We start from the raw sequence: 143,556 nt of genomic DNA on the forward strand, positions 1-143,556 counted from the left end.
ACAATACCAAATTATTTGGGGTGGTTAAAACAAAAGGGGATTGTGAAGAGCTCCAAAACAATCTTCCTGAACTGGAAGAATGGACATTAAAATTGCAAATGCAGTTCAGCGTAAGCAAGTGTAGAGTAATACATGTTGGAGTAAAAAATCCCAACTCCATATATACACTGGTCAGGTCTGAGCTGACAGGGGAGTGACCATGAAAGGGATCTTGGGGGTTGTGGTGAATAGCTCAACGGAAACATTGACTGGGGTCAGGTCTGCACCTCAGGTCATATCGATACGATTCCATCATGGTGACGCTATATCCCTCTTGCACATTTATGCCTTGTAGCACACACAGTTACACCTGTTGTGGTATTTTGGATAATCTGGAATAAAAAGCGGGAAGTAACACTAGAAAAGTGGTGTACAGAATGCGTAATGTGCCCCAACCAGTATCACTTCAATACCAGTAACAGGCACAGGTGTTGATCTAAACTCTGTTCGCAAAATCATGGTGCAGTCAACACCGATTTCCCCAATTACCCTGCTTGCTATTGTTGGGCTATTTGAGGGTTGTGCCCCCCACCGCCCAGGTTTGGACAACAGAGGAAGCCAGGAAACCGCACCAGCAAGAGTAATTAGGGGAATCCGGCCAGCCGGGGAAATAAGCCACTGGATCATGTGAACCAGCTCAGCATGCAGCTGCTAATTCCATGCTGGGCATAATTAGGAAAGGAATTGAAAATAAAACTGCCAAGATCATCCTATGCTTATACGAACATATGCTGCGACCACACTTGGAACACTGTGTTCAGTTCTGGTCCCCGTACCTAAAAAGGGATATTGTAGAGCTAGAAGAGGCGCAGAGGGGGGCAACCAAAATGACGATGGGGTTAGCACAACTCCCCTATGAGGAAAATGTACTACATTTGGGGCTTTATAGTTTAGGGGGAAAAAGCCAACAGGAGAGGTGTATAAAATTATGCACGGTCTGGAGAATGTGGATAGGGAAAAGTTGGGTCTTTGCTCTGATCCAGCATAGCTCTTACATTCTTCTCTGCTCTGACTCACAGCAACTCTCCAAGGTACCAGGCAGAAAGTTCCTCCCAGCAATCTTGCCTGAAACCCTTGGAGATGTTAGGCAGAAATTGAAGCCGGGATCCTGTGCATTAGGTCTTCTTGTTGTTGTTGTTCAGTCGTGTCCGACTCTTCGTGACCCCATGGACCATAGCACGCCAGGCCTTCCTGTCCTGCGCTCTCTCCCGGAGCGTGCTCAAGTCCATATTCATTGCATCCGTGATGCTATCTAGCCATCTCATCCTCTGCCGTCCCCTTCTCCTTTTGCCTTCAGTCTTTCCCAGCATCAGGGTCTTTTCCAGGGAGTTTTCTCTTCGCATTAGGTGGCCAAAATATTGGAGCTTCAGCTTCAGGATCTGTCCTTCCAATGAGCACTCAGGGTTGATTTCCTTTAGGATGGACCGATTTGACCTCCTTGCAGTCCAGGGGACTCGTAAGAGTCTTCTCCAGCACCACAGTTCGAAAGCATCAATTCTTCGGCGCTCAGCCTTCCTTATAGTCCAGCTCTCACAGCCATACATTACTACTGGGAAAACCATAGCTTTGATTAGACGGACCTTTGTCGGCAAGGTGATGTCTCTGCTTCTTACTATGCTGTCTAGGTTTGCCATAGCTTTCCTCCCAAGGAGCAAGCGTCTTTTAATTTCATGGCTACAGTCACCGTCTGCGGTGATCTTGGAGCCCAAGAAAGTAAAATCTGTCACTGCTTCCATTTCTTCCCCTTCTATATGCCAGGAAGTGATAGGGCCAGATGCCATGATCTTAGTTTTTTTAATGTTGAGTTTCAAACCAGCTTTTGCACTCTCCTCTTTCACCCTGGGTCTACCACTGAGCAAAGGCAGGTGCCTTTTCACCTTTGAATCCTCACTCCTTCTTTCAGATCAGTGCCGAAACATTTCTGATTTGGGCAAATGGGGGGGGGGGCATTGTAATGGACAATGGTGGTCAGTAATATCAAGCAAAGACATTTCAGTATAGTTGTTACATGGGGCTCCTGGACATCTCATCCAGGTTTCTAATGAAAGCCCCACTGTCACCCAGCTTTGGAAATATTGTGGTGCCAGGAATTGGGTGCTGTGTTTATATGATCTAAATAACTGATAATCTAAGAAATTATGGAATAATGCACAAATCAGCTAGGGTTGTTAATACATATTCTTCACAGCTGTCACTAGTTGACGTTACAAGTCCCTACTCAAAATTGCTACGGAAAGTTTGAAACTTGGGAAGTTTGTCCATCATTAACACATGTGTGTTTTGATTTTCACCCCCCCCCCCCGAGCCTCTGGTGTTTCCTGAAAAATGCATTAATGTTCACTGCCATCCCGCCCCCGCCTGCCCCCCCACCGATCTGCTGCTGCTGCTTCAGAACCTCCACAGAAATTCTCTCCTTCCTCGGTTGGCCCCATCTAATCACAGGTCATATAACGGATGCAATGACATCACACGGTATCAAGCACCCAATCAAATTTGGTACGAGCTGACATCACTGAAGGCAAGCGAAGTCAGTTTAGACAATGCTTACTAGACTTGTCACATAGGTGATCCTGGTCAATCAGATTTCTTCCCCTCATTCAGCTTGGGCTAGAACGATCCTCGCCATAACCACTGAAAGGTGGTGGTGGGGCTTCTCCCATTGCTGAAAATGTTCACAAGAAGTGCCACCCCTTTCAATGACCCTGCTGAGACACACATTAGGCCAGAGTGGTTAGACTAACCATGGTGCAGGGTGGTTAGCGCTAACCACTGGAAGATCCTCATGAGCAGCTAACCATGGCACGCAGTGTGGTTAGCCTAACCATTCTCTAACCACCCTCCCTCCTGCAGTCCTCCAACCGCTCCCTCATGCATCCCAGCAGCCTGTGCGTCTCACATGGCCATTACAGGAGTGGTGCTGTGGAAGGCTGTTGGCGGCCATTTTCTTCCTTCTTTCTGTTCCCCTTACAGAAATAAGCAATAAATAAATAAAAATGGCGGAAAATTGTGCCAAAATTGCCATATCACTAAAATGTGCATTTACGCATATGTGCATAATTGCCACATATTGCTAAAACGTGCATATGCATTTAGTCTGTTTCCCGCCTCCCAGCTGAGCAGAGCAGAGCAAGCTGCTCCAGCTGGTCCAGGGACTACAGAAGCAGGCAAGCTCCCAGAGAGCCAGCGAACAGGGGGAGCAAACAGGAGTTGGCCAGGGGAGTTGCAGTGGTAGAAGAGACAAAGGAGACAGAGGCTAAGAGGTAAGTGGGCTGCAGGAAGCCCAGGGCGCTGCCCTTTTATCCTTCTGAGTGGCTGTGAGCTCACCAGGTGCTTCTGAGAGCTCCAACTGAATTGGGGTATGTGTGTGGCCTGAGTACTCCCAGCAGCTGACTGGGCGGGAAGCTTCAGTCTGTTTCCTGCCTCCCAGCTGAGCAGAGCAGAGCAGAGCAGAGCAAGGTGCTCCAGCTGGTCCAAGGACTACAGAAGCAGGCAAGCTCCCAGAGAGCGAGCGACCAGAGCGAGCGAACGGGGGGAGCAAACAGGAGTTGGCCAGGGGAGTTCGGCAGGGGAGGTCAAGGGGGAGGCCCCTAACATTTTTTTTTTTTTTACTAACTTTTTTTCATTTATTTGTCTTGTAACACACACTTCCACACCAGTGGGACTCTGCTTTTAACCTCTACTGAGTAGAGGAGCAGGCACAGGCTAGTCTAGAACAATCACAAAGCTAGACACAAAAAGGGAAAAGAGGCTATGGAAGGACAAGACTCTCCAGTGGTGGTGACCTGCAAGGTGTGTGCAATGTTTGTTTTCTTGCCTGAGAACAACATGGCCGACACCTGCAACAAGTGCAAGTTGATCACGCTGCTGGAGGAAAAAGTAAGTGGACTGGAGCGGCGACTGTCGACCCTCCGGGGAATAAGAGAACACGAAGAGTTCTTGGACAGAATGGGGGAACTACAGCAGCAAAGGGCAGACCAGAAGCTTGAAGAGCAACAGCAAGATGAGGCAGTGGGAAATGCTGAGGTGAAGAAAAATGGAATAGAGGATACTCCGTGGAAAAGGGTGACAGTTAGGAGAAGAAGAACTAGACGCCACTCTGCACCAGTGGAAGCAGTGGAGCTGTGGAACCGATTCCAGGTACTTGCGGATGAGACTGGAGGACAGCCTGCAGAGGAAGAATCACAGGGGAACCTGCATGAGAGTGAGCAAGAGGCTAAAGGTCAGTCAAACAGAGGCGATGAAACCCAGGCCTACAAGAAGAAGAAGAGAAGAGTGGTAGTAGTGGGAGACTCCTTGCTGCGTGGGATCGAGACCCAAGTATGTCGCGAAGACCCATGGACTCGCCAGGTATGTTGTCTCCCGGGAGGACAGATTAGAGACGTGACTGAAAGGTTGCCTGCACTCATAAAGCCCACTGACAGGTATCCCTTTCTTCTCATCCATGTGGGAACAAATGATACCGCCAAGCGGAGCTACAAAGAGATCACGTCAGACTTTGAAGCTTTGGGAAGGAAACTCAAGAACTGTGGGGCCCAGATAGTTTTCTCATCCATCCTTCCAGTAGTTAGAAGAGGGATAGAAAGGGAACGAAAAATACTCCGGGTGAATGACTGGCTACGAAGGTGGTGCCGACGAGAGAGATTTGGATTCTGGGACCACGGGCTATACTTCCTGGAAGATGGGCTGTTGGCTAGGGATGGGTTGCACCTCACAAAGGCTGGGAAGAATGTGTTTGGCCACAGCATGAAGAACTTCATCAGGAGGGCTTTAAACTGAATCCTACGGGGAAGGGAGATGTAACGTTGGGGGTAACGATGGACGTAGGTGCATGCACTGCAATGGAGAGAACAGCTCTGATAGCGCCCAATAATAGTCTTCAGACATATGTAGGAAGAAAGCCAGACTATGAAGCACATGGTCTTCGATGTCTATATACTAATGCCCAGAGTATGGGAAACAAACAGAACGAACTTGAACTCTTAATACAGGAGGGAAATTATGACTTGATAGGTATAACTGAGACTTGGTGGGATGACTCTCATGACTGGAATACAGCAGTTGAAGGATATAACTTGTTCAAAAAGAACAGGAGGAACAGAAAGGGAGGTGGGGTTGCACTGTATGTGAAAAATACATATCTCTGCACAGAAATACAGGAGGAGGAGCTTGGTAGCCCCATCTGGGTTGAAATAAATGGAGCAAAGAATAAAAGGAACCTGGTGGTCGGAGTCTACTACCGGCCACCCAACCAAGGAGAAGACGAGGATGAAACTTTTGAAAAGCAAATAGCCAATGTTTTAAGGAAGCATGATGTAGTAGTAATGGGGGACTTCAATTTCCCCGATATTTGTTGGGAGACAAATTCTGCAAAACATGGCCCATCCAGGAAATTCCTGACTTGTGTGGCGGATAACTTCCTCCTACAGAAAGTAGAGGAAGGAACTAGAGGATCGGCTATCCTTGACTTGATCCTAATCAACAGAGATGACTTAGTGGATAAAGTAGCAGTTACAGGAACTCTGGGGGAAAGTGACCATGTTGTACTTGAGTTCTTGGTTCTAAGGGAAGCAAAAGCCGAGTGTAGTCAAACGCGTACCCTGGATTTTAGGAAAGCTGATTTTCATAAACTCAGAACAATGATCAGGAAGGTCCCATGGCAAGCGACGCTAACGAGAAAAGGAGTCCAAGATGGGTGGGAACTTTTAAAAAAGGAAATTCTCAAAGCACAATCACAAACAATTCCAACAAGAAGAAAAGGTGGAAGACAACAGAAGAAGCCAATGTGGCTTCACAAAAAGCTTAGGGATGACCTGAAAACAAAAAAGGACACATATAGGAAGTGGAAAGAAGGCCAAGTAACAAAGGAAGAGTACAGGCAGGTAGCACAGAATTGCAGGGATGGCGTCAGGAAGGCTAAAGCGGAGAACGAGCTGAGGTTAGCGAGGGATGCTGAAAACAACAAAAAGGCTTTCTTCAGCTACATGCATAGTAAAAGGCAGAGGAAAGAAATGGTTGTTCAGCTATTAAATGGTTGTTCAGCTGGTTGGTTCTGACCCCCATTCAGATGCCACGCTAAGCCACGATGGTTAGCTCCAAACTCCTAACCAACATGGCTTAGTGTGACATCTGAACAGGATCTATACCTTTTTTCGAACCAAGTATTTTATTTTTAAGTTGCTTCAAAGTGTTATATTTACTTCTGTGGAGTCATGCATTTTTTTAAACCAAAAAACTAGAAAATTCCAAAACTTACATTACAAATAAAAGATACTCCCTCACACACTTTTTTTCTGCTAGGGAAGTATTCTGGACAAGGAATGACAAGCAGAAATGAGAGGCAGACACACAGAGAATAAATTTACTTTCTGCAATGGATTATCAACACACGCTTCCACTGGAGAGAGAAAACATTCAACCCTTCAAAACTTCTAAAACAGCTTCTAAAAAAGGGAAGCCAGAACCACCTCCCCACCTCCTTCCCACTGTCTGTAAAAGGTTTTCTGGATGCGGCTTTTGGCATGACAGAAAATGTGTTGAGCACAAAGAAGGGAGAGAAACGAAGGACAACTGAAGTGTGTGGATTCTCAGGGATGCCCCTCTGTCCCTCTTGACTGGAAGGTGGGTCAATGGCCCCCTCCCCAAAGCCCCGCTCTGGCTCATGCAGGGGGGCATGGCAGCATTCTACATGGTCCTGGGCAATTCTGTGCATGGCTGTTGTCCTGGCATGCCGTTGGGTTCTCAGTACACACAGAGGTCCGGGAACTTCATCTCGTACACCGGGATGGAATGGCTCTGCGGTTGGCCGTAAGCAGCAGTGATGGTGCCTGAGGGGCTCGGGGGAGGTCTGCAACAAAGAGAAAGGACAAGAGGATGCTCAGCAGTGTGTGTGGGGGCGGGAGGAGGACTGGCCAAAACCATTTAGGTGCCTGAAACAAAGAATACAAAATGGCAACCATCCTGCACACTAAATGTGCCAGCATGCAATTCCTTGAGGAATGTGGCCGTGGGGTTGCTACATATGGCAGAGCCTTCTCGGTGGTGGCACTCTGACTGGCAAACTCCCTTGCAGTAGGGATTCCCCCACACTGCTGTCCGTCAGGCGCCAGTGAAAGGCGTAAATATCTGTACAGACTTTTGGGCTGTAGGCAAGTGTTTTATCTGTGTTCTGGTGCTGTAGTGACCGTTTTATTATTGGATTTTACAGTCTATTTGAAATTTTGCAGTTATAATTTTAATGGGGTTTAGGCAGGACGTGATCCTCCCCAGCCTCATCAAAAGGCTAGGAAGCCGGCCAAGAGCACTAAATCACGGACATTACTTGGCACGGAACAGGGAACCCCTCCCACCCCAATTCTGATACTGAGTTTCGTATTCTAAGCTTTGTGCAGAAGGAGGCATGAAGGACAGATTTCCTGGGATGCTTGTGAGTATGGAGGCTGGTTTCAGTACAACGCTGCTTTTTGAGGAAACCTGATTAAGCGAGTGGTGGAACTCTTTCCTACTGGACGCGGCAGTAACTATCAAGAAAGGGGCCCTTCAAATGTGTTGGACTACAACTCCCATCATTCCCAATAGGATGGATTTATTTATTAATCTTATTTTTATCCTGCTCCTCAGCCAAAAAGGCTTCTGGAGCCATGTACGTATATAACCACTAAAACAAGACTGGGGAGCCAGTGTGGAGTAGTGGTTAGAGTTTTGGACTGGGACTCAGGGGATCCGGGTTCCAGTCCCCGCTTGGCCATGAAGCCCACTGGGTGACTTTGGGCCACTCACTGACTCTCAGCCTAACTGACCTTGCAGGGTTGTCGTGAGGATAAAATGGAGGGGAGGAGGGCCATGTAAGCCACCCTGGGTTCCTTGCAAGACGAAAAAAGGCGGGATATAAATGTAAAAATAAATTTCAAAATACAATAAAAAGACACGACACAGAAGGAAAAAGGAATGGAGGGAAGAGGAAAAAGTCAGTCGTCTTCCAGCAGGGTTGGTGGAAGGGCCCGGCTCCCCCCTCCCCTCTCCCTCTGTACAACCTGCTGAAATGGCTGCTAGGGCTGGCAGCTGAGGGTGGTGGAGCCTCCATGCGGGAGGCCTTTCTGCAGGGCTGATGCCCCCCCGCCCCCATGTCTCCAATGCAGGACGGGAGTTGCAGCCCAGCACGCCAGGCTGGGGAAAGCTGCCAGAGGGTGCCGCCATCACACCATGCTTGCAGGCCCATGAGGCCTCTCGTGGTTGCTGCTGGTAGCCCGAATGCGGAGCCAGATGGGCCACTGGCCTGATCCTGCAGGGCAATTCGTACGGTTCCTTTCCGTTTGCTCCTTCGCATCTGCTATCTGTGCACCTGTCCAGACACTGGGATGCCCCCAGAAGGACCTACGAGGAGCCCGGCTGCTGGATCAGACCAAAGGCCTGTCAAGGCCAGCAGCACGTCCCCCACAGTGGCCACCAGATGCCCGTGAGCCAAGCAGGGTAGCCCCCCCTCCTGTTGTGGTGCCCTGGCACCTGGATCCAGAGGCAGGCAGTCTCTGATGCTGGATGTGGCGCGTAGCCAGCGTGATGGGGAGCCGTGGAGAGCCTCATCCTCCATGACTCTTGTCTAATCCCCATTGAGAGCCATCTCTGCTAGTGGCCGTGAGCAGAGAATGCCACGGTTGTGCTGTTTGTCCTGTCCACGGGGTCTGGGTGGTACCTCTCCACCCACCACCTGGCAAGAGAGACGGGGAATGCAGTCTCTAGGGCACAGAAGAGCTCCTCGTCACTGGGTCACGATCGCTGACTTTTCTGCTCTACTGGGCCACCAACTGCCCATGGGTAGCTTCTGCCTGCATATGCCCAATGTCTCTTCTCCTCGAATGCGTCACGTCCCCTTACCGTATAGTGATCTCAAATATCTGGTTGAGCTTGCTCTGGAGTAGCGTCGCCTGCAGCGAGGAGAACAACAATGGCTGTCAGCACTGTACAGGCAATGCCAGCCCGTGCACGCGCTGCGAGGAAGACCACGGTCTCTAAGCAGCTGCAGGATGCTGCGCTGTGGCTTTGTAGCATTCTCAGACGTGCCACTGGGGCCGGAACACTGGGCACAGGTCTGGGGACGTACGGCCTGCGAGGGCCCCCAGGCAGCGGGCTGCAGGCAGCAGCGCCTCCTCCCCCGTGCTGCTGAAAAGGAAGTGCCGTGGCGGGGGCCAGTCAAGGCTGCAGCCCCGTGGCACGCCATGCGGAAATGGCACCGTTTGCCTTTCCCAGCTTTGTTTAGCAGTGTGCTGACCCAGTCAGGTGCTGCCTCTGGGCTGCACAGCCAATGTGGGCACTGGAGAGGTGCGCAAAAGGCAGCATCTGATTGGTTCAACACACTGGTAATCGAAGTCAGAAAAGAAGAGGAGCCGCTCAGGTAAAGCAAGCCCAAACCAGGTCTGGGTTGGCTGGCAGGGCAGCAGGGGGAGGGGCCCAGTCTTGCCCAGGAGCCCCTCAAACCTGGGAGGCAATCCTCGGCATTAAGCGCGGGGCTTCTGCTTTTAGCCACCTGGGGCTCCTCCGCAGGGGAATTCCAGCACGCCTGATGCTCCAGGCCTTTGGCACCCTCTCTAACAGACTCACTCATCACTGGGAAAGACAGAAAAGCCTCACTCACCCGGGCACCGCAGTGAGCGGCGATTTCTTCAAAGGGGGCTTTCTGGAATTTCTCCACCACCTGCCGCCTCCTCTCCCGCTCCTGTTCCTCCACGGCCACGCTGTCTACTAAGGAGAGAGGGAGAGGAGAGGACGGGCCGGATTGGCGGGGACGCGGCAGGATTAGAATAAGGCCCAGGAGCTGTGCTCTCGGCGTCTGGGCCTGCACCCCAAGCAGGTTGGTGCCTGCAGGTTGGGGGGTGCAGAGATCTGTGTGGCATTGGGAGCAGGGCTTGCCACAGCTTTGCGGGATCCCAGCCAACTTCTGAGTGTTCTGCATTTCTTCTGGGACATGCATACACTTGGTGGGGGTGGGGAACCAGAGGCTGAAAGAGTCGGCGTCTCAAGTGGATCGTGCGGTCTCAATCCTCCCTTCCTACTATACATCCTGTGGCATGAAAACTGGAATGGCAGCCGGCTTTACCTCTGCTCCACAAAGATACTTACCAATCGCTTTCTTCAGCGTCTCATAAGTGATCTCTTCGGCAGGCACTCTCTATTTGGGGGTGGGTGGGTGGGGAGGGTGGCATGACAGGAGAAGAAGGAAAACATTAGGAAGCAGCTCTCTGAAGACCTGAAAAGCAGTTCAGGTAGAGATCCCACTTCAGAAGCAGACAGAACCGTCGTCAAAGAATGCATACATAATGACTGGCGCGGGGAGAAACACATATCAGCCAATCAGCCTTGTAGTGTGCTAGTAAGAACTACGACCGTGAAGCTATCTGGAGAGGACGGATCTGACGTTACAGATGCTCTAGTGACACCCAGGCTGGATCACTGTAATACACTCCACGTGGGGCTGCTTTTATCGGTGGTTTGGAAGCTGTATATACTGTTTAGCAATACTAATATTGCTCAACATTATTATTATTACTAATATTAGTAATAATACTAATAACAGTAAAATATTGGTATTATCCGTTTTATAGCATTTTAATTGAACTTTTATTTATGCTCATCGACTGTATTTTGCATAGTTTTGTATTGCTTTTATCTTCTACACCATCTTGAGTAGAGAAGGTTCCACCCTTAAAAGCAGCTGAAAAATCATTTTAAATCAAATCAAATAAATAAATAACTTCGACTGGTACAAAATGCGGCCGCTTGAGTACTGGTAGGTGCTAGGTGGTTGGATCATGTGACACCAATATCATACCAGTTGCACTGGTTGGCGGTGTATTTCTGTGCCCAATTTAAAGTGCTGGTATTGGCTTTTAAAGCCCTAAACCGTTTGGGTCCAGGTTACTTGAAGGACCCCCTTTGTCCATGCCAACCTGCCCATTTTCTGAGATCAGCATCGGAGGCCTTGCTTGTGGGTCTGCCTGTAAAAGCAATTAGGTTAGTGGTCATGAGAGACAGGGCCTTCTCGGTAGTGGCCCCCCATGTGTCTAGTTGAGCCCTTAAAATAGTCTGCACTAAGGCAGATGTAAGTTAAAACAGCATCTCAAAAAGGCGGGTGGGGAGAGGGCTTTATTGGATGGTGCTGGGCTCCCCGGCTCCCCCTTCTCATTCAGCATGTTTGTATGTCCACCCACAACACTGGACACCCTGGAACTGCCATACCTCCTCTTTTTCAGGGCTATTTCTGGACTCCACTTCGACCTGCAGGGAGATGGTTTCCCCAATGCTCTTTCTCTTCGACAGTCTATCTTCATCTGAAAAGGGGTGGGGGGAAATAAAGAATTGATCTACAGTGCAGTCTTCCCCACAGCTAGGAAGCAGACATTTCAGGGCATTCGTAAGGATTTGCTCAGGGGAGCTCTTTTTTCCTGGCTTTCTATCTAGAATCATATTGCCAGTTGAAGCTCAGCCCCTCCGCCCCCGCCTTGTACTTAGGTTCTTGGGCGAGTTATTGTCTTTTAGTCTTACCAGTTGCCTTTCTGGAAACGAATGCTGTGTGACTGGCCATGCCCACCATGTTATGAAAAGGCAACCTGACCCCATGGCTGCCACGTTCTGTTCAATTTTTTATTGTAAGTTTTATGTTGTGAGAGCGTCCATGACACCCTCTCAAAATTCCAAATGTGCCCACCAACCCAAAGAGGTCTACTGCAACTAGGTGCTCTCCAGATGTGCCGGACTACCACTCCCAGGGTGCCCTAGCCAGCATGGCCAATGGTCAGGAATGCTGGGAGACGCAATCCAAGTCATCTGGTAGGAACCAGATTGGAGAAGGCTGGTCTAAAGACATGCTTCTCTACTTTAATGGGTAATTACATAACAGTTCAGTCCCTTACTGTTGCCAATTCAGCACATATTCTGTTTTCAAAATGACTCCTCGCTTGGCAAAATAAGCCCCCGTCGACTATATTCTTCCCCACCAGATTTAAATGGGCTTTTATTTGAGAGGTGAGATGTGCCATTTTACCAAGCAAATGCGTAAATTGCCTCCTATGTGTGGGCTTGTACCTGTTGCTTCCAAAGGCACAGTGGTATTTCTAATACTTGCCAATTCACAGATCTGTCAGGGGGAATCCCCCATACAAGAAATTCTGCACAGCAGCAACACACCGTTCTTGAGGCCCAGGGGCTTGGTTATGATGTTTAACATGTCTCCTTGGGACTGTAGCCCACAGGGTCATAGAAAAGCGTAGCCAGAAAATCATAGAATCATAGAATAGTAGGGTTGGAAGAGGCCTACAAGGCCATCGAGTCCAACCCCCTGCTCAATGCAGGAATCCAAATCAGAGCATCCCTGACAGGTGGCTGTCCAGCCTCGTCTTGAACACCTCCAGTGTGGGAGAACCCACCACCTCCCTAGGGAATTGGTTCCATTGCTCTAACAGTCAGGAAGTTTCTCCTGATGTTCAGCCGGAATCTGGCTTCCTGTAACTTGAGCCCATTCTTCCGTGTCCTGCACTCTGGGAGGATGGAGAAGAGATCCTGGCCTTCCTCTTTGAGACAACCTTTCAAGTACTTGAAGAGCGCTATCCTATCTCCCCTCAGTCTTCTCTTCTCCAGGCTAAACAGGCCCAGTTCTTTCAGTCTCTCCTCATAGGGCTTTCTTTCCAGTCCCCTGATCATCTTCATTGCCCTCCTCTGAACACTCTCCAGTTTGTCTGCATCCTCCTTAAAGTGTGGCACCCAGAACTGGACACAGTACTCCAGATGAGTCCTAACCAGTGCTGAGTAGAGGGGAACTAAGACTTCCCGGGATTTGGAAGCTATGCTTCTATTCATGCAGCCCAAAAGAGCATTGGCCTTTTTTGCAGCCACATCACATTGTTGGCTCATATTCAGCTTGTGATCAACAACAATTCCAAGACCCTTCTCGCTTGTAGTGTTGTTGAGCCACGTACTCCCCATCTTGTAACTGTGCATTTGGTTTCTTTTTCCTAGGTGCAGAACTTGGCATTTATCCCTATGAAATGTCATTCTGTTGTTTTCTGCCCTGCACTCCAGTCTATCAAGCTCACTTTGAATTTTGTTTCTGTCTTCCAAAGTATTAGCTATCCTGCCCAATTTTGTGTCATCTGCAAATTTGATCAGCATTCCCTGCACCTCCTCCTCCAAGTCATTAGTAAAAATGTTGAAGAGCACTGAGCCCAGGACTGAGCCCTGCGGTACCCCGCTTGTTACCTCTCCCCAGTTTGAGAAGATCCCATTGATAAGCAGTCATTGAGTCCGATTCTGTAGCCAACTGTGGATCCACCGGACCGTTGTTTCATCTAGCCCACTTTGAGCTAGTTTGCTCATCAGGATATCATGGGGCACTTTGTCGAAAGCTTTGCTGAAATCAAGGAATATGATGTCTACAGCATTCCCACGGTCCACAAGGGAGGTTACTTGATCAAAAAATGAGATCAGATTCATCTGGCAGGATTTGTTCTTGACAAATCCATGTTGGCTTCGAGTAATCACTGCATTGTTTTCAAGGTGCTTACAGATGGATTGCTTTATCGTCTGCTCCAGAATTTTCCCAGGGAGAATTCCTGGGAATTCTGAGGGGTCAGCTAGTGAGGGCAAGAGGAAAAATCCAACGGCTAGTGCTGTGTGTAAGTGTTAAAGATAATGCTCTGTCCCCAAATTCTGCACCACACACAGCTGAGTCAATTATGCAAACTCAGGACATTTGCATAATTTATGCTGCAGTTTTTGCTGCTTTGCATTCTAATTCATTCTGGTTCTGCCAGTCCTGAAGAACTACGCTGGGCACTTAAGCCCTGATGACTGATTGATGAAATCTCATCCAGACACCCTCTAGGCTTCTTGCAGCCCACAGACCCTGGAGCAAACCTTTGCAGCCATGAAGGGCTAGGGACGCTCCTTAAAAAGTTAAAGCCAGCATCCTCAGGCAGGTGAGCCCTGGGCCGAGCTGTTTTCCCTGCCCTGCAATCATGGCGAGCACAGCCCTCATACCTGTCAGCTGGGGGATGTAAGGAGTGCTGAGCCTGTCCGAATTGTAGCCGCTCCCACCCAGCACCTCGCTGATCTTGCTTTGCCGGAAGAGGATCTCGGAGCCGAGGCGGTCCAGGTTTCTCGACAGCCTGCAAGAGGGGATATGAGAAGCAGTGAGAGGTGATCCCCAGGCCAATCTGTGCAGCTTAGCTGCTTCTCTCCAGCGGAGGAAGGACGTGGCAAAGCCAGGGCTGCAGGACAGGGAGTGAGCACCAGGTGAGGTGAAGGGAGCAAACTGGTTCAGTGGTGATCACCCGTGGTCATCAGGAGACACCGGCATTCCAAGGCGGCAGCTTCGAGGTGCACGGGGGCTCTCTTACCTGGGCTTCTCTGCAAACACGCCTTCGGGGAGCAGGTAGGGGGCCTCCTTCTGCCTCATCTCGATGACCTGGGGAGGGAAAAGAGGGAAGACTCACTCAGCCAACGGAGAGCACCCAGCCTTGGCAGGCGGCCCTCAGCACCCGGCGATCAGAGGCTTGCGACACCTCTGGAGGTCCCGCCTGGCACCTACTGATGGGCTTAAGGGCTAGGCTATCTGGACACCTGGCAGAGGCAAGATCAAGCGAGTGATGTGCCCACCGCTAGGTGGAGCCACTCATGACTTCACCAGTACAAGCTGCCCTTTCAATGCCTGGATATTTCTGGAGGCAGCCAGTTCACCAGTGCGAGGCCAAGAGAGACACAAGTGAAGAATTGGAAGCAGAGAGGGCGTTACTATCTAGGCAACTGACAACCAGCGCTACTGGGATAATTAATTCACTGATATTCTGCCTTTTTTCCTCTTGCAAGGAGCCCATGGGGGCACACATAACTCTCCTCCTCCTCTCCACACAACAACCCTGTGAGGTCAGTTAGCCCGAGTCAGTGACTGGCCGGACGTTACCCGGTGAGCTTCATAGCTCAGAGGGGACTAGAACCTGTGTCACCCCAGTCCGAGTCCGATACCCGAACCACTAAACCTCACTGGCTCTCAAAAAAGGCAAGGCTTTGCTGGCTGGGCTTTCCACCATCCAAGCTCTCAATGTGGCCCATTCAAGATCCAGCTCCACCATCTTCACAAAGGATGGCCACTGCTGCTGGAGGCACCTCTCCCCTGGATATGTTGGAAATGTCTCGGCGAGAATGGATGTGTTCAGCAGTTCTGCACCCCTTCCTCCGCACGCAGCAGCCAAGGAAGGAGTGCAGGAGTGGGGAATGAGGCGACAAGGCCACATCACAAGCTTGTCGGGAGATGAGGGAAGCAGAGACACAGATCAGCGGTGGCCCCACTTTTCAGGAAACGTCCCGGGCTTTGCTCCTAGCAAGCGACTGGGAAAGAGCCACATACAAGAGGAATCGCCACGTTCAGAGGCGGCATGAGAAAAAAGCAGACCAGGGCCAGATGAACGAAGTCCAGGCCAAGCGGCAAACCTCATGGATGTGCTGGCAGAAGGCAGGCACGGTGGTCAGCTGGCTGATCAGGTTCAGGTAGGCGGCTCCAAGCGCATACAACGCACAGCGGTTGTAGAGCGGCAGGTTATCCTCGTTGACCTGGGCCAGCTCCTGCAAAGAGGATCGGCACATAACGGATCCTGAGCGCCAGCGCCGTCTCCCCAGATCAGGCTTCCCCAAGCTGGCACCCTCCAGCGGCTTTTGGACTTCAATTCCCATTAGCCTCAGCCTGCAAAGTCAATGGTCAGGAATGATGGGGGTTGTAGTTGAAAGCATCAGGAGGCTGGCTGTTAAAAAGGCGTTCTTTTTAACAGATGGGAATTCTCTGAAACCCCCCAGTTCTCATCATATTCTTTGTCTCTGTCAGCTGGTTTGGCTGTTTGGTTTTCTTGGTCGGGATGGCATGATGTGTTATTACTGAAGGCCAACTGACAGTAAGAGGCAGGGTGGATTAAAAGAAACAGGGATGGAACTAATAGTTACTCGCAGTGACCGACCCAGGGTGAAACTACACATCACACAAAACCAGCGCAGCCACTGCTAGGAGAAAGAAAATCAGCTCTGGAGCTGAAGAGGGGCTGGAGACACGTGTGTGTGTGTGCGCGCGTGTGTGCATGCACACTTACCCCTCTTTCCACTCCCCCCACCCCAACACTACTTTTCTCTTGCAACAAGCTGAGTTCCAGACATGGGTTTCAAAGAGAAGGATGCACTTGGTAGACCAGCGTTCCCCAACCTGTTCCCCTCCAGATGAGTCAGACTACATGGCCATGCTTGCTGGGGACAATGGGACTTGGAGTTCCACACATATCTGCAGGGTGACAGTTTGGGGAAGGCCGTTTACATGGATGGAGGCGGACTACTCAGAGTTGCGAACAGTCACCCACCAAGCTCTCCCTCAGGGTGCTTGGGTGATCTGGCAGAACAAGGACCAGAGTTCAGTCTCCTAACTGCTGGGGGCAAAGGAGAGATGCCCCCTTCCTTGGCTGGATTTGTGGTTCTGAGCTAACACATCTCCATGACATGACATGACATGACCCCTCTTGCTGTTGCGTGTTTGGGAGTGCTGACCCTTGGATCCAGTTCACAGGGCAAGCAGACGTCTTCCGCCTGCGATAACTAGAACAGTCCTGCCCTGTTTTGAAGGGGGGACGGGGCACAGATGTACCCTCCTGTTATATACTTAAGTATATGGAAGTGTCCAAAACCTCAAAGGCTTTTCTGGAAGAGGATGGTGAAGACAGGTCCATAGGTGGATGCATGCGTGTTTGTTCATTTACTTTTAGGACAATGCCTGGGTTGGAAGGAACTGCAAAAAAACAAACACCATTTGCTTATCTGACCACAGTGGCACTAAAGCTATCGGCCCATGAACCAATTTTCATGTCCAGAATGCCCCGGATGTGGGGTGCAAACGTGAATTGGATGTGGCAATTAATGGCACATGCAACTAACGGCACTGCTAGCAGTAACCACATGAAAATCAGCCTTCTGCACATGGGTGTTGAAGCTCTTTCAGCCCAAGGGCAGAAGACAAAAGGGGCAGCACCTAAATGCCAAAGAACAGCCGCATGCTTTAGCTTAGAGCTTTTGCTGCCAGTAACTGTGCTGCCCGAAGCCTCAGAAGGGGCATCTCAGCCCTTGAGAGTGGGGCGAAAGCAGGCAGAAGCTGGGACACCACCAAACAACTGTGGGTCAGGGGAAACCGGGTGGGGCCCAGGGGAGCGGGTGGGGCCTCCTGGGGGCACCAGGGATGCAGATTTGGCCCACAGGCCTGAGGCTCCACACCCCTGCGATACAGGATCTGGGTTCAGGGTCTGCAATTTGCCACCTGAGGTCAGACACTGCCCCAGTGACCTGCATCCCCCTTGGCGCTCCTTTCTGGCCCCCTCCACCCACTCCTACAAAGGAAGCCACAGGCTCCCCACAAAGACACGGGGTGGCTTGGAAGAGCTGCCAGCCCACACCTACCTGCATGGCCAGCGCCAGCCGGATGAGGTCCACCACCACCTCCTCGTTGGCCAGCTCAATGCTGATGAGGGCCAGCAGGCCGTAGAGTGCCTCGTAGTGCGCCCGCCCGTTGCTCTCCTCCTTGCAAGTCAGGTACATGTGCCGGTACAGCTGCTGTGCGTGCTGTGGAGACAGAGGAGCAGCGGGCTGGGATGGAGGCCGCGCCAAGGGGCTTCACATGCAGTGCTTCTCAGGTACTTCACCACGGCCAGGTAGGGCATTTCGGGAGGCAGAAAATGTAGCATCTTTTAAATGCCTCCTGAAAACACACCTTTTTGCACAGGCTTCCCCTGGGCTGTAACTGCTGCTGGTTTTATGTGGTACTTTTAAACTTACTTGGTTTTATGATGTACTTTTAAAAGTTTTATATTATGTCTTGTGAAGTTGCGTTTTATGGTTTTAATTGTGAACTGCCAGAGAGCCTCAGCTATTGGACAGTATCAAAATGTAATAAATAAAAAATAAAAACAACAATTTCTCCTGAGAACACAAGGAGGGTGCCACAGATCAGTGGCAGAGGCCCTGCTTTGCATGCAGAAAGTCCCAGGTTCAATCCCCGGCATCTCCAGTTAAAAGGGCCTCAGGGAGCAGCTGATGGGAAAGACATCAGAACAGAGGAAACTCCCTTCTACTGAACCAGACCATCTTGCCCAGCATTGTTGACACTGACTGGCAGCCGCAGCTATCCAGGGTTTCAGGCAGGAGTTTTTCAAGCCCTCCCTGGAAATGCTGCCAGGGATCCTGGGACCATCAAACCCTGGGGCCCTCTGCATGCAAAGCAGGGGCTCTACCACTGGGCCACCACAGAAGCCCCTTCTCTGGAGTGCAGCCGCCGGTCAGAGCAGGCAATCCTGGGCTAGAGGGACAAGTAGTCGGATCAGGGTAAGGCAGTTTTCTGTGTTTCCTTGCACCAACCTTCCCCACCTTGGTGCACTCGTGATGTTTTTTACAGCTCCCAGCATTCTTGACCATTGGCTAATGCTGGCTGGGGCTGATGGGAATTGAAGCCCCAAACATCTGGAAGTTGGGGAAGGCTGCCTTACATGTTTCCATCCAATTCTCTTGTTATAGAATCAGAGCGTTGGAAGGGACCTTGGAGATAATCTAATCCATACCCCTGCTCAATGCAGGGTGTGGCTACAGCATCTCTGACAGACGGCCATCTGAGCGAAGGAGAGCTCGCCACCCTGGAGGTGGCCCGGTCCACTGTTGAACAGCTCGTACTGTTAGGACGTTTCTCCTAATCTTTAGCCAGAATCTGCCTCCCTGCAATTTCCACCCGGTTCTAGTCCTTTACTCTGGAGCAACATGGAACACATCCGCTCTGTCTTCTGCATGAGAGCATTTCAGATATCTGAAGACTGCTATCATGTCTCTCGGTGATCGCCTTTGCTCTGGGCTAAAATATACTCAGCTCTTTTAACCATTCCTCAAAGGATTCAGGTTTCTAGACCCCCAATAAATGTGTGTCAGCCAGGACAGAGGGTCAGGAAAGGGAGCGGGCCAGCAAAGTACATCAACCCCTGTTTCTAGATCAGCCGAGAGCTGCACACTGGCTCTGATCCTGGGAGATTTCATTTAGCTGCCCTGGCTAATAGCCTCTGCTGCCTTTCCTCCTCCATGTATTTTTCTAATCTCCTTTTCAAGCCGCTTAAATCGGTGGTCTTCACCACATCTTGTAGCAGCGGGTTCCATAACTTCATTCTGTGTTGTGTAAAGTCAAGACCCCCCCCCACATTTAAATGTGTAATGCACAAAACCAGTGCACTGTCGATTTAAACATTACCCTAATTAAAAGCAACATCACAGTCAGCCAAAATGACTATTTCAGTAGAAATGGAATCTGTAAAAGGCAGGAGGAGCCAGTTAAAACTCCAACCCTGAGGGGAAGCAAGATTAAGCAAAAAAGGCTCTAACTCGCTTTTTAAAGAACGATTATGAGGATGATTTATGAAGCACATGAGACATCCAGGCACTGTACAAAAATTAAACACCTATGCCAGGCTCTGAGCAGGAGTCTCACAATCTAACGAGATGAAAGAAAAAAGATGGACTGGGGTCAAAAAAGAAAAGGAACAGGCAAGCTGAGGCTCCTGCAGCCACTGTACCTCCAGGCACTTGTTAAAACAGCCCCCCCAGCTAGCCCTCCAGATGTGTTGGAATGCAACTCCCATCATTCCCAGCCATGGCCAGTTGGGGGAAGGCAGCTCTGAGCAGTACCTTCCTGGAGTGACTTCATGGATGGCCGAGTGCTCCCCTAATGGTAAGGTGGGCTGTCAGCATCTTTCGATGTCCTTCTCCGAATGCTTTCTGAGCGGTCAACCCTGATCTGGAATTGCAGCCCCAGAACCAACCTGAGAAGTGGCCTCCCCAATACAGAGATGAGCCTCAGGATTATATCACTAATGGGCAAATTCCAACTGTGCCATTCCATCAGCGCAAATGACGTTGTGCTAGCGGAAACCAGGTTGCGAACTATGCACAAGAGGAGAACCCCACTAAAACTACATTTGCACAAGTGTGGTTGTGCCAGTGGCTGTGCATTATGCTTATGCAGCCCGTTGTGCATAACTCTTGTGCAACCCGCTGTGCACCCAGTTGCACGACTGCTTGCATAAGTGGTTGTGCAAACATAATGTGCAACCGCTTGTGCCACAGAAAGTTTTGACAGAGCTCCGCTAGGGCTGAGTTTGCGGAATGACACCGTTGGATACTGCCTGTTGTTGGCAAGGGCTATCCTGTGGATGCTACCCAGAGATGCAGGCCTACCCTGCGGAATCAAGCTCAGCTTACCATTCACTATAACTCCACTGATCTTTCTCCAATGAGTGCTGATGACCAGCTAGCCAACCCCCACTTGCCGGCCACAAGTTCTTTGCATGCCCCTGAGCACCTGCCTTTACCTTCTTCATGAAGACAGTATCCTGGCGTGAACACTTGTCCACTTTCAGGTTCAGGATGGAGATATCGCTGAGGGTGCTGTGCAGAAAGATGACAAGGGATGAAAAAAGGGGGGGGGATAAGGATGCAAATCACAACAAAGGTGGGAGTAAGGAGAGAACCTCCCCCCACATCTTTAGCAGTTATCAGGAGCACTTCAGACCCGTAATAAAACTACTGCGACGTTCTGAATCAGAGGAGGTAACCAGCAAATTATATCATGAGACCCTTGGAAGGGAAGGGTAGAAAATATTGCAAGTTAAAGCTGAGCTGAAACACTTGCAATTTTTCACTGAAGTTATTGACAGTAAAAACGGCTGCCCATCACAAAAGGTTTTGCAGCACACCCTGAGAAACATGCATCTGTGTGTTCCCATTGCCTGCACTCTCACTTGCCCACCCTTCCTCAAACTGATGGCTTCCAGACATGTTGAGCCTCAGCCATGCTGGCTGGGAATTATGGGAGTTCCAGTCCAACACATCTGGAGGGCTCCAGGAAGGGCAAGGCTAACATAGCCAATCAGATTGGTTACACAATGCCACGATGGCACCATGCTTACGATGTGATCCCTGATTGGCAGAATCGCTCACATGGCTGATCCAGGAAGCAGCTGTCACCACGGCCAAGGGAAACTATTGCACCGGACAGTATTAGGGGAGAAAGGGAAAAAAAGTGCTTGGACAACATGCTTTTTGCAAAATATTTCTACCCACCAGAACAGCTATATGCAATCCAAAAATTGAAACGTGAGACTATTCAAATGCGGCCCTCTTTCAAACACATAAATTGGAACGGAGAAATTGAAGAGGGTCTCTGCGCCAGTGACTGGGAACCCATCCAGGAGGATGTAGTAAATGAACCGTCAGTGTGACCGTGGAAGGAGTGTGCAGGCAACCGTCGTGCTGGGCGGTTGAGGGTCCTCTCATTGCTCTTGGCCTTGAGAGCCCCCAAGGTCAGTCCATGTTCCCCCCCGCCCCAAATGAAAGGCGAGGCCTGCACACCTGATCGCCTGGAATTTGTGCTTGTTCCCGTGGCGGTCGATGAAGCTGATGAGGATCTGGAGGACGAAGAGGCGGATCTCCGCATCCTCCATCAAAGCCGCCGACAGGAGCCTGTCCAAGAAGGAGCTGGGAAGAGCTGTCAGCATGTTACCGCACTGGAATCCGGTGGAAACCTGCAGGTTCCACAGAAGTCGCCCCCATTACTCCGTGTCTCAGGGTTTGGTTGCAACACACACAATAGATCCACCTCCCCAACATCTGTCCCTTCCAGTTGTGTTGGGCTACAACTCCCAACTGCCATGCTGGCTGGGAATGATGGGACTTGCAGTCCCAAGGCACCTGGAGGGGGCCAGGTTGGGGAAGGCTGAAAGAGTGGATGGTCAGCTGCCACAGATTGGAGCTAGATCAGCTTCTTTCTGGAAGTCGCCATTTGCTCACAAATGTTCAGGGACGCAGCATGTGGCTACAGCCGTACCGAAGTATGGGCTGCATGAGCGGTGCCCTGCGCCCTCCACTTCAAATTTGCTGTGATCTCCGTAGCTGTAGATCCACAAGTGCGGAGGGGGAAGGGGGTGCTTATTCTTGGCCTGCTGCTAATCCTTAGGCAGCCACGGTGCTGAAGAGCTGGCAGCCAGGGAATGGAGCCTTCCCTGGAGCCCCTTTAGTCCCTTCCAGGCCAAGGAGCAAGCCCTGGGATGCCCCAAAGGCATGATTTGCCCTGGAGCCTTCAAGTCACACCACTCCCCGCAAAGCTGCCATTTGTCCCCTGCAAAGGCACATGTGAAACGAAGGACCTGAGCTGCATACCTGCAGGAGCGATTTCAGCAGCATGACTTGTGTCAGGCGGTTCCTGTTCTCCCTAAAGGAAGATACAACTCAAAACTAAAGCAAAATCAAATTAGTGAAGAGGGACAACAGAATTCATCTGCTGGAAGCAATGCTGCGTATGCAATGGGTTGGGGCCCACACTCGCATGACAGGACCACTGTCCTCTCCTCCCCGACCCCCCAAATCTGCTCCAGAAGTCCCCAACCCTCCAGAACAGAGCTGGGGGGGCGGAAATCTGTTCTTCCAGCGGTCCCCTTCCAAAAGTGGAAGGCCACCATTGGATACAGCTCAACGCAACAAACAAGCAAACAGTACAAATTCTGCAGACACTCTTGTGTGGATGTATCAGGAAAACAAAACTGCATTTATTCCAGCCACAGATTGTGGGAGGTTAGAGCCTGCTGTGACTGCGTGGCAAGGTGGAGAAAGAGTCAACAAGGCCACCTTCTTGGTGGGAACGAGGTACAGGGAGGAATGGAGACCAGACAGTGCCTTCAGCAGGGGTGCCTTCCCGTGGCCTCTCCTGCACTCTTGGAAGGCTTACAACGCCCTGGGGAGCAACTGAGCCCATGCCACGAAGTCTAGGGAAATACTGTCATCGTCCCCCCATATTTTGCTGCAAATCCTTCTTCAGTGAGGCGCTTTCTGCTTGCCGCCACTCTGGCTAATCCTAGAAGCACCCACTGCAAAGATGCTAAAAGGCCTTCCCAGAAGTCACTTCCATGGGACTTAACCGTTTCCTCTACTCTCCAACAGGTACCTGGATGGCACTGGGACTTCCCCTTCCACTTCAATGGAGGGAACAGCTCTGCATAAAGAGAGGGGTGTGAATGCAGAGATGCCTCAGCCTTAAAGGTAACGAGCAGGAAGCCCAAGGGCATGTGAGCGCCAATGGGTGTGTGTGCATGGAGCTCTCGGCTGGAGGCACTGTGCATACGCAATGTACCAGGAGATGAGCACAGATGCAGAAACATCTTTGGACAGTGCAGGGAGCCCTGCAAGACCACGTCTCCCCCCTCTTTTTTGCATTGTGACACTTAAGACACCAAACAGTAAAAAGTTCCCTTTTCATTAAGATTTTTTTAAAGGGGAGGGAGAAGAGGGAGCAAGAAAAAAGAACAGAAAAGAAGAAAAGGGGAGAGAAAGACGAAGAAAAAAAGTATTTGTCCTCACCCAGCCTTGCCCGTGTCTAGAGGGTGGTGCAGAGAAGGGAGCGGGACTTTGCTCATGATAAAGAGCATGACCTCCGACCTCTGATAGGTGGGCAGGGTGCTGGCAAAGGAACCTGGGGAAAGACAGAGCAGGAGAGCATGCAAGGCAGTCGAGCGGGGGGCACAGAGGGGGCACGGGAGCCCAAGGAGGGGAGAGGGAATCTTTCTTAAGCAGGCAGTGCAGGACAGTGGTTCCCCAAGACACTGACGTGTTCCCTAGGGTGAGGAGCAACCCCCCACCCCAGCCAACCCCTCTGCAGTGTCAGAAGGAGCAGGGATGATCCTGACCCCAATTTCTGTCGAAGAAAGAAACCACTGTGTTTCGGGGTGACTAGCTTCTTTCAAGAGGGCTACTGGCTGAGATGTTTTTAAAAGGGAATTGAACAAATTCATGGAGGAGGAGGAGGTCTGTCAACAGTGACTGGCCAAAACAACTCAATGGAACCTCCAGGACCGGATGCTGCACGCTTCTGAATATCAGCTGCTAGGTACAGCAGTTGTCTCCGAGTCCTAATTATGGGCTCCCCACAAGTTGCTTTTAGCCTTTAAAGCCCTAAACAGCTTGGGGCCAGGCTGCATGAAAGACAAGCTTCTCCTGTATATACCACTCCAGACCCTGAGGTGGTCTTTCGAGGCCCTTCTCTGGGTGCCCCCCTCCCCCATTAAGGAGAGGGCCTTTTAAGTGATGGCCCTGTGGAATAAGCTTCCCAGAGAGGCTCTCCTGGCACCTACGTTGCGTTCTTTTCAGCACCGGGTGAGGACTGTTTTGTTTTCCCAAGCATTTTAAGAACCGTTTTGAGTGCTTTTAGATCACTGCACTTTTATTGCTGCTGGTTTTAATGTGGTTTTGTATGCTGTCGTGTTTTTACTCTTTGCCGCTGATTATATCTTGGTTTTATGATGTGCTGTTTTTATTCATTGCTTTGTATTAGGGCGTTGCATACCGCACAGAGAACATGGGTTAATGGGTGGTTTAGAAACAGAATTAATTAACAAACAAGCCTTGGTCTGACCCAGCAGGGCTCTTCATGCATAGTTTTTCTCACTGGCTTTGTCAGCATGTGCCTTGCTCAGCGCAGTAAAATGCAACGGAGAGGCAATAAACGCCCTTATACTGGTCTTCCCTAACCTGCAGATGTTTTGGACTGCAACTCCCATCATTCCCAGACAGCATAGCCATGGGAGCTGCAATCGAACACATCTGGAGGGTGCAAGGCTTGGAGAGGCTACTTTCAGGCCAATCTGCTTTTAAAAAATTCTAAGTTTAGAACATAATGCACCGCTGGAAGGAACTTCACTAAGGAATATAGCTTGTACGTTGGATGGATTAAAACTGGGGTGGGGTAGGAAAGCAGGTGCTCGTAGAGAGACTCAAAACAACACAACTCTGGATTACTTCCACAATGGTCCCAATTCCCCCCCCCCATCACACACTCTTTTTTTCCCAGGAGCAGAAAACGCCCAGCTAGATGGACAGATCTGCATGGCCAAATGAAGGTGAGGAGCGGGAGCACGTGCTCTACCAGTGCACGGCGAGACCATGGAATTTGCTGCCACAGGGCGTGGGGATGGCTGCTGCTTTGGATGGCTTCAAGAGAGGGCTGGACACCCTCCTGGAAGAGGAGGAGGCTATGAGTGGCTGTCAGTCCTGATGGCCATGTGCTCCCTCCAGGGCCAGAGGCAGTGAGCCTAGGTACACCTGTTGCTGGGGAACCTGGGCAGGAGGGCGCTCTTGCACCCCTGCCCTGCTCGTGGGTTTCCGTGGGCAGCTGGCTGGCCAATGTGTGAAGAGAATGCTGCGCTAGATGGACCCTTGGCCTGATCCAGCAGGGCTCTCCTGATGTTCTGACATTCAACCCCCAGCAGGCAGACTTGCTGGAGAAGGTCTCTTTTAATTCCTTGGCACTCACAGTCTCTTCCAGCCTGCAAAAGCTGTCTGCTTAAAAACTAAGAGGATCCCCTTTTCCTCCCCGCATGTCAAAGGACCATATGGACAGAACAGGCATCTCTTTTCCGGCCTTCCCTCTCACTCTGCCGGCAACATCACCCCTGAGTCTCCTGACCTCTGCTGGCCATGTGCCGCAGGGAGCCAGCTCTGCAGGCGTTTGCTTTTTCCTCCGTCTGATCTCCCTCCAATGGAACAGCATCCATCCCGCTCGTTTCTTCTTGTTACAACTCCACCCCAGAACCTGTTTTTATGCTGCTCAACCTTGGGACACGTAGATAATGAGGACTGTTCTGCTGAGCGAGCCCAGAAGGCGTTTCCCTCACCAGTGAGGGAACTGCACCACGCTTCCACTGCACCACTGCAAAATGCCAAGGATCGGGGAATATGGACTCAGGTTTGAGTCTGGGCATCTGGGTTTAAGATGAGCCGGGGCTGAGTCACCAGGCCCCCTTTTAGTACCAAAACTAAGCCCTGAAGCAGGGGTGTTGATCCTCCTCCAGCCCTGGGGCTGCATTCCATTTCAGAGACGCGTTTGAGGGCCGCATGTCACTGGTGGGTGGGGCCAAAAGCAAAAGGGCAGGGCCAAACTCACCAGCCTATCGTAGCTGAAAGCTCTTCCTGCCAGTTAGGGAGCCTTAGGAGCGGCATTTCCACCTTTTAGAATGGGGAGAAAACTGCACCAAAGCTGGGAAACCACCAAATGATTGATGGTTGGGAGAGAGGGGGTGGGGCCAGGGAAGGGGAAGTGGCCTTCTGGGAAACCCCAGAGGATCCAGTTAGGATCCTGGGCAGACCAGATTTGGCCTCCAGGCCTGAGGTTCAATGCCCCTGCCGTAAAGGATTTGGGGTAAAAATGAAGGGGCCCCGTGGGCACGTTCAGGACAGTCCTTTCACCTGTGCAGAATGAGCACATAGGCAGGATTTACGAGAGAGAGGAGAGGGGCGGGTGGGGATGCCTTTCACTTCCAGGGGAGAAACGTCCTGGCAGAACCAGGCTCATGTTTTATTGGTTCAGTGCTGGATGCTGAAAGCAGCGCAGCACAGGCTCGGGGCTCCCAATCCCAGCACCAGTGGAACCCTTGCACCAACCACGGTCCTACTTTAGCATATGCCAGCGCAAACTGAGGGAGCAGAGAGGTGGCCTTGTTGGACAAAGAAGCCCCCTGCAAGGGTCTAACTGGAGGGGGCAGGTAGGTGCAGGGACCCAGGAGCCTGGTCCTAAAGCCAACCGACTGAGCCCAAGCGCTTTGCATCAGCAGAGCCATGAGCCAACCAAGGGCGGAGACTGATATGCAGAAGAAAGGAAGGTGCAGTCTGATCCTCTTAAGGTCAACAGGTGTGCAGTACCAGGAAACCAACCCCTTGCTCCATTTTTGCAGCTGGACACACTACTCCAGGGGTGTTGGACCTCAGACCCGTGGGCCAAATCTGGCTGTCCGGCGGGCCAAATACAGCTCTTCAGGATTCCCCAGAGGGCTCCTTCCCCGTCCCCTAGGCCCACCCCCTTTCCCCCAACTAGGGACGTTGGATAAATCCACAGTGGGACAAAATGTGTTCAGATTTTGATGACACCAACCAGTGGATTCCACAGTGGACCAGTTTTCCCCCTATTGGGTGGATTCTGCTGACTTGTGGACCGTTTTCTAACTTTCCCGGTTTTGCATAAATTTCGCTGTTGAAAAATATGAAAAAAACAGCCAAAAATGTGCATTTCCCCATAGGCTAAAGTGTGGAAATGCACATTTTGGGGGATTTTGACCATTTTTGCATGTGTGCATTTGTGCAAGTGTACATTTGCACAAATTTGGGAACTAAAAGAAAATCCAATTCCGTCGATGGCCGGACTGTGGAACGGAAGGCGCCTGACAATCTGTGAAACACAGATGGGTACATCCCTACCCTGACCACCCATAATTTGGTAGTTTTCTGGCTTTTGCACAGTTTTCCTCCATTCTAAAAGGTTGAAATGTCTCTCCTAAGGCTTTGTCAGTGGCAGGAAGAACTTTAAGCTAAAATATGCTGGTATCCTTGGCCCCCTTTTGGCCCCACCCACCAATGGAATGCGGCCCCCAAGAGCTTCTCCGAAATTGAATTCAGGCTGGAAGAGGTTCCCCACCTCTGCTCTACCCCACTGTACTACAGGGATTGTCTACTCACGTGGCCTGGATGGAGCCATGGTTGGCCCCCGTACACAGGTGCCACAGCTGCAAGGCCAGGGTTCGATTTCTATTTAAATTTTAGCAATGATGTGCAACTGTGCATTTGTACCAGTAGGGGCTGGTGGTTCTGATGTCCGTGGGGCGGTGAATCCCCTCCCGGTTTGGGTCAGAACCAGTCAGAACTCTAGAAGAGCCATCCAAGGCATGGAGCTGGTGATTCACCGCCCCACTGACAGCTGAGCTGACAGCCTCCACTGATGTAGACATATACATTAGCATATGCAAATGTTATGCAAATCTCTGCTCTCCTTTGCGTGATGCATTTCCTCTTTGAGGGTGATGTTTAAGTGCTGCAAACATCCAGAACCGTTGCTCCCTCCCACCCCCAGCGCTTCCTGGAGAGCAACGGCTACTCTTGCCCTGAATGTATGTTGGCAACCTGCTCTAGAATCAGGGCCCCTGTCTTCGCCCTAGGAGCGGCCACACACAAGGGGGTTTCCCGATGGCTCTGGGACAAGGGCTGTAGCAGGAGCACCTTGGCCTCGCGGCCTCGCAGCTGTGGCGCAAACCTCACGTCTGAGCAGACGCGACACTGCCGTGCACAGAGCCCGACACTGCTCCATCCCGCCCATGTGTGCACGCTCCAGCTGGCGACGGTTCCCCAGGCCTGTCCACAAGACCAAAGGGCCAGGTTCCATTTCAGAGAAGCCCCTGAGGGCCGCGGTCCAGGGGTGGTTGGGGCCAAAGGGGCGGAATCAAAATACAACACCCCCCCCACTCTTACTGCCAATAACTTTTGGGTGGCGGGGGGGGGGGAGCGGTCCAAAAACTGGGAAACCCCCAAACCATCGGCAGGATTGGGGAAGGAGGGGGAAGGGGCACGGCTCCCTGGGGAACCCCCAGAGGGCCTGACTAGGACCCCAGGCAGGCTGGATTTAGCCCACAAGCGTGAGGTTCAAAACCTTTGTTCTAACTGGGGAGGTCGTGGATTGAACCTGGGGCTTTCGATGTGCTCTGCCGCCAAGCCACAGTACCTCCACAGCTGCTCTGGCTTGCGCTGCGTAAGCTGCAGGAGACAGTATCGGTTTGTGAGCCCTGCAGAAACACAGTGTGTGTCCAGGGCGCAGCCTCCTCCCCCGCCCCCGCCCCCGCTCCAAGGAAAAGGTTGGATGACCTTCAGGAATGGTCCAGTCACTCACTTCTGGGCTTAGGCGGCTAGCCAAGGTTGTCCTCTGGGGGCGGGGAAGGCACTCTGAGCAGCACTGCTATTTTCTTAAGCGACTGATTGATTGTACTGCTGCTGTGAATTTGAAATTGGCTGATTGTTCCAAACGCTTTTTATTAGCGCTAATTATGATTGCATTTATTACTGCGCAATGAGCCACTGGGCTCGGGGGTGGGGGAGGCCAAATTAGATTTTATACATCAACTCAACACAAGAAAACTCAGTGAATCAGTTGATATATCATGAGAAGGGTGATGGGACTTGACTCCAGCCCAGCTCTCGCCAACCTCACGCGCTCCAGATGTGTTGAACTACAACTCCCACCACCCCCATCCACGGGGATGCTGGGAGTTATTGTCCATCACATCGTGATGGCACCAGGTTGGGGGTGGTGCTTCTGACCCAGGATAAAGAATTTAGGAAGCGTCGGAGTGGAGACCCTTGAGCCTGACGCTACTCGAAAGGGAAAACTCGATCCTGGTTAAAGAGACAGGTTGGAAACCTGGATGGAGTTCCTTTCTGAGAGAGCTTCTAGAACTGCCACCTAGTTTATCCCTTGCAGCACCAAGAGAGATAAATCACTCACTGACACATCCGTATCCATCCACAGGGCCATGGTGCTTGACCCTGTTCACAAGCACATTTTGCTTTACACAAAACCGCTTCAGTCAAACTGCTGGGGGGTGGGGGGGGCGCAGGGTGCATGCGAAATTAGCGGCAAACCAAAAATTGGTGGTTGCCAGCACCTGAATGCAAAATTGTATGAAGAGCCCTGCTGGATCAGACCAAAGGCTCAGCTTGGACCTGGAGAGGGGCTTGGTTGGGGAAACATTCCTTGCCCCTCCCTCCAGATCTGGGGTGGTGATGGCAGGAATAGCCCCCCCCCCCAATTGTGACTGCAAAAGGCCTCGGAGGCTTGGCTCAATGCAACTGTGGGTGGGATCCCCACCCCTCTCTCCAGCTCTAAGTTTGAGAAAAAGAATAGGCCTGCCACGCTTATTTATTAAATTGGTTGTTATATTGATATCCTGCCCTTTCCTCCAAGGAGCACATCCTCCTCTCCATTTCATCCTCACAACAACCCTGCGAGGTAGGTGGGGCTGAGTCAGGGACTGGCCCAAAGTCACCCGGTGCGCTTCATGGCACAGCGAGGACTGGAACCTGGGTCTTCCCAGTCCTAGTCCAACGCGCTGACCACCACGTCACACTGGCTCATGCTTGCCAGAGAGCAGTAGCACACTTGTCACAGTGAGCAGAGTGTGGGCTTTGGGGCACCACGAATAGTCAGGAAAATCAGGCCTCCTCACATCTTCAGTGCAGTTGAGTCCCAGAACAGTTGCCCCTTTGGACTTTGGGAGGGCCTTTAGGTCAGACCGCAGGGACTCTGCATGACCTGAAGCCTTGCTAGTGTACAATATTCTGACAGGATTCAAAGAAAGCTGGCCTTAGGACCGCAGGACTGGTTGCCTCTGGATCAACTAGCAAAGCTGGGCAAACAGCGAGAGCCAGCACAGGTCCATGTATTTGTTCTCTTCTTATCAATGTCTAATCTGATGCAGAGAGTTCTGTGTGACCCGAAGGCTTTCCTCCAGACTTTGGAACGCTAACAGCTCCTAAGAAACACACCAGCATGTTCTATGGGAGCTCCAGCAGCGACTAAATGCAGTGACCTCTCCAACAGATTGCTCCAAATCCCGCGAAGGTTTTTAGTTGACTCTCATGTCCTTGAGCCACAGGACACGACGGATTGCTTTTCAATTTCCCCCTTGGCTCACCCACCTTTTTTACACAGCACACAGTCAAATGATAGAATTTGCTTCCCCAGGATGTAGTGATGGCCCCCAACGTGGGCGGCTTTAAAAGGCGGATAGCAAAATTCGCGGAGAAGGCGATCGACGGCTACTGGTGCTGATGGCTCTAGTCTATACCACCTCCCGTGTCGGAGGCAGTATGCCTATTTGCTGGGGAAAGCAAATGGGAGAAAGCTATCGCACTCATGTCCTGCTCATGGGCTTCCTATTGGGGCATCTGGTTGGCCGCTGTGGGAACAGAATGCTGGACTAGATGGGCCTTTGGTCTGATCCAGCATGGCTCGTCTTAGGTTCTTATCTGCACTATCACTCAGCTTAAATTCTCTCTTTCATGACCACTCTCCAGGGGCTCTCCAGTGCTGCCCTTGTGCTTGCTAGTGCAACAGGAAGCTTGTGCTTGATAGCACAGCTGGAAACAAGCGCTTCTGGAACAGGACACGGAGGCGGAGGGCACAGAAGGGAACTGACTTGCCCCGTTTTGGAAACATTTGCTTGAGCCAGTTTCCAGGGTTGTGCTTTGAAGCATGAGCATCCTGTCGTGCTAGCGACTGTTCCTGGCGGCACGTGGGGTGTTGAACCTCTTTCAGTCCGAGGGCCGAAATCCATTTTGGAGGAGCTCTCAGGGATCACATCTCAGTGGGCGGGGCTGCTGGCAAAGGGGGTGCAGCCAAAGACAAGGGGGTGGGGCCAAAATTCCACAAAGCCCAGCATGCTTTAGCTTAAAGCTCTGACTGCTGGTAGTGAAGCCTTGGGAGAGGCGCTCCAACCTTTCAGAACGGGGGGAAAACTTCACCAAAGCCAGGAAACTATCTAAAGTTTGGTGGCAGGGGAAAGGGCACGGCCCTTGGGGAAACCCAGAGGGCCAGACAGGAAACCCTGGGGGGCTGGATTTGGTGCCTGGACCTGATTCTGCACCCCTGTGCTAGCACAACATGACTGGCGCTGGCGGACTGCAAGCGTTGGATGCTGGTGAAGAAAAGGTTGGAAACATGATGGCAACGCTCCTAAGAGCCGCTGGAAAGTAGTGAAAACACCCCCAATGAGTTATGTCTTCAAAGTTGTGTTTTTGGAGGGCTGACTCATCATGATATGATTTCAAATACATCCACTTAGTGATACGGAGGTTTGGGTCACTCACGGAAAGGCTCCGAATGTGGGAGGAGGCTTTTCTAACATGTCAAGAATTGGGTACTGCCCCAGGTGGAGAAAGAGTTAGCTCTTTCTATCCTTTTAGTGAATACTCACGGGTGGGGTCAAAGCATTAAATCCCATTCACGTTTGTGAGAACGAAACCATGGGATGGATGGCTGCTATTCCAAATTAAATTACCTTGCATATAGAGCCCATAGGGCTTATGAACAGCAGCCATCGTATACATTCAGATTTCTATCCCATTTTGCCTTTACTCTTGCAAGGGTGTAGATCCAAGCTTGGAAAGGGATTTTAGCCTCTGTACTGATCAGCAGATAAAAGGGCATAACCACAGATGTCCGGGCTCTTCATGGGCATCCGTATTTGGTACAGAATTCGGCCTCCAGATAACCTCCCAGCTTTCCTTTACAAAGGGTCTCAAGTTTCCAGCCCCTATGGTTTTTGAGATGTTTCTCTGGGCAGTGCCTGATGAGCCTCATGCTCCTGTTTGTGTGCATGCGTGATAGTTACGTCTCTTTTTTCCCCAATGTAAGTAAAAACAGCATTCCAAGGGCAGGATTCTAATTCTCCTTCTGTCTCCCTGTTGCCACCCCCCTTGCCTGAAAGCCACAGGAAGAACTCGAGAAATAAGGTGGTGAAAATAAGCAGAGGCATGCAAATTCACATGACCTATTTTGGTTGTAGGACTTGGATGAGGAGAGCATGGCATCCACCGATCTCGGCAGAATTCCTCCCTGCTGCTTGTGATGGGAAAAAAATAGCAAACGCTTTGGGACACCCCAACATACCTGTGGTCTTGATGACGGCTTCCTGGAACATCCTCTCCTCGTGCTCCTTGATGATCTTGGTGCCGCCAGCAATGGCACAATCGTAGCTGCCCGTGAGGGCATAATCGATGCTCAGACGCAGCTGCCTCAGCAGTGTATTAAAGACCTCCAGCACGGTGGGCCCTGGACGGAGCACAGAACAGGTCAGTTTCAAATTGAGAACAGCCCCCCATTTGGCCTCCTCTGCAAGGGAAGCTGAATGTTCTCCACCGTTGCAGCCACAAGGACAAAAACGGGGATGGCCTTCCTGGGAAGGGATCTGCATACATTTATATTCTGGTAACAGGATTCAGGTTTTCTTGGTGTGGAAACCGGGGTCCCTAGCTAGACAATTTTGTCTTTCTATATACCTTGCAGGAGCCCTGCGTTTAAAGGCCAAACTAGATGTTATGTAGGGGACGTTACGTGAATCGCTGACTTGCCAACCAGTGGTAAATTTTGAAGTGCAGGTGCTGATCACGACAGTCCCCACAGCCACCCCCCTCCCCCCAAGTGTCCAAAAATACAGGCAGCTGTGTAGAGGCATATCCACAAACCGGTACTAACGGTTGTCATCAGTTGTCACCAGGAGACAGTCATTTGTCAAGCTAATGGGTCTTAACTGCCCATTCAGACCAAACCGACCCAAAATACTTTGCAGGGATAGTTCACAACAATATATTGCTGCCAGGGAAATCCATTCTCCACCCCGCCCCCGGTACTGAGGCAACTGAAGCTCACAGGGGAATCTGCAGGGTGTGGATGATGTCATCGTCCCTGCTAATCAAAAAGTCCCGGCGTGTCGACCCAGCAAGCGCTGGCTGCACCGCACCACTGCTAACAGCTTCCAGAACAAACTCAAACCCAATTGGAAAGCAGCCTCAGAGGCCGGAACAATCCACAGAATGGAGGTCGGGATGAAGGGGGATGCTTAACACTTTAATTTCCTCCCATTTCCCCCACTCAAAATCCCCCCTCCCCAGCCACTCCTTCCCTGCTTCCTGCTACAAGGAGAAAAGGCACCTGAGGGGGTCAATTTTGAGTGGACAAATGGCAGGATTGGAGGTCAGCCGCCCCGCCCCCATCACTTGTCCACTTAAACTGGCAACCCCCCCCCCCCCCCCGCCATGAGAAGGCTTGGGGAAAAAACTGTGGGAAAACCCAGAACATTTGGAAACAACCTGCCCTGCCCCTCACAATTTTCCAAAAATCCCTGGGGAACCCCCCCCCCATTTTTCTCCCTTCCCCTTTTTTCTGGCTTTTTTCCAGGCCTTCACTTCTCTGCCCCTTCCAGTGACTGCTTTTCTGTTGGAAAACCACACACACCACACCACTGGGGGACAGATCCACATGTCTCGTGCTTAAAGGCCTGGCCTGGCCCTCCGGCAGCCTCTCCTTCTTTATCTGAAGAGCCCAGGCTTGGCTTCCCCGCCAGGTCTGCCCAGCATGGTTCCCCACCAATCTTTTTCACTTGTTTGTCAACACAAACAGAGGCTGATGTCCGCCAGCCCATTTGGCACGGTGCGTTTGCCGTGTGTGGCGAGGTACGCCCTCCCTCGCCCAAGTCTGGGACGCCCGGCGCTCACACAAGCGGGCCTCCCCCTCAAGGGCTGCCCTGCCGCCTTACCGACCGATCCGGAGGCCGCGATGATGGCTGCCTCCGACAGGACCTCCACTATGCCGGCTCGCACTGTGGCAACGCTCCTGCTGTTGGCATCCAGGTGGCTCAGGAGTTGCTGGATCACTAAGTGGGAGTGCTGGGGCTGGGTGCAAAGGAGAGAGGAGAAGCTACAAGCGAGAAGGATCTTGGAACTGTTGTCGATCATAAGCTGAATATGAGCCAACAATGTGATGTGGCTGCAAAAAAAGGCCAATGCTCTTTGGGGCTGCATTAATAGAAGCATAGCTTCCAAATCCCAGGAAGTACTAGTTCCCCTCTACTCAGCACTGCTTAGGCCTCATCTGGAGTATTGTGTCCAGTTCTGGGCACCACACTTTCAGAGGAGGGCAACGAAGATGATCAGAGGACTGGAAACAAAGCCCTGTGGGGAGAGACTGAAAGAACTGGGCCTGTTCAGCCTTGAGAAGACTGAGGGGAGATAGGATAGCACTCTTCAAGTACTTGAAAGGTTGTCACAGAGAAGAAGGCCAGGATCTCTTCTTGATCATCCCAGAGTGCAGGACACGGAATAATGGGCTCAAGTTACAGGAAGCCAGATTCCGGCTGAACATCAGGAACAACATCCTGACTGTTACAGCAATGCGACAATGGAACCCATTCCCTAGGGAGGTGGTGGGCGCTCCCACGCTGGAGGCATTCAAAGCGAGGCTGGACAGCCACCTGTCAGGGATGCTCTGACCTGGATTCCTGCACTGAGCAGGGGGTTGGACTCGATCGCCTTGTAGGCCCCTTCCAACCCTACTATTCTGTGATTCTATGAATGGAGACTGTGGGTGAGGGAAGGGTGTCGCCAAGAAGCAGAGGTGCAAAGGGGGTGCATTGGAACCTGGGACACTGGGGGAAGTGGGTTGTTTTGGGAGCTGGGGTGCACAGAACAGGGTGCTGAGCTCTTCCTGCTTGATTAGACCAATAGCAAAAGCAAGCAGGATACCAGCCAGTCAAAGCAGTACATTTAGGTTATTCATTCATATATTAAATGTATTTTTTTACCTGCCCCTTCAGCCTAGGTCATTAGGGTGGCATACCAGAAGCATAAAGACCAAAATACACGAGAAAACCATAAAACAACATCACGGTTAAAAAGAAATCAAAAGCATAAAAGCAGCAGAGCGATCAAGCAAACCAGCACAACACTTTTAAGCGCCTGGGCAAATACTGGCACTGAATGTGGAATTTTGCAACCTGAAGATCTTTTGCTTTCATTTAAAAACAAAACAAAAACACAACCCACAAGTTTCTAGCCCTCATGACTGAAGAGAGAGGCATGGAACAATTGGGGAAGACTAGCAATTGATCCATCTTGGGTTGCTGTGTTATAAAATTCTAGGAGTCAATCCTCTTCTTCATATTGGATCATCTGTAATCCTGGGCCAGGGATGTGCAGACTCCAAGAAGAGGGAGGAATATCTTAGGATCTTCAGAGGAGGCTTTGCTTTGGGTCCCTTTGCCCAGGGAGGCTGGTTGGGCAGGAACTAGGCCGAGGGCCTTCTTGACGGTGTGCCCCGTCTCTGGAATGCCCTCCCCACTGAAGCTGGACGGGCAGCGATGCTGCTACCACTTTGGCACTAGGTTGAAAATGACTTTTCATACACAGTCATGGAATTGCGGGCCACAGACAGTCCTGCCTCCACTCACACTTTCCGTCTTAGGTTAAAGCTGGAAGCTCTTGCATGCCAAAGAGTTTACTTTCACTGTTATTGTTTTTACTTTCACAGTGGGCAAGAGCATCTTCCACATGCCTGCAGGAAGTCTTCTTCTGCCATTCGGTTTGACCTTAAAAAAAAACTTCACTGGGAAGATGAAGCAGCTATCGTTGCAGTACAAACCCTGCTCCCTGACATGCGGGAATGCAAACATGCGACGCCCCCCTCTCAACAGGCTCTCTCACCTGGATCGAGTACATGATGATTTTAAAGCAGCGAATGGCGAACGTCTTTGGCTCCCACAATGAGTGATTGTCCAGGTGGCTAATGGGAAAGAAGGAGGACAAAAGGAACATGCATTTGGCAAACTGACACACACACACACACACACTAGGTGGATTTGTTGCTGATACAAGCAAGGGCACCTGTCAACTAGGCAGCAGTCCACTCAGCTAGAGCCCAAGGTGAGATACATGCCAGGGTGCTGCAGGAGCGCAGATTGCCAAAGAGGAACACCCAACAAAAAAACAGGAGCTCTCCAGGTAGAAATAAAACAGTTTTTTAACTAGAGTCTATCTGATCAGCCATGCTGGCTGGGAATGATGGGCATTGCAGTCCAACACATCTGGAGAGAGTCAGTGCAGTGATGTGGTGTAGTGGTTAGAGCAGGTGTGGTCCACTTGTTGCTCTCCAGATCTTTTGGCTCAGAACTCCCATCATCCCTTACCACCGGCTATGCTGGCTACGGCTGATGACAGCTGCAGGCCAGAAACATCTGGAGAACCACAAGTTGCCACCCTCGGGTTAGAGAGTGTCAGGCTAGGAGCAGGGAGACCAGGGTTCAAATCCCCACCCAGCCATGAAGCTCACTAAGTGATCACGGGCCAATTGCTCTCTCGCAGCCCAGCCTTGGGCTGAAGAAATGGAGTGGAGTGCGGGAGGGAGACTGGCATTGCCCTTGGCTCCTTGGAAGAAGGCTGGGATGGACATGCAAAAAGAGAAATGGCCCCTGTGTTGAGTGCAGTGCCCACAGGCCAGACCTCCGCTCTGGGGCAAGAGGGAGTTCAAAGCCACCTCCCTGTTGGGTGGACAAACCCTGAGGCAAGCGCAAGGGAGAGCAACACAGCATCTCTGGGGACTTACATCAGCACGGGCTTGATGGCATTTTTGATGTTGCCATAAGCCGCCCGTCCGAGGAGCTCTCGCAGACATCGCTCAGCCAGCTCTGCTGGGTTCTCTTTCTCCTTCTCAGTTGCTTGCAAGGGAGACGGAGACCGGCTAAAGGAAGGAGCAAAGAAGAGATGGCAACAGCATTTCAGATGCAGGGTTAAACGGCCCTCTTCCGTGGAAGCATGCCACACCAACACGCTGAATTAAAACTGGTGGCACGGCTACATCTGGAAGGGTTTACTATAGGGAATGCGTTATGAGTAGGGATGTCAGAGAAATCCACAACGGAATCAAATGAGTTCGGATTTCTATGAATCCAACCCACAGATTCTGCAATGGACCAGCTTTTCCTGGCTTGCATGGATTCCGTTGACTTGAGAACCATTTTTTAAAAAAAACTTTCCTGGAATTTTATGCAAATTTAGTTGTAGAAAAATATGTAAAATAAAACACCTGGCTGAAAATGTGCATTTCTCCCTTAGGCTAAAACATGAACCTGCGTGTTTTGGGGAGATCTGTGCATTTTTGCAAGTGTGAATTCACGCAAGTGTGAATTCGTGCAAATTTGGGAAATGGGAAAACAATCAAATTCCATCAGTGAGCGGATGATGGAACAAAAGACACCTGGCAATCCACTAAACACAGATGGAATGGATTTTACAAAATCTGTACATCCCTAGTTATGCATAACTATCACCCACCAGCAGAGGACACCCACCACCTGTCTTTCTGCATGGGCCACTTGTCTGGATGTGGCTCTGCACTGGAAAGAGGCAACCAATGAGTCATGCCGAGACCCAGCTGGCAGCCTCCTCTGAGTAACCCTGTGGCACGTCTGCATATCAGAAGCAATCAAGCGAACACAGCTCATGCCAAAGTATTATCCCCAACACCAACTGAAGCTGTTGGGAAAGAGGCATGGCAGAACAATGAATCATACAAAGATGGATTGCTTGGGCTCACACGAAGCTTCCGTGTACTGGGTCAGACCACTGGACCATCCAGCCCAGTTCTGTCGACTCTTGACGGGCAATGGCTCTCTGGGGTTTCAGACAAGGGGTCTTTCCCAGTCCTGCCTTGAGATGCTGGGGATTAAACCTGGGACTGTCTGTATGCAGAGCAGGGCTCTACCACTGAGCTACATCCCCTCCCTTTAAAGGAGCCCCCAATGACCTAATAGATGGATTTCTGGTGGTGCATTAACGTGCCCTCCAACAGGATTTGGGGACTAAATTGTGACCCACTGGCATCCTTCCAGTTCTAGGATTCCCCAGGTAGCAAAGCCACTGGGCGCGACCGAGCGGACCCGTGGCCATCACCTTTCGGCTTCCTCGGCATTCTGAAGATTGAAGAGCAGCGAAGGAACAATCTTGTCCATGTGCTGAGGGTCCCAGATATTTGCCTGTAGCTCGTCGTTCACTGTCTTCCGTACCACTCCTTGCAGGCCTTTTATGCCAGACATGCGGATCCTTTGGGGGATGAGAAAAGAAGGGCCACATCTCAAAAGGTAACAGGGAGTGGAGCCTCTTTCTCTTCTGGCCTGGCTGGAACTGTTGGCTCTCAAAGGATGCAGGACGCAGGCGCCTGGGGTTGGTAGTGGTGGTTAAAGAGACCCGTGGGCCAGAGGCCATTCTCCAGAGGTCAGAAGGAGGAGAATGCATCAAGAGTACAGTCAGGATGCACTGAGTTCAACAGCCCCATTGCAGCTCACACAGCAGAATAAACACCATAGGCAATTGGCCAAGAGCCACAGGAAATCCTAGTTGTGCTAAATACTGTCTAAATAGTACAAATACTATGCAAATAAGGGCCTAATGCATGCACATTAGGGCTGTCAAAACTCAGGCCCATGGGCCAAACCCAGCCCTCTAGGGTTGCCCAGATGCCCACGCCCCTTTCCTCTGGCCCCACCCCTTCCCCCAATCAGTGGTCATTTGGTAGTTTCCCGGCTTTTGCACGTTTTTCCCCTCACTCTAAAAGGTTGAAATGCCTCTCCAAAGGCTCAGTTAGGACAGGAAGTTCTTCAAGCTGAATTAGGCTGGTGTTTTGGCCCTGCCATCTTTCCCCCTTGGGCCTGCCCACCACTGGAATGCGGCACCCGAGAGCTTCTCCAAAGCTGAATTCACCCTTGGAGAGGGGGTTCGACACCCTGGAGGCACAGTCATGATTATGGTGTAGAGAGTTGGGAGTACTGTGTTGAGATCCCCCCACAACCATGAAGCTTGCTGAGTAACCCTGGAGCCTACCCTCACAACTGTTCTCCCCGACAGAAGGGTTGCGAGAATAAAATGGGTAGAACCATGTATGCTGTTCTGAACAACTGAAAGGAAAGTGTGTGTGTGTGTGTGTGTGTAGGACATGTTTTTTAGGCCAACCAAAACATCACTCCAAAGTAATTGTGCAAGCTTTTGAGCCCCCAGATCTCTCCTTCAGGCAAGGTGTTATGAAGGCAGACAGGTGCATGGGGGGGGGGGATTAACTAGGCGTTGAAATCTCATTGTCTGCAAATCCAGTCTAGCTAGTCCCAGGAGTAGTGTGGGAGGAGGAGTCCACAGGTCAGCAGGTCATGTGATGCTCCGCTGCCCTTGGTCTCCCGGAGGAGGAGGGGAAAATGCTGCATCCTCCCTTTCAGGGAATATAAAGTCCAGCTATTCTCAGGAGAGTTTTCCAAATATTAATAAGTATTAATATTAGCATTAATAAATATCAATAATAATAATAATAACAACAGTAACAACATTAATTTTAATATTTTAATTAGAAAATATTAAAATCCAAAAACACACATATAAAACATTCTGTGTGCATACTTTAAAGATGTAATATGCGATAGGGTCCATTTGAGTCCTAGGGTTGGAAATCCACCCTACAGACCTCGATGGCCACTCACCCACAGGATCTTCGCCAGTGTGCCCCAGGAAGAAGGGGGGGAGGGGGGAGAAAGAGAAAAGACGGAGCACACCAGAGCTCTCTGCTTTGCAGACAACCTTTCAGCCTCTGGTACTCAGAGTTATACTGTCACTGAATATGGGGTTCACTGGTGGGACCACCACCTGACCTCCACAGACCCAGGCCTCCCCCCCTGTAAGCCAATGGCCACCATGGTATCATGTGGCAGCGAATTCCATCTGTTAATTACAAGCCGTGTGAAGTAATCCTTCCATTAGCCTGTCCTGAACTGACGTGCCAAATCAATTTAATTGGGTGCAACAGCACTGAGAGGGTGGGTGACATTTCCCCCCAACCTATGAATCCAAAACATGCGCAAAAGGAACGTAAATCATAGTGGCAATGAAAGACCGCTCATTGAAGGGAGTTAGTCACCGATTCCGCGCTGGCTTCTAAAGGTCCCCCTCCCCTCCCAGTGCGTCATGCTCAAATCCACCACCCTCACCCCGACCTCGGCTACTCATTATCCTGCAGCCTCTGAAAAGCTTCCCCCGGCTTCCCGCTTTGTCGAGGGGTGAGGAGAAGCAATTAAAATACATCCATGGCAGGCTAATTGCAGGACGGGGACCATTCTGAGAACAGTGGGTGTGCGGCAACTGCTGAAACAGATCCGAGACAGAAACGCCAGACAATGCTCGTCGGGGGGAGGGCGAGGAAACACCAGCCGTTTCAAAAAGGGCTGCAGCGGAGGCAAGTTTGCCTGGCCGCACATAACCTTCACGTGTGGCTCGATGACTCATAATTAATCCTTCTGGGAGGAAGAGTCGTCCCCATCAAAAAGAAGAGGGAGATGGTCTTAACGCTCACGCCTAGCGCAGCTGCGATTCTCCACGCTTCGGCTGATGTTCTTTCAAAAGCGAATCACGAGGGATGGCCGCATTCAGAATGCTTTTGGCACCGTTCAGGGACGAGAGCCCAGGAGGCTGAAGAACGGAAGCCGATTCCAGGCGTTCATTCCCATCAGCGGCGGCTCTAAAGGCTGGTCCACCCGCTATGGCTGACGTGCAAAACCGTGCTCTGCTGCAGGGCCGTTGAGCCTCTTTCAGCCCAAGGGCCGAATGCGATTCTGGAGAAAATTTCGAGGGCTGCATGCCAGGGGCGGGTGGCACTGGAGGCAAAAGGGGCCAACACACCAGCGTAGTTTAGCGTAGCACTTTGACTGCCACTGCCAAAGCCTTAGGAGAGGCATTTCAAGCTCTTAGAGTGGAGGAAAAGATGCGCAAGAGCCGGGAAACCACCAAACGAGAGGTGGTTGGAGAGATGGGGTGTGGCCAGCTGGTGAACCCTGGAGGGCTGGATTGGGACCCCAGGTGGGCTGGATCTGGCCCAAAGTCCTTAGGTTCAGCACCCCTGCTCTATATTTTAGTTGTATTTATATTTATTTATTCATGTGAAACATCTGTATCCTGCCCTATATCTTTAAGATCTCAGGGCAGTGTGCAGATAAAATCGATTTAAAGAGCATAAAACAATACATAATTTAAACTGCTAAAAACATATTGATCCATTAAACAAGCTAATACCAATTAAAATCTGAAACAATAAAACAGTTTAAACAGTGTGCTGCTCTAGGGAATGCATTTAGCCCTCAACGGCTTTGGTAGAAAGCCACCTTTTTACTTGGCGCCGAAATGAAGCCAACGTATGTGCCAATTGGGCCTCAAAGGGGCCAGCATTCTGCAACCAGGGTGCCACAGCGGAGAAGGCCCTCTCCCACATCCCAACGAAATGTATGTCTTGCACTGGTGGGACGCAGAGGAGGGTCCCCCCAACAGACCTCAGTCCTCGGGCAGGCATATATAGGGAGAGGCGCTCCCTCAAATATTGAGGTCCCAAGCCGCTAAGGGTTTTAAATGTCATCACCAGAACCTTGAATTCCGACCAGAAGTGTATTGCCAACCAGTACAATTCCTTTAAAACTGGTGTTACATGATTTTTATGAGATGTCTTGGTCAGCAGTCTTCATGTAGATGTTCAACAGCACGGGGGACAGAATGGCAATTCTTGGGGAATGCAATAAATTGCCACTATATGGCAACTAACCGTGCAATCCTATGCATGTTTAGACAGACGAAGTCCTACAACTCCCAGCATTCCCCAGCCAGCTGGGGAATGCTGGGAGTTGTAGGACTTCGTCTGTCTAAACATGCATAGGATTGTGCCTGAAGAGGACCAGGGGGATGGAAAACAAGTGCCATGAGGAAAGGCTGAAGGAACTGGGTATGTTTAGCCTGGAGAAGAGAAGACTGAGTGATAATCCTCTTCAAATGCCTGCAGGCATGTCCCACAGAAGAGGGCAAAGGTGTGTTCTCTGCTGCCCTAGAGGGCAGGATGAGATCAAGTGGGCTGAAGTTATAGGAGGGTCAATTCTGGATGAAAGTTAGGAGGAACTTCATGATGGTAAGAGCAGTTCGACATCTAAAGACACACAAGGTGCACCCGGGACGGGCACCACAGCCTGCCAGAGAGAGCTGTGTGGGTAAGGATCCGATCTGTAGCTGGGACGGATGCCGGGTGAACCCAAATGCTGGATGAGGGCAGAACAAGGCGGGTGAAAGGGAGGGCAGTGCCAGACACTGGCACTCGGGCTTTCTGGCCACTCTTGGGAAAGGAGAGAGGCAAACTCCTCCATCCCCAGTTAAGCGACAGCGAAGCAGGCAAGGGAGGCTCTCTGAGCAGAGGCCCCCCCAGAAGCGGGCCAGGGGATTGTGGAGGCCTGCTCAAGCTGCCAGCATCCACGCAGGCACTACTCACTTTGTCCGGACGTCCATGTCATCGTGGCTGGAGTGGCACATTTCGCTGAAGCGAGAGACGAAGAAGTCATAGCTCCTGTGGTAAGAGGGGGTGTCTTCCTCGATGTTTGCAAACTTCACAAACTGCAGGTAGGAGGGACAGCAAGGCAGAGAAAGGGAACACACACATTAAAAATGCTGCACTCTCATACCGCCCCAACTCCTGCAGGTCTTGGGGAATGCAATTAATAAATTTAAAAAATGACGGAGTGAACGTCATGAAGACTGCACACATTTGTGAGGTAAAAATTTGTAATTTATGAGGTAATCTGTGAGTTAAAAATTATTTATTTTAATTATTATATTTATATCCCACCTTTCTTCCATCATGGAACTCAAGGTGGCTACATGCAGTTCCCAGGTGGTCTCCCCTCCAAGCACTGACCAGACCCAAGCTGCTTAGCTTCAGCAAGGTGGCTGCCTCATGTGCCTCCAGACTATGCCCTGGGACTCACACCACTCCAACTCCTACCGATCTTGGGGAATGCAATAAATAAAATTAACAACCGAGTGAACGTCATGAAGACTGTTTGCACACATTTGCGAGGATTTTGTCTGTACAGACCAGGGATGCAGAACCTTTGCTTAGCGGAACCTCTGCATCTGGCCCACGGAGCCTTCATATCTGGCCTGTGGAGTCTCCTTCGGTTCCTCCAAGGGGCAGGGCTTGGCTTCCAAGCCTTGTCTCCTGGAGGAATCCTCACCGTTATCTCCAACTGGAGATAACAGCGGGCATGTGGGGGACTTGGCTGGTGCAGGGAAGAGGGGATGCTCTTCGTAGCATGAGGGGAGTGGCTGGGGATGACACACGCCATGTGAAGATGGGAACTTGGATGGCACTGGTCTTCCTTGCAGTGTTCAAGTCCGAGAAAGGCAAAATGGGCAGGGCAATGAAACCAGGGGCATGGCCACATCCATCTTCTGGAGGGCCTGTGTGTGTTGCAGGGGGGAGGGAGGCAATTTGGCTCCCCACCCATTTTTGCATACCTGGTATAAACAGAACTAGAAAAAAAGCCAAGAGTCTGCAGGTGTGTCCAGGATCAGGGCGGCTGTTGGCAGAATGGGACATTCTCTGCACTAATAAAACTTAACATCTGGTACTAAGGGTTTTGGCAGACATCTACAGAAAAGACGCTTATACAGGTTGCACGTAAACTGAGCAGGCCCAAGAGCGCAGGAAGTGAAGCACAGCCAGGTCAGGAGAGAGGAGACAGATTTAGGGCCGCAAGCCAGAAGGTGAACTTGACCCCTCCAACAATATGCCTAGGAAGCCACCTTTGCCAAGTCAGGCCAGAGTTCCTTCTTGCCCGGCGTTCCCTACTCTCACTGTCAGCAGCCATCTAGACCCTCTGGAAGCTGTCTGTGTTAGCAGAGACCCTTCCAGCTGCAAAGGCAGGGCTTGAACCTGGGGCTTTGCGCATGCCACCAACATGGACAGCTTGAACGGGATTGGACAAAGTCATGCAGGATCAGGCTACCAACGGCTACGAGTCATGACAGCTATATATAACCTGCAGCATCAGAGGCAGTATGGTGGGGGAAGTGATGTTGGGGAACATGAGCAGGAAGGTGCTACTGTGTGGCTGGGAGTTGTAGTCCAAGACTGAGGGATGGCACTGGGTTGGGGAAGGCTGCAATGGAGGCTGGCGGCACCAATGTCAGTGGGGCGATACATCCGCTCCGGGTTTCAGTCAGAACTCTCAAGGATCTATCCAAGGTGAGGAGCTGAACCCTCCTGCTGCAGAGCACCTTGGAGAGCTCCTTTAGGGTTCTGACTGGAACCTGGAGCAGATTCACTGCCCCACTGACATTGGAGCCACCAGCTTCCACTGGAAGGCTGCACCGAAAGCTGCATTTGGTGTGTCTTTCCTCCTCTGGCTCTAGTCTAAAACTCCAGCCCCTCCCTCCCTTTTCGGCCCCGTCAGCTCTGACTCTGCTCAAGGGTTTGGATAAACTGCACCTGTGGCTCAAACCGCAACCACAGCAAGGAGCAAGGGACCAGCCCTGTGGTTTTTAATGAGGCCCTGGAAAGACTGGAACAGCCAAAGGCAGCCTCCTTTAGAAGTGCTCGCCGGCCCTCACCGTCCGGGGTTTGGTCTGGCGCCAGCAGTCTACGTTCGTCAAGCAGGAGATGGATGCCAAACCCCACATGATCAGAACATTCGCCTGGGCAAATGCGGGAACATTTCCCACCATCTCAGAGCTTTTGGGGGTGGGAACGGATTGAGAGGTAAATATGAAAAGTGTATGATGTAGATGTCTGAGTGTAATATAGAATATATACACATGCCCATACCTAAATAACCAGTTAAAGCACCACTTAAACGGGGTATTTGCAACCCACGATTACACCAGTGTAAGTCAACGCATTGCATTACCTGCAGTTACCTCCAAGAAACTACTTCTTTTTGAAGCATAATGACTAACAAATCTTGCATTAGACAGTCAGTTACATACACTTCCACTAATGAGATTTATGTAACTGAATGTAGAAAAAATGTATGTCATATGCAATACGTAGGAAAAACTACAACAGACCTAAGAACAACATCCCATAATGACAAATCTGCAATTCTTACTAAAAAATTAGAGTAACCCATTGCAAGACATTTCAACTCACCTGCACATAGTCTCTCAGACCTACAACTGCTCCCAAATGAGCAAAGGACACTGACATGCTTGACAGAAAGGAAAACTTCTAGATCAACAGACTCAGAGCTTTTAGTCCATATGGCCTTAACCTGGAGGACAATGATACCATTCACACCTGTGTTTTTCTCGTTAGGAATTTTCATCTTCCAGTGTCCCAAACTGCCATTCTTGGTATCCATTTAGTATCGCAGCTACTGATGAAGGCAGAAGCCAAAATGCTTACACTAAATGTATCTTTAAATTACTCTGTTGTTAGTCTATCTCTCTTTCTTACACACACACACACACACACACACACACTTGTGCAGGAGTGGGGAACCTCTATCAGCCCGAGGGCCAAATTCCATTCCGGAGAAGCTCTTGGGGGCCGCATTCCAGTGGTGGGCAGGGCTGAAGGCAAAAGGGGTGGTGCCAAAAATACTAGCCTAGTGTAGCTGAGAGCTCTTCCTGCCAATGACAAAGCCTTGGGAGAGGCATTCCAGCCTCTTAAAAGAGGGAGAAAACTGCACAAGTCAGGAAACCACCCAAGGGAAAGGGGCGTGGCCAACTGGGGCACCCAAGGGCCGGATTTGACCCACAGCCCTAAGGCTCCCTACCCCTGCACTCCAGGTTGCATCCCACTGTGTCCATCTGCCAACACCACGGACAGCGCTGGGGTCCACTCTTCCCAAGTTGGGGGCCACTGACAGTGTCTGGCGCACAGGAGGGCTTCCCTGGGGACAATCTAGGCCCTGGGAACAAACTTCGCCCCCACCCGAGTGGCCGGAGACTCTTTTCATATGCATGTTTTTGTTCTGACAAACACTACACGCAGCTTACAAACTATGGGAGCTCTGCTCGTAGCCAAACATTTGGCTGGATACTTAAAAGGTTATGTGTGACACTCGGCCCCATTGTGGCCTCCTCAGTCTTCCCTGTACCCTTGGCCCCCTGTCTCTAAAGTTCCTTAGCACACACAAACACTTCCCCCCCCGTGACCTTTTCTCTTCAGCCAAATTGATTTCTGATGTTGCAGGCACCATGCAGGCAAGCATTTGCATGGCTTCACACACAGTGTGCCTCCTGTCAGGGTATCATTTCCAGGTAGGAAACAACATGAACAGCGTGTGCGCCCAGAACACACACAGGTGTGGACACAGATGACTGACACGGAGTTACAAGTGTGTGACCCTGTTTCTGCAGTCCACTCCTCAAGTCTCAACCCATCTGGGTTTTGTCCTGGTTACGGGACAGAATCAGCCTTGGTCGCCCAGATGGATGACCTTTATCGAGAGAGGGACAACGGGAGTGCAACCCTGTTCATTCTGCTCGACCTCTCATCAGCTTTTGATACCATCGACCATGGTATCCTCCTGGATCGACTCTGTGGGATGGGCACTGGGGGCACAGTGTTACAGTGGTGCTGGTCCTACCTGAGAGGCCGATTTCAGAGACTAACACTGGGTGACCATTCTTCGGCCCCTTGGCAATTGAGCAATGGGGTGCCGCAGGGTACCATCTTGTCCCCAATGTTGTTTAACATCTATATAAAGCCGCTGGGAGAGGTCATTAGGGGATCTGGAGCCAAGTGCCATCAGTATGCTGATGACATACAGCTCTCTCTCCTGTGACATCTGAATCAGGAGAGGCTGTGCAAGTCCTGGACCAGTGCCTCAACTCACTAATGGGCTGGATGAGGGCCAATAAACTGAAACTGAATCCTGGCAAGACGGAAGCCCTGTGGGTGAGTGGTTCCTGGGTCCGGCAGATAGGCTCATGGCCTCTTCTGGATGGGACTGCACTCCCTATGGACGCCCACGTCTGTAGACTGGCGGTACTCCTAGATCCATCATTTTCGCCGCAGGCCCAAGTGGCCATGGTGGCTCGGAGTGCCTTTTACCAGTTTCAGCTGGTTTGCCAAATATGGCCTCTCCTGGACAGGGACAGCTTGGCCACAGAGGTACAGGCGTTAGCCCCCTCCAGACCGGATTACTGCAATGCCCTCTATGTGGGGCTTCCCTTGAGGCTGCTCCAGGAGCTGGAGCGAGTGCGGAATGCAGCAGCTCAGCTCTTGTCGGGAGTGGCACCTTTCCAGCATGCAACTCCTTTGCTGAGGGAACTGCACTGGCTGCCTATTCGCTACCGGGCCAGGTTTACGGTTCTAGTACTAGTGTACAAAGCTTCAAACAACTTGGGACCAGGACACCCGAGAAAGCGCCTTCTCCCTTACCAACTTGCCTGGTCACTGAGGTCATCAAATAGCATGCTTCGGGTGGTTCCACATCAACTTATGGCCTGATTGGAGTCCACTCAGAGAAGGGCCTTCAGTGTGGTGGCCTCCTTCCTGTGGAACTGCCTGCCTCTGGAGGTCAAGCAGGAGCCAACAGTGGGATGTTTTTGGTGCCCCTGAAAACAGCTCTTTTCCAGAAAGCCTTCCTTGGTTGACCAGCCTCAGTTCTATTGACATACTGTTTTTAAAAAGTATAATTTTAATATGGTGTTTTAATATTTTTATCCTTTCACTATTTTACTTTTTTATGTTCACCACTCTAAAATCTGTTTTAGATACGGAGCGGTATACAAATATTGTAAATAAAAATAAATTAAGTCTGGGGATCCATCCCCGTGTCCTCCGATTCTGCCTTGCCAGCTAGACACTGGTCATGATACGTCCCATCCTCCTGGAGATCTCTGTGGCAGCAATGTTTCGCGGTTTGCAGAACGCGGCTACCCTGCCTGGGCCATCCATCTTGTTCAGAAGGATAACGACTGCTTCGTTTTGCCTGGAATGGGATCCAGTGCTGGCAGAAACTTAACAGATGCCTCCACCAGGCCTGCCTTGCTTCACAAAGCCCTCTGCCTCTCCATCAGGCATCCTGTTCAGTTTCATTTCTCCTGCCACTTACCCTCATTAAGCCAAAGGCCAGGGGAACTGAACCGCAGCAGATGGTGGCTTCTGCGCCTCCCCTGACGTCCCCCTCCCTCATTCTACAGTTAAGAGGCTGAATTGGGGGGGGATTACAGGAGCAAGAAAAAGCACAGGTGTCCATCTGCAAAATCGGCAGCTCCCCCGCCCCGCGCAGGTCCAGGGCCCCCAAAAGTCTTACCTCGGGATGCTCCAGTTCATTTCTGGGACATGCACGCTTGTCCCCTCCCCAGCTCAGGAGCTCTCTCATCCAGCTAGCAGTAAGAGCTGCTCCGTTTTGCATTTAGTGAGGCAAGAGAGCTGCCTGCCGCGACCCAGCAAAAATCAATTTTTATCGCCTCTCATTTCATTTCTGCCTTCATCGCCTTTTTATTCACTGACCAGCAGCCAGCTGGTGGGAAAGCAAAGCTTCTGTTTGACCGCTGCCCCGTCCTCCGCTCCTTTCAGTGATCGTCTTCAGATCATCTAGGGCTACATTGTGCCTTGAGGAGGAGGGGGCACCCTGATCCCCCACACCAGTGGGGCAGAGACTGTCTGGTCACAATGGAGAAAGCTTATTCATTTCCCTGGGCTCTTTAAGGGGCTGGGCACGGGTTAGGCTGGGGTGTTGAATCTCCTTCTGCAATGAGGGCCACAACCCACTTCGGAGACACTCTCAGGCCCACATTCCAGTGGTGGGCGGTGCCGGGGCAAAACGGGCGGGTCCAACAATACGAAAAACACCAGCATACTTTCACTTAAAGCTCTTTTTGCTGGCAACTAAGCGTTAGGAGAAGTATTTCCACTTTTTAGAATGGGAAAAACCTGCACAAAAGCCGGGAAGCCACCAAACAGTTTGTTTTTGGGAGAGAGGGGATGCGGCCTCCTGGGGAAACCCAGAGGGCTGGACTGGGACCCAAGGCCTGAGCTTCTGCACCCTTGGTTTAGGCAGTAGAGGACACACTTGCCTGTTAGAAACCACAGATGCAGTTTCCATAGTTTCCTATTAAAAGGCTCTCCGGGTGTATGGCAGGAATTGACTGGAGGCCACAAAGAACTGGACAGAGAAGTTGCAGCTGTCTCAGAACTCACAGACAGCTACTCTGCTCTATCCATGATTTCTGCAAAGCCTCTTATTCCTCCTGCAAAATGATCTTTCTCTGCAATCATAGCTCACATACCTACATTTCTATCCCCTGCTCCGGAACCCTTGCTCTACAAAGGATTCCAAATTCTCCCTCTTCAATGCTTAAGATCTCACTCTTAAAGGGGCTCCCGGTGGTCTTCCACTCAAGGGACCAAACAGGCCCAATTCTGCTGTTTGAGTGATGCTAATGCACCAGGAGCCACAAGACCACTGAGTGGGTCCAGGGATCCCACTTGCTGGGTCAACCTGGGTCTCTGAAGAATTTACTCCCATTGCAGTATTTGGGGCAGTTTTCTTGGGGCAGTTCTTGCCAAGGGAAGGGAAGGGAAGGGAAGGGAAGGGAAGGGAAGGGAAGGGAAGGGCACTTCCTCTCTGCTGGGTGGGGCCCAGGAGATTCCTAAACAAGGTTTGCTTGTTGACCTTCTCTGATTAATCCCAAGAGACGCAGCAGGCACAATTGCTGTCCACTGCAGTTATGAGATGCCCTGAGTTTTGTGATGATTCATCAGTGAACTACTTTGCACTTCCTTTCTCTCTCTCTCTCTCTCTGAAGTGCAAAGTAGTTCACTGATGAATCATCACAAAACTCAGGGCATCTCATAACTGCAGTGGAGATGAAGAGAGCGAGAGAGAGAAAGCTGTCAGGATCACTATGTGACCCTGGATGGCTCTCATGGCTGCATATTCCTAAGCCAACAGGAGCGAGTTCAGCAAAATGAACTTGGCATTTATTTCATACTTCTGGGAGCTCAGGGTATTCCCCCAGTATTTCTTACAGCCATCCGGTCAGGTCCACGGATGTCACTGTCCCCATATTTCAGATGGGAGGACTGAGGCAGAGCAACCACAGCTTGCCTTGGGCCCCCTTGTGAGTCACAGCAGGGGTGAGGTTTGAACGGGAGATGTTTTGCTACATTGGCTTAGGCACGATGCGAAGCCACCTCTCAAGCGAGGAGGGCAGCCCACGAGGTCCACCTGCATCTCCCAGTTCTACATCCTGCTGCGGGCCATTTCCAAGGCCAAGGGTAGACAACTCGGGGCCCTCCAAGTATTTCGGACTACAACTCCCATCAGCCACAAACACCAGTATGGCCAATGGTCAGGGATTATGGGAGTTGTGGTCCAAACCCTTTGAAGGGTTGCCAGGGCTGCCCAGCCCTGCCCAAGACCAAGGCTCACCGAATTGGTGCCGAGGATTTGCAGGTCAGGCTTCTCCGACTCCAGCAGCTTGGCCACCATCTTCAGGAAGCTCTCCACAAAGAGGTTGATGCTCTGGCAGTGGCAGGCCATCAGCAGCTGGTCCAAGGCTTCCATCGCGATGCACACGTACCTGTAGCGGTGATTGGGGGAGGAGAGAAAGAGACACCAAACCATCCTGGAATGACCACACCCAACGATGAGTTAGGAGGAGGAGCAAGGCAGTGGGCGGGAGGCACCCACTCTCAATGTCACCAATGGGAGGCGCCAACCCTTAGCATCACCAAATGGCACGAGTACTTATAAGCAACATGATGGTATATAGGACAACAGGAACACAGGAGTCAGGCCATGGGGCCATCTAGCCCAGTACTGTCAACACCGACTGGCAGCAACGGCTCTCCAGGGTTTCAGGCAGGACTTTTTCCAGCCCTACCTCGAGATGCCAGGGATTGAAGCAAGGACCTTGTACATGCAAAGCAGGGGCTCTACCACTGAGCCAGGGCTCCTCCCCCTAGGTAGACAGCCAGCCAGACACTTGCACGTTCCAGAATCTGAGCCCTGAATTAAACTGGGACCTGCACTAGCTATTAGCAGCAGAACTGAGGGTGGGAGGGAGAGAAAGAATGAGGACAAACTCCTCAGTAAACACAACATCCGCCTAACAAAGCCAACAGGGAGGGAAGTTCTGCTCCCCAGCCACTGCAGTTGACGTCAGCAGAAGACACCGGGGCTTCTGCCCAGCCCCACCTTCGGGTTCAGCCAGCCCAAGAGGCAAATCACCTGTCAGAAGAGAAAAATGGAGCACGTGTGGGCCGGGGTTGTTTACAACGGCACTGCTGCGGCAGTAGGTCTCTAAGGCTGCTGATTAAATCATTCCTCTGATGCTTTTTTAGAGGAAGAGATGGAAGAGAGAAAGAAAGAGGCAGCTGGGAAGAATATGAACCTTGACTGGACACATGTTACTGGGCAGGCTACCCGATGAAGCATCAGTTTCAGTATCTGCCCCGTGATGCGTTTTGTTTCAGAGATGTCAAACTGGATCCATTTTCAGGCATGGAAAACTTCACAATGAGCAGTCTCAAGCCGTAAAGCTTTCCTGGATGTACCACTGTGTGGCTGAGTACTTTCCATGACTGGGAGGACGGGGTGTGTATGGATAGATGAGGGGAACCTCCTTATGCATGGAAAGCTAGCATGCCAGTGAGGAAATAACTGTGTTCTCTCCAATATGATCACTTTCTATTTGGAGGATTCAAACATACTGAGAATTAGTTCTATGCCTCAAAGTTCACCTGTGGTCGGACTCCAGCCAGCCAATCAGGGAACCATATAGTGCAGCCTCTCCCACCCTGGCAGCCTCCAGATGTAGTGGACTCCAACTCCCATCACCCCCAGACACCATGGCCATTGGCCATGCCAGCTGGGGGGAGTTTGTCCATCACATCTGGAGGCTGCCAGAGTGGGAAGGCTGATAGGTTGTCCAAAATGGAAGTCCATTTCATTTCAATTCTCTATGTGCCCTTCATTTCAAGTTCTCTAGTCCCCAAGGTCTCTTCATCTGTTATCCTTTGTTCTTTTAGTGCCACCTAGAAATCACAAATTAATTTCTTAGAGGTGTAAATTAAAACTCTCACAAAATCTAGACACTGCCTGTTAAAATAGCATACCATTTTGGGTGTATATTCATTGCTGTCTCTATACCTGCCAGATTCTTTAACGGTGCACAGACCTTGAGGGCTGCATTTATTCCGACAATACTGCTATAAAGTGGATGGATGCGATTTGTACAGATGCTTCAGCTTCCCTATGATGTAAGACTGACAAAAACCTTCTGGGAGAGAGAACGGCATCAAAAATAGATTGTTTTTCCAATAACTCTTCTAAATGTTCTTTTGAGGAAGACAGTATTTTCCATTCCATGTACCAATCTGCCTGCCAGCCCAAGGTACAGCGGTTCACGAACAGGGCTGTTCCCAGACCCCTATCAGAACTACTCTCCCATGCACTTCATGGCGTTCTGTGGTGAGGCCTTAGACTCTGTACCTGCTTCCCCCCTGGTCTGTCTGCCTTCCCTGCCCCCTGCCCCTGTGGCAGCTGGATCACTGTGGCCTGGAAGTACCCAATGAGGCCACGAGCGGGGGGCAGGCGGGCACATTGCATGTGCTTGTGCCAGGCATGTCTGTGCACCAGGACAGCTGCTTGGCATTCACATGAACCTCAGGATGAAAAATGTTCTTATTCAGACAGGCTTTTAGCCATTAAATAGGTTTTAACTGGTAGGTGCCTCTGTATTAGTTTTGCCAGGAGAACACGGTGATCTTAGCAAACACTCTTTTCCAACAGCACAAGAGGCGACTCTACACATGGACATCACCAGATGGTCAATAATGAAATTAGATTGATTATGTCCTTTGCAGCCAAAGATGGAGAAGCTCTATACAGTCAGTAAAAACAAGACCTGGAGCTGACTGTGGCTCAGATCATGAGCTGCTTCTTGCAAAATTTCAGCTTAAATTGAAGAACGTAGGGAAAACCACTAAACCGTTCAGGTATGACCTAAATCATGTCCCTTATGAATATACAGTGGAGGTGAGGAATAGATTTCAGGGATTAGACCTGATAGACAGAGTGCCTGAGGAACTATGGACGGAGGTCCGTAACATTGTTCAGGAGGCAGCAACGAAATCCATCCCAAAGAAAAAGAAATGCAAGAAAGCAAAGTGGCTGTCTGATGAGGCTTTACAAGTAGCTGAGGAAAGAAGGGACGCGAAAAGCAAGGGAGAAAGGGGAAGATATATCCAACGGAATGCAGAGTTCCAGAGAATAGCAAGGAGAGACAAGAAGGCCTTCTTAAATGAACAATGCAAAGAAATCGAGGAAAACAATAGAATGGGAAAGACTAGAGATCTCTTCAAGAAAAATTGGAGATCTCAAGGGAACGTTTTGTGCAAAGACGGGCATGATAAAGGACAAAGAAGGCAGGGACCTAACAGAAGCAGATGAGATTCAGAAGAGGTGGAAAGAATACACAGAAGAACTATACAGGAAAGATCTTAATGTACCTGATAGCCATGATAGTGCGCTCACTGAACTTGAGCCGGACATCCTCGAGAGTGAAGTCAAGTGGGCCTTAGGAAGCATTACTGACAACAAAGCTATCAGAGATGACAGTATTCCAGCTGAGCTATTTAAAATCCTAAAAGATGATGCTGTTAAAGTGCTGCACTCAATATGCCAACAAATTTGGAACACTCAACAGTGGCCGCAAGACTGGAAAAGGTCAGTTTACATTCCAATTCCAAAGAAGGGCAACGCCAAAGAGTGTTCAAACTACCGCACAATTGTGCTCATTTCACATGCCAGCAAGGTGATGCTCAAAATCCTACAAGCTAGGCTTCAGCAGTATGCGAACCGAGAACTACCGGAAGTACAAGCTGGGTTTCGAAGAGGCAGAGGAACTAGAGATCAAATCGCCAACTTTCGCTGGATCATGGAGAAAGCAAGAGAATTCCAGAAAAACGTCTATTTCTGCTTCATTGACTACGCTATAGCCTTTGATTGTGTGGATCACAACAAACTGTGGCAAATTCTGAAAGAGATGGGAGTACCAGACCACCTTACCTGTCTCCTGAGAAACCTGTACGAGGGTCAAGAATCAACAGTAAGAACCAGACATGGAACAACCGATTGGTTCCAAATTGGGAAAGGAGTACGACAAGGCTGCATATTGTCGCCCTGCTTATTTAATTTATATGCAGAGTACATCATGAGAAATGCCGGGTTGGATGAATCACAGGTTGGAATTAAGATTGCCGGGAGAATTATCAACAACCTCAAATATGCAGACGATACCACCCTAATGGCAGAAAGCGAAGAGGATGTAAAGAGCCTCTTGTTGAGGGTGAAAGTGGAGAGTGCAAAAGCTGGTTTGAAACTCAACATTAAAAAAACGAAGATCATGGCATCTGGCCCCATCACTTCCTGGCATATGGAAGGGGAAGCAATGGAAGCAGTGACAGATTTTATTTTCTTGGGCTCCAAGATCACTGCAGATGGTGACTGTAGCCATGAAATTAAAAGACGCTTGCTCCTTGGGAGGAAAGCTCTGGCAAACCTAGACAGCATAGTAAGAAGCAGAGATATCACATTGCCAACAAAGGTCTGTCTAATCAAAGCTATGGTTTTCCCAGTAGTAATGTATGGCTGTGAGAGCTGGACTATATGGAAGGCTGAGCGCCGAAGAACTGATGTTTTCGAACTGTGGTGCTGGAGAAGACTCTTACGAGTCCCCTGGACTGCAAGGAGGTCAAATCAGTCCATCCTAAAGGAAATCAACCCTGACTGCTCATTGGAAGGACAGATACTGAAGCTCCAATATTTTGGCCACCTAATGCGAAGAGAAAACTCTCTGGCAAAGACCCTGATGCTGGGAAAGAGTGAAGGCAAAAGGAGAAGGGGACGGCAGAGGATGAGATGGCTGGATAGCATCACCGATGCAATGAATATGGACTTGAGCACGCTCCGGGAGAGAGCGCACGACAGGAAGGCCTGGCGTGCTATGGTCCATGGGGTCACGAAGAGTCAGACACGACTGAACAACTGAATAACAACAAAAGCCTCTGTATTTCTTAATTTTATGGATGTGTTTTCCACCAACTTGCTTTTCTGTTCAGACTCCAATTGTTTTTTATTTGGTATTCTATTGCTGTTTATCTTTGTACCCCACCTTTCTACCAAAATGGCACTTAAGGGGGATTACAGGCATGATTAAAATGGATCCAAACATTAAAATTGTGTAGCATGCTTTATTGGTCCCCTGCTTCTTAATAAAAACTACCCGCGCCAAGCCCTTCGGGTAGGGCCACAATGCGGGTTGCACCTGTAGCAAATGCACATCTTCTTTGTTTCTCGCACGCTTGATCCTGTTCCCCCTCCATGGAGCTCATGGCAACGCATGTGGCATTTCTCGCGTATCATGCCAGTTGGGTTAGGCTGAGAGATGGTGGCTTGAGGACACACACCAAGGGATGCCCCACAGGCAAAATCTGAATGGAGGACTTCCCAGCTGACAGTATTAGTCACGATCCCACACCAGCTCTACTGAAATGTGTGTTGTGCGTTCACAAGAAGGGCAGGGGGAAGCCACAGCCATCAAGCCATTTCCATTAAGACATTACAGAAGAAGTGGACAACCAGATGCTCATGGGAAACCCACAAGTAGGGCATGAATGAAACAGCGCCCTCCCACCCATGTTCCCCAGCAACTAGTGTACAGAGGCATACTGTCTCTGATACTGGAGGTGGCATATAACAGGACTGGTAGCTACCAATAGCCTTCTCCTCCAGGAATTTGTCTAACTCCCTTTTAAAGCCATCCAAATTGGTGGCCATCACTACATCCTCTGGTAATGAATTCCATAGTTTAACTATGTGCTGTGTGAAGACGTCTTTCCTTTGATCTGTCCTGGATTCATAGACTAGAATAGTATCATAGAATAGTAGGGTTGGAAGGGGCCTTTAAGACCATCGAGTCCAATTCCCCACCAATCAACTTCATGGGATGACCCTAGGGATGGCGGAGAAATCTGCCACGGACTCCAATGAGAATTCTAGAATCTGGCCCCTCAGAGTCCGTGACGGAATGGACTACCCCCCCCTGCCAACCCCCAGGACGGAACCTACCTGCCGCCGGCCAGTGGGGTCCATCCGCTGCCACCATCCGCTGCTCCGCTGCAAATGGCGCCCAGTGTAGCGTAAAGTATTTACATAGCCTATCATGGCAAAGAGCAGGGACGCAAATGGTGTCCGCTACACCATTTGTGTCCCTGTTCTTTGCAGTAATAGGCTACGTGAATGTTTACATAAATCTTTATGTAGCCTATTACTGTAAAGAACAGGGACTCAAATGGTGTCCGCTACGCAGACGCCATTTGCATCCCAGCGGCCAGAGCCGGCCGGCAGCTCTGCGGACTCACCGCGGAGCAAAGCCAGCCAGGGCTGGCGAGGATTCCAGGGGAGGAGGAATGGATCGCCTCCCCCTCCCCCGCGGACACCCCTAGATGACCCTGTTTGGTTCTAGTATTTTGAGAGAGGGAGAAAATGTCTCCCTATTCTCAACCTCCACACCATGCATAATTTTCTACACCTCTGTCACGTCTCCCCTTACTCGCCCTTTTCTCAAGCTAAACAATCCCGGTCACTGTAACCTTCCCTCACAGGGGACTTGCTCCAACCCCTGGATCATTTTAGTTGGTCTTTTCTGCAATTTTTCCAGCTCTACAACATACTTTTTTAGCTGCAGTTACCAGAACCATACACAGTATTCCAAGTCTGGTCGCACCAGAGATGTGTATAAGGGCAGTATGATATTGGCAGTTTTATTTTCAAGTCTTTCCCTAATTATGCCCAATATGGAGTTTGCTTCTTTCACAGCAGCCGCACAGTGGTTGGCATTTTCATTGAGCTGTCCACCACAATACCAAGATCAGTTCCTGCTACCTCAGATCCCATCAGCTTATATCTGAAGTTGGAATTTTTTGCCCCAACATGCATCGCTCTACATTTGCTGACATTGAACTGCATTTGCCATTTGGATGCCCATTCTCCCAGTTTGGAGAGCTCCTTTTGGAGTTCCTCACAATCCTGTTTTGTTCTAACCACCCTAAATAATTTGGTGCCATCAGCAAACTTGGCTGCTTCCAGAAGCTTAATTTGCATAACCAACTAGATGAAAATTAGGAGAGGCTATATAGCTCAGAGGCTGTGTGTGCAGAAGGTCCTAGCTTGAGCTTCTAGTATCTCCAGTTTAAAGGATCAGGGAACAGGAAATATGGAAGATTCTTCTTTACCTGGGGCCGTGGAGAGCCACTGCCAAGCGGAATAGACCAGCCTGGCTGGGGTTGATGGGAGCTGTAGTCCAACACATTTGGAGGGCACCAGGCTGGAATACATCATACTGAGCTAGATGGACAAGTGCTTTGATCTCATATAAGGCATCTTCCTATGTTCCTAAAATGTTTCTCCTTGCCTTACAGATGAAATGTAATAAATAATAATAATGTAAAGACACACAAAAAACTTGCATGAGTCACCAAAATGCAGCACTGACAACAGATGTAAATGAACTGACAGCGGTTAGAGTGGACATTACAGTTCTCTTGGAGGAATTAACCAGTGCCTCCAAGTCACTTAAACATCTGGAATCAGAAGAACATACATATTTCCACCACCCTACACCCGCCCCCAAAGAAAAGAATAAATCTTTGCTTCCAACATCATGCTATCATCCATCATTGGTCTTTCATATTGCAAGGAAAACCTCATTAACTGTCTCTTGAACATAGAACCTCTGACAGCTTTGAAGGGCCTGTCAGCTCTGATGAAAGCAGAAATCTCTGTAGCTTTGAAATGTCTCGCTTTTTAATTTTTAACACTTCTTCTGCTTCCCTTCCTCCTTTTCCCCCATGCTTCGCTCTTTGGCACATAGAAGCTGCAATCCAAGTGCAAATGGTAACAGAGAGACAAAGAGACATTTGCGTGTTGGGGTTGGGTTGGCCAGACAAAAAGAGAATCCATCCCAGAATTGTTTGAAAGCCACATTCCATCTGGAGTTTCATCTGACATCTCTAATCAGAGCAGCAATTTATTCTCGGCGACAGCAACACCCACGGAAGGCACTCACGCAAGCATCACTCCAGTAAACACCACCTACTTATGAGCAGCTGTACTTGCAAAACGAAAGGCAGGTGTTGGGAGAAAGAGGATGGATATAGAATCAACTCGGGCAGCAGAGCCAAAAGATTGCAGCAGAAGGGGGGGGGGTATTTTTAGAGCAGCAACAGAATTTTTTTTAGGATCAAATAGTTGGAAGAGGCCAGTGTAAACTAACTCATTTTGGGAGAGAAGGAGGGAAAGAGGCAGCTGGGACTTCAGGGCCGGTTCACCCCAGCATCACGATTTCCAGTGGAGTCCACATTTTCAGATACCAATTGATGCAAATGCACATCAAAATTGATGCAAAATTGATCTAATTGATATCAGTTGATGTAAGTGCACATGTGAGTCAGCCCTTGTTAACTACTAGCAGCCAAGTCTGTGAAAGGACTCCTCTGAAAGCATTGTGTCTGAGACAGTCTAAAGCTAACCTATGGGTTGCTGAATGCTGGGTTGTCATGGTGTGCGAACCCAGCCCAATAACAATCCATGGTTTGGTAAATTATGAACAAACCAGAAAGAGAACCCATGGTTTGTTGTTGGGTTGTGAACTCTGATCTGATTCACACGACATGGCTGGGTCATTTAACAACCCTTGCTTAGCCCACAATTTGACTGTTTAGCAATCAAAATGGTGGCCGCACCAACGAGGATCCGGTTACGGAGGGCAAGATGAAGTGGGGCAATGGAAAGGATGAAGTCCCTTAAAGACACTGTGCTCAGGTGCTTTCCAGTAACAATGCAGCGCCCCTTACCCATATCGGTGCCTGCTCACATCCCGGATCAGCTTCTCTGACAGATAAGCGCCGATGCGGTCCAGCTTTTCGGGAGCAGAGAGGGCATAGAAGGTGAGCTTCTCCATGTTGGTTTTCACCAGTCCGTCCTGAAAGAAAGAGATTTGTGTGTGTTTGTGGCCAGGACTTGAGCCTGTGATGAGTCTTAAACGGGGGTGGGGGGGATGTCAGGCAGGGATCTCTGGTCAATGGAAGGAACTAGAAGGGAAGGAGCCCAAAGAGCAAAGGAGCCCAAAGAGCCCAGCTATTTGCCAGAGCAAGTCCATGGTTAAGGCCCAACCGCTACAGAAGTTCCCAGCTCCAACTTTATTTAGTTGTCTGAGCAACAGCAAGATCGTGTTCCTGGTCCTTATCATAGCCCAGTCTGCCCACTGCCTGTCTTTGTTCATCTTCTCTCTCCCAAGCTACCTTGGGAGTTGGACTGGATGGTCTTATGGCCCCTTCCAACCCTACTATTCTGTGATTCTGATACCTACTTTGGGAAGAGGCGGGGAGGGGAACCCCCTTGTTCTTTCCAACCTGGATTGGAGATTACAAAGGGACCCCCTGCTCTCCCTCCCAACTGAGGGTGCATGGCACACAGGGGATTCTGATAACCAGGGGAGCCCCCCAGGGGAGCGGTGGCTGCATGCTCCTCCGGCAGGGAAAGTGAAGGAGCAAAACTGGGCTGAGCAGCTTTGCCTGCCCCACATCCCCTCCCCAACGGGAGAAGGCATGAGGCAGGGGAAGTGGCTTTGCTGTGCGCGAACAAAGAGAAGACGGCTTCCGGCGAATGCACCAGGAGGATCATCCCCCTGATGTGCCTGCCAGGGACCAAATAACTTTGCAACTCCAGTTGGTGCTTCAGTGAGGACTTCCTGCCCCAGACTCCCAAGCACTGTCCTAGGGCCACTTCTGCTGGCTTTCCAAGTGCCATCAGTCACCGTGAGAGACCCCAAAGGTGGTTCAGGTTCTGGAGAGACGCACACTGTGCAACCCCACCGTGGGAAGCACGCGAAGGAACGGCTCATCTTGAAGAGCCGTCGCGTCAAGCTCTCCCGGCCTTGCTAGAGGGCTGGCACGTGGATAGGCCAGCAGCACACGGGAGCACGGATCGGCCACTCCAGCCTACTGTGCTGCCTGTTGAGTAGAGAGAGGACAGAAGCAGCGCTCCAAGGGATGACGACAGCTCCCTCAAAGCAAAAGATACGCAGAGGAGGTGAAGAAGGGGGACCCCATGTGCAGCGTGGGCAGATAAATATCCCCACTGCGCTCACATATCCTTCAAGCGCTGAAAGAACGGCTCCCACCCAAAAAGCGACATGACAGCTCTCTTCTCCTCCCACGCTTTACATCTTGAGAGTGGGGAGGGGTGTCGGGGGGAAAACCGTATGCAACCGAGTGTGAGCACACCCTGCTCCATCAGGGAAGGCTTCCCTGAGCATCACATTTTAGGTTTCTAAGCCAGGAGGAATCTGCCAGGGCTGCAGGACTTCATGTGCCAATCTCTTTATGCAGGGTTTCGCTCATTTTGATACACAACCATTTCTAACATACTCGGGGGGGGGGGGGAGGCCAATTTAGAGCAGCCAACCATCCAGCAAATGCTCCGGCACACATGAAGGCATGCCAACTGTCGGGCCCGCATGCTTTCCAAAGAGATTTCCCCATATATGGGTAGCCGCCACCTCACTGCGTGCTGGACCCAGGCATCAGGCACTTAGGACTAAGGCATGGGGGTGGAACCTCAGGCCTGTGGTCCCAATTCGGCCCTCTGGGATTCCACAGATGGCCATGCCCCCTTCCCCTGGCCCTACCCCACCCCGCAATCACTGTTCATTTGGGGGTTTTCTGGATTTTGTGCAGTTTCCTCCCCTCAATTCTATAAAGCTGAAAGGCCTCTCCTGAGGCTGAGTTGCTGGCAGGAAGAGCTTCAACTTAAGGTATACTGGCATTTTGGCCCTGCCCCTTTTGCCCTTGGCCCTGCCCACCAGTAGAATGGAGCCCCTGAGAACCTCTCCGAAATGGAATTCAGCCTCGGGCTGAAAGAGGTTCAACATCCCTGGACTAAGGGGTGACGCCAGAGGCTGCTGAAAACAAGAGGTGGATTTGTGGATAGGGAGACATTTTTCTCCCTCTATCAAAATGTTAGAACCCAAAGGGGTCATCCCATGAAGCTGATTGGTGGGAAATTCAGGACAGGTAAAAGGACTTCTTCACACAGCGCAGAGTTAAACTATGGACTTCACAACCACAAAACATAGTGATGGCCACCCATTTGGATGGCTTTAAAAGGGGGTTGGACAAATTCATGAAGGAGAAGGCTATCACTGGCTACTAGTCCTGATGGTAATGTGCTACCTCCAGGACCAGAGGCAGTGAGCCTATGTGCACCAGTTGCTGGGATCATGGGCGGAAGGGTGATGCTGTGCTCACGCCCTGCTTGTGGGTTCCTGGTCAACAGCTGCTTGGCCACTGTGTGAACAGAATGCTGGACTAGATGGACCCTTGGCCTGATCCAGCCTCAGGGCTCTTCTTCTGTTCTTCTGTTAAGGAAAAGGGAGGGTGGTGGTGGTGGTGAAGAGATCATGTAGACCTTCTGGGTGGTTGCTCAAAGGCTGTAGAGAAAAGTCTCCAGCAGTAGAGGAGGTTTTAAGGGGGCTGGAGACTTTTGGGTAGCCACAGCAGGGGCAGAATGGGAGATACGGGCAGGAAGACAAGCCTGGTGCCAGGCCATGGTCATCTATCCTTCTCGGCCCTTTGCTCCAAATATCAAATTCTTTGAGATCTTGCACCTCAGAAGCAGAGCATGCGATGCACAATGCATGTTAAGTTGCTTGAAGCTACAAATCCTATTCCCACTTCTCCAGGAGTAAGCCCCGAAAACACGGGAGACTTCCTCCTGAGTAAACGTGCAGAGATCAGGCTGCACATTGCATTATTTATTTTGATGAGAGGATCTGGCTCCTTGGTGTAGAATCTTCGCTCTCGAGGGTGGGGTAAATATGGGGGGGGGAGGGATGACAAAAACACACACCAACCACTTGAGCTTAAGGTTTGGCTGTGCAGAATGGGCTTCAGCTGGCTTACCTCTGGGTCCTCAGGAAAAATATTGTCAACGAGCCGCTTGTAACGGGGACGCAGAGCTCCGCAGCAGCCACAGACACCTGAAACAGGATCAAGACCCTCCATTCAAGAAGACAGCTGCACATATGTGTTCAACATGGTTTGAGATTTTTTAAAATATAACCACCTTCTGTTCATCAAAATCAAGGCAGCTAATGGAAGTTCATTATTGTACACCAATCATGTTCAAGCAATTAAAGCAGGGGGAGGGGAGAGCATATCATTTCCCAACCACTTTAGGAACTAGACCCACCTTTCCCAACCTGGCACCCTCCAATGTGTTGGACTGCAACTCCCATCATCCCCAACCAGCCTGCCCACTGGAGGGCACCAGGTTGGGGAAGGCTAAATTAGACAGGTCAGACCCTTGTCACTGGCGGCTCACATCAAAACCCACAAAAAGGTTCTCCTGCACAAGCACTGCTGAAATGTTCATGGATCATGGGGACAGGGGCACCGAATCTTTAACAGCGCACTCCTATACACGACTACTCAGAATTAAGCCCCACTGACGTCAACGGTACTTACTCCCATGTAAACGTGTATAGCAGGGGTGCAGAACCTCAGGCCTGGAAGTCAAATCTGGCCTTCCAGAGTTCCCTGCAAGTAAGAGTCAGAGCCGGGGAGACCAAAGCCTGAAGAGGGAGCAGGAAGAAGCTGCCCAGAGAAGTCTAAGTACAGTTTCCCCCATTCTAAAAGTTTGAAATGCCTCTCCCAAGGCCAAGTTACTGGCAGTAAGTGCCTGAAGCTAAAATATGTGGGGAGTTTTGGCCCCGCCCCTTTTGCCTTTGCCCACCACTAGAACGCACCCCACCCAGACCTTTTCCAAAATGGAATTCGGTCCTCCAGCTGATCGGGTTTCGACACCCTTGGCATGCAGGCTTGCAGTCTAAGGAACCAAAGACCTCATTTGTTTCTGCCACCACATTCTGACATGGTTACTCTCCTGGAATTTCACTAAATATAAAAACTTGGCTCTTTTAACTGGTGTCGCAGGGGTGGGGGGTGCACCCGGGGCCTTCGGCATGCGCTCAGCCTGAGCTGCACCCCCACTGTCCTTCAGCACAACACTGTGACTAGAAATTGAAATGCCCAAGCTAATAACTCATTGTTTGGGCTGGTGCTCCAGGGCTGTGCGTGTGTCCACGCACGTGCACAAAGGGCAAGATTTCAGGGACAGCCACATTTTGCAGATAAATGTACGTCCCACTCCAGACAGACCGCACAAACACTTTTAGGGCTCAGAGTCATTGGTGCCTGCAGAGGGATGATTCATGGAAGCAAAAACGCCCCCGCAAAGTTTCACGGGCGAGAAGACAAGGAGAGCGAGGGAAGCTTCATCAGTCAAAGACGGAGAACAAGAGCAGACAGAGTATTAGAAAAAGATGCCAAAGGGAGTCGTTTTACAGTGGCTTAAATAGGTCTTTGCTTCTCCAAGCCTGTAACAAATTTATTTCATTCAGTGGGTAGCTCAGGAAGACCTGAGGTATGCAAAGGCAGATTGCCACCTGCCCCCCGAAGAGTCCTGCAGCCCCTCTGCACAGAATGGGTGTTTGCACCCCTCCTCTACCCTCTCTGCCCACAGAAGGAGCCAGGACCTGGGGACATATATGCACATAGAGGATGGACTCACTCAGTGGGACTAAACATCAGACCGCCTCCCCACTCACGTCTGCTCATTAGAGCAGGGGTGTTGAGCCTCTTTCCACCTGAGGGCCAAAATCAATTTCAGAGAAGCTCTCGGGGGCCACATCTCAGTGGTGGGTGGGATGGAAGGCAAAAGGGGTGGGGCCAAAAACACCAGCCTATTTTAGCGTAAAGGTCTTTGTGAAGGTTTGAGGCCTACAGAGGCAAAAGGAAAAAAGGTCAGGCTTAGAGGCCTGGAGTTTTTGTTGGGAGGGGCTATCCCTGAGAGGAGTAGTTTCATTTCCCCAGTTAAGTTTCATTTCTTCAGGCTTGAAACAGTACTTATGGTTTTGAGGGAGAAGGGTATAAAAAGAGAGCCAGTCAAAGTCAGCATCGGGGAGACCAAAGCCTGAAGAAGCAGCAGAAAGAAGCTGCCTAGAGAAGTCTAAGTACAGCTAGGGTAAAAGAACTTGTGTTTTGCAACTTCTATTTTCTTTTAAGGCCTTTTGTACCACTCAGCTCTATTGTGTAAATACCTTTAGTTGTGATTTGCTTGTTTTAATTTACCAGTAAAGTGTTGTGCTTAAATCCCAAGTGTCTGGTGTGTCAGTTACCCCACATCTACAGCCTAAACCCGATGTTACTGGGAAGGGGAAGTTTAAAAGAAGGAAGGTGAGACTCTTACAGAGGCAAGTGATCCTTACGGAGTTGCTCAGGCAGTCCAGGTCAGAAGGGGAACCCCGACCCGCTTACTGCCAGTAACGAAGCCTCAGGAGAGAGTTACTGGGAGTTTTTGACCTGTTAGAATGGGCGGGCAGGGGGGAACTGCACAAAATCTAGGAAACCACCAATCAGTGGTTGGGAAAAAGGGGAGGGGGCTTGGCCAACTGGGGAACCCCAGAAGGCTGGATTGCGCCCCTAAGAGGGATGGATTTGGCCCTTGGGCCTGACATTCTGCTCCCTTGCATTAAATACAAGATGAGCAGAAAAGAAAAAGGAATGTCCCCACCACGTTCTTGAACTCATCAGCTGTTCCATGCTCCATCCATCAGCCAATCTGGATGCAGAGGCATGACTGGGGTTGGATGGGGCTGCGCTGCCCATGACGGTCCAACTGCACACCTTGGGGGGGGGGTTCTCCTGGACTCAGGGCTACCCATGGAAGCACAGGGGGTGTCAGTGACCAGGGCTGCCTTATCGGCATCGGCCGATTCACCCATTGCAACCCTATCTGGAGGAAGCCGACCTTGCGACAGCCGTCCGTGCCCGGGCTGCAGCCAGACTAGACGACCATGACACTCTGCATGAGGCTGCTGTTGAAGATGCTTTGAATGCTTCAGCTGGTGCAGAATGAAGCCGCCTGGGTGCTGGTGGGGGCCCGGCCAGCCTTCTCCATGCCCTCCAGATGTTCTGGACAATTAGAGCAAATCACACCGATTCTGTACCAGCTGAATTGGTTGACAGTGCTTTCCCTGGGCCCACTGGAAAGTGCTAGTGATGGCCTTTAAGCTCTAAACGGCTTGGAACCAGCTGAGAACTGCGCTGGAGCCTCTGGGAAGCCCAAAAGCCGGTGGATAACTCAGCCGCAATCCACACGGGAGTCCATGTGCGACTGAACTCCTCAAACACACCCAGTTCTGATGAGGCAGTTCTCTTTGCCTTTCTGTCCCTATCCAGCACCGTGTAAAGCACACTCAAGTCAGGTGAAATCAAGGGGATTAAGGGTGCAATCCTGAGCATGTTTAAACACGAACAAAAAAGTCCTACAACTCCCAGCATTCCCTAACCATGGGGCATGTAGGACTTTTTTCTGTTTAAACATGCATAGGATTGCCCATAAACTCTGTGCTGGACTGTACCTCTGGGTTCTGCTCCTGTCTGGTTTGTTTCCTTCCCTGTGATTAACTGGTGCAATATTTCTATCCCCCCCCCCCCCCCGAGCTCCTTCCCCCAAAGTGAGCAATTGATCCTGCTCTTTCTATACAAAGTGTCTTTAATCCAATTCCTTAATGAATTCTTGCTTTCTTACGCACATCGAAACTTGCTCGTTATGATCTCTTAAAGCCTCTTTAATATCCTCATTATCTTGGACTCCTGGCTAATATAAAGTTTATCCCATTTCTAATGTGACAACATGATGTAGCTCTTACAGAGCCACAAAATTTCAGGTCTAAAAAAGTATTGATTTTACATGGCTTGAGTCACAGAGATATACCAGGTCCACAGCCTGATCCTCTACGTCAGCCTTCCCCACGCTGGCTGAGGCTGACTGGAATTGTAGTCCAAACACACCTGGAGGCTGCTGGCTTCGGGAAGGCTTCTGTACATGTTTGTTCAGAAGTAAGTCCCCCTGATTCAGTGGGAATTATTTATTTATTTTATTTATTTCATTTCTATACCACCCAATAGCCGAAGCTCTCTCTCTTTATTCCCAAGTATGTAGCTTGTAACTACGGAGAGTGCCTTGCGCCAGAGGAAGGGAGCGAACAATAAAGCGCCCTGGAGTCCTGTTTCAAAAGGCCTTCCTTTCCATTTTCCTGTAAAAAATCTTGGTATTCTTTCCTGTAAATCAAAGCAATATTTCTCCCCACCCCACAAAATGCACACACATGCACACACACAAAACCACACAAAGTTCAGTGCCACTTACAGTATAACAACACATGAACAGACACAAGGACCTCAACGATATATTTATCTGTTAATGCTAAAGGGAAGTGGGGGTTGCAGACAAAGGCTGGAAGGGGCATTTAAGCATTTCTGCACCCACGGAGTCTTTTCTGCTACCTCCCCTGCTTTGGCCATCCCAAACTGGTTCTGGGACTAGAAATAACGCTGACTGGGAAAAGAGAGCCTGTGGATGAGAAGGAATTCCGGCAAGTGTGTGTGTGTGTGTGTGTGTGTGTGTGTGTGTGGCAGGGGGGAGAGATGGGAATTGATGGTTGCAGAAAGGGTGATGTGCCCCCTGCCTGTTGAATCTCCTTTGCAAATGAGCTCCCCCCACCCTTTTACCGTTAGCCAGCCAATGTGTAGTTCCACCCTTACTGGCCCTAGCTGAAAACCCCAGCAGCAATCTCTCCGAAAAGGAGGCAGAGCTGCACTTGTAACATATGGTAGCAAAGAAAAGAAAAAAAGAGACAGACTTTTGGAAACAGAGGGAAATGTGCTGCATGCGGAAAGATAGCCAAGTCACTGTGGCCTCTCCCCATCCCCAGAATGCTACACCTTCAGGCCGCTGTCAGACACTCCACTATTGCTGTTAATCAAATCACTTTTAAATGTGCGACGTAGTTTAAAATGGCATGTTTTTTGTCCCCACAGCAAATTTGAGGCGGAACAGTAGTATATTATTCCCATGTTAAATTTGGGGGCAGGGGAGAGGAGAAAGAGAGGCTCTGCAGCCTCAGGCGAGCCAGGATGCATCTGTGGTGTGAAGCTGGACTTACTAGCTCCCACTTCCAAGAGCCCACCCAATGGGCCTGTTGGTCCCACACTCAATGCCAGCACTGCGTTCTCTGCACATGCACAGATGCCCCCCCGGTGGGCCAACTGTGCAGCTGCTGACAGCTGGGACAGCAACATGTTGGAAGCACCAGTTCAGTAGCCTGCAAAGCCAAGGTGCGTTCCTTGAAAAGCCATGAACGATGGTGGAGCCTCTTGGATTCTATGCCTGCCTTTCCAACAGTTCTGGTGCGCTGCTTCAAATGCCCACTGTGCCCCCGCCCCAGTACCTTCCCCAGAATTCATATGCCCCATGATTTATTTATTTTATTTATTATTGCATTTATACCCCGCCTTTTTTCCTCTTGCAAGGAACCCAAGGCGGCTTACATTATCCTCCTCCTCTCCATTTCATCCTCACAACAACCCTGTGAGGTGGGTTGGGCTGAGAGTCTGTGACTGGCCCAAAGTCACCCAGTGAGCTTCCATGGCCGAGTGGGGCCTAGAACCCGGATCTCCCAGCTCCCAGTCCAACACTCTTGCCACTACACAACCCTTTCCTTCCAACACCTTCCCAACTGTACCAGGCTCTAGAACACAGCCCTGACAGATGTGGAACTCTCCCAAATCCACAAAATCCCCTACATCAGCCTTCCCCAACACGGCACCCTCCAGATGTGTTGGACTGCAACTCCTAGAATTCACGCTGGCTGGGAATTATGGGAGTTGCAGTCGAACACATCTGGAGGGTGCCAGATTAGGGGAGGCTGCCCTCTGTGTTTAATGGAAACCTCCCATCCATTATTTCTATCACAATCTAAATCTAATTATGAGGCTGTTTGTGAATTTGGTTTCCTTTTCATAAGCAAGTTTCTATGGCATCTGGCCCCATCACTTCCTGGCATATAGAAGGGGAAGAAATGGAAGCAGTGACAGATTTTATTTTCTTGGGCTCCAAGATCACCACAGACGGTGACTGCAGCTATGAAATTAAAAGACGCTTGCTCCTTGGGAGAAAGCTACGGCAAACCTAGACAGCATAGTAAGAAGCAGAGACATCACCTTGCCGACAAAGGTCCGTCTAATCAAAGCTATGGTTTTCCCAGTAGCAACGTATGGCTGTGAGAGCTGGACTATAAGGAAGGCTGAGCACTGACAAATCAATGCTTTCAAACTGTGGTGCTGGAGAAGACTCTTACGAGTCCCCTGGACTGCAAGGAGGTCAAATCAGTCCATCCTAAAGGAAATCAACCCTGAGTGCTCATTGGAAGGACAGATACTGAAGCTGAAATATTTTGGCCACCTAATGCGAAGAGGAAACTCTCTGGAAAAGACCCTGATGCTGAGAAAGACTGGAGGCAAAAGGAGAAGGGGACGGCAGAGGATGAGATGGCTAGATAGCATCACTGATGCAATGAATATGGACTTGAGCACGCTCCAGGAGAGAGCGCAGGACAGGAAGGCCTGGCGTGCTATGGTCCATGGGGTCATGAAGAGTCGGACACGACTGAACGATGACAACAAGAAGTCCTTATGGCTGCACACAGAAGCATGGAAACAGAGGGATCGGTGCTCTATATGGATCCCCAGGGGCTGCTATTCCATGTATAAACGATTCCTCTTATTTGCCAAGGAACCTTGAATCGAGGCTCCCCTCTCTCATCCCGTGGGGGCAGCTGGCAAATGATTAGGCCAGGACAGCCAGGCTGCCTGCAATATGGGGTTCAGGTGCCAGCACAAAGTGTGTGTGTGTGGGGGGAGAGAAGACTTTTATGTGTACCCCAGGCAGATTCTGTCTAACAACTCAGCCACACAAAACCCCCTCAGTGGCCAACTTTAGCTGAATGCTAAACAAGCAGCAAAGATTGATCACCTAAGATGCAGCAGATTAATTTCGAATTCCCCCCCCCCCATCAACTCATTCCCTGGACCCCGGTAGGAGCCCAAATTCACACCAGCCTTGGAAGATGCAGCAAGCCCTAATTCTCCCCACCCCCCAGCCCCAGTTCTCTGCTCTCAAGGCACAGACAACACAGCTGCCGCCCCCGCTTTTGCAAGGGCAGACAGCAAAAGACACCTCACCAGTAATAGGACAGGCTCTAGGTGTCATGTGCCGGGGGGGGGGGGGCACTGGTGTTTGGGGGTGGCAGAGTGTTTCATTCCTTCATCTCGGAGGCCTGGAGGGATCTTTCCCAGCAGGAGAAGGAAGAAGGGGGAGTGAGAAGAGGAAGGGGGGGCTGCTTTGGCATCTGGCCAGCACCCAGGAGACTGCTGGCAATTTGCATAATAAGGCCTAGCTTTTATCTCATTCTTGCCATGTTCAACACACTTTGCAAACATTAACTAATTAATCCTCACAACACGGGCCCCTCCCCCTGGATATGCTAACCATGCACCATTTTTTTATATATATATTTTTTAGCAGATGGATGTTAAAAAAATTAAAACAAATTGCAGATTTGGCTGTAGATTCACCGATTGTAAAGCGTGGAGTGCCATGCTGCCTCAGACAGAACTTCCCTCTTAGCCCAACGTCCTGCTTCCAATGGAGGATGTCCAGATGTTTCCTGCAAGGTCACAAGCAGGGCATGGAGGCAACAGCAACTGACTTCCTGGTCTAGCTCTGCTCAAGAATCCTTTGCTATCACGGACAACAGGTCCCGATAGGCAAGCTCACGCTTAGGTGAGGAGGCCTCACCTGGAGTGGAGATGAAAGTTAGGAGGCTGCCTTAGACGGGGTCTGACCCTTGGTCCACCTAGCTCAGTACTGCCAACACGGATTGGCAGCAACTGCTGCTCCAGAGTTGCAGGCAGGACTCGCTCCAGGCTATCTGGAGATGCTGCCGGGGACTGAACCTGGGACCTTTTACCTCAGGGATGTCGAACCCAGGGTCCCAATTCGGTCCCAAATGGCCTCACCCCCTTCCCCAGTCCCCTCCCCCGGCCTCCAACATGTCGCTCATTTGATGGTTTCTCGGCTTCCGCACGTCCCCCCGCCCCATTCTAAAAGGTGGAGATGCCTCTCCTAAGGCTTCATTGCCGGCAGGAAGAGCTTTCCGCTAGTATAAATAAAAATAGCCTGTGCTGTTTATTGTTTGCATTATATCGTATTTTATTCTTTTAAATATTTATCCTGTATTTTATATTTTTAACTGTTATGTGGTATTTTAGTTTTTAAACTGTTTGTAATCCACTCAGAGAACATTAGTTATTGGGCAGATTAGAAATGTGCAAAGTAATAAATATGCATATTTTAAAATGTGGTAAAAATATGGGTGTGGTTTTTTTTGCTATTTTGGGACCCCTGCATTTCGCCCTCAGCCTGACAGAGGCTTTTGACACCCCAGATTTACTTGCACACCATGCGCGCTGCTGCTGAGTTATGACCTCCCCCACACCCTAAAGTTCTCATAATTAATTAATTAATTAGACTTCTTAATTGCCCATCTGGCTGGTCACCTGGCCACTCTGGGCGATGTACAGCAATACAGTTTTAAAACAAATAGAATTCTACATTAAAACATCATATTTCTAAAAATACACTAACCCACCCCATATACCTGCCTGAACAACCCATTGCGGGGGCAGGGGCCAAACAGGCTGCAGAAACCCCTTTGCAAACTTGGGGCAGGTGGAAATATTGATACGCCTCGGGGGGCCAGGGGCTCATCAGGTAACAGTCCCTTGGTGGAGTTTCCTGTAACTATTTGCAGCAGCAGGAAAACACAATTTTTTAAAAAAGGTGATGTAGGGCAGGGGGAGAAAATGAAAGCTTTGATTACTCGAAGCCAACATGGATTTGTCAAGAACAAATCCTGATAGACGAATCTGATCTCATTTTTTGATCGAGTAACCTCCCTTGTGGACTGTGGGAATGCTGTAGACATAATATACCTCGACTTCAGCAAAGCTTTCAACAAAGTGCCCCATGATCTCCTGATGAGCAAACTAGCTCAAAGTGGGCTAGATGAAACAGTGATCCGGTGGATCCACAGTTGGCTACAGAATCGGATTCAAAGAGTGCTTATCAATGGGACCTTCTCAAACTGGGGATTGGTAACGAGCGGGGTACCGCAGGGCTCAGTCCTGGGCCCAGTGCTCTTCAACATTTTATGAATGACTTGGAGGAGGAGGTGCAGGGCATGCTGATTACATTTGCAGATGATACCAAATTGGGTGGGATAGCTTGTTATTTTGGAAGACAGAAACAAAATTCAAAGTGATCTTGATAGGCTGGAGCGCTGGGCAGAAAACAACAGAATGACATTTCATAGAGATAAATGCCAAGTTCTGCACCTAGGACAAAGAAACCAAATGCAGTTATAAGATGGAGAATACGTGGCTCAACAACACTACAAGCAAGAAGGAACTTGGGATTGTGGTAGATCACAAGCTGAATATGAGCCAACAATGTGATGTGGCTGCAAAAAAGGCCAGTGCTCTTTTGGGTTGCCTTAATAGAAACACAGCTTCCAAATCCCGGGAAGTACTAGTCCCCCTCTACTCAGCACTGGTTAGGCCTCATCTGGAGTACTGTGTCCAGTTCTGGGCACCACACTTGAAGAAGGATGCAGACAAACTGGAGAGGGTTCAGAGGAGGGCAACAAAGATGATCAGGGGACTGGAAACAAAGCCCTATGAAGAGAGACTGAAAGAACTGGGCATGTTTAGCCTGGAGAAGACTGAGGGGAGATCTGATAGCGTTCTCCAAGTCCTTGAAAGGTTGTCCCAGAGAGGAAGGCCAGGATCTCTTCTCCATCATCCCAGAGTGCAGGACATGGAAGAATGGGCTCAAGTGACAGGACGCCAGATTCCGGCTGAACATCAGGAAAAAAATTCCTGACTGTTAGAGCAATACGACAATGGAACCAATGACCTGGGGAGGTGGTGGGCTCTCCCACACTGGAGGCGTTCAAAGTCGAGGCTGGACAGCCACCTGTCAGGGATGCTCTGACTTGGATTCCTGCATTGAGCAGGGGGTTGGACTCGATGGCCTTGTAGGCCCCTTCCAGCCCTACTATTCTATGATTCTGTGAAAGCTGCTGCTTCGAAGTCAGCCCTGGATGCTCATGGGAAATTTCTCCCACCTGAAAAAAGGCGCCGAAAACACCTCACAGACAATCCTATGAATGGGGTGGATTTTTTTTTAGGTGTTGGGGGGCGGGTGGGGAATTTTCATTCAGGCCTGGAACCCCCTTCTCAAGGCATCCTGTGCGACTGAATTCCGTCAGCTACGAATGCCTTTGGTGAAGCAGTCATTCCGTTGCCTGCCCCACTTCTAATGTGGGTACCATCCAACTTGGATCAAGAGCAGTGCCGGCCCCAGGCTCTGAGGGCCCCTGGGCAAGACGCCCTCCCTGGGGGAGCCTACTGGTCAAGAGCTGCTCTTGCCCCCCCCCACGGGTGCTTGCTTGCTTGCCAGGCAGAGGGGGGGGGGCAAGCAGGGCGTGGCATCTCCTGCCCCACGTTCTTGGCACCGTCACAGTCTGGGCCAGAGCCGTGGCGTAGTCCAAGGGCTACTTGTCGGTGGGCCCTGCTGGGGTGTGGGCCCTTGGCAGGTGCCCACCCTTGACGTCAGCCCTGCCAAGGATGAGCGCAGCTTTCCCCAGCCCGGCGCCCTCGAGGTGCGTCGGAGTGCAATCCCCATCATTCCCAGCCGGGAGGCTGGGAATGATGGGGATTGCACTCCGACGCACCTCGAGGGCGCCGGGCTGGGGAAAGCTGCGCCAGGGAACCGGCTACGTAGGTGCAAAATTCAGAAGCAGCCGGTCCAACCCTTGCCCGCGCCGCGAACCGGCTCGGCTCGGCTCCTCACATCCTTCCTCTCCGCGACTCCCCCGTAAAAGGGCAGATACCGCGCCGCGAGCGCCGGCGCCACGCGCTCCAGCGCGCCCGCGAATCGCGCACGACGCCCCGGCTGCGGGGCCTCGGCCCACGCGCCTCAGCGGCGGCTCGGGCAGAGCGCAGCGGGCGGCGCCGCCCGACACCGGCCCCGCCGGCCGCGGGGAAAGGCCGTTCTCGCAAGCGCCGCACTCCGCCGGGACGCAGAGGCGCGCGCTCGGCACGCACGCACGCACGCGGAGGCGGACGGGGGCTTGTCCGCGATCCCTGGCCCGGAGCGGCGGAGACGCCGGCAGGGCGCGGGCCTCGGCGAGCCGGCTCCCGCCGGAGGCTGAACGCGCGTGCGGCCAAAAGGGTGGGCGTGTGTGGGGCGCCCCCCGGGCGAGCAGCCTCCAGCTCCGAGTCCTCTTGCGCTGGAGACCCTCCCGGCGGATCGCGCCCCGCGCTGAACCCGGCCCGGCCCGGCCCGCGCCGCCCTCCGCGCGGAGCAGCGCCCGGAGCCAGCGCCGCCGCCGAGGGCGCCCCGAGGGAGACGCCGCGGAGCCCCCCGCTGCCCGCGTTACTTGCGGCCTCCATCTGCTCCGGCGCGATCGCGCGGCTGGCCGCCGCCGAGGGCTCCCCTCTGTCTCCGCGGCGAAGAGGGACGGAGCCGCCGCCAGCACGCCCGGCCCAGTCCTGGCCTGTGATGCGCCGACCGCGGGCCTCGGCTCCCTGGCTGTCCGCCGTGGGCCGCGCCGCCTTGCCGGGAGGCCGATGCTGGCCGGGGGCGCCCCCCAGGGGCCTCGCCCACGCGGCTGGGGCTCCTGACGGAGCCAGCCCGCCCCTCCCGGCGGCGAGCTGGCTCCCGACCTCCTCCGCCCGGGCCCGAGCCCCTGCAGGCAGGAGCGGAGGGGGCCAAGAGAACTGAGCCGCGGCTGCCGGCGCCCGCTCTTGCCTGATCGCGGAAGCCATGCAGGGCCAGCCCTGGTTAGGGCTCGCCTGGGAACCCGGCCCGCTGCATGGAGCAGGGGCTGGGCTCGATGGTCTCGTAGGGCCCTTCCCACCCTGTGAGGCCACGGCTGTGGATGCAGCCGCGTCTCCCTCCGCGAGGAGAGGGCACCTCCGGACCCGGATTCGGCCCTGCAAGGGCACAGACAGAGCATCAGGCCCCGGCAGCGGCGCCGCACCCGTTGTTTCGCCTCTCCGCCCGCCCCGCATGGGCGCAGCCTCTGTCGCTGCCACTGCTGGGGCAGGAGGGGACGAGGACGGAACACGGGCGCAGAGGCGCGCATTTCTGCAGAGCGCGGACGGCGTCGGCCGCTGCGGGCTGCCCCGGGGATGGGCGCATCAGCTGTCGCCGTGGCCGGAGACTTCACAAAACAGCCGCTCGCAGTGCCAGTGGGGTGGGGGGGGGGGAGACCGGAACGAGATGGGGGAGACCCGAGAGTGCCGGGCGGCGCCAAGTGGGGGAAGGCAGCCTTAGTGCAACCAGCAGCAAATTTGCCTTTTAAGTATTTATATCCTGCCTTTTCCCCAATACTGGGATCCCACACACTATGCAGAGGCGCACCTGGGCCCGCCGTCAGGCGGCGCAGCGCGGGGAGGGGCTGCAGCCCATCCCGATTCTCCACTGCGCACACCTACCTGCAGAATGATGGGAGGTGCGCTTTCAAACATGCACCCCCTGCAATCACACTTTGTTTCCAGCCATAACGTGGGCCCTTCGAGTACCGTCAACGTGGACCTGTTACCTTTCCTCATTTGTTGCCCAGGCGGCTGGCGCCAATTCTCAAGCCCGGTTGCTTTTCCCAAGCACGCGGCCCATAACATTTGGCTGCTGAGGAAGTGAGATCCCTGTTGCTTTGGGAAGTGCTGTGTGGAGGCATCAGGATAACGTACTTATTTTATTTGTTACATTTATATCCTGCCTTTCTTCCTCCTGCAAGGCACCCAGGGTGGCTTACACGGTCTTCCTCCTCTCCATTTCATCCTTAAAACAACAGTGAGGTGGATTAGGGCTGAGAGTCCGTGAGTGGCCCAAAGTCACCCAGTGAGCTTCATGGCTGAATGGGGACCCGCACATCTCCCGAGTCCCAGTCCACGCTCTAACCCTACACCACACTGGCTCTCTCATAAAGACTTTTCAGTTGCATCTTTGAACGTCCGTCGTGGCCATGCTCTCTCCGTGTTGTACAACGGACACACTGGAGCACTCCTCCATGACTCGGTTTTTACAGAATTAAGCTGCAGCTGACGTCCCTGATGTGGGGAGGCGGAGTGTACTTCAGACACTAGATTGCACAAACCATGTGCTCCCGTGCCTGACTCACCTTGGATCAGCCCCAGCCCCAAATGGATCCATAACAGCCCTTGTTGGGATGTTCCTTGCATCACACAGACACACTTCACAGAGCTAAAGCAAAACTAGATGGGAGGAGAGGCCCACACCACTGGGCGCTGCTGTGTAGGCTTGGGCAGGCTCCATCTCGGCCTCTGTGCCTCAGCCTCCCTGACACTTTAGGGAGCCTTACTGGACTTCAGCATTTAAAAAGCACCACCAGCGCCACCCCTCCTGGTTGGAGGAACGCTCCCCTGCTGCGCAAGATCAGCACTGCATGTCTCTTCTAGGCCCTTTAACAACCAACGTTTGGAACAGTTAGGACAGCAGAGCTTTCCCTGCTGTGAGGCCGCCCTGCCCCACCCCGAGTCCACTCTTGAAAGTCATCCAGAAAGGCCTCAAGGGCCATTTCCCCTCCGAGGTACCCAGAACCACCTCTGGAACTCCTGGTGATCCTTCAACAACAAAATCTAACACTGGTCAAAGGGCAAACTGTACAATGCCTCTCTCTGTTCCAATGGCAGACAGACCGGGAGGGAGCAACATATCCATCAGGTCGGCTTTTTGCTGTCAAAGCCCCCGGGGTATTCTCACTTCCCCAAGCAGGGTAACCCAAGTGGGGGAGAAAGAAACCAGCCCAGGAGCTGTGAACCCTGGAGCATCTCAGCTGTTCCTCTTGGACATTTGCCCCTCACAAAACGCAAAGCCCAAAGAAAGGTACCTCCAGTCCAGTGGACCATTTTCCAGCACCGCACCAGCTGCACGCTGCACAGCTCAACCGCAGAAGTGGCTGGCTGCAACGGGGAGGCCATGATTTGCCCCCAGGAGGGGAGAGGGACTGAGATTCACCACCATGCGCTGCTTCTCGCCGGATGGATGCACAAGTGCAGGTGTAGAAAAGCTGGCGCAGGCAGCTGGGACTTGGCACCTACCGGGAATTCTGCCAGGAGGCATGTGTGTGTGTGTGTGTGTGCGCGCGCGCACGCTTTGCATCTCCAGAGGCTGGTCCATCCAGCTGCAGCTGCTGATGTAAATACAAGAGTGTTTGCTGTGCTAGCAGGAGAATTCTGCCAAGTCACAGGGTCTGGGTGCTGAGATGGGAACAAGGGAACCTTCAGTCTCTGGGCACATGGTGGGGTGTGGGGGTGAGATGGGCTGAAGCAGACAGAGAGGGAGGCAGCTGTTTACTGGTCAGGATCCAGATTTTAGAAGACTGCCAGATAAACAAGAACCATTTTGCATTCTATCTGAACCAATGGGGTTGGCATGCAAAGAAGGCAGGACAATATCCGGTAACTGTCATTCCGCCCCCCCCTTTGCGACACAAACGTGCCTTGTGTGTGTGCGTGGAGGAGAAAATGCTGGGGAAACAGCCGCCCACAAAAGGCAAGAGCAAGAGAAGGTAATTCTAATCACGTGGAGCCTTTTTCAACCCCATAACAGCCTCACGCCATAAACGTCCATGAGCCATCAGGGCAAGATGGCAGATTTAATGCAGGGTGGTGGGCAGCGAGGGTGTCTTGTCACAAATTGACAGAAAGGCAGCAATCACAGAATTCAGATTCCTTTTTATCAGAGGAAGTTTCTCCATAGTTTACATTACGCCCTTGTCATGGTTAGAACACTACCTGGAGATGTTTGGGCTTACAGCACCCATCTACCCCTGCTGGGGGGGGCATTAAAATGACCCACCCCTGACGTCTTATGGAATCTGATGGGTTCCTGAATGTGCTGGGGGAATTTCCAGTAAACAGAGCCGGCAATCTTCACAGCTCCAGTTGCACTATAGAACTGTGAGACATGATGGGCTGTTGACACAATCACTCCTGGGCGCCCTCTCTGGTACCGTGGAACCCAAGGTGCTCCCTGTGAGCTCTAGGTGATGAAATGGGCTGGGAAACAGCTAGAGCATAAGTGATGTAAGACTCGTCGTGAGGCCAAGCAGGCATGCGTGAGCGCATAATCATGCCAACTGTGTGGCAGTGAAGTCAGCAAAGACGACATACATTACTGCCTCTATTGCCTCTTCAGGTAGCCATCCAGCAGAATTTCTCCCGATGGTTCAGGGTTTGTTGTCATCTTCCCCAGTAAATCCTATGCTGGAGCCCTTGAAGGCCAGCTGTGATAATTTTGCGAGGCACCTTTGAGGGTAAAATCACTCAGCTTCATGCCGACTTGAACACTGCTTGCAGTCAAGTACCTGGTGTGGTGTCTGATGCACCATCTGGTGCAGCTGTATGGGGTCAGTTTCAGTGGCTTGAGGATGTAATCAAGACCAGTGGAGGCTGGTGGTTCCAATGTCAGTGGGGTGGTGAATCCGCTCTGGGTTCCAGTCAGAACTCTATAGAAACTATCCAAGGTGCTCCTTTAGGGTTCTGACTGAAACCTGGAATGGATTCACCAGCCACGACGCTTGTAGTAGTTCGGCCTACAACCTGTTCTCTTGAGCCTTGCCCATCCTGGCTTATTTGAGTTTGCTGGGAGGGGTTGGCTGCATGGATCCAGGGAGTGGTAAGTGCATCGCCACGTGATGGAGTGGTGCCCACCGCCTTGAAGGTGCCTGTGGTGTGTCCACTCCTGAAAAAACTCTCCCTGCATCAGGAGGTTTCTAGCAGCTACCGCCCAGTCACTAAGACCCCCTTTCTGGGCAAGGTGCTTGACAGGCTGGTGGCTGGGCAACTGCAGACATTCTTGGAGGATACCGATGATCCCAGCCCGTTTCATTCTGGGTTCAAGCCTGATTTGGAGACAGAATTGGCTTTGGTTGCCCTGGTGGATGACCTCTTGCAGGAGAGACAGAGAGAGCACAACTCTGTAGATCCTGCTTGATCTCTGAGCAGCTTTGGGTACCATTGACCATGGTATTCTTTTAGATCGCTGGCAGTGGGAGGCCCTGTGCGATGGTGGTTCAGCTCCTATTTGCAGGGACAGGTGCAGAAAGCAGCATCGCCCCCCAGCAATTATGCTGCAGGGCACCATCTTCTCTCCCAGGGCTACTCAACATCTATACGAAGCTGCTGGCAGCCATTAGGAGATTCGGGGGCAAGGCGTCATCAGCATAGGGATGACCTAGCTCTGTTATTTGGTAACAGCAGACTCAGGGGAGGCCGGGCATGTTCTGAACCAGTGCTTGGATGCAGTGATGGGCTGGGTGAGGGCCAACAAACCCTGAAGACTGAATCCTAACAAGACGGACACTCTGTGGGTGGATGAGAGAAACAGGAAGGCCACAGGCCCGGAGAGCAGAGAGAGACAGAAAAGGGGAAAGGACTGTGTGGGCCAGGAAGCAACTCTTCCCTTCTCTTCCTGCCCAGTGAACAGCTGATCAGTGGCGGGTTCAGGCACAGAAGGAGAACCTGGCCCCTGAATGTTTTTCAATTGTTGTATTAAAAATACTTTTTTGAAGGGGACGGCGAGTGGAGACCTTCACAGGCGCCCCTGGAAGTAGCTGCAGGTGCCGCCTTGACGACCCCCAGTCTATACCGCCTCAGGTCCAGTGGCAAAACTGACCACACAGTGCTCTGGCAGCTAGCCTGGATTGCACTGTGCAGAAGGGCTGGGGCACTGCCCCATGGTGGGCACCTGGAGGAGTTGGCAGAGGCAGCAGGGTCCGATCTCCATGTCGTGCCAGCAAGCAAACAGACAGCATAGAAACATCAAAATAGAAGTTTCAGAGCTGGGGAAGTTGATCTAATAGAGGATAATTACAGTAATTCATCTTTAACCGCCGCCACTCGGGATTGCAACCTTTATTTAGCCGCTTTGATGCCTGCATGAGCCATTACTGTATTATAATAAACACGTTAAATGCATTTTCATGTTCTAAATGAGTCTCAGCAGCTCCATGTAGTGACAAAGCACATTTGGCTGTTGGCAAAATGGATCGGGAACGATGGCAGGAGGCGAAAATGTCTGCTGAGGGACAGTTTATTCAGTTGGTAGAATCAAGTGGTGAAGCTTCTCCTAGAATCTACCACTTCAGGCTGTGTGAGCGGGGGAGCCAGAGGAGCAGACTACATTTTTGGGATTGCCCCCCACAAAGAAGAGACTCCCTGTTCATTGATAAAATAGCATGCCAGGCGAAGACTAGACTCAAACCTCAAGTCTTTTTGGGATAAAAGCAGGAGAGGGAGAAACTGAAAAAGAAAACGTTCACAGGGGAAAGCTAGTGGGACCTGGGAACTAGAGTTGCCACCTGGCCAATTGAGAATTACATACCCCTGCCCAATTATCAGAACTGCAGAACACTAAGCCAGAAGCATTCCAAGTCATTTTTACTGCTAGCATAGGCTGCCAAGGCACAAGTGGGAAGGGAAGTAGATTTTGCATGCAGACGGTCCCAGGTTTGATCCCCGGCACCTCCAGGCAGGGATAGGAAACATTCTTGTCTCAAACCCTGGACAGCCATTGCCAGTCTGTGTCAACAATACTGGGCCAGATGGACCAAGGCTCTGACTCTAGGGTGGATAAAAAATAATGATTTTTTAAAATCAGATCTTTTAAAATTGAAATCGCTTTTTTATTTTTTTAAAAAATCATAAATTAGATACTAAATTTTGCACACTTAAAAAAGAACGTTACAATTAAATCTCACCACAAACATGCTAAACCAACACAGTCTCATAAAAACAAAGTCTACCAATCAAACATGGGCATTCATTTCAATGTTTCATCTCATGAATCTGTCCAGCCTGACTAATGGCTCTTGCTTCTTGATGTTCTGGGCTTTCAGTTTCTTTGAAACTGCCTTGATTTGAATTAGTCCACCCTGACTGACTCAGTACAAGGCTGCTGCCTATGCCCCTATGTGAGCAAACACACGCAGTAAGAAATCAGTGTTGGGCGATAGTTCGAGCTATAGCATAAAGTGTGCATAAATGTGCAATGAATGCCGTGAACGTGACTAGGAGACAAGGCTTGAGAATCATACCGTTGCCTTGAAGGTTCCAATCAAGTATTCGTACACATGACCCAAATATACTCGGTGCTGTACATAGCCAGAAGGACACAAGTACTGTTACTATTCCACGTGTTGGCTCTGAAACACATGCTACTCTGCAGGCTTTACCCGGAGAATTTCAAGAATTACATGTCAGAAGTGAGGTGTGCACAGTCCCCAATCCTCATCCTTTTTCGTCCTTACAAGTTACCAATACGCAGCAGCACACTGATTTTAATAACTGCTTTAAAATGAATCTTAGTGGGAATTTTCCTCCTGGAGGATGGGGAAGAAGCAAACTAAAACTGTGGCGCATCTGCTATGGTCTGAACAAAGACAAGCCTTTTTGTTTTAAAGACATGGGAACAGGTCCACAAACAAGATTCTGGATGTCAAAATCCAAAGGAGATTTACAGATGGGGAGAATTTCAAAGATATCTGATGAAAAGGACAACACACAAAGGTTAAGTAAGCAGAAGAACTGACAGTAAAAATAAGTACTGTAAATGAGACACCGGAAAATTGGTATGAAGAGTATTATAGTGGTAAATAGCACAGCATAGAATGACAGTCTGAATAATAAAGGCTTGTGAACGGCGATTTGCCTGCTCACCTATGGTGAATGGGAATCATCTCCAAGTAAGCAAACAAGTGAAAAAATGCCCAAGTTCATTTCTGTTTTGGCTACAAAATGTGAGTAACATAAGCATGTGTGGGCAGGTGGCTAGTAAAGGTTTGTGTGGATTAGTCCTGATTTTTTTTTAAAGAAGAAATGGTTGAAGATGTAGCTCAAGGAAGGAATTTCAAAGTGTTATAAGTGACAGACTTTAGCTAGAACAGTAACAAGAGACAAAGAAGACGGTATGTTAAAAAGAATTGAGAAGTTAGGAAGTGTATTAGACAAAGAAATTAAAGCCTCTTCATTCATATATGACCGGTTTGCATAAATACATTCTACCTGGAGAATCTGGGCTCTAGGACTCCATAACTGAAAGTCCGTTTAGCATGGGACTCTTAACCCCGCAGCAGCCCCAAGCTCTCAGCAATCAACCAAAGCAATATTTCCTCCCTGCTGCCTTTTGATATAATAACTGCAACAAAAACATGAACGTTGCCAAAAGGGAAACGGCACTGCTGGGGACAGCTGCTCTCTAGGTAAGCCCCTGAAGAAATGGCATTAGCGACAGAGCCAGCAAAACAAATGATATCAGCAGACACAGCGTTCTGTCTCTGCTGTGCAGAACAGCCCAGAGCAAACACCAAGCTGGTGCCTTTGTCTTCAGAGGGTTTTGTTTTCCTCTTTCCTCACCCTTTTCTGCGCACACTGTTGCTAAACAGGAAAGTGCAGCGTGCTTCAGAAAGGAAGCAAAGGTCATTGCTTTCATCAAAGCATAAATGCCAATTGCTCCAATTAGGCAAGAATCAGTGCAGAGAAACAAAGAAAGGAAGAAGAGCAACCACGGCTATCTAAGCCCCACAATTTTGTTACTACACACTAAGAATTTGAGGCTTTACTCCTGATCAGTGTCAATATGCATGTATGTATATATAGGTTTGAAACAAAGAACTGCTGCCCGAGTTTTGCTTCCCCGACGCCCTCCCTCCCAGTCCCTATTCCTTTTGTGTTGTGTCTTTAGATTGCAAGCCTAAGGGCAGGGACTGTCTTATTATTCATGTTCCTAAGCCACTCGGGAAGCCTTTTGGGGCTGACAAGTGGAGTAAAACTTGCAATCAATCAATCAATCAATCAATCAACAAACAAACAAACAAACAAACTGCTGCCAGTCAAACCAGACCAGTCTTTTCCAACCTAGTGCGCTCCAGATGTACTGGGCTACACATCTCATCATCCATGGTTGGGGTGGCCATGCTGGCTGGGAACGATGGGAGCTGTAGTCCAACATATCTGGAGGGGACCAGGGTGGGGAAAACTGCAGCAGACAAGAGAGGGCAAGATGGCCGAATAATTAGTCAGGCACAAAGCATCTTCCAACATTCTTCACTACCAAACGCAGGAACCACCTGTCTCATTTCATGTTTGCCCATGCAAGATCTAAAGGTGCATATTTGTTTCTTTTCACCATTTTCGACACTGGCTGCAAGCACCTCCACTTTATTGCAGGGCTGTTCCCCTCGGACCTGTTTTCTTCTCTTCCTCCACCCTCACTCCTCCATGGCTTCATGTCCGATGGGCTGTGGCAAGCAACCCATGCCATTTTCCCAATGACATCACAAAAGGCAGGAGTTGCCACAGTCCATCAGATTAAAGGGCAGGTGAAGCTGGAGGCGGTGGCAAGGACAGAAAGAAAGAAAGAAAGAAAGAGAGAGAGAGAGAGAGAGAGAGAAAGAAAGAAAGAAAGAACGAAAGAAAGAAAGGCAGGCAGGCAGGCAGGCAGGCAGAGATGCCACCAAGCATCAAGCATCATTAACACAATGTGAACATCTGGCACCTGAGTATCTTTTGAGTAGTCCGTTCAGCTGTGTCAGGTGCATTCATTTTGAGGCAAATATCAGTATTAGAATACAAGAAGGTAGCTGTGTTGGCCATAAGAAAAGCTTCAAAATCCACATACTGTAATAGCAGTTTTAGGGCAACTTAAAGATAACAAAAATGTGCAAGCTTTCGCGATCTCCAGACCTTGGCATCAGGCCCCCCTCCCTCGGGGAGCCCCCTCCTCACCGCCATGGTCACAGCTGCTCTTGCTCCCCACCCTCGTTCTCATCATGGCTGCCCCTCGCTTGCTTGCCAGGCAGAGAACCAGTAAGCAAGTCGGCCGTGGCATCTCCTGTTCCTCCTTCTCATCACCATGGTTACCCAGGCCAGAGTGAGCGGCAGGTGAACGAGCAGACTGCAAAGGGGATGAGGAGGAGCAAGTCCAGGGGGCTCTTGTCAGGGGTGCCTCTGAGCATAGGCAGTGGCAGAGTAGCTCAGATTCCGAAGAGGAACCACAAAACGTGGGGGAGGAACTTTCCTAGACTCTTCCAGACAGGGGGAGACAGACTCCTCAGGTTTCAACAGTCCAGCTGGACGGAGGGGGCGTCTCTTCACACACCCCTGTGAGAGATAGCGAACAGGGGGAGGTGGGGCTTGGACAGCCTGAATTCTTAGATGCCAGGCGCAGGCGCAGAGCCGAGAGAGAGATGGCAGGGCAGAGCTTAGGCGATCTGCCCGATTGGCCTGTCAGGAACAGCTATGCGTAGAGACCTCACGAGATAGAGGGAGATCCCCCCCCCCCAAGTTAGGAAAGCGTGCCCGCCTTTTCTCAAATGGGTAACTTTCAACCTTTGTAGCTGCCCTATGAACTCCCTGAAGGCATTTCCTTTGTAGACTGTGTGTTACTGACAATTTGCATCTGTATGACCCATCGAAGTAAAAGGATTCAAGAGCCCTGGATAGAAGCCCCTTGTCTGTGTTTTGATTGGGCTATTGGAAGTTCAGCGGGGGCAAAAAGGGAAACCTGACAGCTCTTGCCAGGGGGCCCCTGCTGGCATGTGGGCCCTTGACAGGTGCCCGACCAGGCCTACCCTGGACGCTGTCCCAGCTTCCCATGATCTGGTTTTCAGTATTGCTGGTTTCTTATTGCTGCTGTTTCTTAGCTGGTCTGTTGTTAATGCTGTTTGACTGGTATTTTTTAATGATGAGAGTTAGGGGTCTTGTGGTGCCCGTTCCACATGGAGAGTCTAATTAATAAATGTCTAATGAATAAATAAAATGATTTCGGTGGACTTTCTTAATCAGCAAGGCTGAGTTGGAGATGCAGGAAGCAGCTGTATCCCAGGTTGGCTTCTATGTCCATCCAGGACAGCACAGTCAACTCTGACTGGCGACAGGTGCTCTCCAGGTTCTCAGGCAGAAAAGGGTCTTTCCCATCAGCTGCTTCATGATTCGTGTGTGTGTGTGTGTGTGTGTATATATATATATATTTATATGACAAGAGAGTGCACTGGAGATGCCAGGGAATGAACCTGGGACCTCCTGCATGCAGCACAGCATCTGCTTACGGCAGAGCTGTGGCCTTCCCCAACGTGGTGGGCTCCAGATGTCTTGCACTATAATTGTCATCAGACCCAGCCAGCACGGACAATGGTCAGGGATGATGGAACTGTAATGCAAAATATCTGGAGCCCCCCCCCCCACTGTATTACAGCAAGGGTGCAGAACCTCAGGCCTGGGGCCAAATCTGGCTTTCTGAGCTGCTGAGATGGCCATGCCCCCTTCCCGTGGCCCCAACCACTGATCATTTAGTGGTTTTGCAGCTTCTGGGCACTCCCCCTTATTCTAAACGGTTAAAATGCCTTTCCTAAGGCTTTTACTGGCAGTAAGAGCTTTAAGCTCAAATAGGCTGGCATTTTTGGCTCCACCCCTTTTGCCTGTGGCCCCGCCTACCACCAGAGTACAGCCCTCGGGCTGAAAGAGGTTCTGCACCCCAGAGTTGCAGCATGCAGCCTGCTGTGGGAGGTGCACATGCTTGACAAGAGGTTACCTTGCCCTTCCTGAACAGAAATTCACACCAAAAAAGCAGAAGGCCCTGGAAATGACACACTGGGCTGATTACTACCACAACAGGAAGGAGGCAAGCACGAGCGGGGGGATGTCAGGGTGGACACTGAGCCCATAGAATCCCAGAGTAGTTCTGATTCTGAGGAAGAGCAGCCGCTCCTGGGAGAGGAGCGCGCTCATCCTTCTCAGGGCCAACAGCTGACAGAGATTCCTCCCACCGGCATTCCTAGCATAGATAGCAGTCCCGGGAGTGAGAGAGCGCGGGAAGCAGACTTGCTGGACGCGCAACGCCGACGCAGGGAGCGGCGCCAAATGGAGGGCACGGAAAGGAGGCGTAGTGCCCGGTTGGCGCGCAAACAATGGTTGCGCCCAGAGGATCCAAGGGAAAAGGGGAGGGACTCTCCCTAGCCCATAAGTTCAGTATCTGCCAGTGATTCCCTTTCAAACGAGGACCAACTGTTCCAACTTAGGGCATAGGTACTCTGCTGCTCATATCTAGTTGCTAACAGTAGAGTTGTTAAGTTGTAAAAGAGGAATAAAGCTTTGAAAAGAATCCCTTTGTCTGTGTCTAGACTTGGCTACTGGATTAGACTGAGAGAGGCCTCCAAGGAGCCCTTGACAGGGGAGGTGTCTCTGCAATAATAAGCATGGTGGGTGTGAAGATTCAAAATAAATTTTTAAAAGCCTGCAGAATTGCACATGGCTTGCAATGCATCAAGTCAGGCTGGCAGCAGGAGCCGATCTGACCCATCTGCCGGAGAACCAGCTTGGTGCCTCGTGTGAGCTCAGTTACGGCTGCGCCGTCCCATCCAGGAGCAGATTCCATCCAGCAGCCCCCCCCCCGCCCCCCACCCCATATTGCCTTCTTCCTTTGACCTGTTCTATACTATTCAATCTGGCTCAGGGACCATATGTTCCAACCTGCTCGTGAATGCAAAATCCCAGCCGATTTCAAAGCTGACAAATGCCTTAAGCCTTCTTGGATTGGAAGAGATCTACATTTTATTCTTCCTTCTCTCCTCCAAATATTTAAACCAAAGGGTGGACAGACAGACAAATTAAAGGTGCAATCCTATGCATGTATAGACAGAAAAAAGTCCTACAACTCCCCATTGCTGGTTGAGGCTTACTGGGAGTTGTAGGACTTTTTCCAGTCTAAACATGCATAGGATTGCTTCCTAAATCCCTTTCCCAAGCAAGGACGCTCTGAAACGTATTCTCTCTCTCTCTTTCTCCCCTCCCCACCCACACAGTAAAAAAACACTTTAAAAACTAATCTGCATTTTAAAACATTTATATAGGGTCTTTCCACTCTTTCCAAAGTATTCAAATCAGTTTATAGTAATCACATCACTAATAATAAAACTAGATGCTCTTTAAAAACAGAGAAGAAGTCCAGCAAGGAGATGAATAAAACAAACACATTTTAAAAGGCTGGAGGAAACTTTTTAATCTAAAACCTGAAAGCTGACAATGCTGGTGTCAAGCAGATTTTTCTGGGGAGGTCCAACACCAAGATAACTATGCTCCCAATTAACACTGCCCCAGCCTCTGAAGGCAGGGTGGTAGGTTCATACATATCAAGTTCTACTGCAACAACTGCCACACTCAAAATCTGGGCAATTACTGGTCTAATCCCAAGAAGGCTGCCTAGGACCATAAAATATTTTTATAGGATCGAACCAGTGTAGCGGCTACAGTGTACAAGTTTCTGAGTTACACAGCACTCTTCATCAGGCTGGATGCTTACGGAAAGAAAAAAAGGAAAGAAAAATGTGTGGGACTACAGCTCCCATCATCCCCACCAGAAGTCTTCCAAGCCTTGGATGCTCCAAGACTAAAAGACTCAGAGAGTTAGGCCGTAATTTACAGGCACATTGAGTTTGACTGCCAGTCAAAGGATCTCAGGCAGATACAGAAACATAGACATCTGCCTTACTGGTCCATCTGGTCCAGTATTGCCTGCTCTGCCTTGCAGTGACTCACCAAGGCAGAGCTCCATTCCCATCACCTGCTATTTGATACTCTTCAGCTGGTAACACCGGGGATCAAACCAGGGACCTTCAGTGTGCACAACCAGGGTCGGCCATCAAGGCTGAGAAAAGCATCTCCCAGAGAGTTGCTGAGCTGGACGAACTAACAGGCCGATTTGGCGCAAAGCGGCTTCCTGTAATGTTTGCAATAAACTGAATAATGCTACTTAAAGCTACGGCTCATCCTGGGCAACCTTCACTCTGCACTCAGCATGGTCCAGGTGGTGGGGCGGGGCAGGGGGAGAAAGAGCGAAAACACGATGCCAAGAATTATCTCCATCACATAAGCTTCTTAAAAACACATGGATAGTTTTCATGCGATTGCAAACAGCAGGAGGAAGTTTATGAAGCAATCTGTGATGCTCGTGAGCGCAGGCTTCTGCAATCTGGTACACTCCAAATGTGTTGGACTACGATTGCAGAAGTCATAGTCCAAGACATCAGGAGGGCACCAGGTTAGGGATGCTGGTGCTCACGCATGGATCTGACAGGAAGAGACCTGCCCAAACTAGAGGCAGCAAAGAGCCCACCTGTCCTAAATACGCTGCCTTCGTGCTCCTGGCTTCACCACTTTGGCGAACAGGCGAGGGCAGGAAATAGCACGTCGGGTCCCAAGAATGTTACCCGCTTGCCCTTGCAATGAAAACAAGAACGCCTTTACATTGGCTTAGACCAAATCTGACTTGTCCACTGTCCCGTCTTTGACGGCAGCTCAGCCACCATCTCTGGGAAGTCCACAGGCAGGGCAGGAAGCCATCAGACATGCCCTGTGGCTCGCCCCCAGCATATGGTAAGGCATACTGCCTCTGCACACAGAGGTTCCATTTCGCAGTTCAGAGGATATCAATGCCACGTATAAAAATCAGATCACTGGAGTATTGATGACGAGTAAAGAACATAAGTTAGGGTTACAGACGATGACATAGTATGTGTAACTGATTTTAACTCTTCTGTAAATGGGGCTTATGAACTAATTCAGAGATATGGGGAAACATCCAGATGTTTAACATTATGAACATGAGACGCAATGAGCCGTGGTGCTCCCCTCTCCACCTCTGGAGACCACCACAAGGAGGTCAGATGTGTTTCTATTCAATTGTAGATAAACCACGGTTCTGTGTGATGTCTGAACTCTAAACTATGGTCAAGCTCAACTTTGGTTTCTTGAGACGAGACAAGCCAGCTTCATAAACTCTGGTTTGACATTGGTTTGTTTCAACAAACCATAGATAAGAATAGCCACAGTGCATCTGGGTTTGGATGCTGCAACAAACTTCGGAACTCTTTGTTGTGCTCACTGTGTCTCATTCTTGCAATGCCAAACCAGCTTTCCCCAACCTGGTGCACTCCAGATGTGTTGGGACTGCAACTCCATGGCCAAGTACAATGGGCTAGGCATGACGGGAACTTTACATTTTAATACAAAAATGTTTTTTGAATTTGTACGATATAGGAATAGGGTGTTACCTGTAAGACAGTATTGTTAATGTCAATGTTTGGTTTGATTTATAGATCCTGAAGAAGGAAATATTCCAAAACGCGTAGAGCACAATATATTTTGTTTTCTTGAGTACCGGAGCCTGTCTCCCCCTTCTTCATCAGTCTAACCCATGTGGAGGGCTGTGTTAAACCACAGCTGAGTCATTTGGGCCAAAAAAGCAGTTCAATATTAGGCATAAATATAGGTGGAGAGGCACAGAATCTATATAAATATAACTTTATGCAGTTAAAAGGAAAAAGTCTAGAACACTTTGGAAGACTAGGCAAGTTTGAAATGATCAGTTACGGGGGGAAATTAATCTGATGATGAGCGTTTTACCAAAAATAGTCCCCCACCCACAAAAAAAAGTGTAATATATGATCAACAGTTATATGAATGGGGAAAAATAATAATTGACTTTATTTGGAGTGGAAAGAATGCAATAATAGTAAGCTGGGGAGTAAACCAGGGCTAACGGTAGGTTAAGAATTCCAGGCATCAGAAACTATTATGGGGCAAGTGGTTGACAGAGCATAAGTGAACTATGGAATTCACTACCACAGGATGTAGTGATGGCCACCACTTTGGATGGCTTCAAAAAGGGACTGGACAAATTCATGGAGACGGCTCTCAATGGCTACTGGTCCTGATGGCTGTGTGCTACCTCTAGTACCAGAGGCAGTCTGCCCATGTACACCAGTTGCTGGGGAACATAGGTGGGAGGGTGCTGTGCATGCATGTCCTACTTGTGAGTTTCCTGTATTTCTTACCAGCAGATGTAGCAGCAGCAGCAGCAGCAACTAAGGTGAATCTGACAAGTTGAGCATATGCGGTGTGCCCAAACCAGCCACATTCTACGCTGCGAAAGCACCAGTTACAGAGAGACGTAGGATACTGCCTTGTACCGGGTCAGACTATGTCAGCTCAGCACTGCCCATTTCAACCAACAGTAGCAGTCTGGGGTCTCCAGCGCATGACCAAACCGCACACCCCTCCCAAGCATCTGCATGCATTTCTGCACCGAGAGGCAGGTTGTAAGAAGAGCAGCAAGCATCCCACTGCATCAGGAATCATCTCTCATCTCCCACATTTGCAAATCAGCTGTGGGGAAACAGCATCCTCAAATTCGACCATCCCTCTGCCTCCACCAACAAATCATATGAGCCCCTACAACAGGGGTGTGGAACCTTGGTCCCAGGTGCAAATCCAGCCTGCCTGAGGGCCTCAACCCAGCCCTCCGGGATTCCTCTGTCCCCACCCCTTTCCTCCAACCACCAACCTTTTGGTGATCTCCCAGCTTTTGTGCAGTCCCCCCCTCCCCACCTTCCAAAAGGTTGAAATGCCTCTCCTAAGGCTTAGTTATCGGCAGGAAGAGCTGTAAGCTAAAACAGACTGGCATTTTTTTTATCCCCCTGCCTTGCCTTTGGCCCCGCCCACCACCGGAATGCAGCCCCCAAGAGCTTCTCCGAAATGGAATTTGGCCCCCAGGTGGAAAGAGGTTCAACACCCCTGCAAGACAGCCTCACTGCCTCTTGGCTTGCTCCTAACAACCTTTTAGGTCTACCAATACTTTCCAGAGATGCAAGAGATCTACCCAGCCCACAGCTAGTTGAAGCTCCTTGCATGTTACAGAGCCCCAGAGGCAGAAGAGGAGCACAAAGTGGTCATCTAGTCCAGTCCACTGGTGCGAGGATGGGTTGCACCATCAGTTGTCCATAAAACCGTTTATGACACCCACACTACATTGTGCTCCAAGAAGAGATCTGTTTACAGAGCAGAGGTCCAGATGGAAGCCAGACTGCACAGGAAGGGCAGATATGTCTGCACACAAACATACCAGGGTCACTTCAGAACCCAGGGGCAGTGTGCAAGTGCATGTCTGAATTAGTATGTCCAATGATAATCAGATCCCAGGTATGGGTAACACCCATTCTCCCTTTTCTCTTCCTCCCACTTTTTCTCTCTTAAAAGAGCACCGCATGCCCAGGCCACCCAGCACCTATTTTCTGGGTTCTGTAAAGACAAAACAATGTATGATGGCATCAGGTTTCAAGGGCCGCTTGGTCAGGTAGCCCACAAAAGCTTTTATCATCAAAGCCGATGCCACGACCATTCGATTTGTCTTTAAGGTGCCGCCCAAGAAACCTTGGCCATTTTTTCTGCAGCTGACCGACCCGGCGGCCACCACCATGGAATGCTGGACGGCTGAAACGGCTCGTGGCATTCCAAAGCAGCCCTTCCTGGTCCAAGAGATGTTGGGCTGCTACCACGGAGAGCGCCTGGTTGGGGAAGGCTGCTATGAAAGGCTGCCGACTGGAAAGGACCGCAGCTTGGACTGGAAACCCGGTTCCCTGGAACCTGCTTGGCTGTGCCGCTGCCTCCCCCACCACCGTTACAAGAACAGCCTCCTGCAGTTCGGCCCAGTTTAGACTCCCCCCGCCCCCTCCCTCCTGGCCCCACATTCTCCAGTAGCTGGGAATACGAGCGGAGAAATTCTAGCTGCTTCCACCTCCCACCAGCCACAGTCAACAACCCACCTGCAGATTGCTAGTTAGGTAATGAGACAAGCCATCCTTCAAATTATTCCACATAGCAGAGGAGGAGGAGGAGAATGAAGGAGATCAGGCGAGCGGGGGATCCATTCTCCGTCAGTCAAACTCCCTCCTCTCCCCTGCGGGATTTTTCTGCACGTTAAGAGGCACTGAGGATAAGCTTTCTGGCACCACTGGAGGCCTCCAATCTCTTCACCCAAGCCCCAGCTTCTCCATCTTTTAACTGCAACTAGTTGGATATGAGAGCAAGAGATGCAATCCTTTTTTTTCGGGTCAACCCATCCTTGATACTGCTTGGAATGACCTTTCAAAAGGCAGAATCACCTTTTGGCAGAACTGTTTGGAACAAAACGGAGAGCAAACCCGGCCAGGCGGAAGTCTGTGGCCTTTTCAGAACAAAGCAGCAAGAGGGCAGGACAGATGTAGTGGGATCCAGATTAAAAAGGCCGCTGGAGAGGGTTCGAGAGGTACAGGCTGTCCAGAGAGAAAGAAGTGAACAAAAATACACACAGCTTTCTTCCAGGGAGCTCAAGACAGTGGACAGAGACCTTGGATAGCTCCTTTAGAGTTCTGACTGGTTCTGACTGACTTGCAGATTCACCACCCCACTGACATCGGAACCACCAGCCTCCACTGAGCAGCACCATTCCCGCGCCCAACTGTCAACATCACCCAAGGCATCTGCTTGCTAAACAAAAAGCCCATTTACAGAGGCAATACACCTTTGGGGAGGGGAATCCGGGGACAACAGGGAAGGGCTGCTGTGGCTGCTAGTGGATAACCAACACAGGTGAAAACCCTTTCCAGCGTGCCCGGCAAGCAGCCCTTTGTAAGCCAGGGGTGTCTTCAAAACGGCCTCACCTGCTGATCTTACTGACTGAGCAGGTCCGTACCAGGGTAGTTGGTCCCTTAGATGAAAAAAACAGGTCTCTAAAACAGCTTCAAACGCAGAGCTGCTTTTCCCTGACAACCACTTCTGCTGAGTCATTCACTGGGGCCTGGCTGGCTTTCGGTTGCGCTCTCCTCTTTCACTTGTCCCAAACAGGATATTTAATTGAAATGGCAAAATGATATTCCTCCCAGCCAACATCAGGGGTGGGCAACTTGCCCCCCCGATGTTTTGGCCTACAACTCCCATCATTCCTTGCCACTGGCTATACTGGGGAGGGCTGATGGGAGTTGTAGCCAAGACATCTGGAGGACCACGAGTAGCCCAGCCCTGGTCTACATCTTCTAGCTGTCTTCCTGTTAAAGACCACTCTCTCTCACCTTCCCCTGCAATACACTGTTGCAGGGGAGTGCTGGGTGTGGCAAAGGCCTTGCTCCCAGTTGATGCAAGTGACAGGAAGGTCCTGCAACCTGGTTAGTGCCTGAGGTGGATGGTTCATGTGCTCTGCATCATCCCAGAATCCTCCGCAAAGGGTAGGTGGCCTGAGTGGCATGGAGTGCCTTCTACAAGCTTCAGCTGGTGGTCCAGCTATGCCCCTATCTGACAGGGATAACCTGGCTTCAGCATTCTATGCTTTGGTAATCTCCGAGTTAGATTACTGCACTCTCCATGGGGCTGCCCTTGAAGACCGTTCAGAAGCTGCAGAATATGCAAAATGTGGCAACCAGATTAATAACAGGGTCCAGGAGGTTCTGAGCATATAACACCAATTCTGGACCGCTTGCATCGGCTAACTATATGTTTCCAGGACTCATTCAAAGCACTGGTTTTAACCTATAAAGCATTACATGGTTAGGGATGGCAACACCTGACAGAGTGTCTCACCCGACATGAACCTACCCGGACAGTATGATCAACATCTGAGGGAGTGCCTCCTCCGAGGGAGGCTTGGAAGGTGGCAACAAGGGAAGGGGCCTTCTCAGTGGTGGCCCCGATTATGGAACAATCTCATCAGCGAGGCCCACCTGGCGCCAACACCATCATCTTTTGGGCATCAGGTGAAGACTGTCCTCTACCCCCAGGCATTTGACAGCATATGCTGGGGTGGGGCATTTATGTCACTTGTTTTTATCATCAGGTCCAGTATCCTATTGTAACGGTTTTAGCGGTTTAAATTGTTTTAAATCATAGAATCATAGAATAGTAGGGTTGGAAGGGGCCTACAAGGCCATCGAGTCCAACCCTCTGCTCAATGCAGGAATCCAAGTCAGAGCATCCCTGACAGGTGGCTGTCCAGCCTCGTCTTGAAAGGCCTCCAGTGTGGGAGAGCCCACCACCTCCCCAGGTAATTGGTTCCATTGTCGTATTGCTCTTACAGTCAGGAAGTTTTTCCTGACGTTCAGCCAGAATCTGGCTTCCTGTAACTTGAACCCATTCTTCCGTGTCCTGCACTCTGGGATGATCGAGAAGAGATCCTGGCCTTCCTCTCTGTGACAACCTTTCAAGTACGTGAAGAGCGCTATCCTATCTCCCCTCAGTCTTCTCTTCTCAAGGCTAAACATGCCCAGTTCTTTCAGTCTCTCTTCATAGGGCTTTGTTTCAACAAATGTTGTATGTTAAAGGTTTTATACTATGTTTTAATTATCTTGTATGTGTGATTTGCATTTTTGTGAGCCACCCAGAGAGCTTCAGCTATTGGGCAGTACAGACACGAAAACAACAACAACTTGCCTGGTTGCCACAGGTGATCAGTGATTCCATGCAGGTGAGTGAGAGGGCTAGCCAAGGGGCTGGAAGTCTGTATTTCCACATGGTCTGCGGAGGGTGGGGAGACACAGCATGGAAAAGGAGGCTCCTAGCATCAGAGCAGGCTGGTAAAAAATATTAAATCTGCAGGCTAGGAATGTGTGTGGGTTTTTTTACAAGGCTGGACAGAAGTGCTTTGGCAGACAAGCTGGTGCTGAAAAAGTATTCCCTGGAGGTAGAAAGTCTGAAAAACACCTGTTTTAAAATGGAAGAGGACATAAGAAATAGAACATTCCCACAGAAACATTCACTGGACCGGCTACTGCTTCTCCTAGTATACAAAATTTTAAAGGAGGAAAAACTGCTTTAAAGTACGTTAGCGGCAGGCCATTGGGAAGAAGTGGCACACAAAGAAATCAGGGTTATAAACTCCTTCTTATTTTTAGAGAGCTAGTATCACATAATTGGTCAGAGATGTTTACCTAGAGATGTAAAGCCTAGAGAGAGAGGAAAAAACATGCTCACAGAAAAAAATAGGGGGCAGAAAAATTCAGAGAAGAACTGCCCCAATTTTCTAAAAATCGCTGGGTTTTTTCCCCTGAATTTTTCCATTCCCCTCCCCTCATTTTTACTGGATTTTCCCCCAGGCCTTCACATCTCTATGCTTATCCCCTTTGTTCTCTCTTTTACCTAAAGAAGCAGCATCAAACTGCTTCAGTTTTAAGAGATCAAGGGCACAATGTTATGCATGTTTAGACAGAAAGAAGCTCTACAACTCCCAGCATCCCCCATACTAGCTAGGGAATGCTGGGAGTTGTGGGACTTTTTTCCTGTGTAAACATGTATAGGATTCCATCCTAACAGCATAAGCCTATGCATGTAACTCCCACTGTGTTCAATTGGGCTTGCTCCCAGGTAAGTGTGTTTGGGATTGCAGCCTAAGGGTAGGCTTTAATATATTTGTATTAAACTCAGATGTTCTCTGCTAGAACGGAAAGAAGAAGAAGAAGAAGACGCCTTACCAGCTGGATTGTTGTTCCTTAAATTATCTACCCTGGAATCACTTGTAAGCGATCGGAACGACAGCAGCTATCAAAGGCATTCATGAGAACTGCTTCCCTTTTTTATGGGTCTTGTCCTCTTTCGTGCCAGAGCCAGTCTAAAAATGTTTGGGTTAAGTTGAGGATTCAGTTTTCCTCTTGTGTCTTATTGAAGAAAGCACTGCCAGCCACCTAGCTAAGGCATCCCCACTGGTAGCAACAGTTTAGTTTTAAAACTAGATTTCTAGAGAAACATTCTGATCTCTCTACAAGTCCATTTGCCTGCACATCTTTTCCTCCTGAACAGTGTTTCCTGTATGGGGAGGAGCGGTACTGTCAGAAAGTGGAGATGGAGGGGAGGATCATGGCCTGGATGTGAGGATACTGCATTCTGTTGCCTGGAAGGGGCCACCCCACCCCAAAAGAACTGCATAAAGATTAGCACTGCTTCCTTTTGTGTAAAATGCCTCTGTGATAGCAGCAGTCACTACATCCATGCCACCTCAGACCTATTTGCATGCCCAGCAACCAACTCCCCAGGTAATAACAAACAGGCAAACGCTGCCCTGCTTCATAGATCAGGAATCAATATAGGCATACAGAAGTGCTCAGCAACCAGCAGTTCTTATATGATCTAGAAATCCAGCTGACAGCAGAGGACTTTAGAGAGCAGGGGCAAGTTCTACAAGGATTTGGGGCAATCCATTAAAAAAATAATAGACTTTTCCTATTCTGCAAGGACTGAACCATCTCCAGGTAAGACAGGAGATGAGGCTCTCTACCTGGGCGAACGCCAAGAGACACAGATCAAAGCCATCTCGGAAGGTGCCAATGCTCTTTATGGCCTTGTGCCTTCCTGACATTCATTTGACATCTCATGAATAAAAGGGAACAACGAATCTGTCTTCTTTTACATGAAGTGTAAATATCTGAACTTCTGTAGAAAGCATTTATTTCTCTTATTTAACCAATTTATAGACCAGTTGTCTGTAACTAAAAAGACCGCTCAAAGCAGGTTTAAAATAAAGAAATTTAAAATGCAAGATGTCCACACAGTTAAAACATTTAAAAACCGAAAATAAAAAATATCCCAGTTGAAAACATTTCAGATCCACAGACACTGGCAATCCATGGCCCACGGAGGCCTTCTGCTCCAGACACCAATTAAATCCCCTTTACCCTGCACCTGAGGCAAAGACTGTGGCATTGTTTTTAAATTCCTCCTTTTAAAAGACGTCTTCCGTGGCTTCCATGCAGCCCACCGCCTTGAAAAGTACTTATTTACCCAGAATTCATTTTGGCGGGGTTTACAGCAAGTAGCATCACAGGTTTTTAATGAGGGTGGTGCATTAAGTTCTGCCAGTGCAGACAGCGCACAGCTCGGATCAGGTCCTGCCTCTGCCTGTAGACTCCCCCCATCCACCCCCGCAAGAACCCCGCTGAGACTTGCCAGAAAGGATCATTAAGCGTGAAGAGGCAGAAGAGATACTGCAGGACACCCCTCCACCACCTGATCCCTGCTGCGGAGACTCATCTGTCTGTAGTCCCAAGCAGCAAGACAGAGACACTGCCTGGTACAAGCACAGCCCAGATAGCATATGGTTATGTGGGGTTTTTTATTTTTAACCAGCCCTGAAGGATAATGAAACCATTTCCCCTATTTCCGGTATTCAGGCGGCAAGCGTCACCGTTTATGTAGCCAAAATGGCACCACCCACACACACACAACAGGGAGAGATCAGTGGGCCTGAGGGAGCCTCAGAGTTTGCAGAAGTAAAAAAAAATCTGGTTAAAAAAACCCAATGGAGAGAAGCCAACCCCCTCCCCTTGCAATGGACCAGAAAGACTGAGCATGCTCAGTTGCCATGGAAAGCTGGCCATGCAAAAGGTCTTGGGGTGGGGGACAGGAAACCAGAGGGAGGGGGATGAACGGAGTGGCTGCTGGAACCCTGAGCAGAAGCAATCCACACTGCAACACTTCATTGCAGGTTCGACTTCTTATACCTATTGCAACGGGGAAAAGACGGATCAGACAAGCTTTGTCCATCAACTTTAAGAGGCAAAAGAGAAAGAAACAGAAGTTTGTCCGGATGCGCACAAACAGAAGATGTGGCGGTTACCCTGGATCTGAACATTTCAGACAGCCAGTGAGGGCTCACATGACCGAATATTCCCTTGTTGGAAAAAGATCCCTTGCATGCGGAGAACTAGCATGTCAGGAAGGCGGCTAGCCGAGAACTCTCCTTCCCACGAGATGCCCATTTCCCATGATTTTTGGATTACATGCTCCACCGTGGGTGCAGGTGGGAAGATTCCCCACATACAGAAAGCTAGCATATTAGAAACAAGCAGCCAAGCCTAGCCACCTTCCTGACATGCTAGTTTTCTATATGCAGGGATTCTCTATGAGAGAGGCCAGAAATAGGTTTATTCATGTCATTTGTATCCTGCCCCTTCTGTTGCAATGAAACTCCAAGGGCAACTCACAGCATAAAATGACAACAGTGCAATAAATGTCAGCAGTATAATAAAAATACAGTAATAAAAAAATGCAGAAGCAGCCTGAATGAACAGATCCAGACACACCTTTAATTTTAATTTAATTAATCAGCTCATAACCTACCCCCTTGCCAACTGTTTGAGAGAACCAGCCACTGCACGGTAGTTGAAAGAGCCCCCGAAGTGTCCAGTGTGATAGTCCATCCAAAGCCAGGACGGTCTAGGCAGCAACCCTCACTAGGGCTGGGACGAGGACTTGTCTGGGCTGGGCAAATGCCAGGGCCCAGAAACCCATGCGGCCCCCAAGGAGTAAATGGGGCTTTTCCGCAGCATGGGCCAGCCCCTTATGCCTCTCCAAGCTTCCTAGGAAACCCAGTGCAAATGGAGAACCCAGAGATCAGGGCAAGGTGGGTGGGGAGAGGAGGGCGGGTTTGGATTCATAAGGTGGGTTTTCCTGTTTTGTTCTGCAGCAAATTAGGTTAACTGGCACTGGGAAATCTGCACTGGGAAATTTTCAGTTGGCATCACCATTTGTTCTGTTGCCTCAGAGCAGACTTGCCCAACTGGGAGTCCTCCAGATGGACTACAAGTCCCATCATTCCCAGAGAGCGTGGCCATCAGCATCTGGAGGGTACCAGATTCTAGAGAAGGCTGCTTTCCAGAGGAATGGCCCAAGGTGATGCCCTCAGAGGACCAGAAAGGCCTAGCCAAGAAAGAAAGCCGGTACCTGGTACTGCACTGATTCCCAAGGCTCAAGGATGGAAGCTGCCTGGCTTCAGCCTCGTCCCGTCTCCTCTCACCAGGGATCCTGGTTTCGAAAGACATACCACCCTTTGCAGAGAAGCCGCCCAGCCCAGGCGTGACGGCCAGGAATCAGCACAAACGCCCTTTGCCATTGTGGATGGGGGGGGGCGTCGATTTAATCATCTCTCGCGGCGTGTTTTTAACCAGGAATGGATGAAGGATCAGCGGCAACCAAAGGGGAAGGGGTTTAGCCAGCTGCTCGACAGTAACAGCCCCTCTAAGTGTAGGGATTTGCCTGCCGGGGCCTTGCTGAGCGACTGGGCTCCCGGCAGGGTCAAAAAGGGACAAAGTGCAATCGGACTAAGTAAACTGCAGGGTGCGTGCCAAACGAAGACCAACAAAAAGAGACCTGCTGTTATTCCAGTCCCCCAATCCCAACAGAGACAGGCAAAGAACACAGAGGGCCCATTAGGGCTGGCACAGATCTTCGGTTAAGAACCTGAGCTGTTCAAGCCTTGTGCCAAACCCAGACTTTCTAGGTGACCTGAGAAAAGCCACTGCATGCTCAACCTCAACCCGATGCAATCTGCCAGTGCTAGCGGTGATCTACCTCGCAGCAGTGTTGAAAGGGTTACAGAGATTCTGAAGGCCAGTGTGGCGGCAAGGGTTAACCGTTAGGCTGGAAAGCCCAGGCTCCAGTTCACACTCAGCAATACTTACTGGGTGACTTTGCGCCAGTTACGCAAACGCTCACTCTTTCAGCCCGGCCTGCCCCACAGGGTTGTTTATTTCTTTATTTAGTTAAACATTTTTATCCCATTCCTCAGCCAAAAAAGGCTCCTTGAGCAGCTTACAACCCATCAGTAAGCAAGACAGTCCCTACCCACAGGCTGACAATCTGGAAAAGTCACAGTATATAAGGAAAAGGTGATGGGGAGGTAAGAGGAAAACATTAAGCAGACTGTAAGCAGAGCTGGTTCAAAGGCCCTATTTATGCTCTCTTCTCCAGGGAGGAGAGTCCAACTGGAGCAGACCTGGATGTTCCCTTTGCCTGCTCCTGTCTCCCTCGCCCCGTCTTCTTTGTAACAAGACCGTTAATATCAGTTAGCCCACTTTTGGGGGTGGGGTTAATGGCCCTGCTGAGTGGGAATTACGGGAGTTGGAGTCCAACCCATCTGGCAGCCCCCTGGCTGGGGAAAACTAACCTAAACAATCAAGAGTTATTATCTACTGAGTGAATGAATCCAGGGACACTGGATGAACGAATAAGAGCGGTGCAAGGGCAGACTGGCTCCCTGTTTCCAATGAGGCTTGTGCAGGAGAACTTCCTAGGGGATTGCACTCCAAGTCCCTATCCCTTGGGATGGGGTGGGGTGGGGGAACCCACAACCAATAAATATTGTATTATCCACTGGCAGAGAGAGAGAGAGATTATGACAAGGTTTCATCAAGAGAGCAATGCTCCAACGTTTGACAAAATGCAACAAGTCATTGCAATGGAGATGTCTACAGTTGGACTTGGGAAAGAATACAGGAAATTATACAGCTTTTTCCATATTGCACAGAGAGTTTTGCAGTCTGAAAAAATATATACATAATACAGAGGGCGACACAAGGCTAGTTAAACCTTGTTCATTGACCAGCAAGCACTTTCCATGCAGCCTTGAAGACAAGTTCAAATTTTTTACAAGCCCACAATTTTAAATTTCTATTTTACCAGCCAGGCTGGTAAAATATGCACGCAGCACCTTCAAAAGTAACTGAAACAGCATGTCCAGGGAACAGATGCATCCGGAGGGCTCAGCTTCAGGCCTGCGGGCCAATCTGGCCCTCCTGGGGCGCCAAGCTGGCCCCCTGGGGTTCCCATATAGGGCCACGTCCCATCCCTCAGACCCACCCCCTTTCCCCCAGCCAGCAATGGCTTGGTGGCCTCCCAGCTTTTGCGCAGTTTCCCCCCCATTCTAAAAGGTTGAAATGCCTCTGCTAAGGCTGTGCTACTGGCAGGAAGAGCTGAAAGCTAGAATAGGCTGGTGTGTTGATGTTCTTTGGCCCCACCCTTTTTGCCTTAGGCCCCGCCCACCACTGAGATGTGGCCCCCAAGAGTTTCTCTGGAATGGAATTTGGCCCTTGGGCTGAATGAGGTTCAACACTACTGTCCTAAGAGAAGCTGCGGAACTGCGTTATGTTAATCAGTTTGAATCTGATTTGCTCTGCAAGGCTGTTTGTGCTTCTTCCCATGCCCTTCCCTCGGGAGGTGCATTACAGCCCCAACATATTTTGGAAGCAGCTGCAAGGATTAAGTCCTGCAGCTAAACGATTTGGTCTCCAAGATTAGATGCAGTGGGGGTGTTAACTGATACAGCCGCATCAAGACATAGCACAAAAACCGCCCACCCTACATCACCCTTCCCCTCCAGCTGACAGTCATGTATTACTGCCCAACAGATGACGCTCCCTGGGCAGTTTACAAAGATTAAAAACAATTAAGAATACATTATACATAATACAAGAAACAACATGTACATACAAATATATAGAGAGAACACACAGACACACACATACATCTAAATGTTTTTAGGGTGCAATCCTATGGCCACTAGTCAGTGGCTGGACGGCCATAGGATATGTCGGTTCCCTAAGAACTGACCTCCACCCCCTCCCACACCCCCTCATAGGCAGTGCAGAGCGGCCCCGCACTCGGAAGAGGAGCACGGAGCAGCAAAAACTCCTGGGGGTGCGTCAGGGCAGGGAAGACGGAAATGCTGGTACAACACATCCTACATGTTGCCCGGCTGCTGCTTCTCACACTCAGAGGTCCCATGGCTAGAGAGCTGAAATCGGCTGTCCAGCTGTAAATGCAGGGCAGCTGAAGCGTGGAGGGGACGATCCCCTCCACACTTCTCCTGCCGTGCACTGGATAGGTGACCACCTCTGAGTTTGGTGGCAGCTGCCTATCCCGATAGGATTGCGCCCTTAAATAACCAACAATAAGAAAAACCCAGGATATGATTAAAACCTGGGATACAGGGTTATTCCAGATTTTAAACCATAACTGGGATACAAACCAAAATATAATGGCAAAAAAAAGAAGTGAAAGTGGTATGAACTTTGTATCTGTGAACTTCAAAATATAACAGGAAAAAAAGAAGCAAAAGAAGAACCGCTATTAATTGCATATCTATGAACATCCCCGCCACCCCTGACTATGCACGGAACATTTGTAAATATTCTAACTGGCGAAGGAGAAGGGTAGATCACACAGCATTGCTGGCCAGCTCAGTGCATCAGCTATGAAAGAAGCAGAATGTCACTTTGGGTGAGGAAAAACCTGCAAAGACAGTCTAAAGCAGGAATTTCCAAAATGGGCTCTGCTGGCTGGGGATGATGGGAGCTGTATTCCAAAACATCTGGAGGGCACCAGCTTGGGGACAGCTGATTTAAAGCATTTTTACAGCATTTTAACCTCACTCTTCAGCCAAAAGGGCTCCGAGATCAGCTTTCAACTCCATCTCTCCTCTGCCAGCCCACTTGCTCGCCTGCATGCACTTTCGGGTTGCCTATGGTGACCAGGCAGGAGCTTAGATACAAGGCTGGTGAAAAGGATTCTTTGGAAGCAGAGAGAACTTTGGCCACACTAGACAACATGGGTGAAGTGCGTGATCATGTTTGCATTATCATCATCATTATTATTATTTTTTAAGTTCCAGTCAGAGGGACACCCGGTCTGGATTAAGACTGCAGTACAGGAGGAGAGGGTGAACCCTTTCCCTACTGGGCTGTTTTCTCCAACAAAAAACACAGCTCCCCAAAGCTGTTATTTCCTGTGTTTGTAGGGGAAGAGCTGCTATGGGTGCAAATAGCATCCATAGGGCAAATAGCAATGGGGGGATTTTCATCAGGAAAATCGGGGGAGGGGCGTTAAACACCCCTTCTACGTTGTGGTCCCAATCCTGAATGGAGGCCCACCACAGCTGCTTCATTAAAAAAAAATTAAAAGGTATGCAAAAGCAATCACAAATTTAATGGATCTTCTCATTTGGCACACTTTGCAGAGAAAGGACAGCCCGTGTGTGCGCGTGCGCTGCACGCCCGTGTGTGTTTCTGCTGCTGGGAAAGGCACGCAGAGAGAGGAGGGAGGGGACTAAAATGTTTGGATGTTAAATGTTATTGCCCCTCTTGTGCCTTTTAAGATGCACAGATGCCCCCGAGCAGAAAGGCAGCAGCGGGAGCTTTTTCTGGCACTGACTCCAAGGGACCAGAAAAGCTTCCTGCTCTACGTTTCCGTTGCAGGCTGCTGGTTCAGGGGATGGGCGCAACTAAACCGAGGCAGCAGGGGTTTGGCGACCCTCCAGGACTCATTGTTCACCGGCCAACCAAGTCTGGGGTTGCAACAGAATCTCAGATAAATGAGGAAGGCTTCAGAGCAATGGTGAAGCCGGTCACAAAGCCAAAAGCTCTGCTTGCAAAAGCTGACCTGGAAACCTCAGATCTCACCCAGCAGAACCCCATTTTCTGCATGTTGACATGAAAAAACAATCCCCCCCCCCCCCGGCTGGGCTTTGCAAGCCGCTACTCCAAAGCGTCTGGAACGGCTTTTGGAGGCTGCCACCGCTTGTCAGCTCTCGGCGTGACCAGGATGCGAGCATCTCACCGCGCAAGACAAGAGGGGGCCGCGCGTTGCCTTACTCGCAGGCAGCCTGTTCTAGACACACGCACAGACTGCGTCACGCTCCGAAGGTCTCCCGAGCCTCTCCCGCTACTCTGATCTCTCCTGCGTTCGCATCCCCACCGGCTGCAGACACCCATTGCTGCGTGAGCAGCCCGCAGCCGCGCAGCCAACAGGGAGCTAGTTCGACACGGCACTCCGAGCAAGTTAAGTAACACACTGCGGGGGGGGGGGGGGGGAGAGAGAGACAGAAACTGTGCCTGATCCGCAAGACTGCGGAGAGGCGGGCAGCGGCTGTCCCAGAGAGGCTGCGAGGTCTCTGGTAGGGTGTCAACGGGGTGGGGGGGGGAATGTAGCTGTTTGGCGGCCCCACACCCCAGCCTCTGCACAGCCCTGTGTGTGCGCCCCCCTTCTATTCGGGCCCCGGCGTGGCTCTGCCTTTTGCTGAAGCAGTGGCGAGGTCCGCCCTTCATGGGGCGGGGGGCGTTCTCTGGAGGAAGGGTGTGAAACCTTGCTGGGGGGTCACAGTGGACCCCCTCTTCTCACGCGGCGTCTCGGCTGCGCTTGGTCACAACGCTGAGCAGGGGCTCACCCAAGGGAACCCTCTCCCCCGCAGCTGGCTACCTGCTCAGAACTCCATCTCCTCCTTGGAGGCTTTTCACTCCATGGGAGAAAAGGGGGGTGCGTGTGTTGGGGGGGTCAGCTCTCTTTGGTGGGCCCTGGCGATCGCGGCGGGACATGCCTTTGTGGCGCTCAACCGCGGCAGCTGGGCATTTCGTTTGCAATTCCGAGAACGAGCAGCTCGGCCCTGGTCACTCCTTTATTGACTCCCAGCGGCCTTCTCCAACCCGGTGTCCGCCAGATGTTCCGGACTACAACTCCCAGCATGCCTGACCATGGACCCTGCTGGCTGGATCTGGTGGGATTTGTTGTCCAAAACACCTGGCGGGCCCCAGGCTGGGGAAAGCTGCGCTGGGGGCTGCGGAAAGGGCGGGATTACCCGGGAGAGGGGGTCTCTACGGGAGGGGGCTTTCCCGAGCAGGCGATCTTCCCCTATAGCCGCCTTCCAAATGGACTACAGCTCCCAGCATCCCCAACGGGCTATCCTGGCTGGGGCTGATGGGAGTTGGAGTCCCAAACCTGGGGAAGGCCCTATTTGGTGTGGGTGGGGGGAGTCGGCAAACGGGATTTCTTGGGTCTCCCCGAAGCTGAGCAGCTGCAAAACGGCGAGGCTGAAACCGTCCAACGGCCCGCCACGCGCAGCAAACAGGACTAAGCAGCCAGTCCCTAGTGAGGTGAGAGAAGATGGATAGATAAGGAAAGCGACGGACGGACGGGCGCCCTCCCTTACCGTACATGGCTCAGCTGCACAGTCCGCCCGGGCAGCTCCGGCGCGCTCGCTCTGCCGCTGCGGCGGCCCGGAGCGGGCGGAGCCACCGGCTGGGGTGAATGAAGCGGGAGGGCGGGGCGCGCGGCGGCAGCCAGCTCTGCTTCTGCGCATGGGCGGAGGAGGGGGCGGCCCCAGCCAAGAGGGGGCCCTTCTTCTCTAGACACGCCCCTCAGAGGGGAGCGGGGCGGGGCTTCAGAGGGGGAGGGCGGTGAGGATCGAGGGCAGCCTTCCCCCACCTGGACTTCAACTCCCATCATCCACAGCCATGGAGGCTAACACATCCGCAGGGCACCAGGTTTGGGGGGTGGGGAGGCTGGTGTTGTGCAGGGGTGGGGAGGCTGGTGCCTTCCAGATGTTTTGGACCACAACTCCCAGAATCCCTGACCATTGTCCATGCTGGCTAGGGCTGATGGGAGTTGTAGTCCAAAACATTTGGAGAGCACCGGGTTGCCCACCCCTGATTTAAGTACAAGCTGGGTTCCGAAGAGGCAGAGGAACTAGAGATCAAATCGCCAACATTCGCTGGATCATGGAGAAAGCAAGAGACTTCCAGAAAAACGTCTATTTCTGCTTCATTGACTACGCTAAAGCCTTTGCTTGTGTGGATCACAACAAACTCTGGCAAATTCTGAAAGAGATGGGGGTACCAGACCACCTTACCTGTCTCCTGAGAAACCTGTACGAGGGTCAAGAAGCAACAGTAAGAACCAGACATGGAACAACCGATTGGTTCCAAATTGGGAAAGGAGTACGGCAAGGCTGCATATTGTCGCCCTGCTTATTTAACTTATATGCAGAGTACATGATGAGAAACGCCGGGTTGGATGAATCACAGGTCGGAATTAAGATTGCTGGGAGAATTATCAACAACCTCCGATATGCAGACGATACCACCCTAATGGCAGAAAGCGAAGAGGATGTAAAGAGCCTCTTGTTGAGGGTGAAAGAGGAGAGTGCAAACGCTGGTTTGAAACTCAACATTAACAAAACTAAGATCATGGCATCTGGCCCCATCACTTCCTGGCATAGAGAAGGGGAAGAAATGGAAGCAGTGACAGATTTTACTTTCTTGGGCTCCAAGATCACCGCAGACGGTGACTGTAGCCATGAAATTAAAAGACGCTTGCTCCTTGGGAGGAAAGCTATGGCAAACCTAGACAGCATAGTAAGAAGCAGAGACATCACCTTGCCGACAAAGGTCCGTCTAATCAAAGCTATGATTTTCCCAGCAGCAACGTATGGCTGTGAGAGCTGGACTATAAGGAAGGCTGAGCGCCGAAGAATTGATGCTTTCGAACTGTGGTGCTGGAGAAGACTCTTACAAGTGCCCTGGACCGCAAGGAGGTCAAATCAGTCCATTCTAAAGGAAATCAACCCTGAGTGCTCATTGGAAGGACAGATACTGAAGCTCAAATATTTTGGCCACCAAATGCGAAGAGAAAACTCCCTGGAAAAGACCCTGATGCTGGGAAAGACAGAAGGCAAAAGGAGAAGGGGACGGCAGAGGATGAGATGGCTGGATAGCATCACCAATGCAATGAATATGGACTTGAGCACGCTCTGGGAGAGAGCGCAGGACAGGAAGGCCTGGCGTGCTATGGTCCATGGGGTCACGAAGAGTCGGACATGACTTAACGACTGAACAACAACAAGAAGTGATTAGGGTGTCTGACAATTTATTTATTTATTACATTTATATCCCGCCTTTTTTCCTCCAAGGAACTCAAGGTGGCGTACATAATTCTCCTCCTCCATTTTATCCTCACAACAACAACCCTGTGAGGTAGGTTGGGCTGAGAGTATGTGACTGGCCCAAAGTCACCCAGTGAGCTTCCATGGCCGAATGGGGACTAGAACCCGGATCTCCTGACTCCCAGTCCAGCACTCTAGCCACTACACCATGGTGGCTCAGGAAGACTTGGGTTCAAATCCCCAAACCTAGGAGGGATGGGACCAATCGTCCAACTCAAATTGAGCCGGACATCCTAGAGAGTGAAGTCAAGTGGGCCTTAGGAAGCATTAGTAACAACAAAGCTAGCGGAGATGACAGTATTCCAGCCGAGCTATTTAAAATCCTAAAAGATGATGCTGTTAAAGTGCTGCATTCAATATGCCAACAAATCTGGAACACTCAACAGTGGCCACAAGACTGGAAAAGGTCAGTTTACATTCCAATTCCAAAGAAGGGCAACGCCAAAGAGTGTTCAAACTACCGCACAATTGCGCTCATTTCACATGCCAGCAAGGTGATGCTCAAAATCCTACAAGCTAGGCTTCAGCAGTATGCGAACCGAGAACTACCGGAAGTACAAGCTGGGTTTCGAAGAGGCAGAGGAACTAGAGATCAAATCGCCAACATTCGCTGGATCATGGAGAAAGCAAGAGAATTCCAGAAAAACGTCTATTTCTGCTTCATTGACTACGCTAAAGCCTTCGATTGTGTGGATCACAACAAACTGTGGCAAATTCTTAAAGTGATGGGAGTACCAGACCACCTTACCTGTCTCCTGAGAAACCTGTACGAGGGTCAAGAAGCAACAGTAAGAACCAGACATGGAACAACCGATTGGTTCAAAATTGGGAAAGGAGTACGACAAGGCTGCATATTGTCACCCTGCTTATTTAACTTATATACAGAGTACGTCATGAGAAATGCCGGGTTGGATGAATCAGAGGTCGGAATTAAGATTGCCGGGAGAATTATCAACAACCTCCGATATGCAGACGATACCACCCTAATGGCAGAAAGCGAAGAGGATCTCAAGAGCCTCTTGTTGAGGGTGAAAGAGGAGAGTGCAAAAGCTGGTTTGAAACTCAACATTAAAAAAACTAAGATCATGTCATCTGGCCCTATCACTTCCTGGCATATAGAAGGGGAAGCAGTGACAGATTTTACTTTCTTGGGCTCCAAGATCACCGCAGACGGTGACTGTAGCCATGAAATTAAAAGACGCTTGCTCCTTGGGAGGAAAGCTATGGCCAACCTAGACAGCATAGTAAGAAGCAGAGACATCACCTTGCCGACAAATGTCCGTCTAATCAAAGCTATGGTTTTCCCAGTAGTAATGTATGGCTGTGAGAGCTGGACTATAAGGAAGGCTGAGCGCCGAAGAATTGATGCTTTCGAACTGTGGTGCTGGAGAAGACTCTTACGAGTCCCCTGGACTGCAAGGAGGTCAAATCAGTCCATCCTAAAGGAAATCAACCCTGAGTGCTCATTGGAAGGACAGATAATGAAGCTGAAGCTCCAATATTTTGGCCACCTAATGCGAAGAGAAAACTCCCTGGAAAAGACCCTGATGCTGGGAAAGACTGAAGGCAAAAGGAGAAGGGGACGGCAGAGGATGAGATGGCTAGATAGCATCACGGATGCAATGAATATGAACTTGAGCACGCTCCGGGAGACAGCGCAGGACAGGAAGGCCTGGCGTGCTATGGTCCATGGGATCACGAAGAGTCGGACACGACTGAACGACTGAACAACAATTCACGTAAGAACATAAGAGCCCTGATGCTGGATTGGACCAAAGGTCCATCTAGTGCAGCATTCTGTTCACACAGTGGCCAACCAGCTGCCCGCAGGAAGCCCACAAGCAGGACATGAGTGCAACAGCACCTTCTTGCCCATGTTCCCCAGCAGCTGGTGTACATAGGCATATTGCCTCTGATACTGATACATTCAGGGTGCAATCCTATGCCTATTTAGGCAGAAAAAAGTCCTACAACTCTCAGCATTCCCCTGCCAGCCAGCAGAGGAATGCTGGGAGTTGTAGGACTTTTTTTCTGTCTAAAAGATGCATAGGATTATGCCCTAAATGTGCTTACCTTTTGATATCATCTCCCACAGCCCCTGTAAAATGGTAAGAATTACCTGAGCATCACATTCAAAACAATCACCGGATAGAATCTTTCCTGGACATGTGAGACATGCATGAATTTGAACTCATGTTTTGTTTTTAATCCTACATGTAGAAAAGTAGTCTCTCTCTGAGGTGCTACTTTTCTTACTTTAGGGACCCCTTGCAATATCTGCAACCTCTTTATGGCACCAAAATGTCTTGGACCTGCCATTATGCAAATGCTATCACAACATGATCCTAAGCATGTTTACTCAGAAAGAAGTCCCACTGTCTTCAGGGAGTTTTGACTTCCAAGTAAGGGGTTAATAGTACTGCATCCTTAGCCCGCTTTGCAAGGCTGTTGTGAAGACAAGATTAGCATTGTAAAACATGTGCAAAGTGCAACGAACTGACAGGAATGATAATATATGTCTTCCAATAGACAGAACTGCCTGTGACACCCACTTCTTGTCTTTTCTGCAGCAGAGCTCAAATGAAATTGTGCCCCTGTTTGACTTTGGCACACACAAAGAATGTGGAATCCATTTTCACTTCTAAATTTTAACTGAGCGGATTTTTTTTAAAGTAAACTACATTTTAAGTTTTGCTGAAGAATTTTAAGGCAGTCATCCCCCCCACCCCGCTATACTTCCAGCTCCCTGCCCTCCCGCCCCCCAAACTCAGATCCACAAGCATGCATAATTAAGAGTTTGGGGGTGGGGGTGAGACTCAGATTAGGAAATTATACATTATGGTTTTTGCTAATAAATTGAGATCATCAGCTTCAGAATCATCCACCCTAGGAAAAGAATTATTCTCCAATCTGCACTTAAGATTCCCCTTTCTAAGACGTCTTCACATACAATATGCAGCATCTCTCTTTGCTGCTGCTGCTTCTCCTTGCAAAGGATCAGGCAGGTGGTGGGGGAGGGACGGCAATTTTAAGCAGCAGCATTGCTGAGTGACATGAGCAAAAGCTCCAGTTTTGCCAAAGTCAGGGTGCAGGGAGGGAGGGTCGTGTTGGCTAAGGAACAGCCCTGACTGATGGGACTGCAACAGCAGCAGCTATTTTTGTATCTGCTATTCGAGATACAAGGACTGCACCGGATGTTTCAAATGTAGCAAAGGACGTCATTGCCCAGGTGGCCAAAAAAGCTACAACATGGTGCTGGTGGGGACTGCTGGTGATACAGATAAATGCAGGTTTAGAAAGAAGAAGAAAGAACCACAGCTCAAGCAAAGCTCCCTAAAATCTGTAACCTAATTAACCTGTCCCTGGGCTGTATCCCTTCAGACTGTTGTGGGGGGGGGACATGGGGGCTCACATTGTGACATCCATAAAGCGAAGAAGTTCTCAACACACTGAAAACAGTCAGGAATAAGAGGTCCAGCCTTTTTCCCCTGACAAGCTATCTTTCCAACTGCAGGGAATTTGTCAATCTGTAGCAGGATCATCATATAATTTGAAGCCACCTGTGCAGTCTAAAGTGATACAGCTCAGATTCAGGCTGGCCATCTCGGTGGGGACGAGGCCTGGAAATATAAACCCCGTTCCCAGCATTCCGTCACATGCTGGTGTGACCAAGAACAACCCCAGGGTGGGGCTACATAAAAGGGAGGGTCTATGCAAATATTTGCCCCATAGAAAAACAACTCCCCAGTCCTCTAATCATGTAGAAAGGTGGTTAATGTGTTAAGGAAATTAAGTGTTGAGTGGCTGCTGTTCTCTGCAGTCACCCAGGAGGATATTCATTTAAAAAAGGTATAGGGGAGGCTGTGAAGGCTCCATTATGGTACTCAAGGGCTACTTTAGAATCCTTATCAACCTACAGCTCACTCCATGTGACAACCAACAATAGCAGATACAACATTTTTGCTGGCTCCTCTTGCCAATATCTAATAAAGGTAAATTTTCCTCTCTCCACACACACCGTTGTGAATCTGATTCCTCAACCAGTGGTTATCACTAGATTATTGTTTATTAATCACTTTTTAAATTTACTATTTTATACATTTTTGTCTATTTTTTGTTTGGGTACTGACACTAGAAAATGAACTTAAATGTTCATAAAAGAACTTAAGGCACAATCGTTTGCATGTTTAGACAGAAAAAAGTCCCACAGGTTCCAGTATTTCCCAGCCAGCTTTTCTTCTGTCTGAACATGCGTAGGATTGTACCCTTAGCTTGTTTTCTCTCCAGCAGGCTTGGGGAAGTTTTCAGATGCCTCTTTGAAGTGAGAGTGGTGAATTATTTGGGTGTATCAGTTTATGTGGGTGTAAGCCTATTTGAGATTTGGAGTTACACAGGTTACACAGAACACTTTGCCAGGTAAGCTCTGTGCAACCTGAAAGCTTGCTGGTCCCTTTAAGAGCAAAAGAAGAGCCCTGTTAGATCAGACCAAAGGCCTCCCTAGCTCAGCATTCCGTTCCACAGTGGCCAACGAGACGCCCTGATGGGAAGCCCACAAGTAGGACGTGAAGGCAACAGCACCCTCCTGCTTGGGTTGCCCAGCAGCTGGCCCTGAAAGGCATCCTGCCTCTGATTTTGGAGGCAATATATAGCTAGGGATGTACAGAAGTCACTTACCTTTGTGGAGCTTGGATTCGCAGTGGGGGGAGGCGCTCTGTCCCTCCCCCCGGAATACTCCCTGGGCTGGCTCCGCTCTGCGGCAGCTCCGCAGAGCCGCTGGCCAGGGCCATCCGCAGCCGGAGTTCCGGCCGCTGACGGGCTGCTGCAGATGCAAATGGTGGCCGCCGTAGCGGCCGCCATTTGCATCCTGTGAAGCTGCCGTGATAGGCTGCGTAAGTATTTATGTAGCCTATCACAGAAAGCCAAAAAAAAAAAAAAAAATTATGTAGGCTATTACAGCGAAAAAAACAGAATGCAAATAGCGCCCACTACACTATTTGCGTTCCCCTTGTTTTCGCCGTAAATATTTACGTAGGCTAAAACGGCTAAAAATAGGGAACGCAAATGGCGGCCGCCGTAGCCGCCGCCATTTGCGTACGCTGTTGTTGTTTTTTTGGCTTGCCGTGATAGGCTACATAAATACTTACGTAGCCTATCACAGCCTCCACAGGGACGCAAAAGGCGTCCCTGCGTTAGCTGTGATAGGCTATGTAAGTATTTACGTAGCCTATCATGGCTATGATGAAGAAGCGAATGGTGGCTGCAGGGCGGCCGCCATTCGCAAGTCAGCACGGACGGCAGCGGGTAAGTGCTCCGTTTCGCGCGCCTTTCGTGGGTTGGGGGGGCAGGGGCTTCATTCCGCCATGGATTTCGGGGGGCCGAATGCACTGACATTTGGCCTCACCGAGATCCGTGGCGGAATTCTCTGACATCCCTATATATAGCCATCATGACAAGTGGCCATGGATAGCCTTCTCCTCCATATAAAATGGCCATGAAAAAGACAGCGCCCTTAAACACGTGCAGGCAGCATTGGGGTGCCTCCAGATGAGGCTTCTATCACGCCATCGCCCTGCTGCATTCATGGCATTTTTCACAGGATCCAGACGTCACCCTCCATTTGCAACCCTCCCGTGTTTTCCCACTGCTTCTTCCATCTTTTTTCTTCCAGCAGAATACCTGTTAAGGAGAAAAAGATGGAACTGCTGCCCAAATCTTGTGACTGGTAGGACCAGGAGCCCACCGTCTCGACACTGTGTAATTACACAGCCCCGGTCATAACGGAATAGGGGGAAAGAAGGTGCAGTGTTTAGGCAGCCTTCAGCCTTCCTTTCAGAGACTGAACATCACAGTGAGATCATTGCTAGAACCTGCTTTTAACACCAGGAGTCACCCCTGGAACAATACAAAAGAACAGAGCACCACAAAGCATGTACGGAGGGCATTCTCAAAATCACAGAGGAAGATCAGTTCTGTGCCTTTTCCAGCTCTATGGGATCCTTTTTGAGATGCAACATCCATAACTATTATACATCAAGTGTGGGCAACTTCGGGGTAGGGGTGGTCCAGGGGCCACTTTCCATCCTTCAGCTGTCCCTGCAGCCTGCACTCCAGCTGCTACACCACTGCAATTTCGTGATGTGGCAGCAAAAAAATTTTTTTGCCACCAAAATTCAGAGGATTAAAAGGGACTAATTTATCTTGCTTTGGGTGGTGTGGGTGGCACCAGAAGCTGGGGGGGGGGCAGCTCCCACACCACCAGCCCATGTCTGATAAACAGAAGCCTCCTGACAAGGGAAGGTTTGGGGGAACCCCAAGATTTCGAGGAGTACAACATTTTCTTTAGGGAAAAGCTCAGCTTAACAAGGACTGAGCATGCTCAGTTGCCAGTGAATACAGATTGGCTGAGGGAGTGAAGGCTGGGGCACACAAAAACAGAGGGAGGGAAGATGGAATGGAGTGTCCCGGAGAGGGCATGGCTGGCTTGCTGGCATCCTGAACAGGGGAACTCCACACTGCAACATTTTGTTGCAGAACTTGCTTGTAGATTTATAAAAGGCATGATTCCTAACCCCTTCCAGGCCTTGTGCTGATTCAGCCCATTGATTTAGCCCAGTACGGTTGACACTGACTGGCAGCAATGGCTCTCCGGGATTCCAGCCAGGATTCTTTCCTAGCCCTGTCCGGAGAGGCCAGGGATCAAACCTGGGACCTTCTACATGCAAAGCAGGGGCTCTACCACTCAGCCACGCTAAGGATGCATCTCCCAAGCAGGCCAACCTCCCGTCTTGTTACATAAAACAACCACTGTGTCTCTTCCCCTAGCACCTCAAATGCCCATCTGAGGTTCCTCGTCATGTTTTCAACTGCCTGAGGCTGTGTGCAACCAGCAGCATCACCCCTTGCTGCATTTCTGCTACAGACGGTTCAGCCAAAGCCAGAGAGGAACGTTTGGCCGCAAGGCTGGCAGGGTGACTCAGCACGGAGTCACAGGCACCGACACAGCGCCCGCCATGCCGAGTCCATCATCACGGGCCCCAGCGCTGGTGGACGCAATTGATGCAATGAAGAGCGTAAGCCTGCAGCCAGCAAAGAGAGGGGAGGGGTCCGTGGCTCAGTGGTGGAGCAGCTGCCCTGCCTGCTTGCACACGGTCCCAGGACCTGCCCTTGGCACACCTCCAGGTAAAGGGAACCCACGGGCAGCGGGGCTGGGAAAGAACACACAGGAAGAGCTGCCAGGATCAGCCCAGAGGTCTACTTTCTGACCGTGTCGAATAATCATCGCTAGACCATCCTGTGTGCCCCTAAGGGGGGGGGGGGTGAGCCTGTCAGCTTCACTTTCTCCCGCATCTGAGTGTTTAACATCACAACTTCTTTCTCTCCTGAATATGAAGAACTTCGTGAATTTTGGCATATTCTTATCAAAAGCCAACCGAAACAAAATTCTCTCCCATCTGCACCAGCCAAATCCAATAGGTAGAGCTATTCCCAACACGGAGAGAACCAGGTTGTACCTGCCCCGCCTTGTCACAGTTAAATTTATTTATTTTTATTTATTATTAAATTTATTAATCGCCCATCTGGCTGGTCACCCAGCCACTCTGGGCGATGTACAACATACAATAAAACAGTTTAAAACAATACCATTCTACAATAAAAACATTTCCTAAAATACCCTAACCCACCCCAAATGCCTGCCTGAACAACCACGTTTTTAATGCACGACGGAAGCTCATTAAAGAGGGGGCATGACGGAGTTCCCTAGGGAGGGAGTTCCACAGAGTTGGGGGCCACCACAGAAAAGGCCCTCTGCCTCGTCCCCACCAGTCTAGCTGTCCTGGCTGATGGGACAGACTGTGAGGAGCCTGTGAGAAAGAAGAGGTGGCGACCCTAATTCAGCACCACAAACATAGTTGAACGCATGGGGTCTAAGCCAGACTTTGAAGAGTGGGGCACTCAAAGCCCTGGGCCTGGAGGGGCAAATCGGACAGTTTTGGTTTCTCCCACATTTGGATTTTTTTAAAGTCCAGAATATGGAGAACCTGGTGAATTCTGGTAGATTCTGTTCAAAACTGAACAGAACCAAAATTCTCATCTATCCCTCGCCCCCAATAATCCCCTCTTCAAGCCAATTAAACTAGTGGCTATTGCTACTGTTATGACAGTGAATCCAGGCAGGGTCCGTAGCCCAGTGGCAGCAGAGACGCTTTTCATACAGACGGTCCCTGAGTCGATCCCTGGCAGCATCTCCAGGTAGGGCTGGAAAAGGTCCTGCCTGCAACCCTGGAGAGCCAGTGCCAGTGCCAGGGTCAACAATACTGGGCCAGATAGACCCAGGGTCCGACTCCAGGTAAAGCAGCTTTCTATGTTTCCGTATTCCTAGAATTTCTGCCTAAGACTTCAGATAGCAGCTCCCAGTTGGAGCAGACCAGCCTTCTCTACCTGCTGCCCTCCAGATGTGTTGAACTACAACCTCCATCGTCCCCAGGCAGCATGGCCACATTGGGAAAGGTTGGAGTAGACAAGAGTGAGCTAGGCAGACCAACTCAGTGTAAGGCCGCTTCGTACGTTCAGTCTTTGGTAGAGGAGGCAGAAGCATACGGTGAGATGGCCGATGGTTTTCTGGCCATTAAGGAGGGCAGAGTGGGAGATCTAACCCTGGGGCACCATCTGCCTGGAGGTTCTCCTGCACAAGCTGGACAAGAGTTGTGCAAGAGCCCAGCAGGGCTCTTGTCTTGAGCAGCTCCCTTTTATCTCAAGGAGGCTGCCAGGTGGGCTGTGCCTGATGCTCCTTAGTGGGAGGCGGTGGGGAGACCCAGGGGTGTTGGAGAGATCGCAGTGGGTTCAAAGGAGTCTGTATTTCTATGAATCCAACCTGCGGATTCTGCTGTGGACTGGCTCGTTCCGAGTCGTGCAGATTCTGACGACTGGTGGGCTGGTGTTTTAGTTTTGAGGGGGTTATGAGCATGTGCACTTGGGCTGCGCTAATGTGCACATTTGTGGAAATGGAACAAAATTCTTCTGCATCCCTAAAAAACATCCAGTTTGGTCAATGGGCAGACGACAGAACAAAAAATGCCTAACAATCTGTGAAAAACGGATGGGCCAGATTTGCCAAATTTGCCAGATTTCCCTAGTGGTACCATGTGTATTTTCCGACTTGGGTGTGCGATCATCCTGGACCAGCCCTGAGGCCAAAGGCCCACACAGCCTAGCCCTCTGTCTCCAACACAGGCCAGCCAGGTATTCCTGGGGAATCCCATGTTGCTTGTCCTCAGCATCACAAGTCCCTGACACTCCTGGCTATCGAGCAAGCCCCCTTTGCTGGCGTCGCCCTCTGGGGATTTGCCAGACACTTTTCCAAAAGCTGTGCTGGTGACCATCATAACATCCTGTGGTCATAAATTCGATACATGTGCCTATTCAGATTTATGCAGATCATTTGGGAGTCCAGAGGTCAGGCGGGCATCTGAGAGGAGCTGCCCTGCTGGTGTGTGCTTGAGACAAGACACTGCTCAGAAGGGCTTCTGTGCAGAGCGCAGGGACATGCACAAGGGAGCCCCACACCATTTGCAGCAATGCGTCGCATTTGCGTTCATCTGGGGCCCAAACTCAGCCTGGGCCCTATTTACATTTCTCCCCTGTGGGGCATTGGCTGGACTACCGAGAGAGGAAGCTTACGAGCCACTACCAACAGATGCGGGATGAAGAACAAGCTTTCTAGTTCAAAGGGGGCAAAGCGTCCAGCCAGGTGCGGGCTTGGGCATGTCTCGTGCTAGAAGGGCCGTGCTGGCCAAAACACGCGGAGGAAAAACATGCCCAGGTCATGCCGGGGCTCATCCAGGGAGTCGGTGTCAGCGGCCAAAAAGGCACTCTTGCAGCCATGCCCCCCTTTTCTCTCCCTCCCACCTCATCATGCCCACACCGCCCCCTCCCCCAGTTACCATTGCAATGGTGACGATCCAAGGCTGCAGCCGTGCAATCCATCAGGCCTCTCCGGCATGCCATGATGCTCCCCAGCGCTCCACCGGGCCTGGTGTGCAGGCGAAGCTGCTGTGCGTCCTCCTCCGAAGGAGAGGGACGCCGATTGCTTTGCAAGCTGCCCTGGATAAATATGTGGTCTCCCCACCCCGCGTCACATGCACACCTCCCCAACTCCTCTCCAAGCTGCTTCACTGTGCAGAAAAACACAGCAAAACTGGGACGGCGGCGGCGGCGGCGGCGGCAGCATCTCGCATTTCGGCGCTTCAAGGACTACATTATGCTGCCCCAGCTTCTCCTCTCCCTCCCGCTTCTCCGCTTTCACCTTCAAGGGCTTCTGCTTTTTTCCTCCTCCTTGCCAAGGATTTAGTAACGCGCTCATTCCATCTCCCCAAGAATCCATCTCCCAAGCACCCGACCACACACACCTGCTTGTTGCTTACTTTTTATCTCCCCCCGACCCCGGCCACCCAAGCCCCAGTTTCTGCATCGCTTTCTGTTACGAGAGGCATTCGGCGGTCACCTTCGAGCTGCTTCTGGCCTCTGCTCTCTTCTCCCCACCCCCTCCCTCCCCATAACTTTGGGGCTCCTTGGACCTGAACAGGAGAGGCTGAAGAAGACGCGCTGTTAATGGAGGAGAAGCAAACTGGAAGCGACACCCTCAAAATGAGGGGCCCACCCCCATGCCGAGTGATGTCAAAAAATTTAAATGAGGTGGGAGAGCAGAGAATGTTCAGGCAAATGGGAGACGGTGGAAGCACTGGGGAGCCGTGGCTGCCAGTCAGGAGAGAAGAGTACCGGTGTCAGGCGGCTTCCGTGTTTCCTATCAGACATGGGCCGTGGTGTGGGAGCTCAATCTGGCCCCTGGGGCTCCCCCCGGTGACCCCCAAGCAGAGACCTCCACCCGACTTCGAGGGCTCTTCAACTCTCTCCACTCCCATGTGAACAATGCCAGAGGCTCCAGCAGAGCCCCTTTCTACACCTCTCGCCTGCTCCCTCCTGCCTCCTCAGGTTTTCACACCCACACAGGTTTCAGCTCTTGGCAGAGCTCCTGTTGCTGTCCTCATAGCGGGAGGACACAAGACGAGCCCTGTGGCTGGGCCAAAGGCCACTTCATCCAGCATCCTGCTTGCCAAACAGCAGGATGGAGAACCCACAGGCGAGATGTACAGCCCACCGGGGCTTCCCCATCTGGCCTGCTGGCTTCCTCCCCAGGACCCGCCACTCTCCCCTGCAGAGAAAAGCTCTTATCTCCGAGCAGCAGCTGATCAGAGATAAGAGCTTTCCCCTGCAGCAAAGTGAGAGGCGTTCAGTGTTCAGCCTTTGTCACTATGCAGCAGGGGAAAGCTTTTATCTTCGGAGATAAGAGCTTTCCCCTGCTGCCCCTTTGCTTCTCCTGTGTCCACACTGCCCCCCTCCAAGCAGCATCTGATTGGTTCAGATTGCTGCTACCCAAGTTGTTAGGGGGAAAAGGTTTGCTTTCGAAAGGGGCGGTGTGGGCCCTGTGGGTGCTCTGGGCCAGCTGCTGTGGCACTTCCTTTTGCCAGCAGGGCTGGCCAGGAGAGGAGGAGCAGCAGCTGTTGCCAGGTTAAAAAAGGAAAGGAAGGGGGGCTGGTGGTGGCGACAGAGCCTCAGGGGGCTCAGCTGGTGTGTGAGTGGGGCCTCCAGCAGCCCTGTGCCAAGGGCCCCCGCAAGCTGGAGTCGGCCCTGAGTCTCCTTTTCTACACTCAGTTTCCCCGGCTTCTAGGCCTGGTATGGCGTAGCTCAGCCTCCCCCAGCTCACACGCACAGGCACACACTCATCTGCAAGGTGAGGGTAATAATGTCAGTCTAACTTGCAGGGCTGTTTGCCAGAATTGTTGACGTCTTCTGTGGGGGCACTCTTACATAATTTGAAAACAAACACAGAGAGACATTCCTTCCTGCAACTAGCCCGACAACTTTCCCCAACCTGGTGCCCTCCGGATGTGCTGGACCACAACTCCCGTCATCCCCAGCCAGCATGATCAGTGGGAGCTGTAGTCCAACACATCTGGAGGGTCACCAGGTTGGGGAAGGCTTCCTGAGAGTATCCGAAGGAGAGAGTCTTTCCTTCCCCATGGACTAGAGCCCTTTTCAGACATGGTTTGAGGGTGAGCTCATAAGGAGGTGGGAAAGGAGCTCCTGGGCATGGGCAGAGTGCCTTCCTCCCTGCCCTCTTTTCTCCCACCATCAGTGAAGGAGATTCAGCAGCCTCCATCAGCAAAGCAAGGGAAGGCAGATTGCTGAGAGCAGGTGCAGGGTTTCAACAGCAGCCTCCTTGCTCAGTTTAATAAGCTGCTCTCCGGCCGGGCCACCCGCAGAGCCCGGGCCGAGGCAAACAAGGCCACCGAGTCCATTCATGAGGGAGGGGGTGGCAGCAGCGGGGGCCTGCTTCCCAGCAGCAGCCAGGGCCGGGGGTCCCGAGGTCCGCTTTGCACTGCTGCAGCCCCTGCATTCCTTGCAGGCTATTTTTGGTCTATGTGTGTGTGTGGGGGGCAGCTGGCACAGCAGCCGCGGGGCCGGCGCTGTGTCTCATTTGGAAGCACCATCTCTCGATACCAACCTTCTCCCCTCTGGCAGCCCTGCCTGTCGCACGGTCTTCTAAACTGCCGAGGGATCCTGTCACCCCCCCCGCCCTGCTGCCTGTGATCAGCAGATGCGGATCTGCTCTGAGCGCCAAGCATGGCCCCAGGAGACACTGCCTGTCAGGACCTGGCACCCGTGAAATCCTTGAGCAGCTGTCAGGGCATCCGGTCAGCCGCTCCAAGCTCCAAGAGAGACAATGGAGCCAGGAGCCTCCCAGGAGGGAGGAGGCCGAGGCAGAGAAAAGAAGACTAGCATGGTCAGACGAGGGGGCCTTTGCATTGCCAGGTCCAGCGAAGGCCCTTTTTGCATGACTGCATCAACACCTCCTCTGGCGGGGGTCCATCCTGATCGAGCTGACTCCAGAGCCAGTGGGACCCTGAATAAGGCCTGGAGGGACCCACCTGGAGCAGGAACCGTCCGGCCACAAGCAGCAGACCGGGGCTGGGCAACTTGGGGCTCTCCAGATGTTTTGGCCTACAATTCCCATCAGCCCCAGGCAGTATTTATTTATTTATTTATTGCATTTATACCCCACCTTTCTTCCTCTTGCAAGGAACCCAAGGCGGCTTACATGATCCTCCTCCTCTCCGTTTTATCCTCACAACAACAACCGCGTGAGGTGGGTTGGGCTGAGAGTCTGTGACTGGCCCAAAGTCACCAAGTGAGCTTTCATGGCCGAGTGGGGACTAGAACCCGGATCTCCCAGCTCCTAGTCCAACACTCTTGCCACTACACCACACTGGCTCTCAATTGGCTGTCAATGGCCAATTATGAAGGATCATGGGGGTTGTAGGCCAAAACATCTGGAGGGCCACAAGTTGCCCTCCCCTGTACTGCACCAAGGGACTGGGCCAAGCTCTGCAGGACCTGGGAGAGCTCTCCAGGAAGGCGGACGTTGCTCCAGCAGTAGCTAAAAGACCTGGCTTGCAGCCAGGGACCCGGGTGTCTCCAGATGGCCTTCCAATGTGCCCCCTCTTTTCTGCAGAGTCACATTCCTGCCCGAACAAGGTCCAAAGGGGAACTAGTTAGCAGGGGAATGCCAGCCAGCGGTCCAGGAGCTGGAGGACCAACGTAGTTCCAGCAACCCTCTGCCCCGAACCGAGCACTTCTCCGCTTGTGCCCTTAGAACCCCACCCAGGGCTCAGCTGCAGATCATCAGAGATGCCTTGGGGAGTTCTTACTCAAGAGCAGAGGCTTATGCACAAGAAGCCCTTTACCCTTGAGGAGTTCTGCTTCCTAGATGGGCACTTCTTTGCCTGGCAGCCAGCAAAGCCTGCACCCTCAGATGCCTGTGTTCCCTAGGACTAAGCAGGCACTGGGCTTCCACCTCTGAATCAGAAGGGGGCTCTCCACATCCTGGGGTCTACGAATGTCACTCCCCAGGACATAGGAACCCCCTGATCTCCCCTGGGGTTTCTGGAACTAGTCTGCTCCTCCGGAATGCTCAGTTCAGCAAGCTCCAGATCATCCGAGGAGGAGGATCCCTGCCGGGGGGGTGTGACATCAAGTCCTCCAGCACCACTGACTGAGTTCACCCTGCCAGAAAGGACCAGAGCCACCCTAACATCATGCCTCTCAGGTCTTCTCTGGCCAGAAAAATGTGCACCTTTGAACAAGGTGCATGAAAAATGCACATGTTTGAAAAATGCACAGAATCACGCTTTCATCAATGGGAGAAAAATGTGAACATTTCAAAAATGCGCACAATTGATGGGTTGTCATTGTTTATTCGTTCAGTCGCTTCCGACTCTTCGTGACTTCATGGACCAGCCCACGCCAGAGCTTCCTGTCAGCCGTCGCCACCCCCAGCTCCCCCAAGGTCGAGTCTGTCACCTCCAGAATATCATCCATCCATCTTGCCCTTGGTCGGCCCCTCTTCCTCTTGCCTTCCACTTTCCCTAGCATCAGCATCTTCCCCAGGGTATCCTGTCTTCTCATGATGTGGCCAAAGTACTTCAGTTTTGCCTTTAAGATCATTCCCTCAAGTGAGCAGTCTGGCTTTATTTCCTGGAGTATGGATTGGTTTGATCTTCTTGCAGTCCAAGGCACACAGAATTTTCCTCCAGCACCACAGTTCAATTGATGGGTACATTTGGAAAAATGTGCATAAAAAGATGCACACATTTTCATGCAAAAAGAAAAACAAACAAAGTTGATACCGATATGAGCCAGAATGAGGTCTGAGGTGGAATTCAGAGCTTTAATTTTGCTGACTACACATCCCTAACCCAGGCCGAATGCCAGACTGGACTGGATCCAAATGATCAGTACCATCCAAGACTACCTGCAGTTGAGACACCTCCACTCTCTACAGTATCTTGTTGAAAAATGGAACATTCAACACAGGTTGATAATTATCTAAGGCCAGAAGGCCCAGAATTGATTTTTTTTTCAACAGGGGTCTCACTACTGCCTTTGTAAGGGCAAAAAGGAACTGTCCCTTGCCTCAAAGAAACATTAACCATGGCGTAAGTCCAAAGAGTAAACACAATCCTGACAGCATTTACTATCCGGAAAGCACAAGGATCTGGAGAACAGGTGATAGATTCCATTCTGCAAGAAGCTTGTCTGCAGCCTCAGATCCAAAATAACCTGACAAGATGGTGTCCTGGCTGTGTCCTTCTCTGTCAAAATTATGGTGTCCAAATCACTACAAATGCAAGTGATTGTATCTGCAAAGTGCAATGCAAAGGACTGTCTCCCCCCATATATACCTGTTGGACCTCAAGGTTGTCCTCAGCAATCCTTCTCCAGGAGTCCCTTGGAAGAGAAGTGAGGTGGGTAGCTTCCAAGAAGAGGGCCTTCTGTGTTGTGGCACCCTGGTTGTAGAATGAGCTTCCCAGAGAGGTTCACCTGGCACCTACATTGTGCTCTTTTCGGCACCAGGTGAAGACCTTATTTTCCCAAGCATTGAAGTCTTTCAGTTTATGTTGTTTTAAATCTGTTACTGTATTGCTGCTAGGTTTTATTTTGGTTTTTATTTTTATTTCATGCCATATTTTTAAACTTTTCAACTTTTATATTGTATCATGTTGTATCTTATGGTTTTAATTGTTGTGAGCCACCCAGACAGCTTTGGCTATTGGGCAGTCTAGAAATGTAATAACTAACTAAATAAATAATGAAAACTAGTCACAGTGAGCCTTCAGTGGTTCTACCAGCTGACCTCAAAGCCTACATGCAAAAGACCCTTCACCACTCACAAAAACTCTGCTGGTTGGCACTGTGCAGACGTTGTTGTTGTTCAGTCGTTCAGTCGTGTCCAACTCTTCGTGACCCCATGGACCATAACACGCCAGGCCTTCCTGTCCTGCGCTCTCTCCCGGAGCGTGCTCAAGTTCATATTCATTGCATCGGTGATGCTATCTAGCCATCTCATCCTCTGCCGTCCCCTTCTCCTTTTGCCTTCAGTCTTTCCCAGCATCAGGGTCTTTTCCAGGGAGTTTTCTCTTCGCATTAGGTGGCCAAAATATTGGAGCTTCAGCTTCAGGATCTGTCCTTCCAATGAGCACTCAGGGTTGATTTCCTTTAGGATGGACTGATTTGACCTCCTTGCAGTCCAGGGGACTCGTAAGAGTCTTCTCCAGCACCACAGTTCCAAAGCATCAATTCTTTGGCGCTCAGAGTTCCTTATAGTCCAGCTCTCACAGCCATACATTACTACTGGGAAAACCATAGCTTTGATTAGACGGACCTTTGTCGGCAAGGTGATGTCTCTGCTTCTTACTATGCTGTCTAGGTTGGCCATAGCTTTCCTCCCAAGGAGCAAGCGTCTTTTAATTTCATGGCTACAGTCACCGTCTGCGGTGATCTTGGAGCCCAAGAAAGTAAAATCTGTCACAGCTTCCATTTCTTCCCCTTCTATATGCCAGGAAGTGATGGGGCCAGATGCCATGATCTTAGTTTTGTTAATGTTGAGTTTCAAACCAGCTTTTGCACTCTCCTCTTTCACCCTCAACAAGAGGCTCTTTAGATCCTCTTCGCTTTCTGCCATTAACTCTGCAGACGTAGCAAAGAAGTAAGATTTCTTTGCCTTGACCATCACCAGAGAATAAGCCCTGTAATGGCTTACGCTCGCCGGTGTTCAGTTGTGCTCGTCACACGTCTTTTGCCACCGGCGCTCTAGTTACTGCATTCCTTCCAGACAGTTCTTCAGAATGCCAGAGAGCTGTTATGGCTCTGGGGCTGGGTCGAGGGTGTTTGGGAGTGACCTTATCGATAGCCCGAGCCATCTGTCCCAGAAAGAGACCAGGCCCCTGGCAGGACTGCTGGCTAAACCTGCAGGAAAATCCCCGGCGACCTCAGAAAACCAAGAGGCTTATCAAGTGGCATAACATCAAGGATCTGCCCATGGAAATGGAGTCATCCCTGGCTCCCCGACCTACAGACCGTTTTTCCTGACCCCAGTACAGAAGACCAGATCCAATGTGCATAAATATAATTTGAGGCAGGCTTATGGTTGCCATGGAGCTGCTCCAGACACGGCAGCCTCAGCACGTGTCTTCTCAAAACCCAGCAAGACCAAAAACTCTGGTCTTATGGAACACCCCCCTCCAGCACGGAGGCTCACCTGGTGCTGACATTATGACCTTTTCAGCACCAGGCAACCCCCCCACACACTTTATTCACCCATGCTTTTTCAGTATGATGCATCTCTAAGCTTTTCATCCACTGTTTTCTTAGTCTCTGTTTTATGCTTTCATTGGGGTTGTATAGCGTGAGCCACCCTGGAATCAGTTTTGGATGAAGTGCAGCGGGAGACGTGAAGCACCACAAGCACGTCTCTCCCACCTTCTCACGTCTCTCCCACCTTCTCTGGGAGTCGCCGTTAGTTCGACTTTTAGGAAAGTAGTAAAAATAAGGATCAATATAACCGTAAGCAAATCCTATTATTTTCCATTCCTCCAGGCTATCATAGGACACATACCTTCAGAATGGGGCATATCTGAAGAACAGAGAGCCCGGTGCTATCGGGCCACACTCACTGCCAGACATATCCTACTGCAGAGATGGAAAGGCACCAGGTCCCCTGAGGTGGATCCAGTGGGTGGGAGGTAGAGCTCATAGCTCATGAATGAATCATTCACATAAAAAGGAGGGAAGATACATCCCAAATGGACTGGCAATTTTTTTTAGAACTCTATGAGGACTGAGGAGTGGAGGACATATTCCCCCCTACACACACACACACACCACCCACCCCTCTACACTATCAACACCATGCTCTGATTTGGTTTTTCTTATCTTCCTTTCTTTATAAATTCCCCCATTGATCAGGGAATGCTGATCAAATGTGCAGATGACAAGAAACTGGGCGGGATAGCTAATACTTTGGAAGACAGAAACAAAATTCAAAGTGATCTGGATAGACTGGAGCGCTGGGCAGAAAACAACAGAATGACATTTAATAGGGATAAATGCAAAGTTCTGCACCTAGGAAAAAGAAACCAAATGCACAGTTACAAGATGGGGGATACGTGGCTCAGCAACACGACAAGTGAGAAGGATCTTGGAATTGTTGTCGATCACAAGCTGAATATGAGCCAACGATGGGATGTGGCTGCAAAAAAGGCCAGTGCTCTTTTGGGCTGCATTAATAGAAGCATAGCTTCCAAATCCCAGGAAGTACTAGTTCCCCTCTACTCAGCCCTGGTTGGGCCTCATCTGGAGCAGTGTGTCCAGTTCTGGGCACCACACTTTAAGAAGGATGCAGACAAGCTGGAGAGGGTTCAGAGGAGGGCAACAAAGAGGATCAGGGGACTGGAAACAAAGCCCTGTGAAGAGAGACTGAAAGACCTGGGCATGTTTAGCCTGGAGAAGAGAAGACTGAGGGGTGATGGGATAGTGCTCTTCAAGTACTTGAAAAGTTGTCCCAGAGAGGAAGTCCAGGATCTCTTCTCCATCATCCCAGAGTGCAGGACACGGAAGAATGGGCTCAAGTTTCAGGAAGCCAGATTCTGGCTGAACTTCAGGAAAAACGTCCTGACTGTTAGAGCAATACGACAATGGAACCCATTCCCTAGGGAGGTGGTGGGCTCTCCCACACTGGAGGCATTGAAGACGAAGCTGGACAGCCATCTGTCAGGGATGCTGTGCCTTGGATTTCTGCATTGAGCAGGGGGTTGGACTCGTAGGCCCCTTCCAACCCTACTATTCTATGAACACTAAAATCATATGGACACCATTCTTTCATTTCTTTATCATACATACATACATACATACATACATGAGCCTGGTCGGTCCTGTGGCTCCAGAACCACTGGAGCATTCTAAGGCCTCCTGTGAGGCCTTGGCAAGGCACTTTGCAGATAAAATTGACCAGACTAGGTGTGTTACTCTGCACGCTGTGGATACAGTTAGTGAGCAAGAGGCGGCCTGTGGCAAACCGGTTTTGTGGAATCGGTTCCAGCTTCTTCCTCCTGATGAAGTGGACAAGGTGCTTTCATCTGTAAGGCCGACCACCTGCTTACTTGATCCTTGCCCATCTTGGCTCATTATGGGCTGCAGAGAGAGACTGGGTGAGGGGATCAGGGCGGTGGTGAACGCCTCCCTTGCAGAGGGAGTGATGCCATCAGCCCTCAAGGAGGCAGTGATAAGACCGCTCTTAAAGAAGCCCTCCTTGGATCCCCATGTTCTGAACAACTTTCGCCCAGTCTCAAATCTGCCATTTTGGGGCAAGGTGATTGAGCGGGTGGTGGCGGTGCAGTTGAAGGCACACTTGGAAGAAATTGATTATCTAGACCCATTTCAGTCGGGCTTCAGGCTTGGGCAGGGGACAGAAACGGCCTTGGTTGCCTTGGTAGATGATATAAGGAGGGCTCTGGATAGGGGCGAATGCTCCTTCCTTGTTCTCCTCAACCTCTCAGCGGCTTTTGATACTGTTGACCACGGTATTCTCCTGGACCGCCTGGAGGGGTTGGGCATTGGGTACACCATATTGCGGTGGTTCCGGTCCTTCCTCTCCGGCAGGTACCAGAGGGTAGCACTGGGAGAGGAGGGTTTGGACCCGTGGCCACTTACTTATGGGGTGCCACAGGGTTCCATCCTCTCCCCGATGCTATTTAACATCTATGTGAAGCCGCTGGGGGCTATCATCAGGAGGTTTGGGGTGCAGTGTCATCAATATGCGGATGACACGCAGCTCTACCTCTCATTCAAATCTTCACCAAGGTTGGCCGTAGAATCCCTGTCCAAATGTCTGGAGATGGTGAGTGGCTGGATGGGGAGGAATAAGCTGAAGCTGAACCCTGACAAGACCGAGGTACTTTTGGTGGGAGACAAGAGGAGGCTAGGGGATGTTGATCTGGTGTTGAATGGGATACGGCTACCCTTGAAAGACCAGGTCCGCAGCCTGGGGGTCATTTTGGACTCCCAGCTGTCCATGGAGGCTCAGGTGTCAGCTGTGAGCCGGACAGCGCTGTATCAACTCCATCTGATACGGCAGCTGCGCCCCTTCCTTCCCGACCATCTGCTGCCATCGGTAGCACATGCCCTGGTCTCCTCTCGTTTAGACTACTGTAATGCACTCTACGTGGGGTTACCCTTGAAGACGGTTCAGAAACTGCAGCTGGTACAGAACGCGGCGGCTCGCCTGATTAAAGGCAGCCGCCGGTGAGATCACATCACTCCAGTGCTGAAGGAGTTGCACTGGTTCCCAGTTGTTTTCCGGGCCAAATTCAAGGTGTTGGTTTTGACCTTTAAAACCCTATATGGTTGCGGCCCAGCCTATCTTAAGGAGCGCCTCCAGCAGCACCAGACAGGCCGCTTAACAAGATCAGCCTCAGATGGCCTTCTCTCTGTCCCATCAGCCAGGACAGCTAGACTGGTGGGGACAAGGGAGAGGGCCTTTTCTGTGGTGGCCCCCACTCTGTGGAACTCCCTCCCTAGGGAACTCCGTCATGCCCCCTCTTTAATGAGCTTCCGTCGTGCATTAAAAACGTGGCTGTTCAGGCAGGCATTTGGGGTGGGTTAGGCTATTTTAGAAAATGTTTTTATTGTATGTTGTACATCACCCAGAGTGGCTGGGTGACCAGCCAGATGGGCGATTAATAAATTTAATAATAAATACATACATACATACATACATGCATGCATGCCAATGAGCATATGTAACTTAGAGGTGAGCAACTTGTGGCCCTTCAAATATTTTGGCCTACAACTCCCATGATCCCTCACCATTGACTATACTGGCTAGGCCTGATGGGAGTTGTAGGCCAGAACATCTGGAGGGCCACAAACTGACCACCCCTGCTCTAAACGGTCTAATACGCAAGACATAGGACTTAACACACGTCAGTGAGCAGGAGGGAAGCCTGGGGAGAGGGAGGCATTTTCCTTCCTCTTTCATGGCACTAGACCCCAAGGGGGGCCATCCCATGAGGCTGACTGGTGGGAGATGCAGAGCAGATCAAAGGGAGGGCTCCTTCACACAGCGCAGAGGTAAACTATGGAATTCGCTACCACAGGATCCAGTGATGGCCACCAATTTGGATGCCTTTAAAAGGGCTTGTACAAACTCCTGTAGGAGAAGGCTGTCAATGGCTACTAGTCTTGATGGCTATGTGCTCCCTCCAGTATCAGAGGCAGTGAGCCTATGTACACCAGTTGTTGAGGAACATGGACGGGAGGGTGCTGTTGCACTCATGTCCTCCTTGTGGGTCTTCCGTGGGCAGCTGGCTGGCTGCTGTGTGAACAGAACGCTGGACTAGATGGACCCTTGGTCTGATCCAGCCTCAGGGCTCTTCTTAAGTTCTTGTGAGAGTGAAGCACAGGAAATGGAGGCTTACTGTTAGATGTCTTGTACCATCAACTGTATATTTGGGAAGGCTGTGTGTGTTCTTTTACTGTCAAAGAATAATTTCAATAAACAATAAATGAATAATAATCCAATACATTGTCTGTGTGCTTTTATGTAAATGGCTTTTAAATTTGTATGTTATTAAATTTTAATAACAATTATAGGCCAGTGGCCAACATCCCCTTCCTGGGCAAGGTGCTTGAGCGGGTGGTTGTAGGACAGCTCCAGGCACTCTTGAATGAAACGGATTATCTAGATCCATTTCAATCGGGCTTCAGGCCTGGTTTTGGAACGGAAACTGCCTTGGTCGCCCTGTGGGATGACCTCTGCCGGGAGAGGGACAGGGGGAATGCGACCCTGTTGATTCTCCTGGACCTCTCAGCGGCTTTCGATACCATCGACCATGGTATCCTTCTGGATAGGTTGTCAGGGTTAGGAGTTGGAGGCACTGCACTACAGTGGTTCCGCTCCTACTTGGATGGCCGATTCCAGAAGGTGGTGCTGGGGGATTATTGCTCTGTGCCATGGCAATTCTGCCATGGGGTTCCACAGGGCTCTATTTTATCCTCCATGCTGTTTAACATCTACATGAAACTGCTGGGGGAGGTTATCCGGAGGTGTGGGCTGAGGTGCCATCAATATGCGGATGACACCCAGCTCTACCTCTCTTTCTCATCAAAACCAGGTGAGGCAGTGGCTGTTCTGAATCAGGGCCTGGGCACGGTAATGGACTGGATGAGGGCCAATAAACTGAAACTCAATCCAGACAAGACGGAGGTACTGTTAGTGGGTGGTTCGTCTGCCCGGCTAGGTGATATTCAACCTGTTCTGGCGGGGGTTGCACTCCCCCTAAAGGATCAGGTTCGTAGTTTGGGGGTGCTCTTGGATCCAGAACTGTCACTTGAGGCACAGGTGAACTCAGTGGCACGGAGCACTTTTTATCAGCTTAGGCTGGTATACCAACTACGCCCTTATCTGGACAGAGATAGTCTAGCTACAGTTCTCCATGCTCTGAGAACTTCTCGTCTGGATTACTGCAATGCGTTATACGTGGGGCTGCCTTTGAAAATGGTCCGGAAACTTCAGCTGGTCCAAAATAGGGCAGCAAGATTGTTAACAGGGACTGGCCTGCGAGCTCATATTGTTGTTCAGTCGTTCAGTTGTGTCCGACTCTTCGTGACCCCATGGACCACAGCACGCCAGGCCTTCCTGTCCTGCGCTCTCTCCCGGAGCGTGCTCAAGTTCATATTCATTGCATCGGTGATGCTATCTAGCCATCTCATCCTCTGCCGCCCCCTTCTCCTTTTGCCTTCAGTCTTTCCCAGCATCAGGGTCTTTTCCAGAGAGTTTTCTCTTCTCAGTAGGTGGCCGAAATATTTGAGCTTCAGCTTCAGGATCTGTCCTTCCAATGAGCACTCAGGGTTGATTGAGCTCATATTACGCCAGTACTTTTCCAGCTGCACTGGCTGCCAGTCCATTTCCGGGCCCGATTCAAAGTGCTGGTGTTAACATTCAAAGCCCTTAACGGCTTGGGGCCAGGTTACCTGAAGGATCGCCTCCTCCCAAATGTGCCTGCCCGGACCTTAAGATCATCCTCAGCGGCCCTTCTCCGTGAGTCCCTGCCAAAGGAAGTAAGGTGGGTGGCTACTAGGCTCCTCCGAGGGCTTTTTCTGCTGTGGCCCCCCGGCTCTTGAATGAGCTCCCTAGTGAGGTTCACCTGGCGCCTACATTGTATTCCTTTCGGCGCCAGGTGAAGACCTTTTTATTTTCCCAGGCATTTTAGCATTTTAGCTTTCTAAATTTTTATCTTTGCTGTTTTAAATCTGTATTTTAAACTCCTGCACTGCTGCTAGGTTTTATTGTGGTTGTATTGTTATATTGTGGTTTTAATGTTCTATATATTTTAAATGGTTTTATTGTGTGTTGTTTGGTTTTAATTTTTGTGAACCGCCCAGAGAGCTTCGGCTATTGGGCGGTATAGAAATGAAATAAATAAATAAATAAATAAATTTGATGTTTTAACTTCTGAAAACCGCCCAGAGAGCTTTGGCTATGGGGCAGTATAGAAATGTAATAAATAATAAATAATAATAGTAGCAAGCCCAGTTCCAGTGTGCTTTTTCAAGCAAGTTGTAGAAATTGCTAACAGAGAATGGAAGAACACGTGGTTGGTATGCATAAGGGCCCAGTCCCAGTCCCCGGGATCTCCAATTAAAGGGTCATTAAGGGACAATGGTAAGAGAAACGTAGTTCATCCTGAGGCCTTGGAGAGCTGCTGTCTGTTGGGAGAGAGAATGCTGGGCTGGATGGACCAGTGGTTTGACCAGGGGAGGCTGGTGGCTCCGATTTCAGTGGGGGTATAAATCCATTCTGGGTTTCAGCCAGAACTCTAAAGGTGCTATCCATGGTGTTGATCCTTATCCCCAAAATTTGGTCAGCACCCTGGATAGCTCCTTCAGAGTCCTGGCTGGTTCTGACTGATACCCAGAGCACGTCCACAGCCCCACCGAAATTGGGGCCACCAGCCTTCACTAGGTCTGACTGTCCTTGTTCATTCTCCTTTTTCTTCTTCTCCATAACCTGGAGGGATAGAAGCGCACATCTTTATTTTAAAACAGAGGGAAAGCTTTGCCACACATTATCTTATGGGAGCTACCAAATATGAGCACCTGCAGTTGCCTTATATTGAGTCCACGAGCGCAGCGCTTTTTGCTCTAACTAGTAGGGTAGCGACTTGGGAATCGCCCCCAAAGAGGGCATCCATTGCCAAAATATTAAAACCGCCAAATATTAAAACTGCCCAGAGAGCTTCGGCTATTGGGCGGTATAGAAATGAAATAAATAAATAGATGATGATGATAGATAGATAGATAGATAGATAGATAGAGGTGGACAATGAGGCCACTGATAAAATGTACCCATACGAATGTATATGTATAGATGTAAATCTAGAAATCATTAATAGAGTTTAAATAGAAATGCCGTGCATCTCACCGCGGTGTGGGACACTGCCCGGGCGACCGGCGTGCCTTGCTCAGTCTGCTCCGCTGCCCAGGTGCTCCAAGGCCCTTGAGCTCCTCCTTCTGGTGGTTCTGTCAACCAGACCTGGCCTGGCCAGCTCTTCAGACAGGGGACATCTTCAAACAGAGGACTGTCCTCTGTAAAAGAGGCCAGCTGGCATGACCAGGTGGCAGCTTAACCCTAAGAATCCTCATGTGGACACGCTAGACAGTGGGGCTGGGCTCGCCTGCATGGGAAGCACACGTTGCACCACCGAACGGGGCGCCTCCTCCAAAGAGGGTACGCCACACAGGCCAGCATGGGGCTCAAACTCCTTTCCCCTGGCATGGTTCAGGCCATACTCTGGCCAGCTGAATGCTGCGCAGGAAACCATATTCTGCAAAGCTGGGTCCTTAGTCCACTGATGTTTCACATCCCTGCAAGTACTAAAACGGACGAAGGGAAAGAAACAAAATTGCACAAATGTGATCTCATCTGTCGGCCCAGCGCCTGTTTTCCTTAATAAGCACATCGCCACCTAGCCAGGCTCAAGCCAAGGCGTCATTAGCATGCAGAACGGTCTGCTGGCAAGATGTGCTTTGAATATGCTGGATTTAGGATCTGAAAGCAAATGGCCCTGAGGGGACCGGAGAGGATCATATTAAAAAATTAGAAAAGCTGCACAGACAAAGGCACAAACCATCATGTTGAAGGCTTTTATTGTGGTTGCTTTCCTGGCTGCCAGACAAGAGGATGTGAACTCACCCAACAGTGTGGAGAAGGCAGCTCTGCGCAGGCATGAGCAGGGCCGGGGACCCATCCCTGGGACTGGGAGAATTCATGTGGGAAATAACAGGGAGAGGAGCCATAGTCTTTCCCACCCCAAAGCTAGCTGTGTTAACTAGTAAAGTAGCTGCAATAGGTAACTGATTATTCATTAGACTAATCAATTCAGAAAACTTTGATCAACGAAAAAGGCACCTAGATTAATCGGGCAGCAGCTTAAGAACATTTCCAGAAGGGTTGCCGTGTTAGTCTGTTGCAGCAAAAACAATGAAGAGTCTTGGGCCACCTTAAAGATGCCACAATCGTTTCTGTAGTATTTAGGGCACCAAAAGACTCTGTTGTTTTTACTTTAAGGAGATACTATTTCAAATATATATATATATATATATATATATATATACACACACACACACACACACACACACACACACCTAGAGATGGCAAGAACATTCTTAACATGTTCTCTTCTGTATGTGTGGGGAAATGCATCTTTTAGGGCATAATCCTATGCATGTTTAGACAGAGAAAAGGCCTACAACTCCCAGCATTCCTCAGCCAGCCATGCCTTTTCTCTGTCTAAACATGCATAGGATTGCACCCTTCAGAGGATGCCAGCTGCAATACACGCATCCATCGACTAAAATCACCCAGCACCTACATTGTGCTCTTTCCCATGCCAGGTGAAGACCTTTTTATTTTCCCAGGCATTTCAGTCTTTTAGCTCTGTTGTTTTATATCTTGTTATTATTCTTTTTAATCACTGCATTGCTGCTAGGTTTTGTTTGGGTTTGTAGTTTTATACTGTAGTTTTAAACGTTTACATTTTATATTGTGTTTTCTTTTATTAGGTATTTTGTGGTTTTCATTGTTGTGAACCACCCAGAGAGCTTCAGCTATTGGACAGTATAGAAACAAAAACAAACAAACAAACAAACAATAAAAACAAAGGAAGCAACAGTTCTTGCTTCAGAACTATTGTTTTTACTCATATACAAATTCATGCAAATTGAATCAATGAATTAATGATTAACACAGCAATCCTACTCGACCTTGGGGGAGCTGGGGGTGGCGACAGCGAACAGGAAGCTCTGGCGTGGGCTGGTCCATGAAGTCACGAAGAGTCGGAAGCGACTGACTGAATAAACAACAACAAACAGCAATCCTATGGCCCCTAGATAGCATCTGAGGCACAAAGCCCTAAACAACTTGGGACCAGGATATCTAGCAGACCGCCTTCCCCGATATATACCCATCCAACCCATAAGATCTTCAGAGGAGGCCTTGCTGGTTGTTCTGCAACCAACAGAACATCGCCATGTAATACCTTGATGGCGACACCCACCCTCTGGAACACCCTCCCCCATGCGGTTCAGGGGGCAGAAAATGTGGTACATTTCAAATGCCTCCTGAAAACGCACTTGTTTAAGCAGGCTTTCTCTGCCTGTACTGTTCCTTGCACTGCTCTTTTATTTATTGTTTTTGTAGTTATAATTGTTTTAATGGTGTATTTTAAAGAATGATGACAATTATGATGATTTTTATATGTAAACTGCTCAGAGATTTTATTATATTAAGTGGAATATAAGTATTATAAATAAATACAATAAGAAATAAAAGAAATAGGCATGTATGTACACTGTGTATGTACAAATCCTGCCAGACTAATCTGATCTCATTGTTTGATCAGGTAACCTCCCTTGTGGACTGTGGGAATGCTGTGGACATCATATACTTCAACTTCAGCAAAGCTTCCGACAGATTGCCCCATGGTATCCTGATGAGCAAACTGGCTCAAAGTGGGCTAGGTGAAACACCTATCACATGGATCCACAGTTGGCTACAGGATCGGACTCAAAGAGTGCTTATCAATGGGATCTCTTCAAACTGGGGAGAGGTAACGAGTGGGGTACCGCAGGGCTCAGTCCTGGGCCCAGTGCTCTTCAACGTTTTTATTAATGACTTGGAGGAGGAGGTGCAGGGAATGCTGATCAAATGTGCAGATGACACAAAATTGGGCGGGGTAGCTACTACTTTGGAAGACAGAAACCAAATTCAAAGTGATCTGGATAGACTGGAGTGCTGGGCAGAAAACAACAGAATGGCATTTAATAGGGATACATGCCAAGTTCTGCACCTAGGAAAAAGAAACCAAATGCACAGTTACAAGATGGGGGATACGTGGCTCGACAACACTACAAGCGAGAAAGATCTTGGAATTGTGGTAGAGTATAAGCTGAATATGAGCCAACAATGTAATGTGTGAAGCGTGACTGCACTGAGACCAGCTCCACCGCTGTAATTATTCAGCAGTGATGAATGATGACTCAGAGGCCTGCCCTCTGGGGACTTCAGTCTTTAATTAAAACCAGACTTTTGATTTCCCTAGAAATGGGGTTGAGGGTGTAATGAAAGCTGTTCAAACATATGTGAGCACAGAAGTGATGGTCTTTTTCTCCCTTCTGCCGTAAGAGGTGCTGGGGAGAAAACTCACAGAGGGATACAAAATATAGGTGACTTTAAAGGGCAAAACAACTTGCCCCAAGGAGCTTACAATCTGAATTTGACAGAGGGCGAGACAAAGGGTAAGGAGGGAGAGGAGGCAGTGGGAAGGAAAAAGCTGTGAGCCTGTGAAAGTGTGCCTTTGTGGTTCAGATCTCTGGAGATGAAGACAGTTATTTGGGTTAAAAATATATAAGAATTAAAAACAAAAACAAAAAACAAGTGACTCAACATGGATGTCCTACAGTGTACTATTATCAGTTCCAAATAGATCTCAGCACCTGCTGCACTGCGTGGAATGGCAGGTTGTGCGCTGCATGATGCATTAGTGTTCATGTGCTTGACCTTACGTACCTGTGCAATTGAGACAAGATGTCTCCACTCCTTCCCCAACCCGCAACAGAGATTTAAGGTGCAATCCTATGCACGTTTACACAGAGAAAAGGCCTACAACTCTGAGCATGCCCCAGCCACCATGGCTGGTTGGGGAACGCTGGGAGTTGTAGGACTTTTTTCTGTCTAAACATGTGTAGCATTGCACACTTACTGTCTAGAGACATGGGGGTCTCTGACATGATGCACGTGGGCACCAGCCACCTAGGAAAAAAGAACACTGGGGTTGGTAGGGTCTATTATAGGGGGTGGGGGGCAGAGTGCGTAGCAGCAAGTGGGGGATGTTTTGTCTTTGGTGTGTGTATGTGTGTTTCCCTGAGCATCGTTAGTTTGCCTTCTGAGAAATTGATATTTTGTTGTTCTTTGTGGGGGGCAAATATGTGATTTGGCATTTAGAGCTTGGACTCTGCTTATGCCTCAGTTTCTTGGTCAAATTACTTGTCTCTGAGCTTCATCAATTCGTCTTCTGGGAAATGGGTGCTGGAGCAGAAAACTCTGCGGTCCAGAGAGAGGTTTTGTGTTTTGGAGCTCAGACCTCACTTCTTCAGTTCTTGGGCAAGTACTTTTCTTTTAGCCTCGCCATTTTGCTTTCTGGGAAGTGAGTGCTTTGTGACTGGCCACGCCCATCATGGCAGCCTCTTTGTGAATGGGCTTGCCCCCATGGCATCCATTTTGTGAGAGCACGCACGACACTCTGTCAAGATTCCAAATTTACCCGCCAGCTCAAAAAGGCTGGAAATGGAGACCCCTGGTCTAGACCCACTGATGAAAGTACCGTGCTGAGCCCCGAAGAACGATGGTGCTAGAAACTTCATGGCAGCAAAATGGAAATAAAGCATTTCCAAAAGGTAAAAATAGGGACAACATTGGGAAAGTGACCATACGGACTGTCCCTCCCTCACACTGCTATGCTAAGCATTAATAAAGTGTGTGACAAGCATTTCGTTTGCACATTTGCAAGGTAACAATCTATGCATGCTTACTTGGAAAAGTAAACCAATTGAACTCAATGGGGCTTCCTTCTAGGTAAATACAAACAGGAGTGGGCTGAAAAATCACTATGCAAAAGCAAGGTATTACTGTTATTAGATTGTCATCATGTTCAACCTAGCCACTGCAAGCCAGGATCCTCCAAACATCACCCACCCACCCCCTCACCCACACAAGATTTGCTCTGTTTCCTAGATATTTAATCGGCATGAAACAGATGGTACATCCATTAGCAGTGCAACTAAGAAGGCAGAGAGCTCTGCGCCAGCTCCGAGACGTGCAAATGTCATCCGAAACAACAACACGCAGAACCCCTCTGACAACAACTCTTAGTCAAAGCTAATGACAGCCATCACATGGCAAATGTCAAAAATGCCACCCGCCTGCCGGAGTCAATAAATCTCCTGCCTGCAGGTGGGCTCTCACAGCCATCATTAAGAGCGATCCATGGCAACTCGTGCACATGGAGCAGAAATTGCAGACAACATCACAAACCCACCTCCACCCCAAGCAACGCAAGCGGAAGAAACGAATGCCTTTAGCAAGGAGTACGTCTTTTAATTGCCCCCACCCAAAAAAAAAGTGAAGGAAAGGAGGAAAGTCATGACTTCAATATCACATTGAGGATGTTACAGAGTTTAAATAGCATGCTATCTTTAAGAATGTAGATTCCTGTGACACTTTAAAGCAGGGGTGTTGAAGCTCTCTCAGTCAGAAGGCCAAATATCCTGGAGAAGCTACAAATTCCAGTGACGGGCTGGGCCAAAAATAACTGGATATTTTAGCTTAAAGCTCTTACCGCTGACAGCTAAGCATTAGGAGAAGCCTTTCTACCTTTTAGAACGGGAAACAAACAGTGCAAAAGCCAGGAAACCACCAAACTATCAGGAGTCGGGGGAAGGGGGTGTGGTCATCTGGGCATCCCCGGAACGCTAGACTGAGATCACAGCTGGGCCGGATTTGGCCCACAGACCAAAGGTTCAACACCCCTGCCTTGAAGACGAGCGCGTTTGTTCAGCTTTCCCCAACCTGGAGGCCTCCAGATGTGTTGGGCTGCAACTCCGCACATGTCCAACACATCTGGAGGCACCAGGTTGGGGAGGGCTGAGCCTTTATTGGGGCTAAGCTTCTGGCAGGCTGCAGCACTTCTTCTCTCAGCCGATGGCAAACTCAAACCCAGCCCCTAAATGGAGCCCGTGATTTGCAGGGGAAGTATTACACATAACGATGGCAGGGGAAATTGGTGTTTCGCTGGTGTTTTCCACCGCAAACATGTACTTCATGGAAGACAAAGGTCTGTGAACATGCAGTTTTAAACACCTGTGTGCACACGTCTGAAAAATGCCGAGCCCAGGTTTCCCAAGGGCTGTTCATCTGTTGGCCTCCAGGCATAAGGCATTTGTATGGCGGTGCGGAGCGGGATCACGCCCACCCCTGCATCCACATGTCCAGCAGACTGTAGGAAAGGAGATCTTCATATGCTCGCATCTGCCACACAAGGAAAGTGGACACATGGAAGTGGAGCAGCATTGGACCAGCTGAGCTCCTTGCATCGAGCCAAAGGTGAGGATGGGGCTTCTACGCATGCCCCGATGCACCGAGATCGGGTGTGGCCAGCCAGTGCAATCCCCACCTACATTTGCCTCACACAGGGGCCAGCCCAAAATGCTTTGCCGTCGGAGGCAAAGAACTAGATTCCCCACCCCCGCCCCAGCCCATGCCATGTACAGAAGGCAACCAGACTGGCAGCTGAAACTTACTCCAATGCCAGCTCCCTCTGCTGCACCTGAGTGCAGCAGCATCACTTAGGGGGTGCAGCATGGGCTGCATGGTACTCATGCAGTTCTGCCTTCCAGCACCTTGCCGCCAGGGGCAGAGTAAAATCTGAAGTGCAGACACTCATCATGACAGTCTCCACAGTCTCTCCCTGCAGGAGATTCAGAAAATGCAGGCAGCTCAGATGATCCACATCTATCTGTGTGTTGCATACATGAGTGCATGGGATGATTCACAGCAGTATATGGTTGCTGGGGAAATCCATCCCACTCTCCCACCCACCCCCATCTACTGTGAGGGTTGCAACTAAGCTCAGAGGAAACGGGGAAGCCGGAGGGAGCGGAAGATGACGTGATCGTCCCCGCTAATAAAAAACTCCTGGTGCTTCATCCCTGCAGACCCTGGATCCGCTACACCGCTGCTCTCGGCCACACCCTGCCTCCTCCCCGTCATCTTCCATCTGAGTCAGACGCTTCACTCTGCCTAATAGGAGGGCTGGCCCTGGCTCTATGTGCCAAGCAAAGGTGAGCATAGGGTGGACCAAAGTCTGAGCTGAAGCTTCCATGGATTTGCCCCCTTCTCAACTCTCCAGGGAAAGGAGCAACATCTCAGGAGGAGGGGGCTGGATCAAGACTGCTGGGTATTCTGTGCAGGACCTGGGAGCTTCCTGGGGCAGGAGACCCCACCCATTTCCCACTCAGCACTACGAGGAGCAGCGCTCGGCACTTGAAAGATTCGGGGCCCAGGCCCATGGGACACAAATCTGCATAAAATCTGCATATTATCATTTCTACCCATATATGTGCAAATTTAGAAATAATTATAGGATTCATTTAAATTTCACAGGAGGCAAAGCCAGCCAATTAATTTCTTAACCAAATCATCTCAAATACAATAAACTCTTCAGTTAATTTTCACCCTGCCCTGATCATCCCAAACCAATGGAAAAAGTTCCCGCCCCTAAGCTTAATTGCTATATCGCGAAAAAGAGGGAGGGGGGGCAGAATTAACCCTTCCCTGACCAGCTGCATTCCCCCTTGAAAATTGCCCCCCTGCACAGCAATTAAACTGAGGGGGAAAAAAAATTCCATTGGCACTCAATGGACACTCAGGGCTCTGAGGAACAGATTGCTGGCCCTGGGAAATAGATTTGGGGTGGCAACACCCCTGAGCACCACCCCCAATCCGCCAGGCAGCACCCCTCATTTGCCAGGCTCTGCCCATGCACTGAGCCTCAGGAGAGCCGGCAGCCCCCTGGCTGGTCCAGGCCCCTCTGCTACTCGTCCATAGGTTCGTAACACCACTAGCAAGCTTATTGTTAGGGTGTGCACCGTTTCGGTCCAAATCCCAAATCCCAAAGCAGATTGGGGTGATTTGGACCGCAGCGGTCCGGTCCTGAAGCGGGTCGAGATTGGGCCAAAGTAGTCTGAAGTGGGTCAGATCGATCTGAAATGTTTCGGACAACTGTGGCCTGATCCAGGCAGCTGCCCCCTGCTCCTCGCTTGGACTCGTGGGGGGTGCCTGCAGCTGTGGCCATCTTCAAGGGTCGCCATCTTCTTTTAAAAATGAATCAATGAATTAATGATTAACACAGCAACCCTATGGCCCCTAGATGAAGGCTACTTTTCTTCTTCCAGTTATTAAATCTTGCCATAAAGGGGCCATTAAAAAAAAAACATGGCGACTCCCTTGAACACAGCGATGGCTGCAGACGCTCCCCATGGGCAAGGAGCAAGGGGCTTGTGCGGCCGGATGGGGGGGTCATCTGGCTGGGCAGGGTGTGTGCGCAGCTGGGCGCCCCCCCCTCAGATGTCCAAATCCCGCTTCGGCTCCAGACTCGACGCAGGTCGGACTGGGTCTGCACTGGGCCAAGGCAGGTGGGGGCTGATTTGGAATCTCTGAATCAGCCTCTGAAGCGAGTTGGGGAAACCTGCATGCCCCTACTTATTATGAGTTAACCCTTCCAGAAAAGTCCCCTGAAATATTCCTTTAAAGCAGGGGTGCCAAACTAGGGTCAGATGGAGGTGGCGGTGGCAGTGAATCACCCCCCCCCCGTGGCCCCTCTACAAGCCAGGTGACATCAGCAGGCGTGGTCCCAGCCACTGACACCCTCACCCCACCCTCCTCCTCTCAGCACCAATGGCGTCTCCCCTTTGCACAGTGTGCCTTATCCTGATTGAGGTAACAGTTCATCTCCCCTTTCTGGAAGGGGAGATAGTACATGTACACTATGTAGTACCTGTGCTATGCTCTGTGCTCATGTATGCTCTATACATGTAGTATAGAGCTCTGTGCTCTGTACTACATGTACACTATGTGCTGCATAGGCACATGATGCCGTCTCCTAAGCTGACCAACGCTCTCATGAGTTGGGCTGCTGTCTTCTTGTACATTACCTTGTAATCCTCACAACAATCCCATAAGGGCGGCCAGTATTCTTATCGCCCCGTTGCAGATGGGCAGAGACAAGGGTGGGAAGAGAGCAGCTTGCACAGTTGCAATGTGGTGCATTTCTTATGAGAGAATGAGATTTAGGTTGCAATCTTATGCACATTTACTTGGGAGTAAAACCCACTGAACTCAGAAGGACTTACTTCTGAGCAGACATGTATAGGTTTGTGCCGTCTGTGTCTTAACCATTGCACCTGTTTTTATGAGCGTTCCCCAACCGGGTGTCCTCCAGGTGAATTGGACGGCAATTGCCATCATCCCCAGACAGCATGGGCAGTGGTGGGGAAGAACTGCTTATACGCTACTTTTCTTGTGAAAACGTAAAAGTGGTGAACCAAGCCACCGATGAACAGTAGGCTCACTTTAAAGGGCCATGAGGACTAACACAGTACAGAAACTACTGACCCAACCACAGCTCCCGCACATTCCCTATTGAGCAGGCTCTTCCCCTGCCCCTGCCAAGTGCCCACAGCAACACCCTGCCCCGCCCTTGAGAGGACAGACCCCCCCCCAGATCCTGCAGTCTGAGCAGGAGAGGTGGCCACCGGCACCTCCGTTTTGGAAGACTCTGCGGTGAGTTTTGACATGACACAGACTGAGCCTCTCCCATCGCCTCCGGCACCACACCAAGGACCGGGGAAAACAAGCGAGGAACAAGCAGCTCATCAGGCGCACAGGTAACTGGAGAGGCTCCCACCCTTCATTGCTTACCTGCCATCGTGGGGCCTGGGCTGGGGTCTCGCTGCTGCCCTGGTGAGGTTTGGCCTGGCCAGCGGAGTGCCAGGGGTCCTGCCCGTGCCTCCAAGGGCCTCCTAGAGGCCAAGTCCCGGAAAGCTGAGCGGGCCGCAGAGTGAGCGATATGCAGACGGAACGGGCTGTCTCCTTTCCGACTTGTGAGAAACACCTGCGAACAGAGGGAGGTTGCTTCAGCTTCCCTGAGGCTGGCCGCTCATCTGTGGCTTGCACCTATGTGCTGCCAAAGGCTCCCTGGCGTTTCCCAGGTGGAGGCGGGGGCCTGCCCTGCGCACTGCCTCTCCTGCGTCCCTGGAGAAGAACCATGAGGACTAGGGCAGGGCGCTTCCCTGATGCCCCCTGCTGGACGGGGGCTCAGGCGGATGCCTCCGGGCTGATTTCCCCTACTGTGGAGCCCACAGACACTCTCTCTCTCCCCCTCTCTCTGGCACTATGAAGATCCGGAAAGTGGCGCCAAGGGCTGAAGTCCCTGTGTGTCACGCGTGCCCAGCGCCTGGCTGCCGGCTGCCATGCCCAGCACCCCGCAGGCTGGTGGGGCTCAGTCCTTTGTCAGTCAGGTTCCTCCCTCGGCTGCCTGCTCCTGCCTTCCTCCTGGGCTGCCCAGAACTGTTTCCATGGACACGGGTAGCAGCTGTCAGTAGCAGCGGGGTCTTGGTGACGCAAGGAACCCAGCCATCCCTGCAGCACGGCCGCCTCGGAAGGCCACCAGCGGAGAGGAGCCCGGCTCCTGCTCCAGGCGGGGAAGGTTCAGCAGGAGCAAGGCCCATCCCCTACGTGGCCTGAAGGTGACGGAGAAAGGGCGGTTATTTTTACACACACATCACTTCACTAGGAATGGGAACAAAGCCTTGGATTTCTCTTTGGGGAAAGGGTGCATCGATACTATATCTATATCTATATCTATATCTCCCACTTTTCAGTTTGACTATCGATCTAATTTATAATACTTGTATACCACTTGAAATAATACAATCTATAGGTGTTTTTAAATGTGCTTAGAGATTATCAGACACATGATCATTAACTTTAACAGCAATTAGATAATCAACTTTTAAAAACCGCAACTCCAAAGTACAACACACATTCTTAAGGTCACACTGTCAAAAGGTCCTTTGGTGCTAAGCCTGAAGGCCTGTACCTGTTCCAAAACTGAATACATAAAACCCAGTTCTGTTGATATATCTCCGTTGTGTTACACCTCCCGCCCCATAAATGTTTAAAGGCAGTGTGTTTATTCATTATCCATACTATTCCATATTTCATTATTTATTGAATGAAATAAAGCATTAGCGTGCTATTCCATATTTACCATACAAAAAATATGGAGTATTATGACAAAGAGACTCAAGTAAGTCACCTGCATGCCGACCGTCTCCTCTGTATGGAAGCTGGGACATAACCAAAATGGAAGAGACGGGCAGAGCTCCCGAGAGGTCGAATGCAGGTTTATTATTAGAACAACGGGACACTGAAGTAACGCTGTCAGCTAACACTCTCCAGCTGTCCCTGAGTGTGGCATGTTAGGGGAACTGGGAAGCTGGCAGGAAGAAGCAGACGGAGGTGCCCCTTCGGACCGCCTCGTTCAAAAGCATCTCTTCTGTAACTACCCCAAAATTGTCAGTGCAGGTCAGACAATGACCAAAGCAAACCAGTTCACACAGCCAAGTTGTGAGAGTCAGCGTGGTGTAGCAGTTAGAGTGGCAGAGAAAGACTTGGGTTTGAAACACCACTCAGCCATGAGTCACACCAGGGGATTGTTGGCCAGTCACTATCTCTCAGCCTACCCTACTTTACAGGGCTGTTGTCATCAGTGTGACAGTGGAGTTGGACAGAGAACCATGTGCAAGGCCTTGAGCTCTTTGGAGGAAGGTTGCCCGTTTGCTAAAATCATCTCCAGAGGATATTCTTCGGGTGCTGCTTCCCGCAACAGTGTGATGGGTGGCTAGCAGGAAAAGAGCATTCTCTGTAGTGGCCCCTCATCTGTGGAATTCCCTTCCCAGGGAGATCCACCTAGCATCTTCACTGTATACGTTTAGGCACCAGGTTATGCTGTTCCTCATCCATCAGACATTGAACCTTTAATCTTTGCTCTGATTATTAACTTTACTGCTGGCTCTTCAATATTTTAAACGTGTTGAATGTATTCACTTTTTAATATTTTATGTTGATATTTTCATTGTTGTATTTTTGTTTAAGGGTGCAATCCTATACCTGTTTAGACAGATTGATTATCTATCTATCTATCTATCTATCTATCTATCTATCTATCTATCTATCTATCTATCTATCTATCGTATGGCACATTTACATCGCATTACAATAAAAACATAGAGCATAATAAATATGAAATATGAAATATAGACAGGAATATTACAAAAGTATGTCTAGGTTACAGATATGGTTTTTTACTTCAGTTGTCACAGCCAGGAAATCGGAAAAGTCTCCGTTGGAGGCTTGGTTTTGACGCTCTGTCACTATGTGTTGGATAGTTTGTTTTTCAGCCCCACAATCGTAATTTGATGATGTCGTTTTGCCCCATTTATACAGGGCATCTGCACATCTACCATGACCCGTGCGAATTCGGTTCAAGGTTGTCCATATTGCACAGGACTGGTCAAATCATTAAGTCACACGTGTCTCCTGAGAGGTGCTAAAGAACAGTCACTTTGAAGCAAACATCTGAAGCTTCGAAGTTACGGCAGCCAGTCAATCCTAGTGATCTCCTGGCTATATTGTTGTTGTTCAGTTGTTCAGTCATGTCCGACTCTTCGTGACCCCATGGACCACAGCACGCCAGGCCTTCCTGTCCTGCGCTCTCTCCCGGAGCGTTCTCAAGTTCATATTCGTTGCATCGGTGATGCTATCTAGCCATCTCATCCTCTGCCGTCCCCTTCTCCTTTTGCCTTCAGTCTTTCCCAGCATCAGGGTTTCCAGAGAGGTTTCTTTTCGCATTAGGTGGCCAAAATATTTGAGCTTCAGCTTCAGTATCTGTCCTTCCAATGAGCACTCAGGGTTGATTTCCTTTAGGATGGACTGATTTGACCTCCTTGCAGTCCAGGGGACTCGTAAGAGTCTTCTCCAGCACCACAGTTCGAAAGCATCCATTCTTCGGCGCTCAGCCTTCCTTATAGTCCAGCTCTCACAGCCATACATTACTACTGGGAAAACCATCGCTTCGATTAGACGGACCTTTGTCGGCAAGGCGATGTCTCTGGTTCTTACTATGCTGTCTAGGTTTGCCAGAGCTTTCCTCCCAAGGAGCAAACGTCTTTTAATTTCATGGCTACAGTCACTGTCTGCGGTGATCTTGGAGCCCAAGAAAGTAAAATCTTGAAATCTTGAAAGTAAAATCACTGCTTCCATTTCTTCCCCTTCTATATGCCAGGAAGTGATGGGGCCAGATGCCATGATCTTAGTTTTTTTAATGTTGAGTTTCAAACCAGCTTTTGCACTCTCCTCTTTCACCCTCAACAAGAGGCTCTTTAGATCCTCTTCGCTTTCTGCCATTAGGGTGGTGTCGTCTGCATATCGGAGGTTGTTGATAATTCTCCCAGCAATCTTAATTCCGACCTCTGATTCATCCAACCCGGCATTTCTCATGATGTACTCTGCATATAAGTTAAATAAGCAGGGTGACAATATGCAGCCTTGTCGTACTCCTTTCCCAATTTGGAACCAATCGGTTGTTCCATGTCTGGTTCTTACTGTTGCTTCTTG

At 50.4% G+C, this 143,556-nt stretch overlaps 1 protein-coding gene across 5 annotated transcripts; it reads right to left on the bottom strand.

The window, feature by feature from the left end:
• Window positions 1-3,613: 3,613 nt before the first annotated feature.
• Window positions 3,614-104,100, bottom strand: EFR3B (EFR3 homolog B). 5 transcript variants are annotated; one of them, XM_084829527.1, is made up of 24 exons: window positions 74,196-74,531; window positions 69,896-69,987; window positions 62,318-62,394; window positions 59,210-59,337; window positions 50,721-50,871; window positions 42,821-42,942; window positions 38,437-38,586; window positions 37,091-37,225; window positions 36,193-36,271; window positions 34,251-34,386; window positions 32,606-32,767; window positions 23,485-23,596; window positions 22,291-22,342; window positions 21,484-21,656; window positions 20,445-20,520; window positions 17,503-17,664; window positions 15,511-15,642; window positions 14,421-14,488; window positions 14,062-14,189; window positions 11,266-11,357; window positions 10,150-10,198; window positions 9,665-9,771; window positions 8,908-8,957; window positions 3,614-6,883 (listed from the first exon to the last, which is right to left on the bottom strand). In XM_084829527.1, the coding sequence occupies exons 1-24, from the start codon at window positions 74,456-74,458 to the stop codon at window positions 6,778-6,780; spliced, it is 2,802 nt and encodes a 933-aa protein (XP_084685653.1). In that variant the 5' UTR covers window positions 74,459-74,531; the 3' UTR covers window positions 3,614-6,777. The 5 variants fall into 5 exon arrangements, with proteins under 5 accessions (XP_084685653.1, XP_084685656.1, XP_084685655.1 ...); XM_084829530.1 differs by lacking the exons at window positions 69,896-69,987; window positions 74,196-74,531 and adding an exon at window positions 104,019-104,100 and having other exon boundaries at window positions 9,665-9,768; XM_084829529.1 differs by lacking the exons at window positions 69,896-69,987; window positions 74,196-74,531 and adding an exon at window positions 104,019-104,100.
• Between the last annotated feature and the right edge of the window lie 39,456 nt (window positions 104,101-143,556).

Source organism: Heloderma suspectum, chromosome 1 (genome assembly GCF_057233095.1).
Source record: "Heloderma suspectum isolate Gila_16-S chromosome 1, 16-S_ref, whole genome shotgun sequence".
NCBI classification, from domain to species: Eukaryota; Metazoa; Chordata; class Lepidosauria; order Squamata; family Helodermatidae; genus Heloderma; species Heloderma suspectum.

Excerpts from the sequence above, each read along its gene's own strand:
- EFR3B (XM_084829526.1), bottom strand. The coding sequence starts at position 74,458 with ATGCGGGGCGGGCGGAGAGGCGAAACAACGGGTGCGGCGCCGCTGCCG. Across the intron at positions 34,387-36,192 it reads TCATCATGTACTCGATCCAG|CCCCAGCACTCCCACTTAGT; the intron begins GTGAGAGAGCCT and ends CTTTGCACCCAG. Across the intron at positions 17,665-20,444 it reads ATACTGTCTTCATGAAGAAG|CACGCACAGCAGCTGTACCG; the intron begins GTAAAGGCAGGT and ends CTGTCTCCACAG.